At 45.5% G+C, this 121,896-nt stretch overlaps 2 protein-coding genes, 1 long non-coding RNA gene and 1 pseudogene across 4 annotated transcripts; 1 reads left to right on the forward strand and 3 right to left on the reverse strand.

Moving 5' to 3' along the window:
• Window positions 1-11,173: 11,173 nt before the first annotated feature.
• Window positions 11,174-19,792, reverse strand: LOC135897387 (Na(+)/H(+) exchange regulatory cofactor NHE-RF1-like). Its single transcript, XM_070533319.1, has 3 exons — window positions 19,709-19,792; window positions 15,873-16,145; window positions 11,174-11,416 (listed from the first exon to the last, which is right to left on the reverse strand). Exons 1-3 carry the CDS (start codon window positions 19,790-19,792, stop codon window positions 11,174-11,176), a joined length of 600 nt encoding a protein of 199 aa, XP_070389420.1.
• On the reverse strand, window positions 13,093-13,272 carry LOC135897412 (U2 spliceosomal RNA; annotated as a pseudogene).
• Window positions 19,793-23,553: 3,761 nt separating the features above from the next.
• Window positions 23,554-121,018, reverse strand: LOC135897382 (uncharacterized). The gene is made up of 30 exons (XM_070533320.1): window positions 120,889-121,018; window positions 102,934-103,052; window positions 92,925-93,074; window positions 90,620-90,735; window positions 88,927-89,072; window positions 87,078-87,174; window positions 84,460-84,588; window positions 82,963-83,082; window positions 82,213-82,293; window positions 80,371-80,478; window positions 79,155-79,332; window positions 76,576-76,737; window positions 75,267-75,404; window positions 73,806-74,014; window positions 63,371-63,489; window positions 59,640-59,822; window positions 52,893-53,011; window positions 51,304-51,453; window positions 49,761-49,876; window positions 44,906-45,036; window positions 43,001-43,094; window positions 38,754-38,885; window positions 38,539-38,658; window positions 35,505-35,585; window positions 34,609-34,716; window positions 32,129-32,358; window positions 31,215-31,573; window positions 29,822-29,959; window positions 26,931-28,281; window positions 23,554-23,772 (listed from the first exon to the last, which is right to left on the reverse strand). The coding sequence occupies exons 1-29, from the start codon at window positions 121,016-121,018 to the stop codon at window positions 28,090-28,092; spliced, it is 4,155 nt and encodes a 1,384-aa protein (XP_070389421.1). The 3' UTR covers window positions 23,554-23,772; window positions 26,931-28,089.
• LOC139056099 (uncharacterized) lies at window positions 107,806-118,090 on the forward strand. 2 transcript variants are annotated; one of them, XR_011512153.1, is made up of 3 exons: window positions 107,806-108,204; window positions 109,328-109,433; window positions 115,447-118,090. It is a non-coding gene; the product is annotated as an uncharacterized lncRNA (long non-coding RNA). The 2 variants fall into 2 exon arrangements; XR_011512154.1 differs by lacking the exon at window positions 115,447-118,090 and adding an exon at window positions 111,457-111,794.
• Window positions 121,019-121,896: the final 878 nt, after the last annotated feature.

Consider the following 121,896-nt stretch of genomic DNA (forward strand, 5'->3'; position numbering starts at 1 on the left):
TATATTCGCTTATGTTGACGTTTCGTCATGATTATTTTTGTTACGCAATGCTAAGTGCGCCTTAATGCGCATGCATCGTCATTTGATTGCAATGTCCGCATTTTTAAGGACAGGCACCGCAAGTACTTGTTAAACATTGCTAAGGCGTAAGGCTCAATCTCAGCGGCGACTTGGGAAGGTCGCGCGACCATTTGCCACTGGCGGCCAAAAATCGACTGAAGGCAACCGATGCTTACACCGACAAGTCGCATTCCCGGAGATTATCGTTGTCAGCGACAACTCTATAGCGATCTACTTTGCTAGTTTTGCGTTCCGGCGACAGCCATGGATTTTCATTCGAGTGAAACGGAAGACGTGGTCATTGTAAATGGTTTATTTCATCATTAGTTCGAGCTTGCATATCCAGTGGTACAGCGGTAAGGGGTGGCGAAAAGGCAACAGAATATCTGACAATGCGCCAGTCCTGATGTGCCCTGCCACGCTAGCCGTGTCAGTTGTGGCAGCGCTGAAGCGTCTGAAGAAAAAAAAGCGAGGCCAGTGCGTGCGCCCGTACCTACGTTCGCGATAAGTGATCGGCCACGCTAGCCGCATCCTGCCTGAACTCCACGCGCATGCCATGGACTATTATCGAGAGTAAGTTTGTAATTTGTAGTTCACGCTGCACATAGTCATCGGTGCATAATTTTTTGTGCATTCTTTTGCTGATGTTTAGCTTCCTGCGAATGCTACCGCGTACATTCGACACGTTGCTAGATGTGCTGCACCCCAGCATCACGAAGCAAGACACTATATAGTTAAATTCCTATAATCTGCCCTGCTGCATGGTGTGGACTTTGTAATTACATTCCTGTAGTGTGACATAGTGGCTTGGACTTTGTATTTGATGCGACGCAGGAGGACGTGGATGAAAACACATGCTAACATAACTCTCGGCACGCCGCTGTTTGGTTTAGCAGTATTGGTACCGTGGTCGGGCGACTGGAAAATTTCGCAGCAAGCGACTGGCCCAAAACAGTCGCTTTTCGATAAAGCGACCATTTGCGACCCTTTGCGACCAACTTGGTCACGCGACCGCTTTGCATCGCCAGTGTGAATGAGCCAGTGTACGATTCCGCTGATTAACGGCTACAAAAAACAAAGGTTAAAGTGGAAGGCGATAAAAGAACTTCCTATCTTAGAAATGCGTAATTGCCTTGATAAGATCAAATGAAACAAAAGAAAAGATCAAATAGACATGTCGAAACGTTTTCTAAAATAGCACAGCCAGTGTAAAAATTCTGCTGTTTCGCTGATGACGCTTTGTTGCCCTCAATGAACTTTCCACTGATATTCAAATATTATCACGAATGCTTTTTTTTTTTCAAGAGTATACCTGGTGTTCGGTGCCAGCAGTCCGTCGTCGCAGTGTGCTCTCTGTCATGCTGCCAGGATCCTGCTGGCGGTTCCTGGACAACGGTTCGTCCTTCTCGGACGAGCTGCTGGGCAGGTTCGCCATGCTCGGGTCCGGCTCGGTGGGCGCCACCTGCTTCCCGGTGTCGCGGTCGGCCAATTGAGCGTCAACGTACACGAACGGGTAATTGCACGACATACGCGTAACACAGCGTCGATACGCTATCAATGTAACACCGAGTATAGAGTCCTCCGATTTTGCGAGTCTCCGGGTCTCCATTCCCGTTAAGTTCGACTAACTTTGTGTTATTGATGAGATTGCCGTGCTCTCTAAAAGCTCATGGCGCTTTGGAAGTAAATGTTTCGCTCTTGTTCTCACGGTGCAGTCGAAACGACTGCGGCCTATGTAGAGAACTCAATATACCGTCATCATCGCCTTCGCGGTCATCGTTATCTTCATGGTAATATTACTCCCCATATATACGACCACCAAATGTCACTTCGTAAGAGTTGAATCCTACTGTGCGGGGATGGCTAAGCTGGGGCACTCAGTACGACGAAGACCACTGTTAATAGGTCATTCTCCTAGGTAGGAGTAAAATACGTGGTACGCTAGAAGCGCGACGAGCTAAGAAAAAAGGAACTCAGAAGTTGTTGGTGCGAATAATGTTACCCGAGGTGTTTTGGGAACGTTTGGGTATTATCAGATATGTGATATGCTTTAGCCGCAGAAACAATCTACCTGATACTACTTAGCTGAGCTATAGAAAAATTGAAATTTCTGATTTCATCCGCGCTGTGGCAGTAGTGTGTTCATGATCCCAGAAAACTTCTGGTCGCGCATTTTCGACAGCCAAGTTAGCCAAGTAAATGTAAGTATTGTGTCCCATAGTATGCTATAGGCTCATTTTCTTAATGTGCTTTGCGTAACTAACGTGCCCCTTACGTCATCCAGCTAAAGTACGCAACTGTCTTGTTCTACTGCATTTTTTATTGTATTTTCTTCTCTGAACTCTGAATTGCTTTTTCAATTGTAACCTCACTCCCCTCCTTAAGTCTTCGTCGGTTGAGGGTATTTAAATAAATAAATAAATATTGAGCAGTAAAGCTTACTTATCAAACACCTTAAGCTTACAGCAAAGCTGTTGCCAGCGAGCTATTTCTGTATATTTATAGGCTTTTTTACCCTGCGCGGCTCCGTAGGTCGGAGTAACCACGCACACGCGCGCGCGCGCGCACACGCACACACACACACGCACACACACACACACACACACGCACACACGCACGCACACACACACACACACACACACACACACACACGCACACACACACACACACACACACACACACACGCACGCACACACACACACACACACACACACATACACACACACACACACACGCGCGCACGCACGCACACACACACACACATACAAACACACAAACACAAACACACACACACACACACGCACGCACACACACACACACGCACACACATACAAACACACACACACACACATACAAACACACAAACACAAACACACACACGCACACAACGCACGCACGCACGCACATGCAAAGAAAAAGAAAGGAACGCTTACTTTATTGCTACGTGCTCAGAAGATTGTCAAGCGCGGCAATTATTGGGATAGTGGTTATATACGGATGGTATAGGTACAAGAGACGCCATCGGCGGCCGTTTGTCGTGGTTCTGTCCCGCTGGACGGTGCATGCTAAGTGCGCACGCCAAATAGACGCGAAGTGCGTTTGGCTGCAAAAACGACGAAGCGAATCGGACCAAAGCCACTTAGTTTGAGCGGACACGCACCGTAGACGCTATACGTTCTGCCGAGCTGTTGTGTCTAGGCACTGGTGGAAGGGATATTGTGCAAGTGTCCGCATTTCGTCTGCTTCTGAAGTGCTGATTGGGTGGACACGTCTTTCTTCTTCTGACGTGTACCCTAGCCCAGCCAATCAGAACTTCAGCAGTAGACGAAATGGACACGTCCACTAGGTGGACACTCGCAGAATATCCCCCTAATCCTCTCACACCCCCGAGGTCTGGGTGGAACGTGTTGTAAACGTCGAGGTAACGTCATCTATTATTTCACTGGGAGCTGACCAACAACACCTCGTAGATGTCAATGATGTCGTGCCTTATCTATGCCTATAAGGCCAGTGGCGGCACTCGTCATCACGCCATTATAGGGAGCTATCGCTGCCATTGCTTTGCCCGTTTTTTTTTACCAACAGAACAGAAATACTGACGTTTACAGAGTTACTTCTGTAGGTTTGAATATTATAAAACTGACTGCCACATGTCCAAATACATTTGAAAATTTGGCAATGCTGCTTAGCAGTGACACGGCTTATCGATCGGAGCACGCGTCTGTAACCGAAGGGAGTAGATGGTAGCTTCCACGGCCACAGATGTACAGAAAGAAAAAAAAAAACAAAAAAACAAAGAAAACAGGCAGAATCGATTCCAGTTGACATCGACGTAAAGTGAAGCATTCTTGATGTGATTGACTCATGAACCATGTGTGTGTGTGTGCATATGTCCGTAAGGCACCGAAAAATGCCCGCAAATTAGCCTTTCTTACATTTGTTCATGCTAAACTTGAATTTCCTTCTTCAATATGGTCCCCTCATTACATTTAATTAACCACTATGCTAGAATAAGTTCAGAATAGAGCCGCTCGATTCATTTCATAAAATTACAATTGGAACGAAAGTATAACGCAAATTAAAAACAGTCTATCAATTCCTTCTTTGAACACTCGTCGTGAGGTAGCACTTATATTGCTGTTTCACAAGTACGTTCACGGACCGAGGCCATCACCCATAGCTCTGCAAGTTTCTCCATTCACCTCACGAAGATTGCATAAACACCTTTCTTTCACGCGCATATACGGCAAAAGAGACGCTTTTAACTCATCTGCGCTTCCACGTGTCATCCGCTTGTGGAACGACCTTCCCGATGTCTTGGTACCTGAAGCTAACAAAGAAAAATTCCGTCGCGACATAAACATTCATTTCTTAATTAAAAAAAAGAAAACTTCTTGTCTGCGTTGCTTCTTGTATGCTTTCTTTCTTTGTATCTTAGAATTTTAGAGTTTGTGTAAACTTGACTCTTTTCAAATCAAATCAAATCAAGTTTATTCATTACAAACAAAGAAACGGTTACATTTTTGTTTTACAGACGAGGGTCCCAAAGTCGAAGACTGTAACCGGGACCCTCGGTGGGTAATTATAAGAAAAAAAATTACATAGGTGGCAGGACAGAAATAAAACTTATACAATGTACACTAACAGAAACGAAGAACTGTAGTGCAACAACAGAAAAGTGATTACAATGTACCGTAATACTAACAAAAAATAAAAATATTGGCGTACAACAGAACCTTTAAATTATGTGAAGAAGGAACAGAACGAAATAGAGAAAAATATGATCGGCAGGCCGAGATGAACATGAACTAAAAATATAAGTGTGCTAGAACTATACATATACAAAATTTTAACAGACACAAAAAACATGAGAATACATAAAAAAGCATTATGAGCAAAACGACTAAAGGCAACAGCAAGCATGTGAACAGCAAAACATAAGAGAAATAGGGTAATAAATAATACATTTGGAACCTTAATTGCGTCACTGCGCCAAAAGGAACTCTTTAAGGGATTTTTTGAAGGCATAGAATGATGTGAGTGATTTTATGTTTGATGGTAAGTGATTCCATAAAGATATGCCAGCGAAAGATGATGTTAGTTTACCATAGTTGGTACGGACACGAGGCAGTAAAAAGCAGTATTATTATTAACAAAGCATTGTATAACTGTATAATTTTGTATAATTGTTTGCTCTTTATACTGCGTAAAATCTTTGTTTCCCTTACCCAAACCCATTCTTCGGGCCTGTAAGGTATCTTGAATAAATAAATAAATAAATAAATAAATATGAAGTGTGGTTTTCGAAGTACAAGTAAAAATATTAGTATTAATGAAAGAGCATCATGGTATAAGAAAAATTTGATTGTTTAAAGTGGATTATACTCAGGCTGGATACTATATGCGCATGTTCGCGCGCGTTAGAGGTAAGAGGTCAGATAAATTTGCAAAGGCGCCTGGAACTTGGTAAGAAAGCTTCGCTTAGAAAAAACAACAACAACAGATGGGAAAGGGGAGGGCATTTCAATACCTGCTAAACTGAGCATGCTGTTTCCCACCCCACAGCCCCGGTATTCGCCGCTCTCTACAGCCGTATATACTGCAGATTAGATTTCGTCTTTAGAATAATAGACGCCGCAGCGAGGAGAAATTCGGCTGGGTGAAAACGTCCGCGTACGCGCCAGCGTGGTAGGAATGATATTGAAACAACGCTTACGCGTCCCGTTACAAGCGAACAGTGCAGTAAAATGAAGGAAACAAAAAAGAGGCACAAGCGAACAAACAAACAAAACGAAAGTGAGAAAGAGAATAACAGTGCCGTATATTTTCAACGTAACTTTTAATACGCCGGTAGACATGTTTTCATACTGAACGCCGCATCAAAGGAAGTAAAACCATGCCCTTTCCCACGTCACTGGCGTGCAGAGGCTCTGCGTTCTAAAAAAAAAGCGTCAGGTCTTTTTCCCGCCTAGAAAAAGAATACATACATTTTTCTACCGCAAATAAACCTTTGCTTGAAATAATAGCCTTGCGTGCGTGTCTTCTTCGTGGCTCTATTCGTCATATTTCGGTGCTGTTTTACCGTAAAGTTGATTGATTTCATTGATTTGACTCATTCTTGGGGTCTAGCGCCTGAATGTAACTCTGGGGCTATATGAGGCATAGCGTACAGTGATGGGCTCCGGATTAATGCTAGCCACCACGGGGGACTTTCACGCGCATCCAACTCTAAGTACACGAGTGTTCGCACATTTAGCCTCCACCGAAATGACCATCGCTGCGGCTAATAGTCGAACCAACCATCTAGACATCAGCAACACAACGCCAAAACCACTGCAGCGAGTCCCTGCAACGATAACAACCAACAGGACGAACGCGAAGGCATGTTCGCTATTGTTACGACTTTTCACCGCTGCACCACGATTACGGCTTTGTGGTCCCGTAGCGCTCGTCACCCGTTTCGTGACAGAGCGTTGGTAGCGAAGACTCCGAGCCAGGCGTCGATGAGAATAACAAAAGGGACTTTATACATTATATACAGGTTATCATACAGGACATGAACGGGTCGGCACTGGGGCCGAGTGCTCACAACAGACGCGACTGTTCTCGCACGGCGACGTCCGGCGAAAACGCGTGACACATCTCACTCCAGTCGAGAGCGGCACTGGCTCCCGGTGGGTCGGCGGATCCTGTTTTTTCAGGCAGCGCGTCGCTGCTTTTATAATCCCCGAGGAACCATTGTCACTCAAACGGCCCAATACAAAGTCAGCACACGACGGTCGTCCGAGGGGTCCAACCAGCGACCGCGCTGGCCACCCGGTTCAAAGTTCGCGCGCGCGGAGACCTCCATGCAAAAGGAGGTGCGGCGCCGGGCTGTCTGGCACACGCTGACACGTCCGAACACGCTGCTCGCCGAGGCTTCTCCCGCAGGACACCGCTGCCTGACGGCTCAGCATCTTGCCTTGTGAAGGGAGAATTAGGGCGCTCGCAGGATAGATTCTGCATCTTGCAGATTCGGAATCCGGGCTTGTGGTAATGGCACAACAGCATCCCCGCCCTCAGATAAGGCGCCGGGAAGACGAGCTGCCTCCACGTGGCTCGGATGCCAGGCGCGCACGTTCGTCAGGCTCGTCCAAGTTCACGTCCAGTGTCGGGACGCCAGGTAACTTCACGTGCCCAGGTCCGACTCGCCAGGACAGGAGCTCTGCTCACCGCGTTGTCGCCAAGGCACCTCGACCAGCTCCGCTCGGGTCGTTCCTAAGACCTTGCTTCTCGCCACTGGTCCCGCTTGGTCGTTCTGCAGCTTGCAAAACCGACCGGCAAAAGGCAACACCCAACACGAACAAGTGCCCTCTGTCTCCCGTCAAACACCAGACAAGGCCATAATCCAAATCAACCTAACTAAATAGCTATCCCCCTTTTGCTCCCGCTGCAACAGGAGGCAGGTGTACGATCTAGTACACAGGGCTCAAACAACCAGTTTTCAAATTAACAACGCAACAAAATAGAAACAATTATTAATCAGCAATAATAATTACAAATAGAATGGTCCCCTTGAAATCACTTGGACCGAAAACATACTTCTGAGGAAGCAAATGAGGTCATTCATTTTTCCCGGCGATATTTTCGCGGAATCCGAAGCTGCTTATATTTGCGACCCTGCTTATCCGTGTAGCGGCTGTACAATAAGCCAGATTCCTTGCCAAATGAAACCCTCCTTTTTTTCACTCCCCGTTTGACGCTCTTCCTCAGATCGGCTAGTGAACAATCTTCCTGTTGCTCGCGAATCCGAGTTCCCCTTTCAACTGCAGCCTGCTCCTGCCAGCTGGCGGAAACCGGAGCGAGTGTGGAGCCCGCGTCGCCTAATTGCGGCGTCGCGTCTCTATCGCGGCTAGCACTGCACGCGTCACTCCCACTCACCTCCAGGACCCGCTCGCCTAGGCCAGCCTCCGAGCTCTGCCTCTCCCGTGCCTGCTCACCACTTAAGTTACCTTGATCGGTCCGTGTGCCGCACCGCTGTTCGCTCACCGACGCAAAGTCAAGTTCCCTCGACAGCGGGCGCGCTTTGGATCGCGTGGGGGCCATGTACGCCACGTCGGCAAAGAATGATTTGCCGTGATCCCTCAGCAGCTGCTCCGAGCTATTTGAGAAGAGGTAGGAAAATTGCTCCGGGAGGGCGGCTGACACAGCGGCTTCGGTGTTAAGTTTCCCAAACTCTCCTTCAATGATAACCGTTGCGATCGGTAAACAGACACTCTCCTTCTCGGCCACTTGCCGTATCCTAACGCACTCTCCAGTAAAATCACTCGAGGAGACGAAAGACGGGTGAACAACGTCCATAGTTGCTGCAGAGTCCCGCAGTGCTCGGCACTTCTTGCCGTTTACCTTAATTTCCTGCACATAGGGCTCCAATAGACGTATGTTTTTGTGAGTTTCCTGTATCGTTGCAAAAGCAATTCTCTCTGGGCAGCTTGCAGCGATGTGCCCTTGCTTTTTGCAATTGTAGCAGGTTAACGGTTTCCGTTTTTCAAAAGAACGCGTCATTTCGTTTCGCTGTTTCGGACCATCGTCATCATTCTGAGATGCATTCTGTCCTTCCCTTACAGTTTCTTTGGTAAGGGATTCGTCGTCCCGAAACTCGCGACGCGTGATTTGCTTCCGTTCGTCGGGCTTCCCGGAAAACCAATCTCTCCTATCAGCTTTTTCTACGCGCACTGCGTTGCTGTGCAAGCTGCGGCGTGTGTAATACTCTTCCGCTAACTCTGCTGCCTTGTTTAGCTTAACATCCTTTAGCCTATCTTGCAGCCAGAGCCGGACATCCTCATCAATGCAACGGTAGAACTGCTCCAACGCGATGCATTCGACAATTTTGTCGCGGTCGTCGTAAACCTCTTCGCCCTTCAGCCATTCCACCAAGTCGGCTTTTAGACGAAACGCGAAGTCAACATTCGACTCCTTACCCTTTTTTGCATACCGGAACCTCTGCCGGAAAGCTTCGGGCGACAATTTATACTTCCGCAGTAGCGCTTCCTTCACATCACTGTAGCTCTCAAACGCCTCTTTCGATAAGCAAGTTATTACGTCTGATGCCTCCCCAGGAAGCAACGCTAACAGATTCTGTGCCCAGAGGGATCGCTCAATGCTATTCCGTTCGCACACGTGCTCAAATTTCACGAGGTATTTGGCCATATCCTCTCCGACGACAAAGGGTGGAAGTTGATCGCGTATTCTTGGAACGTTAGAAGTGAGACTAGGCGCCGGCGATCTATTTCGGGTCTCCAACTCTTTCATTTTAAGCTCGTGCTCACGAATCTCTCTCCTTTCCTCCTTTTCCTCCTCGCGACGTTGCTGTTCTCTCCTTTCCCCCTTTTCCTCTTCGCGACGTTCATTGATACCCGCCAAGGCCTCTGCGGCTTCCTCAGCCGTTACGTCCCCAGTCCTCATGACCTCAAGGATCGCATTCTTTCTTTTGGTTGAGCCCAACTCAATGCCCAACTCCTCACAAATTTCGAGAAGTTCCTTCACCTTGTACTTCTCCATCGTTCACACTGTCCTCCTGCTGTTTACCCTTTTTGAATATACCTGCCGTACGCTACTATAACACTACTAGTAAGACATATGCAAGTATATCACACACTGCCCTGTTTACCCCCTCAGCATCCCCTGGTTTTCAAAACACTCTTACTAGGCTTGAAACACACAAGGTTATCACAATGCAACACCAAATCCTTCCCTAAGCTACTATAACCTGTGTCAAAGAAAGTCTGGTGTTTGAGGTAAACTTCAGGCACTCACCGCGCCGAGGTAGCTGATGCCGGTCAATCCCGTCGCTGCCATCCACTGTTACGACTTTTCACCGCTGCACCACGATTACGGCTTTGTGGTCCCGTAGCGCTCGTCACCCGTTTCGTGACAGAGCGTTGGTAGCGAAGACTCCGAGCCAGGCGTCGATGAGAATAACAAAAGGGACATTATACATTATATACAGGTTATCATACAGGACATGAACGGGTCGGCACTGGGGCCGAGTGCTCACAACAGACGCGACTGTTCTCGCACGGCGACGTCCGGCGAAAACGCGTGACACATCTCACTCCAGTCGAGAGCGGCACTGGCTCCCGGTGGGTCGGCGGATCCTGTTTTTTCAGGCAGCGCGTCGCTGCTTTTATAATCCCCGAGGAACCATTGTCACTCAAACGGCCCAATACAAAGTCAGCACACGACGGTCGTCCGAGGGGTCCAACCAGCGACCGCGCTGGCCACCCGGTTCAAAGTTCGCGCGCGCGGAGACCTCCATGCAAAAGGAGGTGCGGCGCCGGGCTGTCTGGCACACGCTGACACGTCCGAACACGCTGCTCGCCGAGGCTTCTCCCGCAGGACACCGCTGCCTGACGGCTCAGCATCTTGCCTTGTGAAGGGAGAATTAGGGCGCTCGCAGGATAGATTCTGCATCTTGCAGATTCGGAATCCGGGCTTGTGGTAATGGCACAACACTATTCTCGCTTAAATTCTAACCTCGCCTATCTCCTGGAAAACCATCTCTATTTAAATATAGCTGTGTTTGGTTTATTATTATATATTTAAATGCAATGACAGCCGCCTCGATGGCCTATTGGCTATGGAGTTGAGCTGCTAAGCACGAGGTCATGGGTGCGATTCCTAGTCATGGAGGCCATGTTTCGATGGCGACGAACTGAACAAAAAAAAATACTCGTGCTTTATGTGCGCGTTGAATTCCAGGCGGTCTAAATTTATCAGGAGTCCCTCACCACGGCGTGCCTCGTAATGTTTTCGGGGTTTTGACACGTAAAATTTCAGGATCTAGTTTAATCCTGTAAGGGATATGTAGTGCGGAAAGCTTTTCTTTACAGATTTTGCATACGTTCTCCCAAGTGTGTGCGCGCTTGTAGTTTTATCTGTTCGCCATTGTGCATTTTTTAAAAATATTTAGTTCAAAGGTACGATAGATTACTCATTTCTGTTCCGCCACCACAGCGTGTGTGCAATTGTTGTTACATGCGGGAGGGCTGCGTCAGGGGTTGCTGCCCTTTGCCGCTCCCTTCCTAATTGGTAAAGATGTACTCTCGAAATAAAAGTTTGCAAGTAGATTCAATTAACTCACGCCAGGAGTCGAACTCGCCGAGGCCTCTCGGCTGTCAGGCTTGCTGGCGGCCTCGGCAGCGCTCAGCTCGACCACGCTCGGCAGCGTGGGCGTGTCGCTGTCGGTTACGCCCGGCTCCCGGTTCCCACAACAGGTGGCTTCGTTCGCCACCAGTAGACGGGCCTGACTGGGAATCGACATGATGCGACGGAGAACATCCTGGTGGCTGGCACCCTCCACTTTGGCCCCGTTCACCTGCGTTCCAAGCGCGGCTCTGAAACAGGTGCCCGTGACGAGCCGCAAAAGCCCAACGTGGCCCGCGGCTGGAGCTCGGCAGCTCGAACCAGGGGCTGCGCTGGAAAAGGGTGTTTACAGTACGTCACAGTTGCTCCGATTGGCAAACACGTGCAAAGTCATTTTTTACATACTAAAACCAGTATCTATATATATATATATATATATATATATATATATATATATATATATATATATATATATATATATATATATATATATATATATATATATAATATTACTGCACATGTTTGCCAATCCGAGCAACTCTCACACCAAGGACAACAAAGTTGTGTAAGGGAGTTCTTGCGCCCTTCAATTTCGAGTTCTAGTTGTTTGTTCTGCCGCTGCCCGAAACCTATAAGCAAGACTTTGAAAAGGCTTGACTATGTGTGGTGCAGTTCTTTCGTGATACTGCGAATTTTAATTTTCTTCGCGATATCCGAATGTCTATCCTTTGAAATCAGGCATAAAATTGAGCAGGTTTAACGTGCATTTTGAAATCTGTGGGAAGCAAAGCACTCGTAAAGCAGTTAAGTATATACGCTGCATAACCATTCAAATTTTCTAACGCATTTTGGCAGAATAGTGATTACGTGCCTACCAGGCGAATAAGCGAGATGCGGCAACCCACACCACGCAACCTACTACGGCGTTTCCATATAACTGCTATCGCAATGACAAAGGTAAAATCTCGTTATAATGAACTTGGAAGGGTAGCTATAATTACTCCGTTACATGCAACGTTGCATGTACCGCAATATAAACCTTTATGAGGACCTCAAGAGGAATTTCTCTTACTTCGCTATATTTATTTTTTCTAAATTTCCCATCTCAATATAACGAGGTTTCGCTATAGATTGCTGACAACATTTCTTGGTGATCAATCAAAAGCTGCGAGGGAGGAGCTTCTGTGCGTCTATTTTTATGCGATGTAGTTGGGTGAGTGTGGCACCCGACTCGATTTCTCCAAGCTTGCAGCAAAACTGTGAATGGCGAAACTAGTGTTGTATTGTGCGAACCAGTGCCCCCCCCCCCCCCCCCCAAAAAAAAAAAAAAAAAGAACAGGCCACATTCAAATAACGACGATAGCGGCGAACACACGAAACGATTGTCGAAAATCTGATCTGCTGGTCAAGCGCGTCAGCTTTTCCACATTAGTCGTCGAAGTTTCCAGAGTAATCGCTGGTGCCCGCGTGTCTGCCAGGAAGTACTACATAACTCGCTTCGCGCATACAATCGGATTACACAAGCTTCGGTGAGAACAGACAACTCATAGAGTCCTCGCTAACATTCCAGTAAGTTCCACTCACGCAGGCGCATTTTGCCCTGAGCGGTAACTTTAACTTCGTAATGGTTGAAATACTGTATCTGAGAAAATGATAATTAAGTACAGCGGTCAATACGCTCCTTTACTTTTTTGAAGGCGAGACAGAGGTTGGTGTGAATTTCTGAAGCGAATCAATGTACACATGTATGCAGTTCTGAAGATTTGGATAAATGGCCGAAAAAGTGTGGGAGAAAATACATTGGCGTTCCCGTTATTAATGCGAAGGCTCCACGTACATTTCAACCCATTTTACAGTGAAGCTGTTTATGGCTAGGGTTCTGTGTATTTTTGTTCTGCGCGTGCAAAACACCATGGGGCCGATCCCGAAGGTCGCTCAACACCGGGCCTACCCGCGCTGGAGGTGAAGCAGGCATCAAGCACTCCTCCAACTTGCAAAAACAAGTTTATTATCTTAGGTCCAAATGGAACTCGTATCAGATATTAGGCTGATAAGAACAGATACCACACTTTGACCTGCGTCGGCCCTTCTCCCTCTCTTTGTCGGCGTTCCAAGTGCTTGTGTGTCTACTTTCCTTTCCTTCCGCTCTCCTGCTGGTGGTCCCCTCGAAACGTCATGCGTGTCTAGTTTCCACCGACTCCTCTGGGTGGCAGGCCCATCGTCCACGCGGATGTTTATAAAAATTAAGCTAAATGAGTTCGTACCTTTGTTCAAAATTCTGTGTAACCTCTGTGTCGTATGCTAAACAGCTTCGCTGGCCATCCACCTTCACAGAGTGGAATGACTCGTGATTTTTCTTTCCGTAACGAACTTCCAGTCCGTATCTGGCTTCGAGCTAATTTTTTGGACCAATGCCAAGAAAAGCACAGCATGAAAATGTGGGTGGTTCCCTGTGTGTGTGCCATATAATGTGCGGCTCTTCAGCGAACGACCTTGACGCGAACTTGTGTATGAGCCACTGTAAGTAAAGGCTTGTGCCATTGGGTGTGTACCACAGAGTATGCGCCTTGATGGGTGCGTACGTGGGCTCTTCCGTGAACATCTTTGACGCAGACTTGCGCATGTGTCACAGGGTATCTACGATTCGGTCTGTGCACCAGCGTGCACTGGGTATTTGCCATTGGGTATGGGCCGCTCTTCAATGAACCTCTTTGACACCAACTTGAGTTCCTGGGTATCAAATATTTGTATGTAATCGCGATGACATTTGTGCATTACGTAGTCGTTAAATGAAAAAAAAAACGATTCTTCGCCTTTTAATTGTTTCCATGAATTGTTTTTTTCAGAATCAGATACGTGCATCATACACAATCTAGCATTGCAGTGACGTGCGTTACTGCGACTACCACTCTGCATGCTTTGTTCAATAACCTTCACCGCTGTTGCGCTTCCCACTGTGGCTTTCATTTAACCATTTAGTGAGGATTGCCAGACGCGTGGATTTGCCCGAAAACCTGACACTTATTTCGTCATGCGCGTACCTCTTTTGTTTTATGTTTATCAACGGATGAAACCTATATCACTAAGAACCGAGTTTTGCGCTAGAATCTTTGCCCTCTATGGAAGAGTATACCCGAGAGGCAAGACACTAAGTCATTTTTACAGCGATGCTGTTAATGCGACTCATGGAAGTGCTCGAAAACGTTGTTAGGAAATATTCACGATTTTATAATGAAACTATATCACCCAGGAAATTTATACTTTGGAGAAAATGGGGTGAAAGTTAAGGACAATGTGCGGGAAAGTTTTGAGGTGTCTGTGTGTAGATAAACAATAAAGTGGAAATTAGTAGACCATTGTTTCCGGCCCGTGCAAAAGCCGGAAAGAATTGGCGTTAAAAGAAACGCCCAAGGGTTTTTCCCGCTTTCTTTTTTTAGAGAACCAAAGCGGCAGAGATTTCTTATTTACATCAAATGTGTGTCATAGTATGAGTGACCGGTACCTGAAGTTTGAAGTGCCTAGAATAATTTGGTTGCTTAAAAGTTATTACTGAATATTCGTCGCCTAATTTTTGTGCGTAATGCGAAACATGTCGCTTGTCGCCTGTTTCCTCGCAGAACTACGTCAGGTACTCTGTTTATATTTTGTTGAACTAGGAAGTATCTTGCTTGCCGAAGGATAATTTAATGTGTGTGCGTTGATTAGAGTCTTTGTAGATAGATATTTATTCAAGCGTTTCAGAGGGTGACACTGCCATTTCAACTGCAAGAGACACCAACTTCAAACTTTGTGACGATACGGAAACTGCTATGTATAATGTGTTGCGAAACTTCCATGTTCATAGGAGCGTTGCAAATAATTACTTAAGCCTTCATTTTATTCATTCTCTGTTCTTTTTTCTATATTCTATTGTTCTTTTTTCAGCAGTGTCTGTGCTCTAAACGCTTTTCAAGTTGGCTCTACTATTCTACAATAAAAAAATCTCGCTTAGTACGTGTTTGGCTAAAGTACATCCGCAGACGTCGCTGTTAGAAGACGGGAATATAATAATTATTTGAGAGACGTGGTGAGTTGGGCTAATGGTCGTATTGTGGACTTTCGGAGCTCTGGGGGCACGTGTATATTCTGGGCCTAACCCAAAACTCGGATGCAGCACTCGCGGACACAACCTTGACACAATGCTTCGAGAACAGCGATGAGCTTGCTGGGAGGCGACCAACACCTGTTTCACTCCAGCCATTTCGTCTTGCGCCCATTCGCATGCAAGCTGCACAAAATGAACGCCACATAACTCTATATTTGCTATCCATGTTGACCACAGTTGTTCTCGGTTATCTTTCTATAGTGCTGCCGATTTTCTTATTTTTGTGTACTTTAATTTTTCTCTCATCCTTACGTGCAGTGACTATCGGATGTGCATATACATTTTATTTTCTTTGCTTTCTATCGCCTGTGGTTCTAGTTGGCTGAAGTGCTGGTACCGTTTATTGTTATTTCTCGCGTATGAAATTCTATATCTACACGATTGTGTACCTTGTAGACGTCTTAGAAGTTGATACCCAGTATGTGGTATGACGTGTGTACTGTGGAACTGTCGACACAGAATCGGCAGGGAGGCTCACGTGTCGCCACCCTCACACCGAACGCCTCTCGCGTGGCACCCCGTGAAGTACTTTAAGTGAAATAACCTCAATGATGACGTCCTTGACTCGAAGTCCGGCAGCTTCGGCTGGACTTCCCGGCTCCACGGAGACGACGAACTCCTGCTTACGTTCGGTGTCCTCGTGAAGCTTGAAACCGTAACCTACGAAGTCTGGACGGGCCACCAGGCGGCACAGTCGTTCCGTCGGCCCAACCTCCGGTGGCGCCACCTTGTCTGCACTGACAGTGACCGCCGCTGCTGCGGGCTGGGACTCGGTTGCAGGCGGCACGCCCTGCTGTGTAACCGTGCCGTCCGTGTTCTGCTCGTGAGGAAAAGAAAATTCCGCAGATTTATTGTTTGTGGCGGCACAGCATAACCTCATGCTGTGTACGAAGAGGTTGGGAAGAAATTGCACAGCTCGAGCGCTACGTTTTGGAGGTTGAGCGAAACTTTAGTTAAGCGGTTGAACATATTTTATTGAACTCCTCATCTGTTACAACGCGTTCTGAAGCATGGTGATTACTGGCTTATACGCAGCCAATCAACAAGACGCGGAGAGAGAGAGAGATAGAGAGAGCAAGCATGTCTTTATTAAAGTTCTAGGAATGGGATACGGTGCGTCCGTCTAGTTTTTAGCATCTGGAGGCAGAGATGAGATACGGGGACACGGATGAAGGCGAGGCTGGGTTTTGGATGCACTCCTTGTGTACCTCGCAGAATACGAAGCTGCGGAAACACCACCCCCGTGCCCGCGTGATCCATGCAACTGCGGACTGCACTGTCTACGGGATCTACCCATATTTCCTAAAAGAAATATCTCCAGGACCGGCCCGCATTACCTCACTGGGCAAGAAGCCGAGCGCGTAGAGAAGACACGCCACAACACGAAAAAAAAAAGTATGCGATACGGGGTAAACAAAGGAATTATTCGCTGAATGCGTATATTTGTTGAACCGAGCACATTTTCGTACCGTTTGTCGTTTTACTATGTGGTTACGCACAGAAGAGAGCTGGGTATACCTGAACATCTCTAGCGGTAGGGCAAATGGGACTACGTGTAAGCTGGTTCGACGTATGAGTGCTCCGCTGTGTGTGTGACAAATCTGGCAAGCTCCGCTGCCTTCGCCAGCCAAGTCTAGGATCGCTCGGCTTGAAAGCTTCGCTTTAAAATTTGGGGACAGGTGCGCGACCTGCAGCGCCTTCACAGCACGGACAATGAAATGCGCTGCTACGCCGCTCTTGCCGTGGTCACACGCACACAATTTGACGTTGAAGCGATCGGCTTGGGCGGCACTTGTCTGTGGCGTAGCGGCATTGACACCTACAGTTAACAAAAGAACCAGTTCTTAGCATCAATTGCGGGAGCGAGCGTGAACAGCTATCTCCGATAACCCTCCACGTTTTTCTGCCCGGATCATCTAGAACAAGCGGTCAAGGTTGTCGTTTTTTCTGTATGTAGATCTAATTAGCGGAGATGTTGCGACATGCATGGGCTTGCCGAAAAGCCCAATATGGAAAAAGAACAGTAAGAACTGGCTACAAGGGAAGAAGAAATGAATAAAGTGCATCCCTTTTGCCGTCATATGTGAACTGCGTGATATGCTGGCAAGGTTAAAACACGTCTATGTTAATTGCAGGTGTCACAAAAATTATTTGGGTCTCGCTTGTGCAAATAACACTCACAGGGACGTTGGAAACGATTGATGCAAGATAAATAAAACTCCGCATTGCGTTGGGCTGGAGAGCCCAACGCAATGACCTATACAAAGAAGTGTCAGCATACTTTAGCGATTCGTCCAAACTCATTTATTTCTGCAGCCGTACAGGCTCTTGTAGCGGGCACCGCTCTCAAGAGTAACTTCTTTGCGACGCACTCAATGTTGCGCTTATCCGCCATAGCATTTTCTGTGGTGGCCCCCGCAACATCACAGCTCACAGCGTCAATGTATAGTCCTAAACGTTGCACCTATTATCAAGCGTAAATGATGCCCAATATCCAAGTTACCTTTGCGTCCATATAAAACATATACATTGGCGCAGGCACATGGGTCCAAGTAAACGTGCTAGTGGTGGACAGTTTTTGTCTATGGGCAGAAGCACTTATTTGGCTACCATTAGCGCGTCTAGCCGATGTTCGTAATGTAACACTTAATGTTTTGCGACATCTTAGGTGTTCCACCCTATATCGAGCGCTTTTATACTAGCAGGTCTGCATTATTTTTAGATACCTGTGAGCACACCATGTATACGCATGTATTTTGACATTGTTTTGTAGGGTAACGCAGTACAGAGATGCGTTCACTGGCACTACATTGTGGTTCAAGGCTCCGTGCAATATTAGCTAGCTTGCTGGGGCTTTCGACCTCTGCAACGTGAGCGACGCAGTGGTGCTTAGGACGAAGTTGTCTTCTCCGTCGGCCTAAGGGGAGGGCGCAATTTCCATGTGGTCGTCGGACGACGACACGATAACAGCGACAGCTTGGCGGTGATGACCGTCATTGCCAGCGTAACGGAAATGAAGTACAGGCAATATAAAGAGAATTAGAAATTTCAAACAGTTCTTTTTACTTATCTACAGCGACGAAACACAGACACAAAGCACATGAAGAAGGCAAGGCGTCCCGTCTTCTTCATGCTGTGTTTTCCGTTTTCTGCGCTGTAAGTATGTCGAAATACTAAAACCTATTACACCCACTTTCTGCCGCAACTGCAAACTGCTGCAGCAGTGAAACTAACTCATGGATGGAAATGAAATCTGAAACACATTTTGTGTTTTTGTGCCTGCTGATTACTGTACAAATTAGTGTCCGAATAAGCGGCAACGGATAGAAATGCATGAGTAGACTCCCCTGTTTTATTCAGTCTTTAGTCCTATTTACAATTTTCAGGACGAAGCCACCCTCAAGCAGCCTTGCGCATCGTACGAATTCTTACAGTGAGCATCACCTCACTCGTACTCATCCGGATCAGCTACACCCCCCCCCCCCTCCACACAGGCTAGAAATTTTACACTATGGCAAAAGGCGAAGTGCTGGAAGCTAACACCCGAGTCAAATCGAATATCTCAAGGAGCATTTGCAGCGTCAGCTGTTAGCAGCCCATCCAACTTGTCACGCTCTTTCGTAATCCCACTTGTTTACTGAATAAACACAACCTTCGCTGCTAGTCAAGGAAGGCTAAGTTCACAAACGTATTTGCAATAAATTCTCACATCAGGAGAGTACAGGTTTCAGGGTCACACTTCGCAGATAGCAAATAGAGCCTATGTAGACAGTAGTGAGCCTCATAAATGTCGCCTAATAATATCTAAAAGCCAATAATTAAGCAAATTGCCAATAACCCTGAAAACACAGCTGGGTGCTGCGGCAGCCCGACAAGCGCAGGTTCTGTTAACATGCCTGCAATAGCAGAGGTGACAAAACTTGACAATTGGTGCGAGTCCATGGTAAAAATACCAGCATGCCGAAGACAGGACAAAGAATCCGTCCTTGTCGTCGCCGTGTAATTACATTTTACTATCCATCCCCGCTGGAAGGCAAAAAAGCAAAGAAAAAAACTCGCAGGTTCGACCAAAAGGCGAAGCACCGATTCCGGTAGCAAATCAGTGGATAGCTATACGAAGTAAGGATAGTAGTTTTAGTGGCCGTGTAAACATTCCCTTGCTAACTAAATTAACAATGTTAGAACGTGTAAGCCTGACTGAACGGGGACGTAGGAAAAAGACACACAGAAACAACGCTGTCATTGCGTGGCTGCTTCGAAAGTCCTTGTTCAGTCGCGCTTGCACATTACATCATGGATTCAAACCAAGTAGCCCGTCAACGTGTTTTTAATAAATTAACCATCACGGTGTCACGCGCGCACAGGTAAACATGAACACACCTCGCTCGACGAGCGCGGGAACTCGCTGTCAAAATTCTGGTGTGAGGAATCGCGGTAGCAGCAAGCGAACTGACCTTCATGCATCTCTCGCCTGAACGCGAACGAAACGTCGAAAGCACAGCGCATACGAAGCTACAGGGACTACGCGCACTATTGCAAACATCGCAGATCGCTTTGAAGATTAAGCCCGCGTGGGCGCGCACTTTGGCCACGTCGGAGATCGCTTTCAAGACACACGAGCGCCGGCAACACGTCCCTACGGCGTCCGCCAAGGCGTCTACTACGGCGTCCGCGATTCGCGTGGCCAGCGCCGTAGTAGACGCCGCGGTTGTCTCCACTCTGTGTCGAACCCTAGCAGCCGCCGGAGAAGAACGACCCTCCTCCCTCGCCTCACCATCCTGTGCCTCGCGCGCGACAGGCGAGAGCACGCATCCGGACGGCATTCCTCACACACGCACGCGAGATTGAACCGCGTTCGCCGCCTCACCCTCACACACTTTCACTCGCACATGCAGCGTATACCATAAACCGTCGCCGCGCATACGGCTACCGTTTTATCACCCTTGAATTTTATACGGAATCTCAGAGCGACGGCGACGGCAGAAATACGCCTTGAGTGTCCATATAATTGCCATCTCAATAAAGAAATTACGCAGAAACTTCTATGGGAGTTGACTAAGTATGCGTCAGCATTGTGCCACTTGATCATCTACATACAGCCCGGTACCATAATCAGTGTTATAAAACTTGATCTGACCAGTGCAAAGCTTATGAACCCTTATCAGTATTTATCAACCTTATCGGACTACATCCGACCCTTATCAATCATTATCGGAAGTTATCAGCTTTATCGGACTCAATCCGAAGCTTATCGACCCTTTTGGATTGGTATTAAACTTGACGCAATTGGCCCGATCATTACCAACCCTTACCTGTATTTATCAACCCTATCAGACCTGATCCGGTCCTTATCAACTCTTATCCGTCCTTGTGAACCTTATCGGGCTTGATCCGAAGATTATCAACCGTTATCAGCGCTGATTAACATTACCAGAATTGATCCGACCATTATAAGCCCTTATCGCTCTGTAGCACCTAATCCATTCGCGTCGAACCGCTATGAACCGTGATGAGACCCATTTAGTGACTGCATGTGGATGATCAAGGAGCATAATGCTTACGCATACTTACAGTCCCGTACACCTTTAGAAAAAAGGTGAGGCCCCGCTCAGATGACCGAAGCGCGACAGCCGATTGCCTCCACGACTAAAATAGTCCCGCTAAAGAAAGCGTACTTCTAAAACGCGTAATTCTCGGTATAAATAAGCACTTCTGTATTTCGGTCATCTTTCGGGCGGCCATCGGGCGGCCATCTTTCTCCATCGGCGGGGTCACCGGCCGTCCGGCTCGTGACGTCAGTCTAGAGTGCGCGCCCATTGGTGAAAGCTCGTGTGCATCCGCCTTGGAGGAGTAAACGCCCCTTTTTTCTAAAGTTGTACCCGACTACAGACAAATCGAAGAGGAGTTCCTGCTTGAATTTATTTTCTTTGCCTTTTTTTGGAGGGGATCGGCAATAAGATCTAATTACTCGCTGACGATCAGGCCTCATCACACCTTATCACCCTATCAAGTAATTGACTGCTCATCTCTGTGTTGCGCGACTTTGAAGTGCCCCAGTGGAAGGTGCATCCCGCGACCACCGAAACGCAACGTTGATGTAGGGGAAGCATAACTGCGAGTCGGCCTAGTTGGAACATATTCATATTGATACTTTTTGTGCGCTAACGAACAGGGACGAAGAATAGGGAATAGGGAATAGGGTGGGTATTTAAGTAGGTAGTTCTTCAAAAATAAAACCAGTTGTTAGAAAGCGCTCGTCCTTGTGTTGCCCCCATTCTTCGTCCCTGTTCGTTTGCGCACAAAAAGTATCAATATGTTGATGTAGCGGGTTTGGCATTCAATTTTCATAATTTTCGGAATTTTCCTGATGTCTACAATGCACCACGTGGGCTCTATATGTGGTTCTACAGATGGCTCTTGCTACAACATCGACAAATATTTTGACAAGGCCTCAATAGAAATAATGTTTTATGCATTATTTTCCTTATAGTTATTCGTTTTACCTGACGGGCAGGTTTCCTCGTTTGGTTGGCATAGAAATGCTTGCGCATTTCAAAGTAATTGCATGAAAATGAAGCTTTGTATGAAGCAAGTACACCGCTAAACACTACGTACCGAACTTAAAAATCTAGTAATTACGAAACTTTAAATGAGCCTTGGGAAGGTGGGCTGGTGTAGCGGCGGTGAGCTACCAGCCCTACAAGCATCTATTAAGTAGCTATATTGACATGCAACGCAAATTTGAATCATTTTCACGAAGGATTCAGCATCACCTAAACATTTCGTTTGGAGTTGTTGTCCGCTCAGAGGCGTTGGCGAATGACAGCTGATGCTGTTTTCTATCTACATAGGATTCCTTTTCTGTGTTCTCATAATCACCATCGACCTACTAACTATATGGCAGCTACGATTCAAAACAGTACTTGGTAAACTTTGCCACCTCATATAACCGCAGTACTTACTCTGGCAAAGCCTTAAATAAAGGATCATTTCTTTCTCGTTATAACTTTACCAAGCAGATATTGCAATTAAATTTTGCAATATTTAGTTAGCGGCACATGTCTTTTAGCCCACTTTCACTATTCGCACAAAAGAGAAAGAACCAATAGAAGAACCACGAGAACTTTGCCCAAAGTGCACAGTAAGTACAACGATTGCTCAAGCGCCGCGCGGTTTGTCCGACGGACGAGGCGAACTGACGACACAGCCGGAGAAGTAAAACCAGCGTCCGGGTTATACGAAGTGCCTAAATATACACCACATACGCATTCCATAAAGCTCTACACTACCTTTAGATTATAGTGGTTAGAATACGCACACAGCTGCTCATCATACGTGCATACTTCACCCGTCATCACACGCACTAGATGGGATTCTGCATGCGCAAACAAGAGGGAGAATCTACGTGTCGTAGTGCACTTCGATTTGGATCAGTGCCACTGTGATTGAAGGCCCTCTTTTCTAACAGAACAAGCGTTTGAAAGTGGCTGCATGTGTTAAACAGGGCATAGATAAAAGGTTACAGCAGAATGTACGCAAAGGGCCGAACAATCGCGCTTCGAAACACGAACTAAGCAACAGTCATGCACATGAAACGCAGACAGTCTGCAGGCAACGGCTAATAATACCGCTGTAGTAACAGCAATAGGCAAGCTCCAGCAATGGCGTGGCGGTACAGTCTATCACTGCCACGCTGTGGTCTTGGGTTCAATATTACAGTGAAGCTGTATACCTCTACCGTCCTAGGAAATTTTCCTGTCGTTGTTAGCAAAAAAACTCCCCATACGTGATCCGATTCCGTAGGTAGCGCAATACCGGGGCGACCCGCTATGGAGGTGAAGCAGGCGTTAAGCACTCTCCATACGCGGGCCGATCCCGAAGATAGTGCAATGCCGGGCCGACCCGCGGCGAAGGTGCAATTCGTCAGTAAGGGACCTACATACACAGCTTCGCAGGTCATCCTTTTTCCCAGAGTGGAAGGGCACTGAGTTTTTCTTTTGCATTGTTATTGCAGTGATTTGTCTGACGTGGCAGAAACCTTTTCGACACTCTGAACTGGCACTGACAAATGACAGCATGCAACGCGTCCTCATTTGCGCTCGACAGTCACCTTTATTGAATTTGCGGGTCATGCGTATAGGTGCATTTACTGCGTGGCCTTTCCACTACATTTATTCTGCTGCTTTTTTCCAACGTGTGCTCTAGCTGACGTAAAGACAGCGCAGTTAACTTAAACGCGTGACTCAATGGTAGGATGGATGTGACTATGCGGCAGCAGGAAGGATGCACTGCTTGTCGTCATCGCGCCTTTACATATTTGCACGGTGACGACCAGGCCTCAACGCTCCTTATCATCCTGTCAAGTAATTGATTGCTCACCTCTTTGCGTGCGTTGCGCGGCGGGAAGCGCCTGAGCCCTCATTGTCGATCGGTAGCATCTCGGTCTGCCAAGGAACGCGCCAGCGGAAGGTGTATTCCACGACCACCGAAACGCAACGTGGATTTGGCGTGTTAGGTATTAAATTTTTCTTAAAATCGGAATTGTCCTGATGTCTACGATGCACCAAGTCGGCTCTAAACACGGTTCCAGTGATGGCCTTTATTTCAACATCAACAAATATTTCAACAAAGCCTCAATAGAAATAATGTTTTATACATTATATTGCTTATAGTGATTCGTCTCACGTGACGGACAGGTTTCCTCGTTTGATAGGCGTGGAAGCACTTACGCATTTTAAGGAAATTGCATGAAGACGAAGCTTTGTGTAAAGCAAATGGTCCGCTGAAGACTACTACGTGGTGCATTTGAAAATCTATTAATTACGAATCTTTCGATGAGCCTTGGGAGGGTGTGCTGGTGCAGCGGCGAAAAAGGTTTTCACTACGTCAGGTGAACGGCTGGAGACAAAAAATAAGAAAAAAGAAACGAAATGAAAAAAAGTGTAATAAACTGGTATCTAACCCAGGTGCCTAGCATATTAATCGGAGATCTTACCGCAGTGCTAAGAACAGCCGACTTCCAATATTTTTTCGGCCACTGGTTGCAAGCTGTTCAGATTTCTGCCACTAGTGCTTATCTTTTTAATTTCGAAAGCTTGCCCTTAGGCATAACACAGAGCATTTTAAGAGTACACGAGCAGACTTTATTGCCAAAACCACTTTCTGATTATCAGGCACGCCGTAGTGGAGGACGCCAGAAATTTCGACCACCTGGGGTTCATTAACGTGCACCTAAATCTAAGTACGCGGGTGCTTTCGCGTTTCGCCCCCAACGAAATGCGGCCGCCGTGGCCAGGATTCGATTCCGCGACTTCGTGCTCAGCAGCTTAACACCATAGCCACTGAGCAACCACGGCGGGTGTACTGCATATATTCAACTCTGATTAGCAGAACCCTTACTTATGAATACCTCGGCTTGCACCTAACGCCGTCACTATCACGGCCTACGCATATGGAAACTATTCGTTCAGAAGCCTCTAGAACACTTGGGTATCTTAAACGCACTTTAAAGACCTGCCTCATCCGACGTAAGAAACTGGCGTATCAGACATACGTCAGGCCAAAACTCAAGTACGTATCTTCGATCTGGCATCATCTCACAAACGTATATCTCGCGGAGGATGCCGAAGCAATCCAGAACCGCACTGTGCGCTTTAGCCCTTCGCAATACTGAAAACGAACAAGCGTCACCGAACTAGAGTAATCTATCGCCCTCCAAGCTCGGACATCTCGCCGCGTAATATCTTGCCTCTGTTTTCTGCACACCTATTACGCTCAACCCATATCGCGACACGCATTGCTCAAAGCTCTTCAAAAGGCGTCTTCCCGCTTAAATCATACTCATCCGATTGCAAATATGGGCGGCTACGCTTCAACATTTTGCCCTTCCTTTCTTCCACAAGCTATAAAACACCGGAACGCCTTAACAAATTGCATAGCCTCGCGCACTGATCACAGAATTTCTCACGAAAAACCGACAGTTTCTTTTTCATAGCCATCGATGACCGATCCACGTGCAAGAAATTGACACCAAACAGTGATTTTACCATCTATGATATTCTCATTGTCGGTTATGCTTATTTTTTTACTTCTTCTTTACTTTATTGCTGATCATCATGTCAGGCCCCAGTGTCGATCTATCGTTTGCCATTGGTCCTTCTGTTTCCTTTTTCTTTCTTTTATTGCTGTTGTATGCCATGTCAACCATAAATGTACGCCCATTCCTTATGTAATGCGCTCGGGCCCTTAGGGTTAAATAAATGAAAAAAAAAATCAAAATTTTGTAAGTTATCTTCACTTGGTGCAATTTAGTTTTGTATACATGCAGCTTACATTATGAATTGACTTCTGTGGCTCTTCATAACGACGTATAACTCACATGCAATGAAGACACTAAACACAGAGTCTTCTCAGCCGCCCTCTCTATGCTCGTTCAGCAAAAAGTTTCTTGCGGCGCTGCACCAATGGCATTCGCAGCATAGCAATTCAGGACTTCAAAAGAACTAAAGTAGAGTTGGGCATAGCGAAAGAACATCCGAGCCAGTTACTGTTCCGTCATGGCTTGAAGAGGGGCCTCATCCTAAAGGTTCAAGTAATCGTAGTTGTTACTTGCTATCCAGCTTTCAATGAGTGTTCAAAAACTTCGAATAGTCGAATCTCGAAGCAAAAGAGGATATAAGCGCGTATTGGAAATTTCAAATATTCGTACGCTTCAACTGCATTCATTTGTAGCCTAGATGCACCGGATATTTTTTTTTTTTCATATCGAGATCGCTACGTACGATCAAAAGTAGAGACATGGATTGCGTACATTACGCATCAGCGCGAAAAGACCGCGCACGGACGCTAAAATAAGTACACGACACAAGTGCTGTCTCTCAAGTAAATGCTTGATACAGACACGTCAGAAATATATATAGAGAAAAACAATAAAGACGTTTACAGTAATGTCTCTACACCAAACACTAAGGAATCATAAATATGTGCGTCTGAACTATATTTCTTCTTACTTTCTTCTTACGGCCACGTACAAACTTAAAAGACGAATGGACGCATGCAAAAAAAAAAAAAGCGTGAACGAATGTGCAAACTCGCAACTTGTTTATTAGTGCCACGTGTATATAGAGGGCAAAGACCAGATTTAAGCAGAAATGTCAACTGAGAACACAACAAAACTAAAAGGAATACATTAAGATTGCTGGTGCCCATGCATGCCTGTCCTACAAGTTATGTTTTAAATGTCACGTAAAAAAAAAAATTCAGCTTCATTTATTCACACGCGTTTCGTATATATATGCTGTTTCAAAAGTCTTTGGTGTATTGTTTTTTTCGTTTGGCGTGTATTGGCGTGTTTCGTTCTGTAGACATTACCACGTGTCTGTATTGCAACCTCGGTTGGAAGACAGCGCTAATGTTGTCCCTTCTCTTCGTGTCTATTCCATTCGCATATACATGAGGTGCAATAAAGTCGCAGTTTAATGTAGTAGCATCAAAACCGCTGGCGTTATCTGCTGAACTCATTGCGTGCAGTTGCTCAATATGAAAAAAGAAATATGACAAGGTGCCATGGCGTTACAGCTGTCGCGATCAGTGTGATCCTTACCTTATCTGGGAGCACAGAAGGCGGTTCCATGACGCAGATGTGGACGCTGCTGTAGTTGCGTCAAAACACGTAGATCAATGGAGAGTACGAAACTCGCTTGGAGAAAAACGATGGAACTTCGTCTTCACCTTTCTCTGACGCCGCTACGAGCCCACGCGGCTTAGAATGGGTAGGCCATCCTTTATGATAACCGCAAAGTGTTGTTACGTAGCAAGTCTATGGTAAAAAAAAATGTTTTTGAACCAAGTTATGTTTTCAAATCAATACAACATGTGTAGAGGGTCAACACTGGTCGAACGAGGAATATCTTCGAAGCCAACGTTTTGACAAGCAGAGATTGTCTTCGTCAGGGTGAAGACAAATCTGACGAAGAAAAGGCCCTCTTTGAAACGTTGGCTCCAAATACGCCCGTTTTTCGACTTTCGTTGATCACTTGAAGTCTACATGTTCCCGAGGACCACTGTCTTCTTTGAAAGTTGGCGAACACTGACACACCGCATTTTTTTTTTTACTTCCCGAAACTTTATAATGGACGTGGTACGATACACGGGTTGTTCGGTGAAACTTCAAACCAACTTTGGTCAACCAACTGTGGCGCAAAACTTGTATACGTAAGCAGGGCGTCGTTAAACGCATTTGGTACATTATGCGGCATGTTTAAAAAAAAGCTGTCATGGTCCTGCGGCAGCACTGTAATATCCTGCGTCGGCTTCCAGTTTCGGTTTCGAATCGTTTACGTCAGTGCGCCACTCAGCGCTAAACGCTCTAAGTATACCTGCTGCGCTTCCCCTCACTGGAATGAAGTCATTCTTTGTCTGGTCCCCGAATTGAGCAGCCCGGCTCCTCTTTGCGCCAGGCCTTTAGGCCCCACGCCGTAGGTCCTGCGTCCGACCGCCCCATCGAAGCTACTACAAGCACCACGAGAGATTATGAGTTAGTATAGCTGACTAAATGACTAAAGGGGCAATCGCACTGCTTTTGCAGGCAAATGCAACAGTTTACGAATATTCCCTCTTTCTTTTTGCTTTCTTGCAGGTTGGCCATTGGCAAGCGTAGCCGTCCTTTACGCAATCCGTTGCAGTCCACGGGCGTGGTGCAGCTGTCTGTATTGTCGCCTTCCAAGTAGCCGAAGTTCAGCAGGAAGTCGCCCTGCCTGCACTTATAGGGATCGTCGTGTTTTCCGTGGATGATCCCGAAGTGGCATCGATGAGTATGCTTCCATTACAGAGTGCCTGTAGGGTTCTGCCCATTCCGGGAACGTTGAAAGGCCAAAGATGGGAAAACCCAAGGCGTGTATCATGACCACTTCGACGGCCACGCATATTAGGTTGACGAAAAATCCTGGTTTCGCCTGTAACAAAAATAAATTATAATAAAAAGTCATTAGTTCTTGTATGTTTATATTGCATGTCCTACACATGTTTGAGGAGGAGGAGAAGCAGGATAACGTGTAAGTAATAATATGCGTCGTAACAAAAAAACTAGATCGCTATAGTTGCGAAAATTGACCGTAAACATAATTGCTGAACATATTTGAACTAAATGCCTGTTCCTTTAGAAGGTGACCTAAATAGGTTGTGCTGAGCTGGCTGTTCGATAACATATATTGTAAAAGTAAAGTGTGGTAATCTGCTATATGTGCGCAATAATGTAAAATACAACGTGAAAATAGAAGGTGAACGTTTAAGAACGGAGAAAGAATCACCGAGAAAACGATTGATTTCGCAGATAAGCTTGGAAATAGCATCACATAAATCGTAGTGGGCGATACATTCTTAACGCACTTTTAACTAATCTCAGTCTTTGATTACCTGTTTCTTGCGTTCTTTTAATAAGAATTCAAATAATTTCATAAAAATTTCTCGATTGGCATATTGGGACGGATATAAAGAATGCTAGTATTACTGTCTATAAAGAAATCAATGTGACGAAATTTCATCAGGGATCATATGCCCACAAGAACGCCTAATAAAACCAGATCTCGCGGAGTAGAACCCCAAGGTCATAGAATATGTTTCCTAAGCGCAATCACTATTGGGCACGTACGCCACTCTTGCGCTACTGATTTCGCCGCAGGAACAAGCTGGTGTTAAGTGGAGAAGCAGCGTGGGACAAAATGACGGTCGTGTTGCATAAATAGGGGAGAACGAGTCCACGCATACTTGCCATGAAGGAAGTGGCTTGCTGTCATATGCAGATTTTTGTTTGTTTAGGCGTCCTCAGTCTGTTCAAACGCCAGTAGAACTACTTCAATTATTTCACTGGCTGTGGTATACTATTCCAATAGGTTATATAAATTACTGGCCTCCTCATCTGTAACATGACCTCGCATCAGAAACATTGGCTGCCCATGTATGCAAAGCGGTGCTTTAGTGACGCTTGGTGTGTTCACCTTTGTTACAGAGCTACGTTTGCACGAAAGGTGTCCTCGTCTGTCTCAACGTGATGCCATGCTGTGTGCATGCCCGGAACTCATCCCTTAGCCGTCGACTCGAGGCGACAAAAAGAAAGCCTGTCTCCGTCTCCATGAAGGATAACTGGAAGTCAACACAGTTCACTTTCTTTCATTTTATGAACAATTTCGCTAAGTACAGCCGCTCATAATAATGTCTCGTTTGCCGGCACACTGCTAAATACGACGACTATAAATTTTTCGCTGGCACAAAATCAGCGAGAAAGACGACACGGAAGAAAGACGGGTCAGCGCTTGTCCCAACATGCCGCTACCCTAGGCTAACTTTCTTGTTTTCTTTTTTGTACACCTAATTTAACCACCCGATTCATGGCCAATCAATCCCCCACTGTGGGTATGTGCCCCGGCCACTCAGGACAACAACAACAACAACAACAACAACAACAACAACCCTAGGCTATACATGCTCGGATCTTACCATATCAGGTATGCGGAGCTTGGCCAGGTCGTAGGCGATGGCGTTCGGCGGTGTACCGGCGGGTATGATGAAGGAGAATGAGCAGGCGACTGCTACAGGCATACCCAGGTAGATGGGGTGCAGCCTCAGCGCGACAGCCTGCGCCATGGACAACATTGCAATATACTAAAACACGTCATAGTTAATGATTGACGAGGTTCAGCAAGCCGAAACTACCCTTGGAACTATCAAGAGACCGTGGTGGTGCGGTTTAGATTAACCTTGGCCTTTTGCACGTTAGAGTGCAGAGAAACTTAGGACTCGGAACACGATGGTATTTTTATTGCGAAGCATTCTTCCCCGAATCATGCCAGTTCTTGTGGTGCCTCTCTTTATCTCGCCGTTTTCGTGGGTCAACGAGCACCCAACTTCCGCCATCTGCAGTCAAGGGTGGCAAGTAGCTGAGGCTTTCGTTGGTGGCCGCGACAGCTGGGAACGGTGTATAAAAGAACTAGCCAAGTGTTTTGAGTGCGTTTGATAGCGAGCTGATAGCGTACGTGCGACGACGCTTCCCTCATCCGCCAGCACAGACATCTGGGCTAATCATCATTGCCACGACCCAGGTTATATTGCGCCCCGTCGGGGTCACTCGTTCTGCCAGGTGTGCGAGCGTGATGGCCACGAGGGGGACGCAAACAAGCGTCAAGCAAAATGACAAAGCGCGTTTCGTGCTGCTATAGGGCAGCATCAGCTCGACATGAATCGGCGGCGCGTGGGGGCCTCGTGCTACGACGATTCGCCCGATGCTTTGCATTACGTAGATGTCAACTATACTCGAGTCGGCCTGATCTTTCTTTCTTTCTTTCTTTCTTTCTTTCTTTCTTTCTTTCTTTCTTTCTTTCTTTCTTTCTTTCTTTCTTTCTTTCTTTCTTTCTTTCTTTCTTTCTTTCTTTCTTTCTTTCGTTGTTATTCATTTGAATCACGTACACATGACGATAGCACTGCGGCTGCCAGAAAGTAAACTCGATCGGGACCTCGTGCTCAGCAGGAGGACTCCGTGGACACTGTATCAAATTCGCGTGGTTCCAAATACCGAAGTGTAACTGGCGAGTCCATCACAGGAATTCCGTGCGTGCCACTCACTCGCGCAAACGTTCGTGTGTAACACGAGTCTCTGTGGCATTGCGGGTCGCCTTTTCCTAGCTTGTTACTTATTCATCTCTCACGGCCCTCATGCGAAAAATATGAATGCAGGTGTACGCAGAAGAGCAAGCGAAGCAGCTCCAACTAGTCGAATCGTAATGGTGGTGACGCCAAATGGGAAGGTCGTCGACGTTGTAATGCTTTATCAGCCTCAGGGCGAGGGTACGCTATCAGAGTAATCATTCGGTATTCATAGTGATAAGCCGTTTACCATGTCGCAGACAAGGGGCAGTAGCAGGGAGCTCGTGGCCGTGTTGCTTGTTATCTCCGTAAACATGGACGCCGCGAAGCAGAAGAGCAAGGCGGTGAGAGCCGGTGGCAGCACGTTCATGCCCTTCACGTTGTCCACCAGCATTGAAGAAAGTCCAGATTGCTGAAGATTATAATGATCAAATGCGTCACTCTCATGATCACTGATGCTCTGAACAACATGGCGCCCAAATTTACCGGATGATTTTAGCTCGTTCTTAGAACAGGAATAAGGGACTCCATTAACGAAGCCTCTCATTCGCAGGAACCGTTCGTACTTGTCATTGCTTTGTTTATGGCGTAGGACTATATTCCCTTGAGCTGTTTGTTACTTGACTTATCTTGAAAAAGAAACGCCGCGAATGCTGGTCATGGAGTGCGTTTCATTTGACCTCTGTGCATCTGCTTTTGCCCTATGTTTTCGCTGTTCGCGCTGACATTTTTTTACTAATACCGTGATCTTTTTATTCTATCTTTTTCTCGGCATATACATGGGTGACTATTCCAGTCCATACCACAGAAGAGCTCATAAATGTTCTTGTGTTTTGTGTATCTATGTGAGCTGACGTAATGTTCCAGGATTTCTTATTCGACCTCTTTTGCGAACTCTCGTTTGCGTATATATGTGTCCTTAGTTTATAGGCTAGCTTACATTACGTTACATTTTTGTTAGTTGTCTTTTCTCCCTTTACGCGAACTGACTTAACGTTCCTATGCATCTTTTTGAGGTCTGCTTCGTGAGCTGCTTTCATCTATGTCGCCCGACTTCAAGTGTTACTTATTGTTCTTCTTTTCGGCTTGTTATTACAGCTAGACTCTCCTTGAGTCATCATTGGGGTTCCCGGCTCCGGCTATGTCTCAGCTCAACAATGATACAACAGCACTGTCCGTCAAGGACACACTCTCTCTTCAATTTTACGAAAACCTTGCAGGCCTCCGACAGAGTCATGCCTCCTCCCACGAGGATCATGACGCCCCACTTGACGCCGTGGACCGCCTCCTCCCACGTGAGGAGTGGCTGCGACTGCCACGGGTTTCCAGGATCCTTCGGTATTACGAACAGCAGCAGCGCCACCAAGGCGACCAAGGCGCTGGGTTTCACGAGCCTGCAGGCAGGAAACAAACGATGGCTGACACAAGGTCAAGAATATGCTTGCAGATGAGCCACGCTCATCGTGCAGATCACAGCATGAACGGGAGTTCTGTTGAATGTATCCTACGGCAGGAAGCGGGACTTTTTGTTTCCTCGTCATTGTCGCAGAGGAGTGCACAATAGTATAAGCACCGCGAAAGATTTACGTGCGAAATTTATGTGTACATTTACGCGAAAGATGATTTACGTACATATTTACGTGCCCAAAGATTTACGTGCATATTTGCACGCACAAATATTTACGTGCAGTTTTGCGTGCATAATTGAAAGATTTACGCGTCTTCCAACAAAGGGTTATCACAAACGCGATGTGTTCGAATGAATAATTGCGCTGTCCTTGTATTGTGCGCTGGTCTGCAAAATGGAGTACCGACATAACCATTGCCAGTGTTCTGCCAAGCTACATTCAACGACTGCAAAGCGTCCGTTCTGAACTCTCTGAACTTTCTAGAATGCAAATGCTGGAAGGATAAGCAAAAATTTCAACAATCAGGTGGCAACACAGTGCCTCCATAGGTTTTATTTTTATTCTTTCAACCTTATCAAATGCTTCTTTAAAGAAAACAACAGTCATTATCATAATGATAGAGAATATATTTTGTGAGCCTCATTGTTCCCCACGCACTTTCGTCACTTATAATAGCATGTGTTTAACTGCGACGGCAATTACGCGGAAGCTTGAGACGCATTCGCACCGTCGGCACTGCCGCCGCCATTGTCGCGCTGTCTCCGAGATGGCGAGTGCACGGTTCGTGCTCGATTCGCGCGGGGTTAGTCTTCGGAGACAATGAACGCGTTTAGCTGCAAACACAACTAAGCGAAATGGGCGCACCGTCGATACGCTAAATCGCCTTGGCGGTGGAGCCAGCGCAGCGTTGGGCCTTCCGCTGTTGCCACGAGCATTTTGCACGCGCAGGCTATAAGCACGCTATGTAGCCTGCCTGCTGAGCTGCCCAGTGTATGCTGGGGCATGAGCACAAGACGTCGAGCTACCTGCCGTGGTTGCTCAGTGGCTATGGTGTTGGGCTGCTGAGCACGAGGTCGCGGGATCGAATTCCAGCCACGGCGGCCGCATTTCGATGGGGTGAAATGCGAAAACACCCGTGTACTTAGATTTAGGTGCACGTTAAAGAACCCCAGGTGATCGAAACTTCCGGAGTCCTTCACTACGGCGTGCCTCATAATCAGAAAGTGGTTTTGGCACGTAAAACTCCATAATTCTTTTTAAGACGTCGAGCTAACTTCATTTAATATTTCGCCGTGCGCTGAAGAACGCTGACGGTCTCCCGTCGGTCCCATATCGTGCACCAGCATATATAGGTGCGACCCGTGTCTCTGGCCGCTCCAATCACGCGAGCGTCGTGAGACGCCTGGTATTGCCAGAAGGACGCTGTTCTCTCTGCCAAGAAGGGCCTGATTTGCTTGTCGCGTCACGTCAGAATGTCGCTCCCATTCATCCACGCGCTGGCAGCAGTGTGCTCATGGCCCCAGAAACCTTCCGGTCATGCGTGTCTGTCCGCCGAGTTACACGAGGAAAAATAACTATTCCGTCCCGTAATTTGGTACATGGCCATAGGCACGTGTTCTTGATGTGCTCAAACATGAGGAACGTGCCCATGCATCGAGCTCGTGTATATGTGCCAAAGTGCTCAGTGAAAGAAACGCAAGACTCAGACCACGTGGCGGCGAGCACTTTTTGGACACCGCGGTCAGCGCTTAGTGATTCCTGAGGGGGCCAAATGCATACGCAATGCATCGCGGAGTCTCTCGCTTTCATGTTATACGGAACAAGCTTGAGCTCGGTATCCTCAGCGCCCAGCAGTAGGGCCAACACTGCCGGCCGGCAGGTGCTCCAAGTATCCCGTTTCAATCGCTATGCATTCTACCTTGCTTGTTGTACATTCCTGTAAAAATTCATTTATGAAACATTACAGCCCTAAAGCTAAACTGTCAGTTTGAGCCTTCTATATTTTTATAGGCTATGGTAATTTGTGTTGTTCCAGAGGGCTTAACCGAACGTCTTTTGGGAACTCTGCGTGAATTTGCCATCGCGGTCAGTGCTGGCTATTCTCGAGATGCTGCCAAAACCACCTTACGTTTCGAGCTACGTGCAACCAGAATTGATAAATAAGTGCTTCCATTCGTCATTCGACCAACTGATGAGTCAGTCGAGATAAGAGAACATTCTTCGTGTGGTACTTACTCTCCGTGAGGAAGAGCGTCGACCCATCCCGGAAACATTTGCGGCTTCATCCCGAACCAGGCAATGATCATTGTACCGATCAAAGCGGCGACACAGATCTCTGCAAAGCTGTGAAAGTAACGAAAACATGCATATATATATATATATATATATATATATATATATATATATATATATATATATATATATATATATATATGATTCTGAATTTTATTAGAACGACTTTGACTGTACTCAGCATGACTACCACTCCTTTGATACACGCTTCGAGTCACAAACAGCCCGTTACCCCTGCCGCGTTATACGTGCTTGTCTCTGGATTGCCAGCATCTTTAGGCTACATCAATATAATGACACTATTCGATGTAATTTTCTATCAGGGACAATAGTGACGGGCTATTTCCGAATTTCTGACGCACGTTCGTGTGACGCGTGTTTTTGGTCACAGTTTTATAGACCGCAAGTGCCACTCCCTTGACAGGTCTCTCGGAACATTTTATCAATTCAGACTGCTTGTCAACTGTGTTTTAGCTCGCGGTGCCGTGGCAAATACAGCACGTGTGTTTATTCAAGCAGCCAAGAACCAGGGCATGCTGAAAGCAAATAAACTGCAATATGGTTTGAAATTTCGCTAAGTATATATAGGACTTACTTTAGAACAGTATGCCGGTGGTCGAAAGATTTTCACACTTACATTTACATTTAATTCCGCTTTAGGCATTTACAGCAGGGGAGTAATGCGCGCGCACCGATACTCGGTCCTCCACGGATGAATTTAGACCCGCCCACTTTGAGCCTGTCTATCACTATTCAGGCTATGTGAGGCAAAAAAGAAGTAAGCTCCCGTCAGTTAAGCAGGTTCGCAGGAAATATTGACACACAACTCTAGTACTCGCCTGATCTTTCCCAACTCTTTATACCGCCAGGCAATCTCTTCCCGGACTTTTTCTTTTGCAGACTCGCCCGTTTCGCTTCTCCTGTTGAGGTCAACAAAAAGGCAAGGGTAGTATTTTTATTAAACCATGCATAGAATCCAAGACGCGTCACGTTTTGAACGATGAGCCCCAACAGAGATAAGATTGCGTTACTTCCGACACAAAATATTCCGCGATCAATTTCGCACTCTGAGCAGCCCCATGGTGCCCCATGTGACGCAGATTACAAGAAAAAGATTACAGTTTTGCCCGTAACGCGAACCAGTGACGCGATGGCTGGCGAAATGTATTGCCCTGTAAGCCTTATACCCAAGACACACGGGCAAACTATTGTACTATGAAGTAAACTGCTTTGTTTCACGCTGAAGGACCCCTTATTACCAGGAGTTTCGCTGCTTACGCACGATACGGGACAGTCTTTGTATGCTGTCAGTAAGCAATACAGAAAAGCACACGGCGCTGCTTCGCAAAACTGAATTTCACAAAACGTAAAACAAGTGTATCTGTCAAATTTCCGTCACATGCTAAGAAAATTCCTAACAAGTGACCACTGTACTTCGTCAGGTTTCATGTTGTCGAAGAACTGCGCAGGAGGCTACCTCTTTAGGAGCCTGAAGGAATGCGGACATCACCTCTTCCGCAAAGGACTGGTTCACCGAAAAACTTGGAGGACGCATAAACTTCGCCTATAAGAGTGGAACACGATAGCATTCAAAGATCCCTGACTGCCCCTCACGCTTCCCGGAAACTGCAGGGTATGTAGCCGTAATGTTTACTGGTAAACGCTCGCGAACGCCACGCACGAAGGCGGGCTTTCTGGTCGAAACGTGCCCTCTTGCATGGGCCGTGATGTGGCGAAAGCGAGCGCCATCTGCAAGTGTTTCAAGGAAGCAGACGCGCCGCTCTGTGGACTCTGAGATATTTACGCACCGGCGTGCGCAAATGGCGGACGCCGTCTCCGGTCTGTGCATTGTAGAAACGCTGGAGAAGGGGTTTGTTTGTGTTTCTGCGTAACCAAATTATGTTTTCTGGCATTTTCAAATTACAGTCCGAGAGCTATCATGTCTGTAGGCTGTCTGTAAGTCGCACTTTACGATTTTTCTACGTATATAACTTGAGAAATTCAATTAGTTCAGTGAATTCCTTGCGTCACATGAACGGCCTGGGTATGTGTGGTTCAACAATCTTTTTGCCGAGGCGACGTCTGATGCCAAATTTTTAACGACACGGGCTCATTAACGCTCATTGACGCGGTGCCTTCAAAGGTGCCAAGTCCTCTTCCCATCTGACAACGGCTCGCGTTATAAGGAGATGCTCCCCTGCCGTGTGCCACCTCACATAAGCCCGTTTCCGGTAGATGTTCCCAAGTCCAAAGGACTTTCGAGTGGCCGTGTGTCAGGCGTTATAGACTGTTTCAATAATGGTGTTTGTTGAAGTAAACATTCGCAGGTGCAAGTTCACAATCGCCTTTTAAGAAGTGCGAGGTGTATTCGTTTGTGGAAGTTGCGCCGTCCAGTGGGAAAGTGGAAAGGCTCGTCTTTTCATTCCTATCCTTAATTAGCCACTCGTTGTTATTAAAGCGATGGTTTAGCTTCTTACTGCTGAATTTGTTCAGCTTTCCTAAAATTATTGTTTGGTCTACTCCATTAGTGCAATTCATGGTTTTTTTGGAAAAAAATAATAATAACAAGGGGACGTCAGTGCCACCCAGCAAACATTAGAAGCCGATATCTAATAGGAGAAGACTGATAAATACAAAGGAGATGTGCTCTATCGTTTCAATTGCGTGTAAAGCAGAAAAGGTAATTTGCGACCGCCTGCGCAACTGGGAAGGCGACGTGCTACTACAAGAAAAACGCGCCGCCACCAACTCTATCTTGCACGCAGATGTTGAGCGGGCGTTAGCCAATACTGGTAGCTGCTGGCATGATGACGCTCTGCAAAATCAGTATTCTCCACTGCTGTAGTATCGGCAGAGTCGCTGAGTGGTAGAGTACTCGACTGCTAATCTTTTGGGTGTAAATTCGCATACTCACCATGCAGTGATAATTTTTCTTTCTTCGTAATTTTCTTGCGAAGCATTTTGGAGATTATAGCGATGGCACCAGTGGATATCAGCGCAACTAGGGGAGTGAACTCACAACAGCTATTGCTATGAAATAAAGAGAGAAACTTACAACAGTTTCCTGAAACGTTGAAAGTGAGTATTCCAAAATTCTACCGAATGTAAAACCACTGACGCTTCGAAATTTAAATGCAAGACATTGCGCTCCGTGCTCTTACCATTGGACACGTTATTGTGTTCTATGTGGAAGTGTATTGACAGTTAAACAATCGCAAATCCATCCCGAACATTTAGGTCATTGGGGCAGCTATGACGAAGGCTCTAACGCAACAAGTAAATTAGGTGCGATATTCGAGCAGAGCTTTGCACTTCTCGTGAAGGAATTCTTGCGCCCTATCAACGTATTATTTTCTATAGAACTGTATATTCCGTTTAGGTGACGATGGCTTCACCGAACTTTCGTGGCAGTGAAGCGCCACCTCAATTCTTTATTTGGTATTTTTATCGTGAGAATAGGCAGTTGAACGCAGCACAGCCTTATAGAAGAGCATTATGAGCCAAGTGCCATCAGTTTGGAACGCAATGCGCTCTTCATCTTTAGTGCCGAGCCCGACTGGGCTCCACCGCACAGAATTGCGGCATATGTCACTCGCGGGCCCACTTTCGGAGTCCAAACACTGGGTCAAGCGTGTCAAAGTGGATACCTCAATAATGTGAACACAAGCCGCACCAGTATAGAGACGAATCAAGGCAGAACATTTTGCGACTTAGCGTGAGGCTGTAATTCTGAAATAATTTGTCATGTTCAGTTTTAATGCCTATACTGCTGGTTGTCGCGACAGTAACTTGCGTACATTGCATCCGTTTGGGTCAAGGAAACATAACCGCTGAATGACTTTGAGAGCGAACATGTTCGCTTTCATGACTCACATGGCCTCCCTGGCGTTCCACTGCATGTACGCCCAGCTCAGCAGAGTGCAGAGGAGCATCGTAGGCCCATTGTACAGAATCCACGTGACGAAAGTGATTTCTGTGGAACCTGGAAACAGGCTAGATTTTTGTGCACGAGCAGTGTGAACGAAAGCGCAAAAAAAAAAGAAATCGTGTATCTTATCGTCGGAATATGCAGAGCTGCTAGCACTCACTCTTCGATGATTCCCTTAAGGAGAACGTTGGGCCCAGTTCCGATGAGTGAACCTGTACCACCTATGCTGGTTGCGTAGGAAACGCCGAGCACTAGCGTAGTTCGGAGCAGCCTGGTGCGCCTGTCTTCAGTTCTGGCAAGAAGACGAAGGAAAACCGAAGGAAAAAACGCTTTCAGGGAGGGAGGTCCACGGGACGTACGTTCAGTTCCGTGCCTTACACAGTAGGAGGAGTGTTATATTACGACACAGAAAGAAAGTAAAGAAGGTACTGAGGGCGTCGCTTCGTCTGTAGATCCACGTAGAAACAACAGCTGCTCTCTGAGGCTTGTGAACTCCGGGTATTGCAGGATACATGCCGTAATACACATATCACTTTCTGGACTTGTGAGGTATGTGGGCAGGTTTCAAATACCATTGTCATCGTGTATGATTGTGAATACAGGTTATCTAATGGGGTGCATCGTACATGGTTCCGGTCATCGTATCGGGAAAGCCGCGCAGGTGTTTGATGGACTCATCACACACGCAACGGTGTCACCCATCCTTATGAGGAACGAAAACGTCGTTGTGAATGCCAACTTTCAGCCACAAGCGACGTAAAAAAGCTTGCATCGCAGTGAGAGAGGCGCTGTGGAATCTGGAGCTTAAATGAACCGTGGAGAACACGCAGGCAACCGATTATTCGGATCACAGGCTCGTAACGCCACTGTATCTCACTTCAGAACCCCTAGTAATTCATTTTAAGAACGAGGCAATCCCTGTCACGTGGGCTGAAACTTGTGCTTCTTGGTGCGGCACAATTGACTGTGCAGAGTGGAAAGGACAGAGCGAAATCATGGCATTGTGTAAGGTAAACAATTGTTTTGCAGCAGTGATTGATTGAGTACATATTTAGTTCCAGTTGCGAGAGTCCTACCTCTAGTGGAGTACCCTTGCTTTAATTGGCCACGGCTAGAGCCAATATGTGCTTCATGGCAGAATAGGAAATCTTGAGCAAATGAAGTGAAAAAGAAAAATTAGTGCTCTTCCACTCTGTGAAGAAAGATAACCAGCGAAGCTGCATTTGGATGACTATATTGACAGCTACATTTATTTATGGTGATCACTATCGCATTGCTGTATTGATTGATTGAAGACACGTGTAGTACATAAATTCGTGGTATTTATAGTGTTTATTTTGTCTCATTCGTTACCACAATGACCATAGCTTTGTGGTCGCTGTCGTACGCCGCGATCGGTTGTACTCCTATTCTATGCAAGTTCTTGCCAAAGATTAAGTATATACACGACCGGTGTCGCGTGGTCGGCACATTGACATGCATGGAGCACCCAACTCCTAATTGTTACAACAGGAAGGATACAATCTACTCGCCGTCGGGGCGCACTATGTCGACGTTCAAGCCGACGATTGGTGGGCGCACTATTGCGTTTTATTACGCATTTAGACCTTCCCATGGGAGCAAAGGAGTGCTGCCATCCCACGTTTTCTACATGGCCATTAAGCGTATGCGTCGTAAGAGGGTCATAACACGGATAAGATGATAACATTCAGAGCAACCGCGGCGAGTGAGAACGTCACGCGGAAATGTTAATGCACGTTATGCGTAGTTGGAAGCTGATAACATTCAGAGCCACCACCACGACTTGTTTTTTTTTTTTTGAACATGCGCATAGGGTTGCGCCGGAGGAGTTTTTGGCATACAGGCGACACATGGATGGACGAACGCACAAACGAATTGGCTAGCCCCCCCCCCCCCTGCCTCCCCCCCCCCCAGATACAGCTTCGGTGTAAAACCGAAATAGCCTTGGCTATACCGCCTATACTACTACTTCCAGCACTTGAATGTTCCTCTTGAGCTTACATTTCCATAAATAGTGAATACTTAGGTTGTGCAACTGTGGCGCCATTAGAAACTTTATACCGATGTCATGTGTGAAAGAAAGTATGGTCCGTTTCCGACATAGCAGGCAATGCTAGGAAAGGAAGAGAGACTTCTCTTACGGCTCGCATCCGCGACCAAGAAAGTGTGCGTCGTCAAAGAGATTGAAGAAGAATTTTGAGCGACATGCATGTATGAAAGATACCGACATAGGTCATGTAATTTTATTTACCATTAAGAGGAAGCTTTAGTTCGAGGAGAACCACAATTCCGCTTATTCAAATACACACAAAACGCAGAAATCCATTATTGAGGCAATCGCTGGATGTACTTAAACGAACTTTATTGCACTTGAGAGATAAAAGTAAATTTTAGTGACTCTAAGAAGCAAAATTCTTATTTACGAAATGCACTCCTGAACAAAAATTATCGAAAGCTAGTAAGTAGAAAAACGTTGAAGCGCACTGTACAGAGATTCGTAACTCCGTAACGACTACAGATGCTGCACTTCTCTAAACTGCATATCATAGAGTATTCGAAGCGGGAAAAGTTGTGATGTGAGTCAACAGCCTATATAAGATTGCTACAATGTTTGTTAGGGTTTCGCAAAACTCCTGCTCACAAATTAACGTTATTTTCAAAGTGGTATACTGTACAATTTTGTCCCATTTAGATCTATTATTAGCTGCTGTGTACAGAATTGTGATGCAATTTTTTATTGCTGAATTACAGAGGTGTAAGCTTACAAGACTTGGACTTTGACATTTGAATGCAACCAGCCTCCTTAAAATCGGTGCAATGGATGCGCGAAAAACAATGTATTCATTCCCATGTATTCAGATAGGAGCTCTCGGGCTAAAGCTTCAGATAGCTGGATAACAAGTCCCATACATAAAAATTATAACAGTCTCACACTCCAGATTTAGTTAGAACAGGAAGGAAAACGATAAAATAAGGTAGCCGGAACAAAGGGTGTGGCGTGTCTAATTCTGAGCTTTTCCACGTAAATGAGTAGCTATACAAAGCAGTACACTTTTATTTGTTTATTTATTTACATAAATACGCATCGCCCAGTGTGCATTACATTAAGGGGGAAGGGCATCAAAACACTAAGAGGTACATTGTCTATGCACGCACACACATGCAAGAAAGAAGACAAGAATGAAAAAAGCAAAAATGTAACTTAGCAGAACTAGGTCCAGATTACGTGACAACAAAAGTGTTTCGATAGGTCTAATATATAGAAGTACGTAAGAGCACAGAAACAAATGTCTCCGCCGTAATGGCACAAGAACACAACCAAAAACACAACCGAAAGCGTAATAAAATAACGATGAGCAACGACTGCGATGAACAACAATTTCAGTAGCACTAACATCAGCAGCGAACGACATCATCGGGAAATAACGCTCACAGCGGTGGGAGCAGCAACTGTAGCAGTGCCAACATCGCCAGAGTAAGGTGATGTCAGGAAAGCTGACATCACAAGGCGTCAGCAAAAAAAGATAAAGAAAGAAGAAAAATTAAGAGGGAAATAAAACAGCAAACCAGTACTGGATCTGGTCAGGCTTGTAAATAATGCCTAAGAGCATCGGGAAACCGAGGGCGAACGGTGATTTCTATGGCACCGTTGGGAGCAGATTTCAATGACTGATTGTTCTAAAGGGAAAAATAATTCTTGTAGGTGGAAGTGCGTGGGCAGATGAGCGTCGATCCCTGTAAACCGTTCGAGGAATGGTTTAGAAGAGGAAAAAAAAAGTGCGCCGTGCCTTGTTATCATGAGGCCTGGGACGCGCGCGGGAGTCCGGCTTGGCCTTCACTCATGGTACAGCTCAAGCTATGAGAGCTTCAGCCGTAAAAATTCAGCTGCGCGCCTTAGACGGAATGAGAAGGCGGGACTTAAAAGACGAATCAGGTTGCATACTGGCGACCTAAATAGAATTTTACAATCACATCTGGTTCCTTGTTCGGCATCACGAGCGGCTCTTTTTTCTTTCTTGTCAATGAAAATTTTAGGCCATTGAGCCAGCTTCATTTGCAAGCGAAAAAAGATCTTGGTGGGGGTAGTGGTGGTGGTTGGTTGGTTGTGGCAACAGGCGGGTTTAGCTTGGTGATCGAGAACCAACAATTGTTCCTCCTGAGCAAAGAAATCTTCGCTTAGGTGCAGTAGTTAGTTTTGAAGTGTTAATGTGGCGAATTGAAGCACATGTGTTCTAAATTCAAATATATATGTTTCCCCCGTGCCCTGTAATTAAGCTCTTGTTTCTGTTTTCATTCTTCGAATGGCCGTATGTGTTCTCTGAACGTGATACGCGAGAAGGACAACAAGCCGGATAGCTTAAGGTAAGAACATCAAAGCAGCCGTACCTTGGTGTTTCATTTTCTTGCACAAGTGAAACAGTACATTCGCGGTCTTCAATCAGCCGTTTTTCATCGGAACCTATCTGCTGGCCGATGGGGCCTGAAGGAGAGAATGGAGAAATGACTTTATTTTAACTTATGTAGCCATGTGAACATAGCTATCGGAACGCAAATGCACGCTAAAAATCTCAAGGGCGATGTTCAAAGAAACACAGCTATTGTTTATGTTTTTAAAGCCTAATTGAAGAAAAGAAACTAGTAACTCCGCAGTGATTAATGCTACTTATTTTATTTCGGCAACGAAAGAAGATTAACATACTGGCAAAATAGAAAGGTCGCAAACTGATTGCAGCAGGCACAAATTGAGGCACGAACAGAGCGCGAGGTCCTGACGAGGTGCGACATGTCCGAGAATTTTATTAAATACTGGAACGATATGAAACGAGTGATGTGAGGACTTGAACCAACTTACCTTTTTACATAGTTTCCATTTGAGCTATATTTTTTTCTAAAGTAACGCTTTTCGCAGCTTCGACCGGGGCGATGCGGTTGCATTGACTCGTCGCAGTTAACGCAAAATAAAGTTATTAACAACCCCTTGGCTGATTCCGCATCAACATTGTACATATCATGTGCGCAGGTCCGGCGAAAGGTTTTGATGACGTTCATAAACGAGGGAATCACTAAAATAATGGGCGATTCGCAGCCTGTAGCCTGCAATGTTTCTATCAATCATTAGGCGTCTGGCAGCTAGCCCTATTAGTCGACTCTAATTGGAACGATCAGCAGATCAGTAGTTCTCTGTGTTAGTGGGGTCTGGGAATGCCGTGATACGAAGCATAAAAGGTGTCTTTCAAATTGCTTCTACGGGAATGTCATGGGAAAGGCTCAAAAATTACAGCTTTATAGGCGAGTGGAGTGACGAACAAATAAATATCTGACATCCGTGTGACTATAGAGCAACGTTGCTAAACGTTACTAACCTGGGAAATGGCCACACACTCGTTCTTATGACATATGGAACACTGAACTCCCTGAAATAGGATATGATACATGGTATTAAAATTTTCCATACTAGAGACGGCTTACGGAAGCAACAAAATAAACAAAAATTAAAAAGAAAAAGGGAGTACTTTGCGAATACTTAAGGAGCAGTAAGTAGGCAATTTTCCGAAATGGTTGAAAAATGTTGCTTTCGACTAGTCATAATTCTTCCCCTCTGATGGATACGTGAACAGAACGCCTGCTTGCATTAGCACATGCCGGGAATCCAGGGAGTGTATTCGTTGCAGTTCGCGCCAAGGTTTATTATCGACGGTTACGTACTACATAGCCACAAATACGTAACTTCAATCGAATTTCCTAATTTAGGCTTGGCATAAGCATGTCAACGAATCCTAACACAGCCTGTTTCGGCAAGTAAGTGGCAAGAAACGCTTCATTGGACATTGTGTTGCAGTTCTCTACTTCCTCGCAATCACTCCTGCAGGATGACTGCATTATGGCATGCAGCAGCAGTGCTCCAGTGGCACTGGAACTTGCAAGATCATTTGAAAGCAAATACGAACGCGATCAGTTCACTGAGTACACTGTTCACACATTACACTTTACATTACACATTACACTGTTCACACTGTTACACTGAGTACACTGTGTTCACAGTACACTGAGTAGCTCGTACAGGCAGTGGCACAATTTGCGCTTCCACGCAGAGTAGACATGAGACGTCCACCGGCAGTATGCTCGCTTGTGAGGCATGCGCGCTCACCACTTTCGCTTCGAACTCCGCTTGATTAGAAAAGCTTCTCGTCGCGCTACAAAAAGGCGCGTTGGCGCACTCTGACTATCCCGTTCCATTTGTTGCACATGGTATATACTTGCGGAAGATTTGGGCCCACCCCACGCACGCACTCTTTGTCGCCGAGCGGTCCCCTATCTGGTCCACAACGGCCATGGCGATCGGAATCATGATGGATGCGGCGGCAATGTTGGGGATCCACATGGACAGGAACATCGTCACCAGCATTAGTCCCAGCAGTAGCCTAAATGAAAGAGAAAAATTCCTCATCAAAAATGCCGCCCTTTAACTACGACTAGCCGCGTATTTAAGTTAGAGCTTTGCTAATTCCATCAGACGACGCGTCATTTTCCAAATGTTAATGCGCCAATACAAACTGGATTGACTTACCCATTTTTCTTTACACGTAGACCAATACCGTATAGACTCGTGTATGGGCCGCACTACTTACCCCCCCAATTTCGACGAGGTGCAACCCTTACGCGGGAGCGAACCATTTGATTCTGTCCCGTCTAAGGGTCACTACTAAATGGCTCGCCACTAGATGGCTCTAGATAGTATATGTCGCTACCAGATGCCTCTCGCCATCTAGTTGTGGCATGCGGAAGTACGCTGAGCGCGAAGCTTCGCCGATGCGCGCGCGTGTCATTAGGACAACGAACGCGATTGCATCTCCGCTAGCAATTTGTTTCCTAAATTATGGGCTGCCAAGTTAGGGGCACGGCCGTTGCAGGGATGCGGCCCTTACACAATCTATACGGTACTTTCATTAAACTTGCCCCTGCATTGCGCTCCTGCGTCGTTTCCATCGTTCACTCAGACGTAATTCAGCACGATGTCCTATACTGTACTAGTATTGCCAAATCGCGCACGAGAAGTGTACATACTTATTTACACCGTTAGTTTAGCAATTTGTTACATCGCGCTTTTTTGTTTTTAGGTCATATTTGCAGTTGTACGATTTATTTGTCTGCCCTTTAGTGTGACAGTTATACTGTCATACTGTATTGAGAGGAAGCTTTAGCTGGGCCACAACTCCGACGCGCCTATTTAAATGTATGTAAAACGCAGAAATGGTTTTCTGAGATAATCCTTGGCTGCTTTTAATGAAATTCGTTGCATTTATGAGAGGAAGATAAATTATAGTGCCTGTTGGAAGCGGCATTTTGAGTGTGGCCCTGAATTGTTTTACAAACCTTGCGGAAAATTGATAAGCTTTATAAAAATGGAAGCACCATGTTTACAACACCGTAACTCTGCACCAAAGACAGATATCACAGTTATGTATACTGCATCCGTTAGAACATTCAAAGTTCCGAAATTTCATTTAATAATTTACACTTTACCTGGATTTGTTGCTTTGTTTAAAAGGCTATTGCAAAAGTACGACTCACATACTGGTGGGGCATTTAACAGCCATGCATAATACAGTAAATTTTTTCCGCGTCAGATTCACTATCAGCTGCATTTTGAAAAATTTCGATATCATTTTTGGTTGCTGAGTTACCAGTGTTATAAACTTCCAAGTTTCATTTCCTGAAGATGTGCGATTTTAACTACCTTTTATAACACAAATCAATTGCTCACATCGGAAATCCGTATCCAACAGTCACTATATTTTGAATTTTTCTTGCAAATGCAACAAACCTAATCAAATTGGGTGCAGTGGTTGCCTAGGGAAACGATTTCTCTCCCATGTATATATATATAGAAGCCCGCGACCTAAAGCTTCCTTTTAAAAGTTGTTTCTTCTTCGTTTGTCCGGAGGTGAAGTGTGTATATGCTTACGTCCGCGCTTACGTCACCCAGCAACGGGCAGCCAGCAGCTGCGGCTCCGTGCTCTTCGCTGTGGTAGCGCGCTCACAGTCTGCTGCTGGATGACGTAACCAGACCGTCGCTTCGAGGAGCGCGGCTTTCCGCTCGCTGCAGCTTCCCAGTTTCGGTTTCGCGTGCCGTGACGGCCGAAACTCATCGGGCCACAATTCCGCGGGTAAGGGCATTTACTCAGATCCAAAAATTGATATGGCTCGTCCGGAGAGCTCACTTAAACATCTCAATTACGATAAGCCCGCTGACGCTAAATGTGAAAAAAGTTAATCAATTAATTTTTCTAATTAGCGGCTAATCATCACGTGTCACTTGCCACCCCATGGTCGCCACCACTAACGTCATGTCTCCGAAGGAACCATCCTTTCATTTCGAAACAGCTACTTATAGGTATTGCTTAAAGTCTTAAAGTCGCACGAGAAGTGTACATACTTATTTACACCGTTAGTTTAGCAATTTGTTACATCGCGCTTTTTTGTTTTTAGGTCATATTTGCAGTTGTACGATTTATTTGTCTGCCCTTTAGTGTGACAGTTATACTGTCATACTGTATTGAGAGGAAGCTTTAGCTGGGCCACAACTCCGACGCGCCTATTTAAATGTATGTAAAACGCAGAAATGGTTTTCTGAGATAATCCTTGGCTGCTTTTAATGAAATTCGTTGCATTTATGAGAGGAAGATAAATTATAGTGCCTGTTGGAAGCGGCATTTTGAGTGTGGCCCTGAATTGTTTTACAAACCTTGCGGAAAATTGATAAGCTTTATAAAAATGGAAGCACCATGTTTACAACACCGTAACTCTGCACCAAAGACAGATATCACAGTTATGTATACTGCATCCGTTAGAACATTCAAAGTTCCGAAATTTCATTTAATAATTTACACCTTACCTGGATTTGTTGCTTTGTTTAAAAGGCTATTGCAAAAGTACGACTCACATACTGGTGGGGCATTTAACAGCCATGCATAATACAGTAAATTTTTTCCGCGTCAGATTCACTATCAGCTGCATTTTGAAAAATTTCGATATCATTTTTGGTTGCTGAGTTACCAGTGTTATAAACTTCCAAGTTTCATTTCCTGAAGATGTGCGATTTTAACTACCTTTTATAACACAAATCAATTGCTCACATCGGAAATCCGTATCCAACAGTCACTATATTTTGAATTTTTCTTGCAAATGCAACAAACCTAATCAAATTGGGTGCAGTGGTTGCCTAGGGAAACGATTTCTCTCCCATGTATATATATATAGAAGCCCGCGACCTAAAGCTTCCTTTTAAAAGTTGTTTCTTCTTCGTTTGTCCGGAGGTGAAGTGTGTATATGCTTACGTCCGCGCTTACGTCACCCAGCAACGGGCAGCCAGCAGCTGCGGCTCCGTGCTCTTCGCTGTGGTAGCGCGCTCACAGTCTGCTGCTGGATGACGTAACCAGACCGTCGCTTCGAGGAGCGCGGCTTTCCGCTCGCTGCAGCTTCCCAGTTTCGGTTTCGCGTGCCGTGACGGCCGTAACTCATCGGGCCACAATTCCGCGGGTAAGGGCATTTACTCAGATCCAAAAATTGATATGGCTCGTCCGGAGAGCTCACTTAAACATCTCAATTACGATAAGCCCGCTGACGCTAAATGTGAAAAAAGTTAATCAATTAATTTTTCTAATTAGCGGCTAATCATCACGTGTCACTTGCCACCCCATGGTCGCCACCACTAACGTCATGTCTCCGAAGGAACCATCCTTTCATTTCGAAACAGCTACTTATAGGTATTGCTTAAAGTCTTCGTAGAAACGCCCGGTATATATTTTGGAAAAGGCGTTGCCTTAAGGACAGAGAGCCACGAACAGTGTGCTCTTCACTCAATGCCGTTACTCATGAGCGAGAGGGAGACGGTGTTGAAAGGTTGGGAATTTTACTTATTGCGAGTGAGAGTTAAATCCAGCTTGCTACCCTGCACTGCATTGTGGGAGAATGAGTAAGAGTTTAGGACTAGACGTTTACGTGTTCGGCCAATAAAGTTTCTACTTTCTGAAGGCATTGCCACTAAAGCAGCAGGACAGTGTGGTCAGCTTGAAAGCCGCTCGGGCAATATAGAGTCCGAGGTCATACCAATGTTTTGCGTGACCACGCATAGCGAGAACATAGCACGATAAGAAAACGACGATATCAGCTCTTTTCTTATCCCCCATAATGGGTCATAACATGGCTGCTGGCGTTATGGGACAGTGCGCTGTTATCACTGACGATGACAGTGAGACGACGGCCCACGTTAGTGTGCGGTTGCTGACGTTACACGCCGATAATCTTTATTATGCAGCCATAGAAACTCAGGTCGTAATTAGCGATGGGATTTTTTTTTCAGTGTTGCGCACCACATTAAGAGTGCAGGGTTCGGGACTGCATTTTCGGAGAAATCGCTGGAGCCGGCTCTCGAGCCTGTTTCGGCGTTTTCAGACTAACTTGAGAAATACTAGACATACAGACGCAGCTTACGCCTAGTCAACTCTATACTTCTTGTTTTTTTATTGCATGACACATTGCATCGATCGGATATTGTCGTAAGCGAATAGGAAACGCGCAAAGGACAAACCTGCTAGACGCTGGAATGTAAACACTTTTCATAGCGCAGAATGCCGCTGGCGCAGAATGCCGAATTTGGCCTCTAAACGGTCTTCCATTGCACAGTCACACGAAAAATAAGAGCTCGAAATAATAGAATAAGGAACCAGAAAGAGAAAACGAAAGCGCTCCACACAGAGTGTGCGGAACATGCGCGCATGCAAGTGCGAACTGAGTGAGTCGCGTCTACAACAAGTCACCGCAAGTGAAAAATAATAATAATAAAGAGGCTTGGCAAATAGCAGTCGGTTCTTGCGAGAATTCAAAGACAATATAATGGCGTCTAAACATACACAATAACGGCGTCTACATAACAACGGCGTTTAAACTTCGCGCGTCGTACTATGGTGTAAGCGTAACTAAAGTACCCTCGTCGGTAGCGCCCGTATACGCACAGCGTACCGGTGTGATGTCAGCATGGTGGAAACATATAATGCCGCGTGACGGTGTTTACCACTTGCAGCCGACAACTCACCGGCGTTTGAGTTCACTCGGCATGCGACCGTCAGAAGGAGAACACGCTCACCTGCGATTACTTGTCCCAATGGCGAGTAAGGACTTGAGCGCGATCCGTTTGTGCAAGTTGCTTGTTTCTACGGCAACTCCCAGCATCATGGCGCACACCAAGATGATTCCAATCTCCTGCACAAACGCGCACTCCAATCGCATGATGCAGTTGCGAGTGAATAATAACTAGACGTAGCTGTGGTATCTTTTTTTTTCTTTAGTATGTCTGAATAAGATCTCATTTCGAAGGCTTTAAAAGCCACGTCTTATGCACCTGACTTGTTTTAGAGCAAGCAAGAAAGAAAGCAAATGATAATGCACTTACAATATTTACGACACCGCAAGAAGAATCGATATCCATTTAATTTGTGCAATTGCAAGACAAAACATAATAAAAAGCACGATTGAGAAGGAGCAACAGAGTAAGGTCTCATATAGATGACGTAATTTTTTTGAAGGGTCTTTGCATGGCCATTCGCTCCGATGGTACCACTGTTGATATGGGCTCCTGGGTGTCAGTTTTCCGTTCGTTGTCAGGCTACACGCTGCATAGAGCACTCGTAACCACTACTCCGTATGTGCAGGTTTACTTACAAATATACGTGCCAGCAGCAACTAGCCGAGCTTCCGAGCTCCAAAAGCACTCACTGCAGTCCCCATTCATAAAGAACGAATCACCTGTTTTTGAGCAATTCGATTCACACAAGAATTCCACTTCTCCGCCCCTCGGTGCCGCAGAGCCGGAGAACTCTAGCATTTACTAGCTATTTTGAAAAGCACACAGCTGTCACCCAAACCAATGGTATAGAAAAAATCAGGCAAAACGTTTTCGTTCTGCACCCCATATTGGTTCCTTTCGCTCTTTCCCGTTTCCCTCTGGCTACTCCTTACAAGCTGGCTTCGCAAATAATAAAAACAAACCAGGACAGACAACCCGTCAAAAAGAAACAGCAAGAATAAAGTACGCAAACAAAAGCCAGGAAAAGCAATTCCACTCCAGTTTAAGAAACCTCTTCATTGCCCGCCTCGTGCACTCGGGCAAACTGCACACAGGAGAACGTGCCATGTAATAGCTCATAAAACGCTCGGCTCGCTGCTGCATAAGACCAAGCCCGGCTGAAAAACGCGACCCTTTTCTGCCCCTTAGCTTCACAAGGACAACCTCGACGACCGGCAGGTGACGCGTTCGTCGGCAACTTCGTCTGCAGGGAAGGGCGCCAGCGCTGGGTTGTGCAGTTCGAAGCACGTGCGAAAAACGAATGTTACCGCGCGTTTACCGCACGAGACACGTGCACGTTCGGTAAACGAATGTCTTTCTAGCCCGATAGCGTGCTTACTCCTGTAGCCGGCACACATTTGAAAACTTTCCTGCCAAGTCTCCCTGTGCTCGCTGCACGTGAATAAATAAAAGGCACGAGCGCCTACCAACGCCTACGTTTTATGCGCGGCGTCACACGCTCAAGCTTTCGCCCCTGTCCTTTTGATTCCTAGGTATACGTGTGACAAACACTGGCATTTGGGCGAACACGAAAGAGTAAAGGAAAAATAAATAAATGGCTTACGTTAAAATAGAACGATGATACCCGCTGCGATGAAAGAATGCCGAGCAGAGGAAAGAGCACGACAGGCATGAGCGACGTGATTGCGAGAGGGATAACTTCTGCGGTCCAGTAGTACGCCATCCACAGGATTACGTAGGCACACCATCCCGCCTTGAAGAAAAAAGAATAAGTGCATCTTTACAAATGCGGAAAGGTTGCGCAGCGCCCATGGGAAAATCTTCGGGGAGCCGGTATATGTAGAGTTTATTGTTGGGCTACAGTTGGTTTTGCAACTAGCGCTTGCCTTTGTCTACTTTTCTTGCCTTCATGATTTTTATCGCGCTAAGTTACCTATCCCGGTATATGTAGTGTCGCGCGACACTACATATGCCGGAATAGTAACGTAGCGCAACAATCAGCAAGCTCTATTTTAGCACAAACGAACAAGAAAGTAAACTAACAAACAAAAACATCCACCCAAGTAACTGTGTCTGAAAGGACTTGCCACAGTTGACGCCTTTCTTCGACATGGCGCCGCCGTCTTACACGCTCGTCTTCATTTAGGACTGCTTAAGGCGAAGACGACGAAGTTGCATTCGCACGGCACTTATAATACTACGCGCTTGGGCCAACGCTGTGTGTGTGTGTGTGTGCGTGTGTGTGTGTGTGTGGTTCCTCCCTTGTTTCCTGTCTTGAAGCGCTGTTGTTTCTGTCAAGCCTGGGAGTTTGTTGCTATGTACTACTGTGGTGCCCTCTAGCATGCACTCATTGAGTGACGGCAGTTGCCTCCAACATTACGGTGCGTACATGTTCGTCTTCCTTTGTATCTTTTTCTGTTCTTTTTCTTTTCTTTATCGCAAATAATCATATCACACAAAAGACGCTTTAGGCAAGACCACGCTAAACTGTGTGAACACTACACATAGCTTGAGCGAAAACGAAATTATGCAGCACAACACATATCACGGGCACTTGCGGTTTATTACAAACGCTAAGGTATTTACTGCTTGGTGCACTAACTTACTAAGGCCCTATACTTACAGGTAGCGCACACACTAGGTGGGCGCTCACTGTAACTCTTACTACTATTACTACTATAAGTGTACCTCTTATTAGCTATCGCAAGTAAGAGACGTGAAATAGGCGCACATCTTGTTTGCACGACTGCTGGTGGGGCGATCGAGTCCATACCTGTCAGTCATGCCTGGCCGTTCGTTAGCTGTGGCAGGGATCCAGGAGCTCACGGAAAAATGGCGACAACCTATCCGGTTCTCGCTCTTTCTTTAGACAAATATGCGTACAGGTAAACGGCATGCCTTTATGTTTAAGTTTTTACTGCAACTATGTGGGTGATTTATACAACGCGTTTTGTTTCCAATCTTTTTTCCGGAGGTGAGGGAAAGGGTAACATAAGATCGAAGTCAATAAGCGTTGAGTTGCACCACGTTCTTGCAGATGCTTGGGCGAGGGCCGAAAATGTGGTGGGCGCCACTTTGAGTAATAGCTCCGTGTTCATAAATAGGTAGACCACGAAGACGGTACCGACTCCACGTTCTAGGTGCCATTGAACAGCAATCATGATGTTTAAGGGTTAGATGACAGATGCTTACCTTCCCTCCGATGACGAATGCCAATGGAAGGAAGAGCATGGGGGCTGCGAATATAGAGAAGAATTTCCAGCGAAACCGAGCTGTTTGGATGACGGACATGACACCAAGAGGGCCGGCACCTGAAACGTGTGAAAGGCATACGTGACCATTGGTACACGGTGTATAAGCAATTCCTAAGCGCTATCATGATTTTCCTGTTCGACAGAACCAAAAATATAATTCTGCGGCATTGGAGGAAAATTGTGACAGAACCCATCTCTCGATAACTGTCGACGTTGTTGAGTTTGTGAATAAAGCAATTTACTGACGCAACGTAATGCTACCGTTGGAGAGAGTTGCGCATGAGGCGTGTAATGCAGCGAAATCTCTCTTTCGCGGGTCGATGATGATGATGGCGACTACGATGATTTATTGGCATCGCCTTTAAAACTGGGCAGTCAGAAATAGTCATCTAGCCCGCTTAAGTTAATCAGATTTGCCGTACGTGCTTTTCTTTCTACCATTTGTGCACATCTTAATTTTATTTCTCTTCATCAAAACTCCTCCATTTACCATGTATCGCTACCTATGCCTGTAACGGATCTGGTCGTATCAATCTCTTCGCTGCTTTTCCCCCACAAGTACTCCAAGCGCCTCTTGCTTACCTCGGCTGCTGCCGCGTTGACGCTTCCACCCACTTTTAATCCAAGCTGCTTCTGGAAGGTGTACGTTACCTACGGCTCTCACTAGGTGAATCCCTTCGCATTGCACTAGGATGTGCTGAGTGGTCTCCGGATATTTGCTGCGGCATACACGTGTCTAATCTTCTTGCGAATATTTGATCCGGCATGTTTTCTCAATAAGAACTTTCGGCGCCATTTATAGCACCACCGCCACGAAGCCTTTGTGTGGCCTCCGAAATTCATGGCGAGCCAGTGCTCGGGAACACTGAGAAGCGCGTCATGCGGCACCCGGGCTCCTCTCTCGCGCTTCATTCCGGACACCCCGTGCCGTTTGGTCGCACTGCCGAGAAGTCCGCGCGTTGCCTTCGAGACCAGAGGCGTGGCGCGCTGGTGCCGGCAGACGCCGAGAATTGTTCCCTCGCTTGCCGTTCACTCAGTGTCGGATACTATGGGTGACCGCAGTTCGCGAGAGGTTCATTGAAGAGCAGCACGTACCCAGCGGATTCATAGCGCAGCTCGCTAAAGCGATGGTGTGAAAGACATAGGACCGCTGTCCTTGTGGACACTTTATGAAGTCGGATCGATTGCGCTCTACATGGGAGAAATTCAAGAGATCTTTTTCGTCATTGTAGAAGGGAAAGCTTCTCAGTGGCATATTGTAGAAAGTTTCGCATAAGGTTTTCGTATATTAAGGACTTCTTTTACGGGGGAGGGGGGACTTGTAAAAAAAAAAAAAACTTTTATGTGGCATCTATTGAAAAAGAGAAGACTGGGTGGGGCCTTTTTCGGTATGGTATAAATTTTTTTCATTGACAGTTTTTCTGTGAATCCAATATTTGAGAAGTTTATCATTAAATAATAACTTAGGATATAATTACGCGAAATGCAACAAAAAACGCCGTGCCCTTCCACTTTTTGAAGAAGGATGACAAGCGGAGCTGTGTATGTGGTCCTCTTAACGGTCAACTGCACGTCCGCTGCGAGTCGGCCCGGCTTTGCACTATCTCCGGGATGGGCCCACGTATGGAGATTGCTTAACGCTTGCTTCACCTCCGCCACGGGTCGACCCGGTATTGCATAATCTTCGGGATCGGCGCATGTATGGGAAATTTTGTGTCTACACATGGACATAATCCTGCGGGAACTAATCCTTAACAGCTTCGCTGTAAAAGTAATTTGACTTGCTCCAACCTACACCACGCAACATCATACCTTGGTTCTTTCCAGCTACGTGGTACTTACACATTTCTGAATTTTAGCGCAAGTTACGCGAGACGCATGGTATAGTTGGCGTTTGGCGATGAACACACCCAGTAATATTGTGCTGCTCAGCGGCCACCTTTGACCACTGGTATCTGAAAGATTGCGCGCACTGCAACTCGGTTGTGCGAGAACACATGACCTGCACGTGGCCTCAGTGAAAGTGCGTTAACCATCAACCGCTGACCACTAATACGGTGCAAAGTTATTCGTATGTTCGCTTTGGAAAAGAAGCACTTAGGCCTACGAGGCTGCTGTCGGGATGGCGATCATCTATTATCCCTCCGTCTGAGGAATTAAAGGTTACTCCACAACGGTACTGCGCCGTTTTTGCTCTAACGAGGAGCTCTAGCTCGCGTTGGGACTTTGGGCTGCGTGACCGGGGCAGACCACGTTTGCCGCACTGTACCGAGGATACAGGCTCAGGAACAAGGCAACGACAATAGAAGAAAGAGGTTTTATACTCGTGCAGCTATTTACATACCGTAGTTTGGCGGGCGAAATAAGCCGACAAAATCCTTTCGAGGGCCCAGTTGAGGGAGCTTCGGCGCGTCTGACGACGGCGTGGCAGGAAGCGGTCAAGGGAATCGTCGTGCTCTCATCACGCGACAGTCACGTGAGCCTCCTGATTCATAGGTAGAGTGTCGGACGAGGTGGTGCGATCTTGCAACCGCAGTGAAGCGTGCGACCAGGAAGAAGCTCATTAGCGCAATGATTTGTGGAGAAGCCATTCGAAGAAGCGCTGCCGGCGGCGATGCCGTCAAGAGGTATCCGTAGGCCAGGTTGTGGCCCCCGGGACGTAGTTAGGATGCCTTTTCATTGTACGATGACTCTGTGTTAGGGCACGGCCGCAAACGAGGCAGGTAATGCGGATATCCCTTGCCATACAATGCAGGCCGGGACATGCACCGTTGACGTCTGTGCCAGAAGGCTGGGATGTCATCGCCTGTTCAGCCAGTTAGTTGCACGGACCTAAATGTTCAAGAACCTTCCGTCCAGGAGAAGTGTCACGTCGCATAGCAACAATTTACTTCCTTCGTTTCATAGCGCTACAGCTCTCCCAGATTTCCCTCGTCGCAACTAGCGTTTTGAGATGCTTTGTGACATTGCATCGCCTTCGATATCGGCCCGCAGCTCACCTGGTGCGTTACGTCCTGAGACAGCCCAAGTTATAACGGAACGGGCTGCATCGTTTCATTGCCAGCGTAATAAATCAGTCGTCGTGCCACCATCATCATCACAAACACTGGCACTCGCGTCAGAGATACAATTTCTCGCTAGTAATCATGGTGCTGATTATTATCGTTATTATTATTATTATTATTGCTACTTCTACTACTACTATTACTACTACTACTACTATAAGTGAATGCGCCCTTTGTATTGGGACTGACACAGACAAGTTGCGTCATCTGCTAACAATATGTGTAAGCCCAAACCAAAATTGCTCCAAAGGCTGGATAAGCTGCCGTTACCTGCAAATTGCTTCGCGTGGGCGTGATTCCTACAGTACGTGGGATCTAGATAATTAAAATTTTTAATCTAGATAGGATAAATTTAACGCCTCGCAAGCACAGAGGTCACCACCTCTGCGACAATAGAGGTTGCGATATACTTTATTAGTACCGCAGAAAAATAAGTAATAATTTCCTTTGTTTTTTATTACCCCCTCCTTTAAATTATTTTATTTTTATTTGTACAGAACTGCACATGGTCAAAAAGAGGGATTGGGCGCCCAGTTAGCCTTGATGGCTACGCGTAGAAGCAAGCCAATCAAGAAAAAAAAAACGAAAAAAAAGACGACTTAGAAGACCCCAAGGGCGGTATAACAAAATACAATCACATTGTTATTTTATTTCTGTCATTTGACGGCAATTTACGTAAACACCAACGCAAACGTGGGCGGAGACTCGCAACGTTTCTTGAGCAGCCCAAACAAATGCTCTCTTCCTTGAAAGAGGCCCGTTTTGCTTGTCTTTAAAGCGAACTGCATTGGCCTACAGATCGAATACCGGCCACGGCGGCCGCATTTTGATGGGGGCGAAATGCGAAAACACCCGTGTACTTAGATTTAGGTGCACGTTAAAGAACCCCAGGTAGTCGAAATTTCCGGAGTCCCCCACTACGGCGTGCCTCATAATCAGAAAGTGGTTTTGGCACGTAAAATCCCCATAATTTAATTTTTTTTGGCCTACAGAGACAATTTTCCTTTACGGCGTAAGCTCTGCGGAAACCGGCATGGTGGAGCGAAGTAATCAATAAAGGGAAACTAAGGGGGAAAATACAGTAGTTTGGCGAGTTTCCATGGAGAGATTACGCCAAACTCTTGCCTTTGCTTCGAGTTGTTGATAAATTCGACTTCGCCGTGCGATCTGCTAGCCGCCTGGTTAGCTCAGATGGTAGAGCGGCTGCCCCGGAGAGGCGGTGGTCCCTCTTTTGATTCCCGCACCAGGACGAATTCTTCTTCAACTGCGAGGCTTTCCTTTCGAGGAACCGTAAAGGGTTTCGTTTGTAGCAATTGCTACAATTGGGTGGGTGTCTCATTTTCCCGTTATTAAGTCTCCTTAAGTCATATGAGTCATATTAAGTCATATGAGGAAGCTTTAGCTCCCGGCCAACTCTGATTTTCCTATTCAACTACATTTAAAACGTAGGAATGCCTTTTATGAGGCAACCGCCGGGCTCACACGAATTAAGTTGGTTGCGCTTTAGAGAACAAGGTAAATTTGATTCACTCTATAAAGTATAATTTTGATTTTGGTCCTGGGCTGCTGAGCACGAGGTTGCGGAATAGAATCCCGGCCACGGCGGCCGCATTTCCATGGGGACGAAATGCGAAGACACCCACGTACTTAGATTTAGGTGCCCGTTAAAGAACCCCAGGTGGTCAAAATTTCCGGAGTCCTCCACTACTGCATGCCTGATAATCAGAAAGTGGTTTTGGTACGTAAAACCCCATAATTATTTTTTTGATAATTTTGATTTAGCGCCGTGACTTTTTTCACGAATATTGCCAATGTTATTCAGTATTGGATTGGATTGGATTGTAAAACTTTATTTGTCCAACAGATGTAGGGAAGGCTTTAAGTCTTCCCACCTAGACGACGGCCAGGAGTCCTTGGACCCTCGCGGCGTTTTCGGCCAGTTGGACGGTCTTCAGTTGAATCTCCGGATCGGAGCTGAGTAATAAGGTCTCCCATTGTTCTAAAGAGGTTATTCTTCCCTCAGAGGGAGCCTGTGGGCATTCCCACAGAATGTGATTAAGATTAGCCTTGGCTTTACATAGCTTACACTGGCTAGAGTACTGACCCGGGTAGTAGAGGCTGCACGACACCGGGCTTGGAAACGAGTTGGTTTGCAGGCGACGCCAAGTGGAGGCCTGGCTCTTGTTTAAGGATGCATCAGCCGGAGGATATTTAACCCGCCCTAGTCTGTAGTGTTGTGTGATCTCTCTGTAGCACACTAAGCGGTCTCGCCCCGTGAAGCCTTCGGCTAGCCCACCAGCTCGGAATGTGAGTCCTCGAGCTAATTCGTGGGCCGCCTCATTCCCAGCGAGGGAGGCGTGCGCAGGTGCCCAGATTATTTCAATTTTCCTGCTATCTCTGCAGGTCTGCAGGATTCTGTTCGCCTCGGGAGAAATTCTGCCTCTGGCAAAGTTCATCACCGCAACCTTAGAGTCGCTGACTATAATTTTGGCCGAAGTACTTGCAATTGCAAGTGCTATGGCAGATTCTTCTCCAATTTGAGAGCAATCCGTTGGAACTGTGCCACTGGCTATCAATCTAGTTTCAGCGCTCGCTACAGCTAGGGCCATGCGGCCGTTGCCATAGTGTGCAGCATCAACGTAGAGCACGTCCTTCGAGTTTTTGAAACGCTTCTCAAGAGCCTCGGCCCGTTTCTGTCTGCGTTCCTTGTGATGGATTGGGTGCAGGTTTTGAGGTAGTGGTGGGATTATTAGTCGGTTCCGCACGCTATTCAGTAAAAAAAATTCTTTATCAGAATGTGTACAAATACGACACTCCACACAACAAACAGATATCGCAGATTTGTAAATAGCATCTGTTATGAGCATCTAAAGCAGGAAAACATTATATATAAATTTATAGTTTAGGTGTATTAGTTAGAAAGTTTAGAAGACTTTTGCAAAAGCCCTACTCACACTATGGTAGTACATATCAGAGGGATTCATATTACATCTATTTTATCCCCTTTAGTTGACTTACGTGGAACCATTTCCAAAATTGTCATGTCGTTTTTACTGCTGAGTTACAGAGTTGAAGACCTCATAATTCTCTTTACTTTTTAGTTTTGCAATTTCCTACAAACTTAATAAACACTGACAGCGTAAATAAAAAAAAATCTGCTTGCTACAGTCATCGTAACTGAACTTTTTCTTTCAAGCGCAGCAAAACTCACCAAATTTGATGAAAAATAAGTAGTTCTCCACTCCCGCGCTTTTATATAGAAGCACCAAGCGAAGTCTGCCTAATGTCGAAAGAAATCCGTAAAGTTTCGTGGGGTGTTTCTAGTAGCGCCAGCAGAAACGCGCGAACAAGGAGATACAAACACACAAACACATGGCGGAGTGCGCGCGCACTTGTGTCGTCTTGAGATCGTGTTCCTGCTCGCAAAACTACGATGCCCTACCAACAATCTCACATGACAGCTCTCGTCAAGTTTCAGCTGCACACGTCCATTCTATCTCTCACATTGATGCTTGGCCAATTGAGTCATCAGTAGTTAACTCCAAAAAATTATTAGCACAGAAAGCACGAGACATATGCGTATCTCAAGGTTGACTCGCGGAGAAGGGGTTGCTACTTACCTCGCCAAACCTCGCTTGAAACTTGCCGCGAGAGCCGCTCTCGGAGGCCACCGAAGAGGAGACGGCCGGTCGGCGAAGCGTTTGTCTTCTGTAGTAGACCTGCCACACTGCAATAAGCAAACAGTGCCTTCACGCTACCTAGCTGTCGAGCGTTTACATGTTCTCTCCCTCGCGATCGCGTTTCTTATCGCTCACTTGTACAGCCTGCTCGACGTAGCCTGCTCAGGCACAGGACAAGTGCGTTCTGTTAAGGGATCGTTGGTGTGATACCCTTGTCGGAAACGAAGCGTGGCCGACCTGTCTAGGTTGTAGGACATCGTTGTAAAGCACTGATGATTGCTGTAGTGCCTCCAGCGAACGATAAAAATAAAGAGATGGCGGCTACATAAAGGTACTTATAGTATGAAAGGCTTGAATAGGGCGCTTATCGAGCCACACAGGCGTGAACTTGAGAAGGGGTTTAAGCCGCTCCTGTATAAGGCACAACCCCCTCGCCCCCCCCCCCCCCCCCCCAAAAAAAAGTTTTCTTGCTCACACAGTTAGTCACAGCAGTTCATCGACTCGGGGAGTAGTACACATGAACGATAAATTCACACGGCACCAACACTCGAAACGCATTCGAGCTGAAAGGTGCAGGATTTACCTAAGTTGTAAACAGCGACGAAGACGAAGTGCAAGCGTGACATGCGATGGCACTGACTACCGAATAGACCCCGACCGTCGGCTCTCTTTCTCCTCCGAGTCGCGACAGTTTGATGCGGGCCGCATTCCCTTCAAACGATAAGCAGTTCTTTTTGGAATTAAATTTATGCTCGCGTCATGCGGGTGTAATTTTCTCCTTGACGCCTGGGGCATTCATAAACGAGAGTCATTCGGCAATTACATCGTTAGATGCCATTAAAGCTCAAATTTCCGTGCCCAGCTATGGCGCAGCACATCTCAGCTCGCATCATAGCCCATCTCGGCCGCTATGCTCTAGAAGAAAGTAGAATACATTGCGTAATGCTCATGTTCAACTCATAATAATTTTCATGATTATCAACCACTTCCAGGTCCGAAAAGGACCGTCATTCTCGATTCCGCATCCTGCTTCTCATTCTGATTCATGGGGCAGGGGAAAATATAGAGGCAACAAAACGACCCAGCAAACAGCTCGTGGACACCCGAGCAAAAGCAGAGAGCAGTCAAACATGTCATTCACAATCAGCTAATCGGGGCTAATTACTACAGCGACCAGCGGGCGTCCTTGCGCTTTTACGGGGGCAGTTTGCTTTTGTTCGCTGCCTTGACAGGGCACGTGTACTCCTGCTGTTAGGCGCAAGCTTTTGCCCGTGTGCACTAATGATATAGGAATGTCTAAGCTAGCATCCTCCGTGCCACCTACCATGCACGTGCGCTTGACAAACAGATTGACGTATTGTGAATAAAACCGCTACAGACTCGAGACGAAGGGAGATGAAAACGGAGGGCGGTACTTGCAACTAATTGCATTCAGTTGCAAGTACCACCCTGTGTTGCCGTCTCTCTCCGTCCCATGTCTGTAGCAGTTTTATTCACAATGTCTCACCAACTGGCCTACGACTTTACCCTGCTAAACGATTGACGTATATTGTACTTAAACGTAAAGCTAAAATGGAGTGATCCCCGATGGCAGTCTTATATTTTGTGTGAGATTTGTGAATTTTCGTTAAAAGTTAGGTAAGACATTTTCTTTTTCATTCTATGCTCACAGCTAAGAAATAGTAAAACCCAATCAAATATACCGTAGAACATCGGTAATAGGGTCCTAATTGTTAAGGTTTGCCTGATACGACCCTCGGAAGCACCGGTTTTGTTTAGTTTCCATAGGGTTATGTGTAGTGGCGTAAGTCTGCTTCGCTTCACTTCCCGTTTGCTAGGTCTAAACACTACGGTGGTGTACCAATGGCACGGCGTCGGCAGGTGGTGGCACGTATGCTGAGCTTGGCACGTTGCCGCTGCAAATGGTCACTTCGCTAAAATAGTCCCGAAACGCAGTTGGATCCCCTTCACCGTGATCAGATCGTGGCTGGTCGCCGATCCCAGCGTGGCTTACGAAGTCGGAAGCCAAGAGTAGGAGGACGAAGGCACAAAGGGTCGCCTTGCAACCCATGTTCGCGGTCGCGGCCTTGTGACTTTCGCAAATTTGAGCTGTTCAGGCTGAGCGGAAACAGAGGTTGTGTTCCAATTCTGCGAAGCGTTGCACAGAGTCCGAGTAGAGAGATTATGGAGACAGAGAAGATGAGCCAAAGTAATGGAAAGCGTCTTGAACCGTCTGCAACCGTCTGGTTACCTGGCGCCACCTCGCGGTGACAAGAAAAAGCAAAGAAAAAAAATACTATTTCTGTATTTTAACTCATTGAGTGTGCGAGCCTATGAAAAACAGCACGTAGCTTACATTAAGCGCGCAAGGAAACCTGACTACTCTCTCCTGTGAGCAGATGAGCTTGCCGCCGTGTTTTAAAGCCTTCTGCTCTGTCACCATCTTGTTTGGGCAGCAAAGTAGTCGCCATCGTTTTTGATTTTGATGCTGCCTTCGAAAAACGGTCTTCTTTGACGGTTTCGTGAGAATCAGACCGGGACATTACATGGCCGCTGTTCGCTTCGCTGCCTATTTTGCTCTCTACGCCGAATGGCGGAACACACAGTCAAAAAAAGAAAAAAGATAAAGAAAAGAAAGCAATGCTGTGAATGCTCGAAAGCAACTTGTTAATGTCGATGATTAGATAAAAGCACCAGATGGAAATTAGGAGGATAGATTGCGTTATTCACGTCTACGACCACTGGAAAAATGTGTTTAACGTTTGTGACGATTCGACCTAATTGATGATGACGACGCTTGTGATGCGTGATGCACATTTGTAGTGATTTATAAAGAGTGCTTCCTTTGCCAGGCTTTTTCGAACCGTGAAGACATCAATGTTAAACAAAGCGAAGTGCATTCATCCCCCCAACATTTGTACTGAAATTAAGTGCTTCCGGTCAACCTGGCATTTTGAGTGAGGAAGAATGGCCTTTGCCAGCCCCAGCTGAAGGTGGCACGACTCGCCCAACGACGACATTTATGAGTGCTTCCAGTAGCCTGACCTTTTAGAATGGACCTTGCCCGCACCAAGCTGGATGTTGTGCGCCACCTTGCTTCCCGCGGCACTGGCCCGTATTATCGTACGTGCAACCAAAAGGACAAAAGTTCCGAGGATAATGCAAGTTCCCATTCTAGCGAGTTAATGATATTTTGGGGACCTAAAAATGTATTTTGTTAGCGGTCCCGCCGTTTCTTGGACACACTCGTTTCAGTCCTTCACGATGTAAAAAATTGGTAAGCTTTGCAAAACTGCGTCTCGTCACTGCCCAGCTTCTATAGCCTCCCGACGTCCTTGGCCAGTTTCCTTCGTTCACCTACGGTGTCGTTGCGTGATATGCCATATCCGACTACCTCATCTAACAACCAGGCAGCGAGAACAAGTTATACTGAGATTGTTTTCAGTATTTTGATGGCTTCTTAATGTATTGCACCTCAGGTAATGTTTTTCGTGGCAGTAATATTTTGTATAATCATTAGTACTGCCGCAAGTACAATCGAATGTTACGTTTAACCGGATCACATGGTATAAAAAAATGCAGTCTCGTAACAATGATATCAAGGAAGTTTTACTCATTCAAATGACTTTATTGAATGCCTTGCGATTTGGTGGGGTGGACCTGGACCCCACCTAGGTTTCGGCCAAGGGTTGTTGGCCCTTCGCGGCTTCCTCGGCTCGCTGGATGACCCAGGGTTGGTGCTGCGGGTACGAGCTGACCAACGCAGACTCCCAGCTCGCGGAGGCTGTTGCTGTTTGAGGCTGCATCAACGTTAGTGTGTATCATACTCATACGTTAATTCCCATAGGATATGCTCTGGGGAGGCTCTAGAGTCGCTATGTCTGCACTTGTCAGTCGCGTATAAATCTGGGTGCATTAGGTGCATGATAGCTGGACACGGATATGATCTGGTTTGTAACTGCCGCCATTCGACAGACTGATTGTTGTTTAATTTCGGGTGCAGCGGTGGGAATACGCGCCTAAGCAACTACGGCGTCGTGTAATTTCGTGAAATGGTGTCATTCGATCTTCCCACTCCCACTCGTCGGCAGTTTGCGAGAGGGAGCTAACCGAGGCTTGGTCCATAAGTTCTCGAGCCATATACTGTAAGTATTTTTAGTGCTGCACAAGACAGAGCATATTTTTCTGATTTGCTCAACTACACGAATGACTACATTTTCAAGATAAAAAGGAGGCCCGTTCAATTAAAACGAGAATGACAGGACACGGTAGCGTTTCTTGTAGGCGCATTGAAAACTTTAATTTTCCTAAAAGGATGGAGCCTACTCTGGTGCACGGAGCAAGAAATATAGGAGTGGAAACTCCGCTGTTTGCGGCGACCAGAAAAGGTCACAAGCCCGCGGATATATTTTCATGCTGGCGCCACCTGGCGGCATGGGAAGAAATTACCGCTGTTTCGGTTGCCAGGGCAACCGGTCGAGTGTTGCTCCCGTTCGGCCGCGCGCGCCTGACTAGCCCGAAAAGCAACTGCTGCTACGCTTCAGCCATTTGAGCACAGTAAAAAATAAAACGCGTTTTCCATGACAGCTATAAGATGATACGTAGCTTCTGGTTGTAGCCAGGGCTATATTGCTCCGTGGCGGGCGGTTTTCGGCTTTTTGCGCTTGCGAAACTGATGGCTATCTCGTTCCTAATCGCTCAAAGGGCGATCGCTTCTTTCTCGCTCTAGTGCTCACAGGGGTGCGCTTAGGAAGGATGCCGCCGTGCATGTGTTTCCGTTCCTTTTCTTTTTTATAAGACTCGCGAAAACTAGTTGCCCTAGCTGCTTGGCGATAAGAGGAAGATTAGCGGAAGTTTGCCACACGTGTTGCTTTTTTTGATGGGCACACAACAAAACAGTTTTCTTGAGTGCGCGCACCTACGCAGTTCGGTTACGGCGTGCCCGCTGAAGCAAACACCCGTGTCGTCTGCTTGTCGTCTGCTTTGAGCGGGTGCCGCCGGAGTGAGCGCCGGGAGCTGCTTTTTTTTTTTCCGCTGCTGCTTCTACGACGCGCCGCATGGTGCCGCCACTGCATAGGGTAGCGTCGGCGCATGCAACAATTGTGACTTTATCTGGTCGCCCGCGCTCGCTCGCGCTGACGGGAGTTTCACCTCCTATATGTCTTACTCCGTGCTCTGGTGGTATTGTCTTACGCAGATGGTCGCAAACGTTTGTGTGCTGGCCATGTGGTATTTAGGAGGTGGTCACGAAGCGATATTGCCTCAACGTAGACTTATATACATTTTATGTATGTTAGAGCCCTAAAATAATAAATCGAACACGAATATTCGTTATATCACCTTTGAATATTGAATGTTTTCTCATTTTCCAGCAAAATATAAAGTTAGCTGGCAAGTCCGTTTGGTAATATAATGATGGGTTATTTACCCTGTTTGAAATATGCATGTAACGGTTGTAAATGAGAAATAACTCATTTTATATATAGGCACACTGTAGCTAGGCGAACAATGTTCGCCTAGCTACAGTGTGCGAACAAAACGGAACGGCATGCCACCAGCTGCACGTAAAGAGTTGTCTTCGTTGAAAGAGATAAATGCCACACCATATTGTCGTAGACTGATTTAAATTAAATGATGTAATTGTAGTGCTACTGGTTAAGTAATGAATTGTTTTCCATAAATCCCGACAGAAAATTTATTATAGGCTGCTGAAATACGAGGGCGTTGTTGTATTGAATGACTGGAAATTGTTGAGCAGAGGTTATCGGCTCCGTGCTTCCGCTTACAAATGAGAGCCACCGCGTGCAAGCAACAGCGACACTCCTTCAATAGAATCAGGTAGAGCAACTTTCAAATTTGCTGTGCCTCAAGGTGCCGATGAGCGTTTTTGTCCATAATAATATACCAGAAAAGGACATTCGACAATTTCAAATCGTAGTACACATTCTTTCATCAAATAAGAATCAGATGACATGTCGTATTCGACTTGTATTTCAACTTTGGAATATTCGCAAACCCTTAATACGTATACTTCCGTTTACAGCAATGTCTAAGTGAATGTGAACTTGTTTGAAGATTATGTTAGTTGTTAATGATGCGTATACAGTCCTTTTTTTCCGATTTCTTATTCCGCAGATGCTATACCTGGGAAGTGTTGCAGCAATTCGTGCGGTATCGGTTGCAGTAGACACTCGCAGATCCACCTCAGCAATGTATTTTCGATAAAAAGAAAAAAAAAAACACTTAAGGTGACCTTCGTAACTGGGAGGACAACGAACTAAAAGAGGACGACATAAAGCGATTGTGAAGATGAAGGGGAGCCATTTTCAGCAACCCTTTAGGCAGCCCAACTCAGCACCTTGGGGGAGAGGAACAGGGTCATAAAGAAGAAAGAAGATAAACAAGGTAGAGGCGTTCGGAGTCCTTGGCTGGTGGGCGGTAGCAAGGCGGCGCGTTCGCAAGTTACACGACAGCCCTATGCCCTCCAGGAATGTGAGAAGGTGCCTAATGGCGTAACTGTGGTGCCAGTCGGGATTCGGGGCTTTGATGTCAGCCTCCGCCTTGCTGGCATCTACGCACCCTAGGTCGGGATCAGCAAAGCGCCGATGCCATCGACCTCCTGTGGAGAGAAGATAATTCGATAGGTTGTCAGCCAACCGTATTAAGTGGCAACGCGAGCGCATTTTCTCTAGGGTCCCGGTGTATACCCAGGGACGCTTACGTTCGCTAAGCGATGCTGCAGTTCTCTACTGCAGCATCGGCGGCGAAGCCGAGAGGCGGAATCTGCGACTGGCAGTCTGTGGGTACTGTGTTAGAATATTTTCATGGCACTGCGACTTGCTCTTGTCCTGAACGTTTTTTCATAGGTCTCCGTGTTTATGATGGTTCCCCGTGGGACACCGGTCACTCTGACGATGTACACGAAATGACAAAAGAATTGCGCCCATAAATGCTATCTCTGTTAAAGAAGTTGCAGTGATAAACGCCCCAAAGCGTGCACGTCTTGACACGATAAAGTACACATCAACAAGGAGACGTTTTATTGGGACCACTAAAGAAACCGCGGAGTCAAGGTTAAGCGTAGTCCACATCCACCAGCGCAAGGAAGCCGGGACAGAAGGTGTGCGCACAACAAAAAAGGCCAGTTTCGGCTTGTCAATGTAAACGGTATGAGCTTGGCAAATAAAATTGGCGACCTGGAATACATTCTTGTCAGCTATGACCCACACATTGTCATAGTTACTGAGACGTGGCTACATCCTGACATACATGAAAATGAGTCACTACCGCCTGGTTACAAGATAACACGGAATGACCGTGAATCACGAGGAGGTGGCGTTGCCATAATTGTTAAAGAAGGTGTTGAACGCGTACGTTTGCAGCGTATCCATAACCACGAGAGTGTGTGGTGCAACGTTAGGATACACAATGCCTTAGTCCTTTTCGGGGCAATTTACAGAGCACCTAATAAGTCGGCTCCTTATCTACAGGATATCAAAAATTACTTGGATAAACAAAAACCATGAAATGGCCGTATTATTCTTTCAGGGGATATTAATTTACCAAATATTGACTAGGGGTTTCTGATTATAAGTTCAGAGTGTGACTCACTCATTGATATAGCTTGTTCCCAAGACTTATTGCAAATAGTTCAGGAAAGTACGCGCATGGCAGGCGCAGCAGAATCTATCCTAGGTTTAGTATTTCTCGACGGGTACTTCGATAATTACGAAATAACAGTTGAAAAGGGAGTAACGGATTACAAATTAGTATTATTTCAAATAAAGCAGGATACTGTGCGTAATAAACTCGAAGAACGCGCCGTATATGTACGTAATTTCTGGGAAGCAAATGACACTAGTATAATTGAGTATCTCTCATACTCCCTAGATCACTTCAGCACTGATTCTGACGTCAAGGTTATGGGGGGGGGGGAGGGGTAAATGTAAAGCTGTTATCTTCCACTGCATTCACAGCTTCATACCAGTTCCAATAAAAAATACAAACAAACACAACCCATGGATTACCTTCGACATCATCCACCGTAAGCGAACGATCAGTCGCCAAAGACAGAAAACAGAAAGGAATCGTCACAAAATATCAAACAAGTCTACACTATACTACGAAACCCATGCCAGCATAACCAAAAATAAATATCACCCAGAAACTCTGACGAATTTTATGAAATCCTCCCTACAACGTTTTTGGCGCTACTTACCAGGAAGTGATAGCAAATCTTACCGCGTAATCGTAAACAATGCGCTTGTGACTGACCCACGGTGACATCGTCACGCATCAGTTCATATTTTCAGTCTGTTTTTACTGTTTCAGATCAAGTTGGTTCATTTCCCCTTCCTCGATATCAGTACCATTGCGCACCAATGCCTCACATAACAATAACGTACCAAAGAATTTCGTCTCTTAGTTTACACATCAATGAAAAAAAAAATACGTTGGCCCAGACAAAATACCAAGCGCATCTTAATGAAGATACGCGGAATGTGTAGAGCAATACCTGGGTATAATATTTACTGCATCAATCGCTCAAAAGCCATTTTCGGACGATTGGCTAGTGGCAAAACTAATCACATTACATAAAACAGGTAACAAGCAGCAAATTGAAAATTATCGTCCCATATCTTTGACCCGTGTTTGCTGCAAGCTACTCGAACATACTATGTTGAAATCAGTATAAACTCATTTTGAACATAACAAATTTTTTTCCGAATCATTACGAATTTAGTCAATGCCTTTCTACCACCACGCAGCTAATGGAAACCATGAACGATTATTTTAGCGCTTCGCATAACAAAAACAAAAAAAAAACTTGAGACGATTTGTTTAGACTTTCTGAAGCCTTGGACAGAGTCGTTCACTCTCTATTAATCAGTAAATTGGCACAAATGGGTATTAATCGCAATTTGCTAGAATGTATCCGTGCATATCTCTCCGGTAGAACGCAGTATGTGGAAGTGAATGACGTGAAATCGACCACCCTAAGTGTGAGCTCAGGCGTACCGCAGGGGTCTGTTTTAGGTCCTGTTTTATTTTTGGCATACATTTATAATATCCGTTCCGTTATTTGTGAAGAGGTCACCGTACGTTCGTACGTGATGATTGTCTGCTTTATCGAGAAATTGATGACGTCAATGATCGAAATTCGCTGAGTGAAGCTCTCGCTGCCATTGAAATGTGTGAAAACTGGAAAATGAAGACAAATGAACAAAAGAACAAACTTATGTTTGCTTCTATACTTGAACATATATAAATTATTATAAATTTTTTTATCAGCTAGTACATATACCAGCTATCGTATGCTTTATGAATTCGAGTATTCTTTATAAACTAGAAAACTGTTTTTCAAAGTGCTATATTACTGCTAAAACTATTCGTTTATCTGTTTTCTATCACTGTGCCGTAAATGATATAATTTCGAAATTAATTGCAGGAGTGTTGTATATTGTACAATCTGTTAGTCTGTCTGTTTTCTATGAGTAGCATTTCGATGATATAGTTTACTGTTGTTACACCCAGTTTGTAATTTCTAAATGTAATTTTTAACTACTGCTCAAATTATCACTTTTGCCTGTTTTCTATGAGCGACAGTTATTCGATGTAATTTACTGTTGTAACACCTACTTTATTTGTTTGACAACTTATCAGTGCTGTAACACTAAACTTTGTATTAATGATGCCTTAAATAAAGAAAAGCGGATCTATTTCAACAAAGAACTGATGATGCAATCGAAGGATTGCTTGAAAGTGCTCGTGGGCGAAGCGAGAACGAATGAAACAGCTACGGGCCTGGCGCCTGTGCTCCCGTTATTGTTATGCATTGAGTTCTCAGCGTACAAATAATTTCCTTATTTTGGGCACTTGTTTTCTTTTACAGCTCACCGATAAGACGCAAGATAATTTTTTTGTATTAAATGCTAGCTTCCCAGTTTTCTGGCCATTTATTCACACACACACAAAAAAACTATGATGACCCCACGCACTATGGGAATCTATGTAAGCGAAGCTTTCTGTGCTGCTCGCTTTGATTGACGATAATTAGCAGTGATGTTGACGGCCAGTGCTTAATTTATTATGTGTTTAGTGAAATACTAGAGTGATGAGTGAGAGCACCAGAGTGAGTACTAGTGCAATACTAGAGTGATGATGCAATGCTAGAGCGCCCCTCTACTTGCCTGCGTAGCACACAGAACACACAGCGAGACGTGTTTGAGTGAGGCGCCATTGTTCGTAATTTACTATAACGTTGGCATTGTCATTGCCTCACATTGCACATCGCATCATGCATCGCGTCATGACAGTAGGGTAAAACTTTTGAATTATGGGGCAGTGCGTACCGAAACTACAATCGGGTTGTGAGGCACGCCGTAGCGGCGGACTCCGGATTAATTTTGGCACCCTGGGATTCTTTAACCTGTACCTTAATCTAAGTGCACGAACATTTCTCTATTTCACTCCAGCCGAAAGGCGGGTGCCGCGGTTCGGGAGCGAACCCCCGACCTCGAGCAATTTTGTTTGGAAGGGAGGGGAAAAGGAAGAATCAAAAGCACTACACGTCTTGTATGCGCTGGCCTCAATAAAAAAAAAAAGACAATGATTTATGCATATTTATTTAAAATTTATCATGTTATCCTTGTTACGCATACAAGTTATTGCGTGCTGGTCTCGGGCACCCCAACTTTACGCAATGTAGGTAACATTCTTCTGTTGAAAAAAGAAAGATTACTTCGGTACCTTGCTAAGGTCCCGCACACCAATTTCACTGACACATTTTTCTCTCGTCATAAAATAATTAGTAACATGAAGCCCATGCTTGATACCCGTTTACTTCACTCTGATTTATTTGCTAGTGAGCAAGGTATTGATTTGTTTAAAGTACTTTTTTGTCATACGTATCCAACAAAGTGACTCAAACACCTGCAGCGTCAACGATGGCTCGCTCCACTACGAGATATTTTCTTGAGTCACCGAGTTTCACGCCGCCACCATTGCTTAAATGATAAGAACAGATAGACGTCGTTATCGCTACGTACTCTACAAAATAAATCCGTGACTATTTTCGTGCTCGTTGTGAATGTTCTTTTATATCGTGCTAGCAGCATCTATACGATTATTAGCTTCGTGCACTGTATTTTTTACTATTTATCTTATTTTTCGATTTGTGTTCGCGTTTAGCATTTTTCGATTGCATAGTATAATAAACATTTCGAAATGTAAATATTCAGTGAAAGATTACCGTAGTATGTCTTGTACTTAAACATTCGCGTTTCTTTCGTGTGCTCTCATTTATAAATGAGATCATCCATTGTTTCAAAGCGTCAGAGTAAATTTTTACACATCTGGCCTGTGAAATCGCTACCATGTAGTGGGCCTTTAGACACGCTCCGTTTGTGTGTGTGTGAAAACATTTATTGGAATGAGGTCCGGAGGCTCGACTTCTTAAGTCAAGGCGGGCCGCTCCCACGTTGTCACTGTCAGGCCAAGCAGCGTACGAAACCACCTTTCCGCCAGGAGGACCCCAAGATTCAGCTCAAAAACAAAGGACTGATTGATTGGTTGATTTATTCATTGATTCTTGATAAAATAAGATACACGAATATATATTTACCTAAATGAACTCGTATAAAGCAAAATAGCTGTTGCAGCAACTTCAGAAAATACACTTTCAGACAGCGAAAGTCAATGAGAACAGATGCTTTATTTCCGACGTATACACACCATCTTGCTTCGTCTGGTACTGCAGATGTCAAGGCGAGGATGTTCACATGGCATGTTAATATGTTTTTCTGCACTAGATAAGTACACAGTTATTGGTTGAACTACATTTTTACAACTTATATACACAGAAGCTGTACGTCACACAGACTAAAACGTCAACTTTTGCCTGGCGCTTTTAAAGCTCCACACTTGGACGGTGAGGCAGCCACGTCTTTATTCGCTTGTTTCAGCAAGAGACCTGCGTCATGTGTACCGCTTAATGAATGTACATAGTCACATACTTAAGGAACTAAATTTACTAAAAGCTAAATGCTGTACAAATAAAGCTGCTACATGTTGTAGCATTGTGGAGAACTGAGAAAATATCCAGAGACCCAGTTCTCATAGAAATGCGGCCTTCGTGGTAATTATTGGCGGTGTAATATTATCTGTGACTTAGGTATTCAAGTTCAAATATTCGACACATCAACTACTAATGCCCTTAGCGGCCGCAAACCGGTTTCAACGAACGACGATCAATCTTGATGACGAAATGGACATTAGGTCTCCGGTTTGAATTGCGGCACGCGCTGCAGTTTTGGTTTTGTTTTTCTCTGCAACTCAGATGAGTGCATTTATTGGAACATAAATGACACTCAAAGTCACTGGTTGCATCATGGCTGGAATTTGAAATGTTAAAGAACCTGTTCGTTCCGTGGTAGTGGAGGAAGGAATTCAGCGCCGCACAAATGTTCCTAACTTCCCGTTGCAAACAAAATTGCGCAGCATTTGTATTTATTGCTTATCCCTAGTATAACCATGCCGATTGCTATACATACACGAGAAATGGCAATGATGTTATCAGCTCCTCATTTGAAAGGACATCCCACATCAAAATCAATTATGTACGTGGGAGACTAGCATTCACGAAGAACAAAAAACGACTGTAAAAATCTTCTGTAATATGGTTTTTATGAAAATATGTACAAGAATGATGTGATACAATAACCTCTCGGCCATCGCCTTGAATAGAAATCATGGAGGAGTGTGAGCTTCTTATTCTTCAAATGGAATGTGTGAGCGAATTCATTCACACCATTGTGAAAGACTTGAGCCTCACTTGGTCTGTAAGCTTCCACGTAACCGCTTTTAAAAGGTTTCAACGTTTTACGACAAACATTTGCGTCTTACGATTACGATTACAATCGAACGGTGATGTCCTGTGATTATTACAACATTCAAAGGTTACTCGCACTGGCAGACTCGTGGCTTGGAATGCGGATTTTTTCTCGGCCAATGTTTTTGACTAAGCAAGCGTGTTGGCTCCTACAGAAGCATCCGAGTTTCGTCAGGCGAAACTGGTGTGCCCAGCGGTGTGGCGCCAACCTGTCTCGTATACACATGTTATGGGCAGCCATCTCTCCAAATGCAGGTCTGTAAGCTCACGGGAATGCAAAATGATAGCCTTGCTTCACAGACAAGAAAGGTTATTTATGCCCAGCAATTTCGCATGGACGCTTAACGGGAAGACACACATCGGTATACAAACTATGTTGTGTACTCAAGCCTAGCACTCGCTTCTAAGTTCACACGCTAGCGGCCTGCACTTTCGGCGTGAGAGATTCCTCGCGCTCTTACTTTTTGAAATTCGCCAACATATTAGTCGTAAGTGACGAACGCTCAGTGATAGTGCTCGTGGCACTCTGTAAAAAAACTCGGCAACAAAGTAAATGGGCACGAAAAGGGATTCACAGTTAAAAAAAAAGAGAAGGACTACCGAGACAACTGACATGTCACTTGCACTTGACATCGCCTAATAGAATTTTTTTCCCAAGTGTTCCGTCGCGCTTAAAAAAGTTATCAATATGTGATAATTCTTTTCGGTTGTGGTTCTTTCTTCATCTTCAGTTTAGCCTAGCACACAGGACACACTAGCCTGCGCGCTGAAGTTGTGCGAAAAGAACAGTGGACGTGGCTCGTTGAAGAGCTCATGTCTTCGCCATGAAGAAACAAGGTATTCGTTGCAGCTTGGTTCTTCATCGTAAAGTGATTGCCGCTGCTGTACGGTCACACCTCTCGCTCCTTCAGTGCTTGAAGCGCATGTCCTCGGTCATGTCAACTCAACAGTAATTTATCCGTACATGCATGCCTTTCAACTTATGCGAGAATGCTCAGTGTCAGCGTAGCGCTAGGTTCCTTGAGGAAAAAGAAAAGGATGCGTAAAGATTGGCGCTTTTCGATTCGAAGCTGTGCTTTTTCGCTGCTAAAGAATAGCCGTTTTTGGACCTGGCTTCGCGAAGAAATAAGGAGTAAAGCTACGCGCCGTGTCGGAGCTTCACAGATAGCCGAGAAATGAAGAGGGATAAGTTGACGTCGGTCACATACACTCTTCACGCCGTTTGTGTGTAGTTGAATGTGGTCAACACTGTCGGTAATGACGTAATGTCTGTCGTGTTTGGCACTGCAATCGAAGACACTGTCGCTTGAGTGGGCCTAGCCCAGTCGGGCAACTTCCCCAGGCCAAAGATGGGAAAGCCTATCGCGTGAATCATTCCCACTTCCACCAGGACGCAGATCATGTTCATGGCGAAACCTGGTTTTGCCTGCGGAAACAAACCAAAGAAGTACTTATAGAGGTTTGTGAAACATATCAACGTGTCTTGCAATAGATATAAAACAAGTAGCCGTGCATCCTCAGAAAATTAGCCAAAATGGTATTGCGACCTACCGCTGCGGCTTAGGGGCTTTGGTGTAGCGGATCAAATCGCGGCCGCGGTGGCCGCATCTCGATGGGGGTGAAATGCAACAACCTCCATACCCCGTGAATCTCCGCACGTGAAAGAACCCCAAATGTTCAAAACTCAAAGCCTCAAAATCAGATGGTGGTTTTTGCACGTAAAACCCCAGAATCTAATCCAATTGTAGAATGCGTTCGGGAATGAAAAGAATGTAGTTAGCGGCACGTGCACTTCAGTATTCAATGTCAAAATAAAGAATGAAAAAAATGACAGTGAAGCTACAATAAAGTGACAATGTAATCAGAAATGACAAATTACGAAATGAAGGAGGGGGAGCAGTGCACGCACAGTTTCTTTCAACTTATTTTATGGTAGCCCAGCTACAACATAACAATTTCACGTGAGACAATGTATAATATTGTTCAACTGCGGTTGAATCAATGTTAGCTTTTATTTAAAGCTGATACCTATAAAGTGGTCTTGGGTGATTCGAAATTTCAATTTGAAATTAAGATATAGCTGCAAAATAATTTAGCGAATGCTTTGAATAACCATGCATGAAAATGTTGTTCTTTATGTCCCGATCCGCAGTTCCACAATGGGCCTAATGTTGGTAACAGCCAAAGGCAGCCTCTTCTACGACTGAATTAATTGATACGACACAGATGTTTCTTCTCATTACTATATAATTTACTATTTTCTTGTTTGAAGCAAGTATTTGGACAGTGTGAACGAGTGATACCTGTCTTCATGTGTGGAAAAGTAATGCATCGAGCGCGTTATACAACTCCGAGCAGAAGTACAGGCGTCAACGTATCGCTTAACTGAACAGTGCCACTCCAAACATCCTCGTAAGCCCATAATTTAGGTCTTCTAGTTCAAGTAATTGTACAGCTCGCTGCGTTGTGTTGTGAAAGTAACTAAATCTATATAAAGTGTAATGTCGTTTTCTGGCTACTTAGTCAGTGGTCAGGCTATAGTTCAGTCTGTTATATTGGAGTATTGCGTATAGGAGCAGAAAAGTTCTACGTCGTTTTTTGTCTCACCAGAAAGCAATAAGTATTATCTGTGTGTGCTACTGCATTGCAGAGACGTGATTGAGTGATACCAGACTCACCATGTCAGGAATTTTCAGCTTCCCCAGCTCGTACACGATCGCATTAGGAGGTGTGGCAGCCGGGAGCATGAAGGAGAACGAGCAGCCGATCGTCACCGGCATCGCCAGGTACAGCGGGTGCACCCCTATCGCTATAGCCTGAAATAGAAGAAGAATGTTTTTATTTCTTTCGAAATTCAAGCACTTGTTTTCGAGTGCTCCCAAACAGCTACAGCTAATGCCAGTACTATTCTATAATGGTGTTGTAGTTGCCACGACGTATAACAAGAACAGCTACAAATGAGAACAAAAGAAGAGACATTAACGAGAGTGTGCAGTTAATATTAAAGGGAATCCAACCAACCAGTCGTTCGTGTTGAGCAGTGAATTACAGATGAATCGTTGTGTGTGGTCGGCCAAGAAACGTTACCGCTTTGACAGATCCTTAACAGGCGGTGGTTCCTAGAACGTCCTGATGGCCCCAAACCCGGGCGGTGTCGTTAAAACAAGAATATTTATGAATTACAGCCGGCTGCTATGCGCTCTTCCTTTTCTTTATGATCCGATAACTTGTTAAACCCGCGTGCTTTCGCACATATCAGTTATTTATTAGAAAATCAGCGCTTGAATCCCACGCACTGAGACGTCTTGCAACCCGCATTTCGTAGGATTGAAGAATGTAATTAACATAATGTGATCTTTTCATGTGTCGTGTTAAACAATGAATTAGCGTGAAAAAATAATTTACCTTCCACCGTCTAGCATCGTTTTTGACCCAAAAGTCAGAGCAGGAGCTTTAGTAACCTGCTAGCGGCCGGTATCTAAATATATGAAAAGCGCAGGCAACGGAGCAGACTGATGATAATGGGGAATATTTTTATGATGATTATGATTTATTGGCATCTGCCTTTATTGATACGGGGCGGCGACAAATAGTCGCCTAGCCGGCTTGAGCTAATCCCCTAATTAAGAGGCATTTGTGAATGTAACGTTTCTTATATGTCCAATATTTTCTTTGTTTTGTAAAACGTCTATGTCTACATTGTATAGTTACCTATGCATATACGAGATCCAGTCCTATCAGTTGATTTTCTGCTTTTTCTCCCCAACAGTACTCTAAACGTCTCTGGCTTAAGTCGACTGCTGATAGTGAGTTGTGGGCGCCATCTAGTACGTGCCCGCGTTGAGCACAACACCCATGCTTTCGCTATCTCCTCCGTTTTTCATTCCCTCTGGCCCCTTCTTTCGAGCATAGGTAGCCAACAGTGCCTGTAGTGGTTAACATGCCTCCCTTGCTTTATCGGCACACACTCTGTCCCCGTATGCTTACCATTTCGCAGACTACGGGCAAGAGTATGGAACTGATGGCTGTGTTGCTCGTCACTTCGGTGAACATGGAGGCAGCGAAGCACAGGACGAGGGCCGTCAGCGCGTGAGGAAGCACGTCAAGGCTCTTCAGATGGTGCACCAGGAGCGCCGACAGGCCAGATTGCTAGAACCAAGGAATAAAAAAAGACAGGCTCGTAATACGCTTTTGATAGCACTCTTCCTACTGGCCTTACTAATAGGAGGATGTTACTACATTCTTGCTCAAGAGGTGATCGAATCACACGATGTCGCCCTAAGAGCTGGCCATTGCGTAAGGTTTCAGTGGATTCCCGGACGCTGTGGCTTACATGCACACGAGCTCGCCGACGGGGAGGCAAAGATGGCCAACATTAATGCCACGCCAGTGTCTATCCCATTTTCACGACCAGACACTAATGAATCAGTGTATAGACACACGCGCGATAATACCGCAGTATATTGGGCTTCGTCAGGTCATCGTCATCGCCGCCTTCACGAACTCGCCCGAGAGATGAAAACACGGGTACCACCTCCCATGTGGAGATGCAATAGAAGCTTGCTTTGCAAATTACGATAAGATGTGGCCTTCAGCCGGCGCTCCTTGCATCTCACCGGCTGGGCGGACACACGCAAATGTGGGGAATGCGGTATTCCTGAGACGACAGAACACCTCTCGTGCATCTACTCGCGATTTGATGTACAGAGAAAATCGCTGACGGCCATCTTATCGAAATTTGTCGTTGCCTAATTGACTGAAAAGGTTCTATTTGGACCTTCACCTGATCCTCGTCATCAGCCTGAATGTCTAAAGGCTCTCGACAATGTTTTTCCAGACTTTAAAGAGTCTTGGAGCATGCAAGATTTTCATCACCATCTTCATACTCCTAATTAACGTATTCTCTATTCTTTCTATCTACACCCTTTCGCCGTCCCCCAACACCGAGCAGCTAGCTGGTCAGAACATTGATTCAGGCCGACCTCTCAGCTTTTTTCTCATAATCAATATCTGTTTCTGGAGCGCGGAATGATGCGTGTGAAATTTGAAACTTTTGAATACAATCTCATTTGCATTGGCAGCGGAAAGGCCATCTAATTCATCTTTATTATACATCTTCTAACAGGGCTGTCTCTTTTCATTGACCTCAATAGACCGTAGCTATGAATCGGTGAACGTTTTTCTTATTATGCAGTGTTATACCTATGATCGCGAGCTCATGACTCATGCTCTTCTTGTTTCCGACCTTTGTTGAAGTGGGACGGCTGTAGATATGGAGCGGGAAAAGCTATCACCCTTTTTTAAATGTCATTGCGACTCTGAGAGAAAACTGTTGCGGCACGATAAAAATTCCTGCACCTTCCGCTTACTTCTGAGGTAGATCGAGTTTAATTTTTGAATTGCGAGTTGGCATAAATGTGCTCCATGTACACAAAACGTGGCTCTTTTGTGCCCATATAGCGTGCCTATGATTCAGTAGATAGCACTGCACTTTGAGCCGTGTGCTCACGGTACTGTTTGCAATGCTGTAAGCCAATTCCTGAGCCATTACTTCAAGGAATTCGGTACATTTTCGTTTATATTTAGAAAAATCTGCCTAGCATACGCCATACAGGTAACCTCTTACGGTATATGGTTCTTTCTCAGGTAATCGTCGTGAGCGGTATCTTCGTAAATATGGCATCGCTATAAGTGGTATCGCACAGCACATTCTGAAATAGACCAAAAACCGCTCGAAAGTAAGGCAGCAATACAGCAGAGGCCTATACGAACCTGCAACCAGCGTGTAGCACATGACTCATCTCTGACAGCTTAGCGCGAGTGTTCTCGGACGAAAGATTTAGGATGACCGCTCACAAACAATGACATCAAACAAGTGACAAGAGCAATTGCCTAGTCGAACTGCTTAATGTCGACATCGATTTGAACAAATAATGCAGAATAAAAGTTTGGGTGAAATATTCCTTTCTGCTAATATCATAGTGCTAATCTGCGCTCAGAAGATCCGCTTATTCCTAAACGGACAAAACACTCGCTAACTGCGACGAAGTACGGAGATATGCTGAACAACGGATATTTCACAGCGCAACAAAGGGCACAGAGAATGAGCCACAGGAAAGAGTATCATTGTGTGCGGCGTCGCGCTTGTAAAAACATACTGTTTACCAATATGGACCAACCATCCCGACTACACACGCTGCTGTGGAGTTATGGCATGGACAGTGAGCGGATGCCGGGGCTGCGGGTGACACTCACCTGCCTTAATCATTCAAATTCTGTGTTTTAAGTAAGTCGAAATAAAAGCCGTAACCACAGCGTGACAAGAATCACCCCCCCCCCTTCCCCCCCCGTCAAGCTGCTTTAATCACCTAGAAAAGAAAGAAAAGAAAGGAAACCCTGATAGGAAGTTGCGTTCTCTCTTTTGATATTTTTTTTTCTGTTTTTCTCTCAGCATAAATTCTTAGACGTTCGGTGTGCAGTACACGACCCAGCCATAGGATAGGATTAAAAAAATAGAAAGCTTCTGATGCAATGCGAGAGTCAGGGTCGAAAGAGTATCGTGCTACCTTGCAGCCCTCGGCGAGGCACATGCCCCCTCCGATGAGAATCATGATACCCCACTGAGCGCGATCGCTGGCCTCCCGCCACGTCATGAGGGTTCGACCGCCACGCTTGCGGGGATCCTTGGGAATCACGAACAACAGGAACGTCGCCATCATGGCGGGGGCGGACGACTTTATGAATCTGCGTGCACGTAAACAGGTTGAGGGCAAGCCCTCGTTATGACCGAAAGCGTCGCATAACGTGCTCGTGAGCCAATGAACACTCGCTGTCCACAAGGCGCAGCTTCAGGCATCCACAAAGGGCCGTAAGCAAAACCGAAGTCAATGCTTTTCCCCGTGTACAGAGTATCCTTTCCCAAAGTTGAGGGAGGGTGACTTTCACCGAGAAAGACGGCACGAACAAATTAGGCAGTTAATTATGTTCACCACACTCGGCGACATTCATGCGTTTTTGACAAACTTTGCCCGCGTTTATGGATAAGAACGTCTGTACTGAGCTTGGTAGCTGAAATAATTATTGGTTTTGTTGGCACACCGTGCACTGCAAACTATTTGGACAATTTATCTCCAAACTACAAGAACAAAATTATAAAATTTGTCAGAGAAATACAATGTTATTCGCTCATATCATGCAGCTCTCAAAAGAACCTCCTCTATCAGCTGAACTACGAATTCAATGGAAGTGAGAATATTTACAGTATTTCGCTAAGTGCTAGCTCTTACCGCAAAGTACAGTTTAGCTCTAAAACGAAGCGCAGTTTCTGGCAATATGAAGTGCTCCCCCCCCCCCCCCCCACGCACACCACCTTTACGCACAGACATAAATATCTTACAACGACTCTTGTATATTTGTAGAGTGTTTCTATGGAGCTTTATGCCACGGTAATTGTGAAAGCTTGTGGCGATTTCTTTTTGCTTTCTATTTATATTCCTCCCTCGCATAATTTTTAAAACGTATGTGTGTGAGGATTACCTATAATATTCGGATCGTGGGCTCATCAAACTTATTATATTGCAGGGGTTATTAATTGACATCGCCTTGACGCTCTTTGGCCACATCTGGCTCTTGCGCCTATAAACACCACTGATCGTTATGAGCAGTTAATAACCAAATAACAAACAACCTTTGCATATCGGCAAGCGTTTCAATTATTCCCTTTACACGAAGAATGCGACAGCTGTAAAACAACTGAGGTGCGCGCCTGCACCAGAGACTTACTTTCCATAAGGATGCATTTCCACCCAGCCAGGGAACATCTGAGGCTTCATGGTGAACCAGAGAAGTATCATTGACGTCATCAGGAACGTGACGCACCACTCGGGAAAGCTGCGATCAAAGTGATGGCGGACAGTTGAAGCCTCACGAAAACAAGGACATGTGCGTCAAAGCTGAATAATACGGATTGCTATGCTGTGGCCGTGTTCATCAACCTGATCAACACACTACGGTTACGGCATTTTGCCTTGGGCAAAGCATCTGGTGCAGACAAGATAAACGAATTTCCTGTAATTATTTGTTTCTGTCGCTTTCTTAAGAAACTTACTTGAAATTGCGAGACCTTTCGTCGCATAAAATACCATTCTGTTGCACGTAGGAGTACGTGTATGGGAGTTTTGAACATCCAGAATTCATCATGCTCAATTAAAAAGAAAAAGTATGGGGTTTTAGGTGCCAAAACCACGATCTGATTAGGAGGCACGACGTAGTGGAGGGGTCGGCATTGATTTTGACCACATGGAGTTCGTTACCGTGCGCCCAGTGCATGGTACAGGAACGCTTTTGCATTCCGCCCACTTCCTAATGTGGCTGTCGCTGCTGGGATCGGACCCGAGACCTCGATCTGAGAACCGCAGCGCCATAACCACCGAGCTACCGTGGAGGGTCATACGCCATTTGTTTTTTTTGCACCAGCATCAAATGCGCTGCTTGTTACAGAAACCGAGGTGGTCTTGTAGTGTGAAAAGTGTTATTCGTACGATTTCTTACTACATGCCCTTTTGGCGGGCAAGACGAACCGTCTCACATCTCAGCGGCATCCTGTAAAGCTGCCCTTACTACCGACATGACAAGTGCATGTGTACCTGAAGGGATCTGTTTTCTTTGAGAGTTAAGACTCGTCGATAACTCCTCGTTCACAGCGTTGCCGTTGAGTAAGAGACGGTGACACACCAACAAGATTTTCTTGGACGACTACATAATTATAGATCAGATCCTATGGCTTGCAGTCGCTAATGGCCTCATTCTTATTTACCGTGCTCACAACTGCCACATTGCGAAGCTGTGGCAATTGACAGGAAGGCGTCAGCACTGAAAAGAAAAAAAATCGTGCAGATCTGACGCACTTTCGGAATCGGCGTGAGCACACTTGTCGTGGGCCCTCCGCCGTCGCGGCCGACCAAGCCCAGGGGGCAAATTACCACCTCCGGGTTTGTGAATTGGCTGCACTCTGTCGCCACAGCGCGACTAAGTCATCGTTTGCCCCAACAATAAGGACCGCCTGATTACTATTTTTGTGCCTTTCACCTCATTCAGTCACCCATATCCGTTTAATCATCGCGCATTCTCCGTTCCTCAAACCAGCCACCGGCGCCACGAAACACATCATAACAGCCTGTCGGACGTCAGACAGAAATATTTGCGTTAAGGGCACCACCGAACTAAATCCAGCAACGAAGAGACGTGTCCTCCTTAGTTAGCCAAGTTGAAACCACAGCGCAGTATCAAAACGCGTACGACGGCACAAAGAAACATTCGCTTCAAAACGAGCTCGGCTACTTCTTTAGCAGTATGCTCTGTCAGCTAAAACTACACGTTCGTTAGCAATGTATAAAGCCTTATTGAGAACTTATGGATGGTTGCACGTCTAATCTTCGTTCAGAGCTGCACTAGTTATCACAGTGATATGAAAAAAAAAAGTTGTAATGTGCTGGTCGGTACTTGTAACTTCAGTTTTGCAATTCGTGTCATCTTCACATCATCTACATACACAACGACAATAAAAACAAAGTCGAGGGTATTGGACCATGAGTTTGTCGTAATAGCTGTAATATCAGTACTTGCCTCATAGGACCCAAGTCCCGGTATCTCCTGGAAATCTCCTCCCGAATTTTTTCTTCCGATGCACCTTCAGAGGTCGATTTCCTGCAGCCCATTCCCGAAGGAGAAATGAATAGCGCGGTTTATTCTCATCCGGTATAAAAAATATTCACTGTACTGAAAGACATCAACATCTGTTTGGTATCATGTTACTGCACAATAGCGATTATTTTTTAAATGTGATTAGATTTTGACTGATCCTGCGAAGCTGACAAAAAGAACAACGCAGCTATAGCAGCCAAGTTTGTGACTCGTATATGTTGGAATAGGTATTTTTTGTTCATTGTTTTAGATTTCTGCATTTTCAACCCACAGGCTAATCCGATTTGCTATTGTTCATAGCAACGCCACTGCTAGTGCAAGAAAATTGTTATCTGGGTAATATTGCGAGAGGCCTGTCAATTGTTTACTATAAGCTCCCTGTAAGTCATCACGTTGCAATCATTGAAAATTGCTAAGAACTGCAGATGGAGGCCAGCCCCTGCACAGATGAGTGGGCTCCTGCAAGCTGCTATAAACTCTTACTCAGTAATTCACTGCACAATTGTGACCTAGCGGTGTTTTGCAGCTTCATAAGTCATACGGTCCCTAAATGCTGCACCAACATTAAAACCTGTTTTAATTCCGCTTGCTTGTTCTCATGACACACAATTGTCGACGACATGTAATATCGTACGAAAGTAAGAAAAGAACAGGTGACATTTCATGTCTTACATTGCTTTTCTTCCGTGAAATCGAAGGTAGAGCCACCCGATGAGAACGCATAGCAGCATTGTTGGCACATTGTAAAGCATCCACGTTGCAAAGGTCAACTCTGTGGACTCTGGAAAAGAGCTGGTTTTAAAAGAAATAACAGTAAATCTCGGGCTTTCCGGAGTGTATGGGCAGGCATTGCGAGCTGTGCGGCTCCTCTGAAGCAATCACTTTTACGAACACTCGCTTACATATATTCAAGCGCCTCCGGCTTGGATATTTCTGAAAGTGGGGGAATAGCATTTGCGCAACTGAATCAAATACGAATCCAATAGTGCCAGAAGCGAACCGAACCGAATCGAGCACCCAGTACTTTTCGTATAGTTTTCTAGTAATTAACAACTGGTTCCGCCAATAATGTACCACTATCTTTACAACTTAGTATATTCCCAACGTTATCAAGTTCCATCGCACGTTATGAAGTGTTGTTTATTAATCGCACCAACGGAGAAATAGAAGCAAATGAGCAGTTTATTCGCATAATACGGACTCATTGGCGAGTGCTAATGGCAGTGGCTCAGCCGAAAAATTCTGCTTGCTTGAGCGACGTAATCTGCTCCATTCCGAGACTTCTCGAATTGCATGTCTGCTATGGCTGCAAGCTTGAAATTTATCAGTCTTTTGTTCTAATTTGTTACTTAATTGCTTTCAGTTGACAAATTGAACAATTGAACTATTCGAAAAGTATTCCTATTCAGGTATAGTGACGGTTTTTCATACGAAAACCGAATCGACTAGCGGAATATGTGAACAGTAATTCGAAAGTTTAGAATATTCTCACAGCTCTGTTCATTTGTCCGCCACCTATACGAATGGAACCTCTGATACACTACTTTCATGGCTTGGTATCTCGTTCATATTTTACGTTTCTGGAGTGACACACGACTCTACCTGTTACACGCGAAGCCATGGTGAGACTGAGGTTCCTCTGGCTTTTTTTTGCGCACATGAAAACACGCTGAGGCAAGTACAACATATCAGACTATATGGTCATTGGTACAACAAAGTATATTAGGCTAATCGTTACACAGGACGTCCGCACTGGTGCTGTTCATGCGGTTCACGGGCTGGTAAGATGGGCTGCAACAACGATAAGTGTCACTTTTGAGTTTTGCATGCTGGTTTAAAATTTTCTGTGGATATAGAGATATCTATTTTCGTTGTTTGTAGAACCTTCTTTTTCCTTCCCCTCACGCAGGGTAGCAGGCGTAACCTATTTCGGGATAGCGTTCTTGCTATTCCTGTCTTTCTATCTGAAGCGACCATCCGCTGAAAAATATTTAATTTAATTGCAGAGTTTGACTCAACGTGCGACCAGCTAAGACAAAACTCTAAACGCTGCTCGAAGGACGAGCTGCATAGCTAAAGCCAATGGACCGTACAAAAATTGTGCCAAACTTCATCTTATTCGCACTACAAGGAATTCAATATGGGAAGCTTGGGCCAGACTTCACTCACTCATCCATGAGACCCTTGAGTACAAGGTTGGGCCCGGTGCCAATGAGAGATCCAGTCCCTCCAATGTTCGCAGCGTATGCCACGGAGAGCAGCATCGTTGTGCGGAGTAATTTGTGCCGAGAGTCTTCTCTGGAAAAGGGAGAACAGTTGCTTTTAATACCAATGGGTATCGTCTTGAAATCAGCAAGAAAAACAAGTCACCAAATTTATACCAGGGGTCGCATCTAATCTCACCAGAATGGCACAGTGCGCGTGCATGCATCAGAGCGCACATGCACGCACGTGTGTAGGTGTGTGTGTGGTGATGGGGGGGGGGGGGGGGGAGCGCGTTAAGAATGAGCACTCGCGGCGAGCCCGATATAGAATATAATCAGTGCTTGTCAGCGCCCAAATAAAATAAAACATTATGCTTTTGCTTGCGCAGTAGTATACGTGATCTTGCTAAGGGATAGTAGCATGCCTTCGACAAACCACGCCACTACCACTCGCCACTGTTTGCAACGTCGCCAGTTATATTAACGGTGCACCAGTTATAATCAGAAAGGATAAGGCCGCGATGGTGTTTGCGGAAAGGACGTTGGACAAAGGCACGCGGTAAGCACAACTTCTCTCAGCAACCTCACTCTTTATTGTGGGGTCGACACTGCTGTGCTAGTGTAAATATTTCGAACAATTCTTTCTAAATTACGTTACCAAAATGCTTCAAGGACATACCTTAAAATACATGCATAATATTGCGTTGCGATTAGTCGAAGCCGTCGGATTTTCATGGCTGTGTTAACAAATTCGGCCACGTCTTAACACACATTATTAACGCGCACAATATCTTGCGCAAGACCGATGCAGCTCCCATCTTTAAAGCTTGAGATGACACGAAGCTGCCATCTTCAAAGGACGGGTCTGCTACACGATCACGGCGATGTTCGATGATGAACTACAACCAACCACCTATTTATTTTTTGGAGCAGAATACAAGTCAGACATCTCAAAGCACGTTGTACTACAGTGGTGTTAAGAATACAGACCATATTTATATCTTCCTAGGACCACTTGCGCTTTATATTTCAGATTGCTTTCAATCTTTTAAAGCGAAAGCCGTAAGTGGCTCGTTGCAATGGCTCACACGTAGAAAAAGCGGCGTCTAGTCCAGTGAGACAAAAAATATAATCTTCAGGAATAGCTCATATCCCCGTAAGAAAGCACGGATGCAATCGCTGGATATGAATGAACGAACGAACGAACGAACGAACGAACGAACGAACGAACGAACGAACGAACGAACGAACGAACGAACGAACGAACGAACGAACGAACGAACGAACGAACGAACGAAAGAAAGAAAGAAAGAAAGAAAGAAAGAAAGAAAGAAAGAAAGAAAGAAAGAAAGAAAGAAAGAAAGACGGAAAGAAAGAACATTTCGGTGGCGCATTAGGTGTTCGCATGTGTCGTTGAGGAGGTCGACCTACAGCACAATACGTTACACTGCGGCTCGTTATGTCTTGCAACACGTGTGATCCCTACGATCGTATAAATTAATGCATTGCCACGTGTGTAGCGGCCTTTCGCCTTCACGTGTTGCAGGATTAAAACAGGCTGCCGAATGTTTTTTTTTTCTTTTTTGAAAATTAGCTCGGATAACTCAAGATATTCATCCTGGGTAAGAAGTACCATGCACTTGGAACTGTACGGAAGCGGTTTACTCAAATGTTTCGCATCCGCTTTTAGAAAATTTGACACTAAATTGATCTAAACGTTGCAGAGCAATCTTTAAATCTGTTTAGAAGTCATCGAGATTGCGTCGAAATCCAGGATGCAGCAGCAACATGGCAATGTAGCTGGCAACGTAGTTCCAACTTCACCTCTGTCTTTGGCCAATGAAGTGCAATTTTTATCATAGCGAACATGAGGAGATGGTTACTTCTTCCACGTACATCACGAGGCAGCTTTTGGCAGCTAACCATGGCACATAAATTTCAAGAAATGCTTTGCGCATTCGTAACATCGGCAAACCATAAAAAACCAGCTTGAAAAGCGATCATGTCCCATAGCTGTATTCGCATTTCAGGAGGATATATACCAGCTCGGCTGGTTTCTTTCTTTGTATGTTGCGCACTAGCAGTTTTAGAATGCAATGCCAACTCGCCCAGACCTCAACCCTAGTGTTACACTGCGGCTCTTTGTAGAGAGAGAAAAAGTATTTTTAATGTTCACAAGGATGGTTTATTTGCAGTAGTGGCAAAAGTTTGTATGCGATTGCTCATTCGTTCTTCGTCTACATTCGGGGAATTCATGCTAACAAGAAATTTTTTCTGTTGTCCTTGGCGGCTACGCGTACGTCCTCCGGTAACACCGAGGCTTGATTCCTTCTTTGTGAGAAAACAATCGTAGGCAACACCCGTATTCCCATTCATGTCGAATAGGCAAGGCACGTTACAGAAACCCAGCAATGGCAACTTGCCAGATACATAAAGTGCTCGAGAAGTTCATTTACTTTGGATACGTGAAAGATTTCTAACGACAAAGGCGAAGCTTCTGCTGGCCAACTCAAGTACGCAAAATGAATAGATCGGCTAACAAGTAATTAAAAATTCAGTTCAGAAACGTAGATCAAAGCTTACTCAGAATCAGTAGTACATGACGAATCCTTGCCGCCTGTCTTCTTGTCGTCTTTGTAAGCTGGTGGTTGTCGCTTGGTTAGAGATTCAAGGTCTGAACCTGCAAGAGATCATTGTGCGCTTTACTGGTAGAAACGAATATTGTTCGAAGGAAGTTTGCAGAAGTGGCAATCTGTTCTCAACACACAAAGTAATTATCGCACGGGATGCTTCACACCCGATTGAATATCTACGGAAGCTAAAAGTATGCACGCTTCATTTCAGCATCATTGCGACGCTAGTCATTGATACAGATACATTGATGGGGTATGTTCCGCGGGTTATGGTGTCTCACATCTACTCAATATAGCTTCGTCAGCTTGTTTGAAAGTTCTTTTCTAAACTTCCCTTTAAAGAAAGAAGCCTTGCATATAGGATCGCTATACCTTGGCGGCTGTGTGGCAATTATGATCCAGCCCCAAAATATCCCATGAATCCAAATGCACTGTTTCTAATATATTGCGTCTATGACACGGTATGCCTGTACTTGCACCCGCACATTCAAATGTAGCTCGGTTCATTTAGGCACCGAAAAGTATAATTGGTAGATTTAATAAACTTCTGAAGGTGACTGAGTGTTGTTTAGCCTTTTGCTTCAGTTCAGTTTTTGTATAGGTTTACAATTTATTGTAGAGTTGCGGTCCTCTGCAGTACTTATTGGCACACATTACACGTCATTCTCAAATTTTGAGTGCTTAGTCATCCTGTGGATGCCACTCAAGTATTCCATATCAGAAAAGCGAACATCGAAGCTTGTGGATGGACGCGCGCCAGCAGAACGCTGGTAGCAGTCATCGTCGCTTCTTTGCTACTAGAAGGCCGCGTCGCTAAATTATATGGACCCTATGGCCTCGTTGTGAGAGTTTAGCCACTCATATGAAATCTGCAACTCGCTTGAAGTAGTCTAGGAGGAAACAGAAACATGCTATTTTTATTCACGAATAATCGCGTCTAGCGCTCAACATCTCCGCGTATTACTTTATCAAACTCTTGTGCTTTGACCCTGTGATTCATGCGTATTCAGTAATGCAGCCTCTGTTTTGTTTGCGTTGTTCTTCCTCTGCATTTTACAAATTTTTTTTGCACAGTGTGTGCCGCCCACGTTGACTGCGACTTACTTCTTTATATGCACACTTTTTAGTAGTTCTATTATTTGATATAAATTTGGATCTGCATTGCTTCTCGCGTGGATCTCCCGGTAATAGTCATTTGCCAAGTAACGTGGATAAATGTCTGAAAATGGACAAAAATGTGCCAGACGAAAGTTGGCCGGGACCTAACGTTATGGCGCTTTTCGCATACATAGTTCTTGCTGAGCTTTGATCACCTGTGAAGAACGTGTGCTAACTACGTACAGTTTCTCATGGTTCCTGGTTTGATCTGTATACGCGCGCTGAAGCTATTTTAAGCGCAGTCATATTCGCAGTCCTTTTTTTTTTTCTACTGACCTGGCACTACTAATTTTCGGTGGTGACAACTGCAGCTTGCATGTATGCTGCTCGAATGAACATTACAAACGCACATTACGTAATGCGTGCGGACAGCCAGAAACGTTTGACGCTCTCAACTTGAGTGCTCAAAGGAAATTCATGGATTCATCATACATCGTGGAGGCCTTCTGGGTTTTCTCAAGCCCCAGCAAACTCACAGAAGTTCCTCAGCATGATAGTTTCGTTATAGCCTTAATCTACGAACTTCTTTCTTAAGCCTACACGTGATTACTAAAGCACCTCTACATTTAATTTTTGACTCCATGTAGATGATCCCGTGCAGCATGGCGTAAGCAAGAGAGCGGTTGCGGCATCCCACTTACTTTCTACGTCTTTGGAGTGAGATTTAGTCGAGTTGTGCATCTGGTCTACGACGGCCATGACTATGGGCGCCATGATGGACGTCGAGGCAGTGTTCGGAATCCACATGGATAGGGACATGGTGACTAGCATAAAGCCAAGTAGTAGCCTGAAAAAGAAGCAATGTAAAAACGAAATAAGCGACTATAACAATGGCAAGCTTAGAGAATCCCTTGACATGGACGAGTAGGGTATCTAAAAGATTTTTCAAATTGATCACTTCGTTATATACATGGCACATAGATGGACAAGAAAATGTGGTTATCACCAGTCCGCCAGCCTTTATAGCCGCAGACAATACGTTTCCCAAAACGTAGTCACCATAACGAATTTCTTTTTTTTTTTTTGCTATTTCAACCCACTTAGTATTACCGCGGGTATTGTGCCCTTAAGAAAAATAATATAAACGCAAAAGTGAAAGAATACTATCTGGATACACATTCATGTTTATTTTTTTCATTAGTGGTACATATGTTTAGGAGATGTTATACAGCAAGATATCCTGCAGTTGGAAACGGCCGCGGGACCTTTTGTTCTTAGTTGCCGTAATATATAAATAAAACGGCGTCAACTGCCATTAGGAATAAATTTTTAAAAAATGGTTACACAATTTCCGCAATATTGAAGCAATAAAACCTGTCGCAGCACATCATAGCATAAGAAATGTACATAATAAGCAACAAAAAAAGCATATCAAGAAGAAGTAACGTAAGCTTTCAGTGAATGCTGGTACGCTGATAATGTAGGTGAAGATTTGACATGAGCCGCCGGTAAATTATTCAACATTTAATACTAGCAAAATGAAGGGCTAGTTTGCCGCAGATAAATTTGCGCATTGTTGTTATAAAATACATAGCTTTCCTATTACAGAATAAAGCAAGGTCGCCATGCTTCCGCGTTTGTCCTTTAAAGCACAATCAAGCTAGTCATCACGTTTTTCCTCAATGTTTCCCTATTTGAAGGTCATTATAATAAGATGACCACAAAAATTATTAGGGTTTGGCAAGTAAAATGTCGCTCTAATCCTTTCAGGCGTCGATTATTTCTGTTGATTACAATCTTACTATCACCGGATTTCTCACACCTTCGGAATCATAAAAAGTGGACAGCTAGAAAATTGCTTGAGAATTTTCATTTCCTTAGTGCGTTTTGTTAAGTTTGCAGGTTATGGACTCCAAGTGAAAGCTCATTGGCATATCAGAATACCAATTATGTCATGTCTAGTGAGCTTGAAAAGCACCTATCCAGCCACTACAATATTATGCCTGGTGCAATACGTTGTGAAAAACATTGAAAGTAGTGAACTCGCTACATAAAACGACATACTCACATCGAGCTGGACCACGCAGCCAGCTACGTTCGCGCTCATTTTGGTAAACATGTTTCACAAGTTATTAAAACTTGCAGCACAATTCCGATCAAAACTATTTCAAAATGCATGCGGGACATCTTAAATATCGTTACTTTCATCAATGTTTTTGCTGTTGATTCACTAATCTTGTCGTACACAATTGTGGGCATGGCGCCTTACATGGCTAACCGGTTTGTTGAACTTGGCTCGTTCTAGAGCTATAGCTAGTAAGAAGCATTTACGTTTGGTACTTCACTATGAAATTGACAAAAATAACAAAGTCACCCGCTCTTGCTTATACGTACCTGAGATTACTTGTTCCTATGGCGAGTAAAGACCTGAGGGCTATCCTCTTGTGCAGATTGCTCGTTTCTACCGCTCCGGCCATGACTAGTGAACACAACATTACGAGTCCGATGTCCTGCATGAAGTAAGGTTCAGAAAGGGGCGATTATCATGACCGTATAATAACCGAAATTGCTATATATCTTCGATAAGTAACCTTAAGTTTCAAGCAGTGCACTATATTCATCAGCATACAGCGGTAAATAAGCTTGCGCTGTATATATTACCAAACAAGCAAATCAGTAAAGAAAGAAAGAAAGAAAGAAACAAACAAACAAACAGATCGTAAACAAAAAGAAGCCTGTGTTTAACCCACATCCTCACTTACACGACTATAAATACTGGCTCTTCACCCTTTCCTGCTCCTTTTAAAGGGTCCCTCATTAGGTCTGGCCATTTTCAGCTGACAAGCGAAGAGCACACAATGCGCGATAACGATCGTGTCTGCAAAGTATTACATCGCTACGCGCCGCGGAAAGATCTGAAATTTCAAACGAAACGCCGTTTTCCCTTCTCCTCGTGGCCGCCGCGCTACAAGGCGGAGGATGACGTACACGTGCTAGTGCGCCTACGTACACATGTTCGTGCTGTGACGTCGGTCGGGGTGACACGTGACTTCAAGAGTTATTCAAGGCAACATTTGTTATTTGTACTGTGTTGCTTGAATAGACGAATCGATGCTTACAGAAATAGTAAAACACAGCAACCGAATATCTGCGTGTTTTTGTTTTACTTCGCACCGCAGCAAGAGAAATGTAAGGCTTCCGTTTCGTCTGATTGTTCCCACGTCGTGCAGTCGCGCGCGCTGACACCGTAACTATGCAACTTTCTACCGTGTTCCAGCGTGCGATCGTGCTCTGTGAGCCAGTTGTGTCTGCCTCAGTGTTCGTGCAGCATTGACTTATACCGCTAGTCAGGTGTCCGTGTACAGCGCGCAAAATCGTAGGCTGCGCCAAGCGAGACAATCCCAACAGCTCGAGCGCGACGCCGTCTGCGGAAGTGCGCCGCACCAAAAAAGCGAGCAGAAAAAAAAATGAAGGCAGGGCCCGTGACGTATGCGTCATGCGATCCTCGAGGTCCAGTATGGGAGAACGCAGGGAAGGAATTCCGCTTGCGGAGGCTAGACAGGGAAGTGGAGAGAGCGTGTGTTGCTGCAGTGAAGCTCGCTTCCTGAAATCATGGGTTCGCGGCATTGAAATATTTCTATCTCAGCTATTAATGAGCTGATTTGAAAAAAAAAATGGCAGAACGCTCCCTAGAGGACACGTAACAACTTCCAGCGTATAACAGAAGTTTTCTATGTTGCCTTGTGAGGGGCCCTTTAAGGAATCGAATTACTTGCGTTTAGCAGAGAAGTATATGCGCATGTGAGGCTCTAAGGTACCGCAATGAGAACTCAACAGTAAAATTCTAGAGGCCACACCCTCTTTCCCCGAGTAAGCTCTCTCTGGGCAATGCGTGTGTTATCAAACGGCTTTCATACGTAAATGCTTTACAACAAATAAAGCGAGGAAGGGAAAAGCTTTTCTGTCCTTTTTTTGGAGAAGTGGGCATAGAATGGCGAAAATATTAGGAACATAAAGTAAGAGAACAACACAGCATGTTGTGCAGCTCTGTGTTCACAGAGCTGCACAGCACCTATAAAGAGTCACTGAGAAAAGTGGGTGTTACCGACTGTGTCTTTGTTGGTAGGATTTTTGCATCAACGAACGGCATACAACATCTGCGTAAACATAGCTTGGATTCTGTCCAAGAGAGTTTGAAAAAAAAAAACGAGAGTTTAGGAGGTGCGACTACTTCAAAAATATATTACTAACGAATGCAATGTGCCCTTGTGCTACCTAAAAATAAAGAATGAAAAGTTTATTTAAAACCCGAAGTATTCGCGCATTGTTCCCCTATATCCCGCATTATTCCGTCCACATTTAGAAATCAACAATTTATAAAGAAATAATTACATTTAGTGTTCACAATAACAGTAATGATTTCTTTCACAAATTTAGCCACGTGGTAAATCTTTGAGAGGAAGCCACGCGGAAACGAAGCGTGGTACCTGCGCCTTGATGCGTGGTAAGCTAGAGACTTTATTTGCGAACTGGAACGACCGCTGCCTATTTCGGCGAGTAGTGCAACGAATTATTACGCAATCGAATAGCAGAGAAGAAGGAACGACGACAACGAAAATTTTTTTTCTTTGAGACTAAGGCAACGAGTGTAGTCAGCACGAGTTGACGCGTATAGTGTTACCAGCCGATTCGCACTCACATTCAGGTAAAAAGTGGCCACTTTACTGGACGGAAGGATCCCGAAGAACGGGAACAGGAAGACCGGCATGAGTGAAGTGACGGCCAGTGGGACCACTTCCGCCGACCAGTAGAAAGCCATCCACAGCAAGATGTAGGCGCACCAGCCGGCCTGCGGACGAGGGAAGAAGTCAATGGAGAGGGGTAGATTTTTCTTAATTCATACGCTGAAAACACGGGACTTCCCCTGCTGAGCGCACAGTCACAATGTCCCTTCGTTGATAGAAGACCCACGACGTATATATGGAGCCCAGCGACTGAAATGTGATGTCCAGAACACAGGGGTGCCGGCACTTCTTGACCCACCGGTGGGCGTTGGTGACAAAACGCTGACGCATTCTTGCATCACGTGAAAGTGAGAGCCTCGTTGAAGCACTGCGACTGCATGCATTAGCGATCGACCAGGACTTAACGGTGGCGCAAGGTGCGCCGGTCACCAACGCGGTCGAAGTATCGCGTTTCAGTTGCTGAGCACTTTGCTTGGATTCTGCGTAAACACCTGCATCAACGCATTGTTTGTGCAGGCCTCTCGAAATTGTACCACCTGTTTTGTTTCCTATTGTTGAACATCCTACCTTTTATCGCAAGGCTCCTCTTCTCTGCCCTGCCTAAATATTAAAATACTTACGGACACAATATTTTGCATAATTGTACACGTACTAGATTCATCTGTGTGACATCGCGATTGCTTAGCTGCACTAAGTTCTTGCGAATGGTAAGACCATCTCATTCCCCACGAGGATCCAATTTTCGTGAAACATAAGTGATTGAATGCGTTGTCTCCTCAAGTCGAGACGCAGCGAAAATGTGACAACGTTTTATCCCTATAAGTTGTTTTGGCGTTGTGCTGCTAAGCACGATGTCGCGAATTCGAATCTCCGCCGCGGCGGCTACATTTCAAAGAGGAGAAATGCAAAAATTCCCGTGCGCTGTGCATTGTGTGCGCGGTTAAAGAACCCCGGGTGATCGAAATTAATCCATAGTCCCCCCGCTATACGGAAATCCTCATAATCTGATGGTGGTGATGGAGAATTTATTGAATTTGTCTTTTCTCATAGTTGCACAGCTGATCAGTAAAGAAAAACGCAAGAGGAGAAAGACGAGGAAAGATGAAAAGACTAGAGATGGACTGGAGCCTCTTGTGTTTCGCCTCAGTTAATTCACCTCGTACCCCACGTGGTCATTAAATGTTTTTTGTATGCACAGGTACGCCGATATTGCGCGAGATGTTCAGTTCCACCTGCTTCTTACAAAAATAACTTACGGGGTCTTACGCCCCAAGACCACGATTTGACCTTGAGGGAAGCCGTAGTGGGGAAGTGCGGATTAATTTCGACCACGTGAGGTACTTTAATGGGCACACTATTGAATGTACGGTGCACAAGCGTTTCAGCGCTTCATCCCCGGAGAAATGCGGCCATCGCAATCAGGATTGAACCCGCCACATTAAGCTCAACAGCGGAGCTCCATGGCCACCGGTACCTGCTTTTCTCCACGGGCTTGCACATCAGCATGACTTACGTCACCAGTGCCAAACGTTCCAACCAATGTATTTGTTCACAAACACATTGAAGCTCTGAACTGGTGGACCGGCGCGAATTTATTAACTTTGTGGACTTGCATTACATTTCAAACGTTGCTTTTTGTGTGCCTAATTAGTTCATGCACGCATATTCAACGGTTACTCTATTTAATTTCTAAATGAAGTAGCGCTGCGCATTTTTTTGTTGCATGTGCTGTGAATGGTTGGCATACAACCCGCCTTAATAGAACTCTCCAGCCAGGTGCATTAACTCTATCGTCGGTGTATAGAAACCAGGCCCTGCCAGACTTCAAAACAAACTGCTGTTACGGCACGCGAACTGTCTAGACATATGGAGAGGGAGGAGGGGTGTTTCTAAGAGCAAAAAAAGGAGCGCTGAACGCTGCGAGGCTCTCAAGGTTATCTTGCGTCTAGTTGATAAGAAACAAGTACCTGAGGATAAAGGATTCAACCGAAGGATCAGAATAGAGCCCTTCCGGCATTACGTAAACGACGTTGATAAATAACGCCCGTGGGAGTTTTTTGCAATCTTTTTTGCAAGGTTTTTTTTTTATTCAGGCGCCCATTCTCGCAGCAAACATGACACTTCGACTTTTTTTATGTGACAAGTGTCTCCGACTTTTCCTTTTCGGCAAAAGGTGCGAGGACATGTAAGGCGATGTAAAATGCCAGTCACAATCGAAATCATGAGCCCAATTCATGATGCTTTTTGTTGTTCGTAAGGGTTATTTGCCTTTAGTCGTCCGCCTTCCCTAATTATAAGTTCAACGCCACTATTAGTCGGGGTCTGCTGTTACGAACAATTGCACTGTTCTTTCTTCTTCTTTCTCTCTTTTCGTGAGTACGGGCCTAGTTATTTATATCGGACGAATTCACTCTAAATGTAAATGTTTCAGTAGAGGCTCCACGTAACCACAATATAAATCATCTTCCCGTGCCAATGTGTACCGGCGCAGGGCTGTTCCAATGTTCAGAAGGATTTACACAAAATGTACGTGAAGGTAAAGGTGCGCTGAACCGCCCCACGTGCTTGGTGAAATAACGTAGTCTGTGGGTAGCGTACACGCTGCTGTGAACATCTCAGCCAAGTTGCGCTATCCTACGCGGTGCGTAGAGCTCGCACGCGGATCGCGAAGTCACCTTTCTCTCAAACGCTCTTTTTACAACAGAAGCCTGCCTTCTTATTTTCTTCTGGACGCTTTATTTCGTCATCGGACGCTTTATTTCATCATTCCTTTATGTAGCTGCTATGGGCCGATGATTGACATCACGCTTTGACATCAAGAAACTACAAAATATTTTTTTTGTCGTTTTTCGGATCTAATTCTTAATTGATTGATGCGTATAGCATATGACGCCATTGCTCCGAGTCTAAATGTAACTGCACCATACTATTAAGATAGCTCTAAAGCTTGCTTACGAAGGTAAGAACGTTTTGTGGCGGCCTGCTGCAGTCTCACTACTATATACGGATGTGCCACGTTGGACGACTGGATACAGATACCGTCTTGTAAATCTACATCTCAGATGTTGTTGACAATCACTAAAAAATTTTAGGGCCATTCGGGTGCGTCAACGCTACCTTCTCAATTAGTTTCCCAACATCGCAGGCCACAGAGAGAAAGCACTTTATTTGCACCTGTCAGGGGGTATGGGTGATCGGGGGGAGATGCAGCTCTCCCTTTCACCGTCTACCTCCCCCCAGACCAATGGGATGGTAACGCCTAGCCCAACGCATATTTGCAAGGCATAATTAGCGTGACAAGGCCGTTGATACTTCCCCGCAAGGAACGATTTCTTCGCGCCAAGATTCCCTGTATCCCTCTTGCGGGAGGTTGTCTGGCCTATAATCATATCTAGCTTCCGTTCTTAGTCCGTTGCTCCTCCCGTCCTCACTCCTTTCATCACGGACAACGCGAGATCAGCGTTTCTGATACTTTGTCGTAAAGGCTGCCGGATTATTGTCCCTGCCCACACCAACACCACGTGGCGTTATTGTATCCCGGGGCTCTTACACAGATCTCAGATTTTGTTATGGAGCAGCTGGAAGCTGCTCTGTCCGTGCGTAATCAGTCATCGTCTGGGTCCGATGGCGCGGCACAAACAAAACTTGTAATCCTTGGCCACTAAGATGCTATCATTGGAGTCTAACGACGGGCATAGTCATGCAGACTGTGTAACAAGTGCCGTATTGTACGTGCTACTTACTATACAGCCCTACTAAATCAGCACAGTTTTAAGTCAGAGTTCTGCCAGACGCTGTATGGGGCAAAGCTCAGCATTCATTCAGACGACCAGGAATAACTAACGTGCACCATAATCTGCGTTCATCGATAGGTTTCATGTTACACTGTGCTGGCATATTGGATAGCAGTTGCAGCCCGAAAGAACGGCTAGATGGTAGACTATTTTAGTACTGTGTACGTTGTGTACGCAGTACTAAGATAAGAAGAGTTTCGCAAAATGGCGGCGTGAAAGGCGACCATCGGAAGGCTTTACTTTTCAATCCCCTAGGATCTGACTTTCTTGCGTTACATAGCAAAAAATATTAACTCTTTTTCTGAGAAAAGTGTTGAGTGTGCGCTGTTTGCACGAAAGGCTCGACCTCCTGTTGGCGCACTTTGCCGCAAATAAGGGTGCCAGCCTGAGAGAGTGAATGCTCAACTTTTATTTTTCTCGGTATTATTCGTGTGCTACATCCGTGTTAAATGTAGCGTTTTTTCAAGGCCTAAATATAGGCCGACGTAGCGTGAAGGTGCGCACACGTTACGTCAGGTTGCCTAGAACAGCGTCTACAGTTCGACTGAAGGTTCGAAGTACTGGCAGGCGCGGCCAACGCGCTTCTATGCGCCCGGCGTCTAACGAAGCCCGCCCGCTTACGTACGTAGGCATTTCCAGTACTAAAAGCCTTGACACATGCATACACCTCGCCGCAGCGGGACTCTCGCCGCATAATCTGAGCCATTACACTGCTTGGACGCAGGGACCGCATCATCGATCCCTTTTGGACTTCATTAAGTCGGCAAATCTTTTTTCATTCATTTAATCATCCTTATTCAACCCCATCCCATACCCTTGTATGCCCTGAGGCATTTACCCTCGCATTAAAAAAAAAAGCCTTGACGTAACACGCGCTGCTACGTTCGGCAAAGCGCTCGCGTGCTGCGTATACGTATCGTCACGGCGCAGTACTAAAATTTGTCTAATGGCGACCTACTTGGAAAGAGTTATAACGCAGGGCGTCCTCAGAACGCAGGAGGCCCACGAATCATCCTTGGGACGATAAGCCGTTGGCTGCTTGGCTACAGCCCGTCGTATGTCTTATATTGCACGTCGTAAAAGCAAGCGGCTTGGAAACCTAGTGTCTTACGGCCCACTGTCCACACTAGTTCTACTGGAAGTCAGGAAAAAGGTGACCGCCGGCGCTTGACAATGTAGGGCTCCGGTTTCCCGCCATGACGAAACGAGTACGATGCGAGGGACTTGATGACTTGCTGGTTTCTTCGACACGTGACCGACGTACTTCTAACACTTTGCCGTTGCAGACGATTCCGTCTCTCGCATACTGCTAGCACTAGTGGCTTGCGCACGAGACGCAGGCTTATTCCTCGAACGTTTTCTACATGAATTACGACAGCGAGTTTGAACGCTGGTATCTATGAGAACTGAACACATGGTGTTAGAGTCAACAAGAAAGTGATGCTTATTATAAATGCCTTTACTAAATCTTCGTTTTTTCTTTAGCTTGAAACGGCCTTGTACATTTGCGAATGGATCATTTCCAACTAAATATAGCCTTACAAACGCTCCGATTCGCAATGTGTATGCATGTGCGCAGAGTCTAATAGCGTTCTGCATTAAAAAATCTGATTGCCTCGTAACTGAGTTCGGTGATAGCAGATAACGTATTGAATATAAAGCCACAAGAGCGTCTGCCGGCAACAAGCATGAACATGAGATACCTCGGTGCACTAACCATAATTTCCGTGCAAGCTGGATGAGTGCAACGTAAGAGTTCCCATCAGTAATTTTAAATAATAAATTATGGGGTTTTACTTGCCAAAACCACGATCTGATTATGAGGCACGCCGTAGTGGGGGACTCCGGAAATTTGGACCACCTGGAGTTCTCTAACGTGCACCTAAATCTAAGTGCGTGGGTGTTTTGGCATTTCGCCCACATCGAAATGCGGCCGCCATGGCCGGGATTCGATCCCGTGACCTCGTGTTCAGCAGCCCAACACCATAGCCACTGAGCGACTGCGGCGTGCACATGCTTCAGTAATCTTGTAGGAAACTAAACTTACTCGGGCGGCCCGCCATCAAGGCACTAAATTAAAGCACGGCTTGGTGATACAAGACCGCTTTCTAGTTAAAGGCAACCTCGATTCTACCGCCCAAGTTGTTGCCTAGCGCCATTCGATTACCATCTAACAAATCTAACAAATCGGGCAGTATATACCGTGCGTTTCACGTGACCATACAAGCAAACTTTAAAGATGAGAGTAGCACACATTACACGAAATATTGTTAGTAACCGTATTGAGCTACTCATGTACTTTTTTGAAGTACGATGAGTTTGCTAATTAGATGATTAATTGCGAAAACTTTAAACATTCGTTTTCAAACATAAGTCGTCTATGATACGTTATACAGTGTGCTGAGAAACAAATAACACAGTTGTTGCCGGGACGTTATTTTTTACACGCGGTTCTTTGTTCCGGGCTCAGAAAAGAGCCCGCGAAATATGAAAAAAAGAAATTACGTCACTGTGCTTTTGCGTCTGGACTGTAGCACTCGCATGCATGTTTCGAAAGAACGAAGCCTGCACGCTTTTCGAAAGCCCACGAGTGTGTCTGCATCCGTGTTCAGAGGCGACTTATCGATTATCATTTAGTATCGTGGCGGATTTTGATCCCAGCAACAACCGTGGGAGCGTGCGTTGGACATCGTGGCCGATATATTTCTTTTGCAATTGTCACGCAGTCTTTACAGACTTTCATGCAATAATTGATAGAGAGAAATCAGGCGCTGAGATCGTTCAGCCACCATGGGAATAATAGACAGTTTTAGTTACACGTACGTAGAGGCTTTGCGTACGTAGAGCGGCTACGTGTGAGCAGTGCGCATGCGTAGAACGTAGCGGGCGCGCGCGCGTCTCAAGGACGTACGTGAGATTCAATTCTTTGCGTGCGTTTCTTGCGCACGTAGACAGCTTCGCGCTGGAGTTCCGCAAGACCACGAACAAGCGATAGCGGTCCGCGCGCGCGCAGACGGCTCGTATCGAAACACGGCGACAGGATTGAATGGGCTACCGCCGTGTTCACATTTCCCGATAGATGGGGTTACGGGTCCCTCTTGGCGTGCGTCGCGTACGTGTAACTAAAAGCGTTTCAGATGGCGTGCACGTAAGGTACGTAGGCTTTTCACGTTTGCGTACGTGAAGCCTCTACGTACGTGCAACTAAAACTGTCTAATGTATAGTACATGGATTGTGTTATCTTTGCGCATTGGGCTTCAGGCGTTCTTGCGGCTTCGTTTATTACGCTTTATCTGGGCCGGAAGTGGACTAAATGTCAAAGCAATTTATACGTACTTTAATGCAGAAGGTATTAGGACTCCTCAAGCACGCATAATTGCTCATAATTGTAGTGGTTCCGCTTGCCCATGCGCCCGGAGCGTGAGGGTATCAATATGAGGCTTTTGTGCTAGAGCTCCTGTGTTTGAACACATGATTCAAACCCAGGACCTTCTATCACATAGGCCTCTATACTGAAAAAAATTATGCCACGGACGCCTGCATCGGACAAGCGGCATAGAATTTCTCGCGGGCAAGCCAGCACGTTGATACGGTTGTCACGTTTCGATTTGACGACCTCGACAGGCTGAACCGCTTCAATTAGTAGCGATTGTGCGTTTTCGCAGACCTTCCTGTAATAAGAAAAGTGTAGCTTGCTGTGACATTTAAGACAACCAAGGCAAATAAAGCGTAAAAGGCAGTCACAACTAACGCGTCAATCAATAAGCACGAAGTTCAGACAAATCCACGCACTACCCATCGTTCCCATGGTGGCTGAACTAGTGCAGCGTCAGAGTTCTCTCTGGTAATTATTGTACGAAACTCTATGACGGCCTTCATCCTCTGGAATCGAGATCCAGAGCGCTGCAATCCACACGTAAAAGCGTACAGTGACATTTGTATATTTTTCATATTTAGCGGGCTTTGCACAGATCCCGGAAGAAAGAACCGCTTACACGATAACATCACGGAGGCTCCCTACTACCTATCTACGTTCCGGCATTGTTGTCGAACTGTTGCTCTTTTATGTGCCATTAAACAGCCACTGAGAGAGGGCCTATCGGTAGTTCCAGTTCACGCGTCAGCGTTCAATGAATTTTCTCAATAAGAATAGCTCCATTTAAACGAAATACATTATCGTTGTGCGCATACGGGCGAGCAAACCATGTCACTACTTTTGTCTTTTATCCGGTGAATCCGCTCAGACGAGCTTAATTGCGTAGCGTGCTGTATATCAGGTACTATTTATGGTTACAGATTATTCGTACAGACGCATAGAGTCACTCTGCGTGGAAAGGAATTGTCGCCACGCAGAGTGAAACCAGTTAATAATAATAATATTTGGGGTTTTACGTGCCAAAACCACTTTCTGATTATGAGGCACGCCGTAGTGGAGGACTCCGGAAATTTTGACCACCTGGGGTTCTTTAACGTGCACCTAAATCTAAGCACACGGGTGTTTTCGCATTTCGCCCCCATCGAAATGCGGCCGCCGTGGCCGGGATTCGATCCCGCGACCTCGTGCTCAGCAGCCCAACACCATAGCCACTGAGCAACCACGGCGGGTAGTGAAACCAGTTGATTGCTGCGATTGCTTCAAACAATCCCAGCGATCCGCAAGGATTGGTTGCTCAAGGTGGCGTAAAAAAGAAACAAACTTGTACTGCCCAAGATACTATTTATGCTTCCCCGAGTATGATCCATCAAAGTTTTGTTTTAAGGGCATGAAATTTAATTGTGGCCTATAATAGGGTTATTGATACGCTGTAGCAAAGTTACAGCTGTGGTCCTGGATTGTAGCATGAAGTGACACGGACAGAGATTAGAAGCAGGCAGGGCGAGCGCTCGTCCTGTCTGCTTCTAGTCTCTGTCCGTGTCACTTCGCGCTACAATCCAGGATCATGTTACCGTACCAACTCGCCCAACTTTCTATCCTTTTGCATTACAGCTGTGGGTAGTTTAGAAAACGAATTAGCATTTAATTAATTACCAGAGTTTCAACACTAAGGGGGGCGGGGAGGGTATGTATGTCTACAGTGCATGTATTTGCGATCACCAGGCTAGGGGAGGGCCCCCTATTAATTTTCTTAGGGGGAGGGGCTGCCCTTTTTGCGATCCCCTTGACTTTAATCCCTCTTAATTCTATACTGATTGAGTTCTTACTGAAACATTGTCTTTTTTTATGCGAAGCATATTACGAGGGCTCAACCCAGCTCCTCAGGCGCGGCGGTGACCATGAAATCACGTGACACCGTGACGTCACGACAGAGGAGAAGTGGCTTTGGCTCAACTCTTGCAAGACGGGCTGGGTGGGAATCGAACCAGGGTCTCCGGAGTGTGGGACGGAGACGCTACCACTGAGCCACGAGTACAACGCTTCAAAGCGGTACAAAAGCGCCTCTAGTGAATGCGGTGTTGCCTTAGAAACGCGCTGTTTCTAAGGCGTGCGTCTCTTGCTCAGGCGCACATTTCGTTGCCGCGCCGAACGCTGCTTTGCTCGACGCTCACCGCGTCCAATGCGGGGCGCGTAGTCGCTGCCCTGTAGCCCATTGTCTTACACCCCTTGGCGGGTCGACGGGAACGCTGTCGCGTTCCACTCTTGAAGGCGAAGAAGTAATGCATGAGTTGTTTCTTCGTCTAGCCGAACCAAATATAGCCAAGCAACAGCAGTTCACCAGGCTAAACAGTGGTTCAACAACTAAAATAAAGGCTAGTATGCTTCGCATCCTGGGCTTAACCTTACCTAAGCCACAGCCATTTTTTTAATTTGCTTTTTTGGTCAGAAACAATGGTAAAACGGTCGTTTTAGTTTTCTTGGTGTGGAACTGTGTTTTGGCATTAGATGGTTAAAAGAAAAAGAAACAGATGTAGGAGCTTGGCCTTCCAAAATTACGGCGATGACGTGCCAGAAGCACGATTTGATTTTTAGGCACGCAGCAGTGGGTGGCCTCGGAAAAATTGCGAATACCTGGGGTTCTTTAACCGTGCACTCAATGCACGGTACACACGAGCGTTTTTCGCATACCGCTACCATCGGAATGCGGCCGCGATTCGAACCCGTATCCTCGAACCGAGAAGTGCAATGCCGTAGCCACATGGGCCTTCACTGTACGACATTGCAGGAACGTACCTTTCCTCCGATGCATACAGCCACTGGAAGGAAGATGAGGGGCACACATATGATGTAGACGAGACGCCATGACTCCTTGAGCACACCGACGGCAGCCAGCATCTTGCGGCCGGTTCTGACTAAAAGAAAAAAGCAAAGAATTACGATTCAGTGGAGAGAAGTGCCACGAACAGAGGTCGCATTCATGCGGTGGTCGCAGCTGTGACAGAAGATTTTGCCCCAGAAGTTCCAATACACAACATTCGACACACTAAAGTTGTGTTTGCAAAGCAAACGACCGTTCATAAGTACGGCAATGGGCAAATTCTTGAACATTTTTTAATGGCGACTCAAATATGCTTCGAATTGACGCGATTGTGGAATCGCCACTTAAAAAAAAGTGACGGAGCGGAGATGCGGCCGTTATCTGCGCGGTTTTCGGCCTACAGGAATATGCTTGTCTTGCGGCGGTTCGAGGTAGCGATAAGCCGATCAGACAGTTCACGAGCCTAAATGCGCTGTCTGTTCAAACGCATCACGTTCGCAGATAGCACTGCAAATGCGGGCCGCGAGGGCATGTCACATGCATTTCTTTTTTTCATACATCAGCGCAGAAAGAAATGAATACGTAACAAGGAAGAAGTCAAAAGCTGCTCATTAAAATGTTTGTTAAAGCGCTCTACAACTTTATCAATGGAAGTTTTTCCCTAAGGTTAACACTTGTTGCGAAGTGTGTTAATTTGCCTTGAATAAATGTGCAACTAAGCATAACACAAGACATAGCGTAACTTGCTTCATACAGTAACCAATATTATTCGGGACGCATCTTCGAAAAGTACTAGGAATATTTTTAATCCTTGGCTAAAAGTGCTGTGGCAACATATATGTAGATATGTGTGTTTGTGTGAAATTGCTAATTATTTGGTAGAGTAATAAGAGAAAGTGAATTAGAAGAATATCTGGAAGGTCGGACATTCTATGCGAAGGCGGCTAGTCAAGAAGTATGAAATATATATTTTATAAACGGCCATCTTTCGATCGATTTGTTGTTCGTTGGGAGGCATCAATATTTGACTAGTCTTCAATTGTATAACAAAAGATCACTGCTCTAACTTCCGGTATTTGAAAACATGCGTACGTTTCAAAATCTCTTAGACGTGAAAGAAAGAGCAAATCAAAGCTGAAGTGCGTACTATCCGTAAAATTGCCGGACACCGCTGTGCTGTATTTTTCTTGTTAGGTGGCGCTATAAGGGGAATCGCGAATAACTTATGTTCTTTCGAACGAAAATCTCCCTAGTCTTCATGTAACCTGAGAAAAAGGAGCTCTCTTTGTTACAGTAAACGCGTCTATGAGCTACGTCCTCAAGGTACTTTCTTTCCCTAAAAACAAATGATAAAACTCACGGACATGCCCAGATGTGTTAATGATTATGAAAGAAGCCGTAAGAAACATGTCATGTCTCGCAGGTCAATACTGCCGGAGCTACGTCATTTTAAGAAAAACTCATTTTAACTCTTTTTTTCTTAATTTGAAGTATCTCCGAAACACGGATGCAGCACAAACCGGAGCCATAAATAACAATTATTGAGCAGTAAAGACATGATTTCAGCAACCTGACACGTGACGTAACACTTCTAACCAAAGGCGTGGGTAAATGGCACTCTTGGAATCTTCGTTGTCTCCGATAGCAGCGATGCAATCAGGAAAGCGGCTTCATTCCATGCTGCCTTTTCTGTTTTTCTTTATCTTTTTTTTAGATAAATGAATCATCGCAGTATGCGTTGGCTCGGCAGGATGGTGCGCCAACCACTGACAATATGGCCAGAACAAGACGACATGTGGACGTGGTGATGATAGCAATTAGCATCTCTTAAAGCGCGATTAATGTGTTTTAAGAGCAAGGACGGAAACATTGTTGATGCGACAACTTCTCAAACATCACTCTTCGAAATAAAGGTATTTGTATTCACTAACTTAATTTCTTTGTCGCAGTATTAACATGCAATAAGACGCAGTTAGTGGTGGTGGTTGCGATAATAATTTTACTGATTGAGAAAGGTAGTAACCTTTACTATGGGTTGCTATTACCAACTCTAATACATAGTAACCGTTATAAAGGCAACTGAACAATAATTAACAACAAAATGATAGTGCCTATTTGGCCTACAGTGCCGCTTCCATTCTCGTATCAGGTAAGTATTATTGTAAATGCACATATAAGTAAAACTACAGAAAGGAAAACCGCGAACTACATTGTATACGTCATACTCATTCCACCGTCAGTTCATGGTACGTAATTGTCTTGCTTATAGCATAAAACTTATGTTACGGCATCAATGACATTGGGCCACTACTCTGCGCAGAAAGCTGTGAACGAACCATAGGCTAAAACAACGAACGCCGAATACAACAACGTACACTGTAAACAAAAGTTAGCCGACATTGGGGTTTTTGCGGCTCATGAGCTTTGAAGACTACCTTGCACCAGAAAATTACTCTGGCATGCGGCAGTAAAATGCGTTACATTACATCGTTTTACTACCACCTCTGAGAAACGTAGTAAAAGGATGTCATGAGCCGGCTTTACGACGTACAGAGTTTTAGATCACAAGACCAAAAACCATCTATTGAGAGTTTAAAACCACGTGATCTGGAACCAACCTGAAGATCACGTGATTAAATACTACCACTTTACTCCCCAAGGTTGCAAGCTCCGCCCAATCCAGTTAAGCCTACGCTCGGCGACAGGCACGGCCGCGGCAGGAATGGTAAAGATCGATGCCGTGGCGGTGCATCCACCAGCGGAACGGCAGAACGTTGGAAACTTGGAACGTATGTATACTACATACGTCGCGTAAGAGGTGTCTCAAGTGGACGCGGCTTCCTGCCGGCGCGCCGCCCGTTGCACGACCGACGAGCCGATCGACTGCATTGCGTCAGTGCGAACTCATCGAAAAATAATGTTCCGATTCCGCTCTGCACGGCGAACCGGCGTGGCCATGCTCGCATTCAGCGACAAAAATCGCCTCAAGAATCGTTCCTGGACCGATCCTCTCTACGGCAGGTAAATATCTTGCCGTTCGCGAGGGATACCGCCATCGGCCGGCAGCCTACAAACGGCGAGTTGTCGCGTCTGCTGCTCCGGCCGGAAGCAAGCGTGTCGGTCAAAGTTCATTGCCAAGCACAAGCCCACTTTTTCATGCTTCTACGAGCGAGAAAACGACTGTTTCTTGTCCACTTTGAAGCTGTGAACGGAATCGTCACGACCCACTGTAGCACAAAATAAACAAAACGTTGGTTAGTTGTAGTGACAGTCAATGGAAAGCCTCACGCATTAGAAATAGATGCGATCATGTCGAGCGGTCTCGCCAATTCAAGGTGAGGGCACATAATCTCGTAAACACCACAGCTAGCGCTGTAGGAAGCGTGTATACGAGCGGTGATCATGAATTTGTGCTCAGTAGGCGTCAAAGAAGCCCGTAGGCCATCCACCATTGCAAGCAGACGGAGGTGCACGGACGGCGCGCTGATGGGCTCGTGTTCGCCAACTAAAGCGGGAGACACACGGTCCGATTCGGTGTCCGATCCGGCGTCCGACGCGCCTGAACGGCAGCCGGAATCGAGGTGTTTTGCCGTGCCGAAGCGCCGGATCGGACGTCCGGCGTGCGACAAACCGGGCAAATTTTCATCGTCCGATGTGTCCGACAACCGCACACTCCGCACCGTCGTTTGGCCGCAGCTGATGTGACGTTCTCTGACGTTCCCTCCACGGAGGCGGCGCTGGCAGGCCGGTTTCTCGCCGTCTTTTTTTTTTTTTCCCTTGCCTGCTGCAGTTTGTTGCCGACACGAAATAGTTACCAGTTCAATAAAGTTATCTCGAACATGTGCTTATGATGCAAAACAGCGCCTAGTACACTAGCACTAAGCTACCGTCGAAATCGGGAGCCGCGACGCGAGGGCCTTTCCGCGGACAAACAGCACACACCGATCTCTATGCACCGACCGTCCGAGCGAGGCTGCTCGCTTCGCTTGCACGTTTGCCCTTCGCAACGACTGCGTCGAGTAAACCAATTGTATTTGATTACGGGCTACCTAAGTGCACAGCGTTAATTGTTTTGGCAAAAATAAGCCCTCTTCATCGAGCTCGGGCTGAAACAAGCGCCGTCGGCCGCAGCGTCCGCCTAGCTATGCCTGCCGGCCGTATCGCTGGCTGTTACCGGAGCCGTCAGTGGACAACGCGCCGTCGTGAAGTGTTCTGTCACTTGCAGGGGCATAATTTTATTGACAGTGTTCACGTAAAGCGAAGCAGTGTTGTGCAGAGTTTTTATATTGCGTTTCTCTACGTGAATCTGAACTCAAGCTGGGGGGGGGGGGGAGGAGGGCTGGATCTGGGCGGAGCTTACGCGCCGCTCGACCGTTCGGATACAAGCACGTTGGATCGGACGCCGAATCGTACCGTGTGTCCCCTGCTTAAAGCTCGCTCATGGTTCGGCGTTAGTCCCTGTATATTCTTTATAAATAAGGAAGCCTACCTAGGCACTGTAAACCCAACAATTGGGGCCTAATGCCTGCCCTCTTCCCAGCTACAGTTTCGTTTGAGCGACAAAGTCTGATTTCGAAGGCCGTGCTTTTGCAAACTGCATGCGACTGAAGCGGTTGCGAATCTTGAAGGCGACAGCCGCTTCGTTTTTTTTATATATACAGTACATTTTCTTAAACTGCGTATAAAAAAGTGCATATTTATACAAAGTTAACACTTTTGGACCCAAGAAATTTGTTAAAGTGTCCCTACCGATTGTTGTTAGGAAAAAAAACACGTAATTTTCTCATTTACGACACATTTTTCTAAAAACCGCAGAGTGGCGCCACTGCAGTATTTGTTTGGTCGACATACCACGTTGGCTGTCAGAAATGCACACTGCAGTAAGGCGGTATTTGAGTTATATTTTAGAAGTGCCTAGACAAAATGTGCTCCTTGTCGTGTGCAGTAACCATCGCAAACCCTCCGGACTCGTGTAACGCCGTTAGTTCGCCGTGTGTTTCGTGCGATCTACCAGTGTCGACAGTGAGTGTCTTATTACAGCGCCCGTCCGAGTTGCCTTTGTTCTGCCCACGCTCCCGTGAAAAGTCTGGTACTGGAGCTTCGAATCGTAGTGTATGGAAGGCTGTTGAAGGTTGTGCTTTTGTGGAGCTGGAGTTCATCGGAAGTTCTACAGTGCTTGCGCCAGAAAGACGTCGGTGCCTCGGTACCTTTGAGACGAAGGAGCGTTGGCCAAGTCTTTTTGAAAGGTAAGCAAGTTTGGCCCTTGCGCGCATTCTTGAACTTATGATTTACGTAATGAACGTTGTGTAATTAGCTAGAGCAAAGCGCTTTCTGATCGTAGGTTGGCCGTCTTGCTGTGCACATTTAGCAAGCAATTTCACGAAGGCTTCCTCTGATATTACAGCGTACTTGCATTCTGCTGTAAAATATATGCTACCCGCCTTGATTGCTATGCCTGAATGGGCACACAATTATGAAAACACTGAAAGTTGCTGTTCGTTCGGTAATTTTCTGGCAAGAAGTTATTCGTTATATATGCATTCCCGCAAGTACAGTACATGTGTAATGTATCCGTTGATGTATCATGGGCTTCGCGCGTTGGCACACGATTCCTATGTTTGACGCTTAAGCGGATAGAAGCTTGTATGAAGATTTTTGTATGTATACAGTTTGGTTTGGAGGACCACGTCGCGAGAACCTGTGTATTGTTTATGTTATTGAGTGTCTTCGCGTATTTGTCTTCTATGTTGCAAAACCGACATACGCCGATATTACAGTAACGAAGTTTATTTTTAATCGAGACATTTCAGACACCGGCCTTTAAGAAAGACATAGACCAACCAATTCTTACGAACGGGATGCCAGCTCTTGCAATCGTAGGTTATACGGGAGTGCGTAATAAAGTAAGGACTGCGATTTTGTAGCGATACTTACCCCTCGATTCTATACCACTCTTGTCGCCCACCGCAAACGACCGGCTGTTCCAGTACGTAGCACGGGCCGGGGCGGCAGTCAGACCACTAACGAAAAGGAATGGCATCGCTACAAAATCGCGATCTAGCTTTCAGAATGCTTTTCATGTGCTCAATATTTTTGTTTAATCCAATGCGCCACGTTTTACTGCATATATGAGTTTTGTTTTTGATTGTCCTGGTAGCCTGTTGTTGCTGATTTCGTTCCTTCCTGAAACTTCACTTGTTACAAAATATCAGTGTAACCTCCTTAGATATAACAAAGAGACATTTGTGCAACCAGGCGCAAATTCATGCAGCTGGCTGTGTGAGACTCTTTGCAATTCCACATGACACTGGTAAATCACAAATTCCCAGGTTCACAGCACAATAAATTAAACATTTCTTACTTTTGAAGGCTATGCGGATTCTGGAGGCATCCCTACATCGAGCAGGAACCTGCTGCACTGCTGGAAGCTGGACAGCACGACAATAAAGCACGTGATCTGTGTGCTTTCTCAAAGGTGCGTACAAAACTGGCGCTGCCTTTCGAGTTGTAGGATACATTTGTGTTATATGCAATCATTTTACTGTATTGCCATTTTCAGGATTTCTAGTGGCTGATCACGAATTTTATGTTTTGGTGGAGTGCCCTCAGTTCAATGAATTTACCTAAAGTAGCCTCCTCTGAGTTAAATATAATTGGGCGCTTGAGTAATTATGCCTTATATACTCCATATAGACTATATTAATCTAGCCAAAATGCCTTTTTAAGAACCATGAATTCAGATTTCGTGCCTTGAATAAGGTGCTCTAGAGTGTCTAGAAAAATGCGTTGTACCACCTAAAGACATGGTTTACGCAAAAGTGCCTCAAGCAATGCTTTCGCACAAAAGTTGTATCATCAAGAGTTTCAGAGAAGCCTGTGTGGTCGGTATGAAACATGACAAAGACAGACATAGACCAACCAAATACAACAATAAAAGCAATACATTTTGGCTTCCATATGGAAGCCTTGTTCACAATAAGACTAAAAAAAGTGGAAGTGCATATTTATGTAAGTTTTAGCATAAGATGGGCATGGGTTCCTTGGTTTCAGATAAACGTGTGTCCTGTTGATTGCATCTCCAGGGAATCCGGGTACAGGCATGGCTTCCAATTTCTTTCCTGGCCGATTATGCTAGACACTATCCAGTCACTATTGTGTTTAGTCATTGCTGCATGCTCCACTCCAAGCATTTGATGCCACTCTTTTCTCATCCACATCGTTCTGATGTTGGCGTAGCCATTGCTTAAAGTTGCCCATTGCTCTAATGTAGATAGTATTCATATACACATGTTATGTTTCAAAGGTCAGAATTCATGTCAGTAAAATTTTTGATACGGTTTGTTACTGGGATGGCTACCTCGTTGGTTTAACATGGCTTGTCACTGGGATCGCTCTCTTGTTTGTTTAGCTTCTTGTCGGGTTCTTATGGGTTTGATTTTGTGCACAATGAGATGTTACACACACGCCTTGCATACACATGAAAAAAAGCCTTACAGCAGAGATAACATATATGCATGGGCATATATATGTGTCAATAAAATACTCGAGCCTCATTTCTGCCGACAGGAAAAGAAGTTATTTCTCCTCGAGGCCGTGACTGCTTGCAATAATGAACCTTCAAGAAACGGTTTTCTTTAATCCGTATTTTTGATATCTAAATGCTTATGTGGCATGTACAAACTGCTTGCATCAATTTCTCATTGGGATGAGGGACCTAAATTTTAAATTTGAGTAATAATTGCAATAAATAACTCATTTCACCTGTCTTCTTATGACTCTAAAATTCTATGCTTCTACCTTGCCAAACCTTTTATGAAATTAGTTTGATGAGGCCCAATATACAGGGCTTTCTAAATTGAAGGTATCAGTACCTATTAAAAACTGTGCTAAGAAAATGCTGCTTGTGTATGTGGTTTATTCATTTCTCAGACAAAAGCTTTACACCCAAGTGCAGTCAGTAAATCGAAAACAAGTGCGTCTTGTTCAATAGTTCTCGAGCACTTGTGCGTCACTATAGTCGGATACAAATTTAGAAAACAGGGGAGGCCCCGCCCAGATTAATGAAGCGCGACGTCCGATTGCCTCCGTGACTAAAATATTCCCGCTCAAAAAATCGTGCTTAGGAAACGCGCAATTCTCAGTATAAATAAAGACTTTGATGACTGGTTTAGTAGAGCTCTCATGTGCTACAGCACATGCCAGATCGCGACAGAAAAATAACCCCATGCCTTCCACAACGCTGCCCGTCGTCTGCTCTTTAGCTTCATTGCAAGTGGCAAAAGTAGAAAGAGCAACTCTGCATGGCATTTGTGCTTGTTTACATGTACACGGCCCATTTACTACTCCTGTTCCGAGCTTCAAATGAATCAGCTGCTACTGAACCAGTACTTATATAAAACAATGCATTTATCGCAACCATTACAAACCCAAGATGCTCAGTGTCAGCGAAAGCACCGTGTTAAAGGTCAGGAGGGAGGTCACAGCTTCGCATATTTCAGGTGGCAAACTATCGACGCCCTCGCGAAAACGCCCACAAAATGTGGAGAAAAGAAGAAGCAGCACGAAGAAGGACACATGTGCGCTGAGGTCGTGTGCACGATTTCTTTCACCACAACGAGATACCGACGATCGAGATCTCACTAACGAGTTCTCGAAGCGTATATTGTGTTATGTTTGTGCCCTGGGATTTGCCTGACGGAAGGCCAGTGCTATGGTTTGTCGACTGTGGAGGCAGCATTCATCCCCGCATGGTGCCTGCCTGCTTCGGACACGACTACGTGCACGGCGTCCACGACGGAAGCAGCCACCGGATCACGGACTGCTATTCGGCCCCTCCCCGTCCCGGCAGCAATGCAACCCCCCCCCCCCCCCGCCCCCCTTTGTCCGGCGGCGCCCACACCACAAACGACTCCCGCTGTGTTTGGGACAGTTTCCAAAGGAGGGCTTTGTTTCGACCCGGTGCCTTGCAGTTGGTTCCCTTTGTCCTATGCGGGCCATAAAACTTGCCCAGCGCACCATTCTGACCGACCGCCAAATCGTCCTGACGCCGCAGCGCGGTTCAAGGAAGCGCCGGCCACTGAGAGCGGCGTTAGGACCCTGGAGGCTGCCCGGACCCTTTCTCTCACGACCTTGTTTCGTCCTTGGGGACTGTCTGGGGGATCTTTGGACGGAGGGGTGTTATTTAAGCAGCTTGCAGCTGCTCTGTTGGTCTCTGTCCTGATAACGACGACAACATGTAAACATTGTATAAAGAATTATTCGCAGAGAAAACTCTCCTCGTCTCTGACTCTGCGTGAAGCGAGGTCCAGATCTCCTGCCAGCCACACATACCTCGGCAAGCGCAACAATGGATCTCCCATCACTGAAGCGGTGTACTGTATGTCAAGCACAGCAGCCAAGCATTCTCCCGTGACCTCTCAAATAAATAAGCGGTTCATTTGATGACATATTCCTTCTAATGGAAGCCCAATTCTGAAAAAGCAACGTCCTGCACAGATCATGCTCAATATAAGCGTTGGCATGGAAACGTGCCGAAATGCCGGAAAATCTGAATGCAAATGCAGTTGTTAACTCTGAATAACTATGTGGGGCCCGAAATGCTCATTCGGGCAGCCACTGTCCAGCTTCACACGAAAAAGCAGTAGTCAACGTGAATGAAATTGACAGCCACTCTTAGCAGCCTGCACGCCAAAGCACATTGTGCTTTGTGTGCAGTTGTGCTGCCCCTACTGTTTTTTCCAGCCCGTTGAGATGAATAATGCCAATGTCAGAAGGCCCAAAATACTCTATTGGGCAGCCACTTATGAGCATGACGGGCCCTGTGATGAAATAACAGTCATCAGGGCACGCTTCAAAGGCACCTTTAGCAGTCTGCACGTCAAAGCCCAGTCAAGCCGTCACCACTGTTGGTGAAACGGCAGCAATCAATGCGAGAATGACAGCCACTGTTGGCAGCTTGCATGCAAACACACATTCATGTGGTGGCATTGTTTATTTTGGTTACCTGGCCTAGGCAAGTAATGCGAATAAGAGAACAATTATCAAACATCATTAGCTTAGTTAGGCCCAATATACTCAGTCGGGTAGCTATTAATAGCAGTAGTCGAGGGCACGCTTGAAAGGCACCATTAGCAGTCGGCACATCAAAGCGCAGTCAAGCCGTCGCCACTGTTGGTGAAATGGCAGCAATCAATGTGAGAATTACAGCCACTGTTGGCAGCTTGCATGCAAACACACATTCATGTGGTGGCATTGTTTATTTTGGTTACCTGGCCCAGGCAAGCAATGCGAATAAGAGAACTATTATCAAACATCATTAGCTTAGTTAGGCCCAATATACCCAGGCGGGTAGCTATTAATAGCATCAGTCAAGGGCACGCTTGAAAGGCACCATTAGCAGTCTGCACGTCAAATCACAGCCATACCGCAGCCATTGTTGTATTTGTTTATCTGACCGGGCAAGTAATGTAAGCACATGTAAGCACATGTAAGCCAATGTAAGCACAATTATTCACCCTGAATAGCTCTGCTAGCATTGTGCTAAAAATTGCTGAGTGAAGTTGAATGTGTTTTATTGAGGCAATTATTTAATTTACAAGCCATCGGCATGTCGATCAACGGCCAGGTTCAGACAATGTCATTTGTGAAGTAATAAATGGTGAAAGTTGCAAAAGCTCTCAGTGCACTACTTCGCTGGGCTCCATTCATTGAAAAATGTCTTTGCAACGGCGAAAGCGTCAGACAGTAATCACACCCCACTGCACATTGTTATTCGTGCTGAAAATTTTCGCCATCATATGTGATAGGCAGCGAAACCGTTTGTTTACTAAGACTGAATGCATGAAAAATGCAACAGCATAGCAAGGTGTTTCACAATATGCAGCCTTTCATGTGTACTTCTGGCTAGCTGCCGCATGCACTGACGCATAAACATGAACAGAGGTAAGAGGCAAAGTTACTGTGCAACCCACATGACGCTTTTAAAAAAATGTATCTCTAAACCTTTCTGTTTTGATAGGCGATCAAAATTTGTTTTGAGCAAGTTGGTTAATCACATTGCAGCAACAACACAAGAAACAAGGACAGAAAACGCAGCGAGTAGGCAGATTTAGAAGACGAGGTAGACCAGTGAGAAAGGTTTTAATGAGATGGAAGAGGCCAGTCCTGCAGTGTACAGGAGTTAGTGCTTTGAATGAGATTGGCTAATAAAAATGTGTAAGGACTTTGCTGAAAGAAAACTATCAAAAACAAATGCTAATATAAAATGAAAGGACAAATATGAGTAAGTGCAAACACGCATGGAAGCAGGAACGCTGGCAACACAACTTATGCGTGACTGTGCCACAGCACGCATACTACAGCTTGCGTGCGCGGTGAGCACTGGTGGAAAGAAATCAATCGACGGTGCTATACACAACGCTCGAACACCGCCGTTAGACGCTCGGCTATCTCACTGTTGACAACGATCACTCACGCTAAGTTGACGGCGACAAATCTTTGCATTGGAGGCTTCTTTGTCAAATATTTTCTGTTGAGACGCTCGTAGGTTTGTTTCATGCGCGCACGCTTTTCTAATTTCTCCTCAGAATGGTTTTGCTCCATCACTTTACCCCGTCCGACGAAAAATGCAGCGACACGGTACACGAACTCACCCGCCGCTGACAGCAGGCACCAGACTTTGGCAAACTTTTCTTGTCCTAACTTCACTCAGGAGCGAAATAAAAAAGACGTGAAACAAACAGGCAGGATGTGTGTTTGCAGCAGTCGCCGAGGCATCCTGTTTTCAGGCAAAGCGTAGCGCAGCATCAGCGATGCTCGCTGCAATGTTTCTTCGCCGGATCACGGCTTAGAATAAACGCACGCGGCACAGATGCCGCATTGTAAGCTCGCAGTAATATTTCCGGCATGATAGACAATGACAAACAGTTTGGGAATTCACTGTGACGAGGCATTGACACGCACAGCTGACGCGACTTGGCCCAGTTCGAAGCCCGGGCGGCCATCTTCGACGGCGGGCCACCGGCCGTCCTGCGCATGACGTCAGTCCAGAGTGCGCACCCATTAGTGGATGCTCGTGTGCATCCGCCTCGGAGGAGTAAACGCCCCTGTTTTTCTAAAGTTGTATCCGATATAATCGAGCACATCTTGACCCTTGGCCTAATACTAAATCGGGCTTGAAGCTTTCAGTGTGTGCTAATCGCTAGAACAGCACCAGATTTCATTCTGTGCCAAGGGGTGGAACGCATTTGCTTAGAGCTAGGCAGATGAATGTCTTTCTTTTGCATTGAAGTTCCCAATACTTTCTAGTCTTAGGTGAAAGTACACAGCTCAGCACAACGCATGTATGGTATACGTAAGGGTACTTTGTTCTTTAAACCGTATCAACAAGAAGCAGCTACTTCCGTTTTTGCAAACCTTACCTTATTTCCTAACCTTTCCTTGATCAAAAGTGTAGAAAATTAATCTGTGCTTGTTCTGTTGTTTCACAGGTAGACATCGGCGACGGTGTATATGGTGAAAAGGGCCTGCTGAAGAGGCTGCGCCTGGATGCTAACAACTCAGGCTTTCAGTTTGCGGGGGGCCTCCTTAAGGCTCCTTTTACAAAAGAAGAGGTTGAAGGGAGGCGCTACACATGGATGCGCAGCGATTGTTTGTGACAGCATCACTGGCCTGCCTTTTCGCTTTGTTCTGGGTTTTCCACGTTATCTACTCGAAAAAGGCCCACAGGATTTTGACATTTATTGAGCACTGCTTTCTGGATTTTTGCTACACAAAGCCGCAGGTGAAAGCATTGGATTTAGTCAATTTTTACAAGAACTATTGCTAGGCAAAAAAATTTTCAGACGCATATCCTCAAGAAAGTTTCTGTCAAAATTATTTTGCCTAACAAAAGCACTCGTGGGTTCTGTGGCTGACAGGTTGCCCAAGCCATGTAGCACAGTGCTTGCTTTAAAGGGACACGAAAAAGAAAATTTATTTGAGCTTTATTAAATCATTCTTCTACAACACCGAAAAAACAACTCCCACCATGAGAATTGGCTTGATAAGCCAGATAACTTGCAAAAACGAAAACTGGTGTCGCCACCACCACCTTATAGTTCCTGCACCAGCTCGCTGTGATATGGAATTTGACGGTGTCTGTTCGGGTCTAGCTAATGTTCTACTGGCCAATATTGATGAATTCTGTTGTAAAGGTGTCAAAGAATATACTTAGTTGAAGTATGACTCCACACTGATGTGCGGGCACTGCATAAAACTTGAAAAATGAAAGTTAAATCTTCATTTTCTCTTCTAATAATCCTCTTATTGCCACAATGTTCATGAATACAGTTCTGAAAGATTGTTTTATCAGTATAAAATGATTTACTGTTTCACTTTAGTATTTCTGTAATGGACCTTCAGCAACAAAATGTGTGTTAGTATTCCACAGGTATCCTCAGCGGGGGCAAAAGCACCAGCAGCATGCTCAATGATTCTGTACCAACTGATAACTTGAAGGATGTCCTGTGCCACTAGGGTTAGGCCAACGTGGCTCTGTGTTAATCACAAGTGTATTATGCAAAACTTAATGGCCCAGAAATTGGTAATTCAGGAGGGAGTTGAATTAGCAATTTTTTTTTCTTTATCATGGACTTCTCACATTACACTTTGTCACAACGCATTCACTTTAAAGTAACTGGAGAATAAGGTGGTTTGGTATTCAGACATGCCTTCTGTGTGTAAACAGTGTTAGATGAGCAATACAAAGATACACCATAGATGCTGACTGGCAACATGAAGGGGTTTGAGGGCAGCTACAAATATACATCCTTGTAGTCGTACCTATAGCACCATGTTCAATTTGTCACACAAGCATATGGCATCCATCACAACTGCATGCCTAGAAACGGACAAGGGCAACACGCTCAATTCCCTTTTAGTCTATCTAAGAAGCACTACAATTTTTAGGCAACGAAATTGAAATCTGGCTTGTACCCATAAGTACTGCAATACAGTTGTGCAACGTGTTCCTCTTGTGTGGAAAACGGGCTGCATGTGTTTTCTTTGAGCACAAGGGGGAGTGGTATCAGTTAGAGCCCCTCCATCCACGTGCCACTGCCGCTTTCTTAAGTAGCGACAACCTTTGTTGTGCGCCGCCTTTTCCCCTCACACCAAATCCGGTTCCAGCATTTCCAGTTTAAAAGTTTCCGGTTCCGGCGTTACCGCTTCCTGAAGTTGTGCTGCGGGAATTTCCGCTTTGACTGCCGATGGTGAGACGCCCACGCGTGCTTAGCAGAGCTGTGGGAGTCACCATGAGAAGAATGCAAAGGCGACAAGCTGTTGTATTCCGCTGAAGTAGTAATTCGTGGTCGCTGTTTTCTAAATGCACGAAAAACGGCAGTGGTCTCCAAGCGCCCAGGCACTACATTCCACTGTACGTTGTCTCTCGTGGCACAACCCGTCGCAGGTTGGCGCGAAACAGCGAACACGATCAGATCGCTGATTGCAATAGGCGGTGGTACTTGGATGGAATCGCATTCACAGTTTAAACCGCAGCTGGTGCAATTAAAGCCTCTCCATCGACGCGAAAGTAAACAACGTTAAGAAAAACATAGCGTTACTTCCACTCGGAACAGGAAGCTGCAGCTACGGAAATTCCGCTTGACACCGGAAGCTAAGGGGGTGAGTGGCAGAGGAGCGTGGAGGAAGAGGGTAGGTTGGCGGTACTTAACATGGTCAGCGGAAACGTGTATGGAGGGGCTTTAGTATCAGTTAATGGCTGTTTTCACATATATGTTTTGTCGTGTGTATTAGCAATCACCATTTTCCTTATCTGAGTGAGGTCATTTTTTAGAAAGTTTGAAAGTTTATAGAACATGTCGCTCATGGCTGTTGCAGTTTTCTTCCTAACTATCCATTCATTGCACTGTGCACCCATGTCTTGGGCAACTAGCTGTTTGAAGGTCAGTATGCTATCGATGGGTCTAATGGTAATCTCTAGTGCCCTCTCATTTGCTTGTTGCAATACTGAAGAGTTTTGTATATTGTGTCACTTGTTTATTTTCACTGTACTTTAGTTTCACTACATCTTGAATGTGTTGTGATAGTTTTTCTTTTGCAATGAAAGATATGGTGGACAGTTGCCAACACTAATGTGATAGTATAAATGCTTGCTGTATTTATCACAATTGTTTCATTTCGCTGGGGCACTAATGGTCATTAGCAGCAGATGCTAGCTGCCCTTAAGTGCAATGTTTTTATGTTGCATAGTATTGTTCATGATCCATTGAATGCACTGCACGCGCATGTTGTGGACAACTGCCTGTTTGAAGAAATTGTCTGCATATTCAGTGGGTCTAATGTGAACATCTCTACTACTGACTTAGCTTCACTACATCTTGAATGTGTTGTGATAGTTTTTATTTTGCCGTGACAGATGTGGTGGGCAGTTGCCGGCACTAATGTGATAGTACGAATGCTTGCTGTATTTACCACATGGTTGTTTCATTTCGTCTGAGGCACTAGTGGCCGTTAGCAGCAGATGTCATTTGGCCTTATGTGCAATATTTTTATGTTGCATAGTTTTGTCCATAATCATCCATTGAATGCACTGCAGACCCATGTTCTGGACAACTGCCTGTTTGAAGGAATGATCTGCATATTCAGTGTGTCTAATGTCAACATCTCTAGTACTGCCTGTGTATTTGTGAGTTAGATTTTGTATTGTGTGTCATTTTGTTTTCACTGTGCTTTAGTTTCACTACATCGTGAATGCGTTGATAGTTGTTTTTTTTGCAGTGAGAGATATGGTGGGCAGTGGCCGGCACTAATGTGATAGTACGAATGCTTGCTGTATTTACCACATGGTTGTTTCATTTTGTCTGGCGCAGTAATGGCCATTAGCAGCAGATGCCATTTGGCCTTAAGTGCAATATTTTTATGTTGCATAGTTATGTTCATACTAATCCATTGAATGCACTGCACACCCATGTTCTGGACAACTGCCTGTTTGAAGGAATGACCTGCATATTCAGCGAGTTTTATGTGAACGTCTCTAGTACTGACTGTATATTTATCAGTTAGATTTTATATTGTATGTTGCTTGTTTTCACTGTACTTTAGTGGGATTGCACATTGAATGTGTTGTGATGTATTTTATTTTGCTATGAGAGATCTAATGGGCAGTTACCAGCCCCCAGTCTGTGTGTTAGTACAAATATTTATTATGCTTATCACAGTATCTTATAAGGCTATAGTTTTGTGATGATTAACTCATGCCTGACTTTTTTATGAGAAACATGTCAGAACTAATAAACAATCGCTCATGCTTGGGATCCATGAAATCGTCTTTGTAATCTTTCAATTGTCTTCGAAATATTTCCACATCAGGCCCAAGAAACTCCAGAACTGGCTTGAAAAATTACTCTCGGAAAGAACCGAGAAAACCTGATGAACGAGGTAAAAAAATACTCCGAGATCAGCTCCAACAAACCACAGAATGGGCTTGAAAAATTACTCTCAGGTAGAGCTACGAAACCTTGATAACGAGGTAAGAAAATACCCCGACATCAGTACCAACAAACTCGAGAATAGGCCTAAAAATAACTCCCAGGAATAGCCTAGAAAACTGGATGAATGAGGTAAAAAAATACTCCCACATCAGAACCAAGAAACTCGCGAATGGGCTTGAAAAATAACTCTCAGGAATAGCCTCTAGAACTTCGTGATGGCAGTAAAAATATAGTCCCACTATCGTCCCTAAAAACCTTCCCACAGATTAAAAAATTACTCTCGTTTCTACATACAAAAACCTTGGTCAGCATGGTAGTAAATTTTTACCTCGACTGATACGTAGTAAAAAAAACCCAGAAACGGGAATGCGATACAGGACGAGCGGTTTACTCCCGTTTCGCGTTATTTTTGTTTAGTGTGTAGTTACTGCGCCATTTTCCATAACTTTTGAAATTAGAGAAGGCGAGTTCAGGAAGACTTATATCCCTACTTTGAGGAGAAATGGTAGTAGCGGTGGGTACTTATGTGTTTGGATAAATAGTCAATGGTATTTACCTAAATTTCTATAGCGTGCAGTCGGCACATATACCCGTTAATCCGACGTAATGAAAAAAAGTCACACCTAAATTTTTGCATATGAGCTGTCCCAACACAGCATAATAGAACTTGGCCAAGACAAACGTTACCATCTTTAGCCTTCCATGTAACTGTGGATCTTTTATGTTGGTAAACAGATAGTAAAAAAGTTAGCAGGTGTCAGTGAGGTGCGGCAGCTTCTGTGGTTTCTAACGCATAATGGTTTTCTTTTTTTTTCATGAGTGTAAAATAGGGTACTCTTCCTTCTACGCATCCAGATAACTGATGGATGGATGGATGCAAAACTTTAATGCCGACCTCCATTTTACTGTTCATTTACACGCTGCATGAATATGTTTTCGAAAGAGCGTCAGCGTGTTAACTTTGGCTGGTTGTTACACATCGGTAAGAGAACATATTTACGAACGCCACTCAGGGCACAAGAAGAGGCAAATAGCCACAATCACCCTGACTTTCTTACCATATCGAAGGAGGACTAAAAGCGGCACGCCAGATCTCGCCTTATTCTTGTCAACCATTTATTTTTAGACAATGACATTATCTCGCGGACCGGTCACGCTGTGCGCCACTTCTCACTTGCGGCAGTGCTGCAGTGGTTTGGCTACGCTGGCCCCTTTCATTTTCATGTCTATTTTTTTTGTCTTGCACCTTACTTGGCGCAGTAGCTCAGGGGCTATACCGTTCTGATCCTGAATGCGAGAACACGTGCTAAACAGCTCCTGGCGGCGATAGCCACATCCAAATTTAGACGAAGTGTCAAAACTCCAGCATACTTTTATTTAGGGCGCCCGTTCGCAAATACACGTTGTCGTTTATAACATTGACCAATTCGTCACACGTACCTTTTAAGCAGAACGTCCGTACTCGGAAGTGATGCGATTTACCCGAAAAGCGTCTTTGCAGCGTGAAGAGTCGCCCTCGCCCCACTGTCGAATCCGTTACCACGGCCAGGACCATTTGCGCGCAACGCATGTAGTCAAAGTTAACCCGGAGATGGGCACAATGACGTATTTCATATGTAGACCTTTCTACCACTTAGTATGAGTATATCATTTCTACTTATTGATCCCCCAGCCTTTCTCCCGAATATGTTCATTATATATACTCCGCCCCTCATACAGTCTTCTTTTTCTAATGACTTGAATATTTAAAGCTCTAATACATTTCCGTAGAACCGATGGTTTTTTTCAAGATGAACAAGTTGCGAGACCGTCGCTTGCGCAGTGACAGTTAAGCACCTTCATCTTACCTTTGCGACGACAGTGGCTACTTCTGTCGCGAATTTTTCCAGCTTCTCTTTCCAAAGTTTATACACGTGACTGAGACTCGAAGCGTCGCGACGCGCTGTGACGAGGGCTCTCGATAACGGAGCAAGTGTGTTCAGGTGGAAGGGGAGGCAGTACTCCTTATCGCTGGGTAAGTGTTGCACACACGTTCGCCGACGCTAACAAGAGCGTGCAAACACACAAACACACATACGCACACGCGCACGCAACCGTCACGGTCGGACAAGGGTCTGCCAAGAAGGTTGCACCAAGCGCATGGCTGGCAGCAAGCCTGAGATAAACGACATAAAAAAAACTGCAGACTGTAGAGAAGCGCGATTGCTTCACATTGATAAGTGCCTCCCAATCTCTCCTTAGTCTCCTTTTCTCCGGTCATCCTTATTATGCGGTGTCCTTCACTTTTGCCATCTTATCTGATGTAGACAGAATGATGTGCTATCTCCGAATCTTACTCGTGGGGTTACAGTCCTTGAAGATTAGGTGACGAGAGGGTCAACACACGTGGCGCCGTGATTTCCATTAACATGGGTACCTCCCATGCCCAAATCCGCGTTGCAAGAATAA

Source organism: Dermacentor albipictus, chromosome 2, assembly GCF_038994185.2.
Source record: "Dermacentor albipictus isolate Rhodes 1998 colony chromosome 2, USDA_Dalb.pri_finalv2, whole genome shotgun sequence".
Classification (NCBI taxonomy): Eukaryota; Metazoa; Arthropoda; class Arachnida; order Ixodida; family Ixodidae; genus Dermacentor; species Dermacentor albipictus.

Bases quoted from the DNA above. Each gene is read 5' to 3' on its own strand.
- LOC135897387 (XM_070533319.1), bottom strand. From the start codon at position 19,792: ATGCATGAAGGTCAGTTCGCTTGCTGCTACCGCGATTCCTCACACCAG. The intron at 16,146-19,708 runs GTGTGTTCATGT...CCTCACGAGCAG, and splicing joins TCCCGCGCTCGTCGAGCGAG to AACACGGACGGCACGGTTAC. The intron at 11,417-15,872 runs GTTATTTCACTT...CTTGGAACGCAG, and splicing joins TCAAGGACGTCATCATTGAG to GTGAACGGGGCCAAAGTGGA.
- LOC135897382 (XM_070533320.1), bottom strand. From the start codon at position 121,018: ATGCGTTGCGCGCAAATGGTCCTGGCCGTGGTAACGGATTCGACAGTG. The intron at 43,095-44,905 runs GTGCGTGCGTGG...TCTCTCCTTCAG, and splicing joins GGACCGCTCGGCGACAAAGA to GCCCCATCGGCCAGCAGATA. The intron at 35,586-38,538 runs GTGAGTCATGAA...TGACCTCAACAG, and splicing joins TGGAACGCCAGGGAGGCCAT to GAGAAGCGAAACGGGCGAGT.